A 144,179-nucleotide genomic window follows, 5' to 3' on the forward strand; every position below is an offset into this window, starting at 1 on the left:
AGTTTGGGCTTAGTTTGTTCTAGTTCTAGTTCACTGGGGTGTAAAGTTTGGTTGTTTATTTGAGAACTTTCTATTTTCTTAATATATGCCTTTATCACTATAAACATCCTTCTGATTTTGAAGCATCCCATAGGTTTTGGTGTAGTTTCATTTTCATTTGTTTTGACAGATTTTCCTATTTTTTTAAAGATTTATTTATTTATTTATGACAGACATAGAGAGAGAGAGAGGCAGAGTCACAGGAGGAGGGAGAAGCAGGCTCCACGCCAGGAACCCGACGCGGGACTCAATCCCGGGTCTCCAGGACCGCACCCCGGGCCAAAGGCAGGCGCCAAACCGCTGAGCCACCCAGGGATCCCCTCTTCTTTTACATACTATGGTTGTTCAGGAGTATATTTTTTAGTATCCACATGCTTGTATGTTCCTGTTTTCCTCTGGCTGATTTCCACTTTTTTACCATTGCAGTAGGAAAAGACACTTGCTATGATTTCAATCTTCTTGAATTTGCTGGCTTGTTTTGTGGCCTATCATGTGATCTATCCTGGAGAATGTTCCATGTGTACTTAAGAATTATGTGTATTCTGCTGCTGTTGAATGGAATATTCTGTATATGACTGGTGAGTCCACTTGGTCTAATGTGTGGTTCAAGTCCAGTGTTTTCTCATTGATTTTCTGTCTGGATTATCTATCCATTGCTGAAAGTGGGGCATTGAAGTGTCCCCCACTATGACTGTATCTGTTTCTCCTTTCAGACCTGTTAGTCTTTGCTTAATATATGGAGGTGCTCCACTGTTGGGTGTGCATATAACTATGATTGCAATGTTTTCTTGACAAATTGACCCCTTTATCACTGTATAATAACCTTCTTTGCTCTTGTTACTATTTTTGGCTTAAAGTCTATTTTACTTGATGTAAGTATAGCTATCTCTTCTTTCTTTTGGTTTCCACTTGCATTTGAATATTATTTTCCATCCCTTTACTTTGAGTCTATGCATGTCCTTACTCTGAAGAGAGTCTCTTGTAGAAAACCTATGGTTCCGTTTTATTTTATTTATTTTTTTTAGATTTTATCTATTTATTCATGAAAGACACACAGAAAGAGAGGCAGAGACATAGGCAGGGGGAGAAGCAGGCTCTCTGCAGGGAGCCTGATGTGGGACTTGATCCCAGGACCCCGGGATCATGACCTGAGCCAAAGGCAGACATTCAACCACTGAGCTACCCAGGGGCCCCTAGTCTTGTTTATTTTAATCCATCCAGCCACTTTCTGCCTTTTGATTGATGAGTTCAATCTATTTACATTCAGAGTTATTTTTGATAGATAAGGAATCACTAATGCCATCTTGCTAATCACATTATGTCTGTTTATAGTTCCCACTGGTTTTCCCACTTCTCTTTCTGCTTATCTTTATGAATTGACTATTTTCCATGGTGGTTGCTCTGCTTTCTGTTTCTTTGTCTTTTGTAAATGTAGTGTAAGTATTTCCTTTGTAGTAATGGTGAGGCTTACGTAAAACATCTCATAGATAGTCCAGTTTAAACGGATAGCAACTTAACTTTAATCGCATATGAAAGCTCTATATTTATTCCCCCTTTTATGGTTTTGATATTACCTCTTTTTGATGGTGATTTATGGTTTTGATTGCCTCTTTTTATATTGTGTATTCTTTAACAAATTACAGTAGCTGTAGTTATTTTAAGACTATTTTCTTTAATCTTTATACTATAGATAAATGGTTAACACACCTTCCTATTACAGATTTAGAGTTTTCTAAATTTGACCATATGTATATTTATCTTGACCAGAGTGTTGTATGTTTTCATATGTTTTTTATGTCACTAATTCACCTCTTTTCACTTCAGCTTGAAGCACTCCTTTCAGCTTTTCTTCCAAGGCAGGTAGCTTTTGTTTTCACGGAAAGTCTTTATTCTCACCCCACCCCCCTTCATATCTGAAGGATCAGTTTGTTGAGCTTTGCTGTTTTGTATTGGAAGTATTAGACACCTTCTCAAATCTTCCTTGTTGTCTTCAAGTGGGAGGTGTTTTGCACTGGTCATCGCTTAGATCTGGGACTTACTCCAATCTTGTATGGATACACCTGCTACACACTTAACACTTCCCCTTGTCTTTTCCCCTATGTCTTTTCTGGTTTTTAGAAGTCACCAGGTTGGTAGTCTGAAGCCTCTCTTGTTTTCCAGAAGGTGGCACCACAGTTCAAATGTGTGGTTTTTCCCAAGCCCACAGACTTTGATCTGTTTTCTGAGGGAGTCCCTGTTTACTGAGGCTCGCTCTCACTGTTGTATCAAGTAGCCAACTACAGAGTGGGGGGTGATGTGAGTTTAGAACTTGGGGTTTTGGGAGTGTCCATGAGCCTCCTTGGGTGAGGTTCTCCCAACGTTTAATGGGTAGTCTTCCCGTAGGAGTCCAGAAAGCAGCCAGCAAGAATTGTGACCCTTTAATACCCTTTGATATTCTTATCCACCTCTTTCCGGATCCCTTTCCTTCACCCATTCATGGAGTGCCCCACTTAAGCACTCTTGGTGCTGTGGGAGAGAAACAGGCTTCTCCAGCAGCTTCTCACACAGTGGGAGCACTCAGGCCCTTCCTCACGTCTTTCCCTTATCCTCATAAGAGAGCTCACTGTCCTCTAGTTGTCCCTGTACTCTACTGCCCTGGGAACGAGGCAGTGCTGGCAAAGCTCCCCTTACCTTCTCCATTGTGTCCAAACTCGGTTTGTCTTTTTGTTGTTTTGTTTTGTTTTATTTCCTCCAACATAGTGCTGGAATCCCTTTTCAGGAAGGCTGAATTTTTGCAAACGCTCTCGTATACATGGGTGTCTGCCCAAGTCAGCACTTGCCTGGTTTTCCCCCACTATGGTCAAGAGAGACTTTGGCTGGTTCTGCAGCCCATACTGTGGTCTATCTGCCTAATACCCAATGCAGAAGTAGGAGACACTCCTCCCAGGCCCCTTGGCCTATAGTCCCAGATTCTACAACTCCCACAAAGGTACTTTTGTTCTTTTTAAAATTTTGTCATGATCGGGGATCCCTGGGTGGCTCAGCGGTTTAGCGCCTGCCTTGGCCCAGGGCGCGATCCTGGAGTCCCGGGATCGAGTCCTGCGTCAGGCTCCCGGCATGGAGCCTGCTTCTCCCTCTGCCTGTGTCTCTGCCTTTCTCTCTCTCTCTGTCTATCATGAATAAGTAAAAAAAAATTTTTTTTTAAATTTTTGTCATGATCATATCTCCTACCATAATACCTTATTGTGAAGTTAAAACCAGATAGAGTACTTCACACTGCTAAGTGCCTGGTTACTTGAGTAAATGTCAGTTGTAATTATTATTGTTGCTAGGCAATTTTGAAGAAAACTGTGTACCATAATGTTACTATCACATTATTCTTAAGAGATTGTTGGGGGCTTCTGGATATATTTTTTGAAAATGGCAACAGACTCTTCTGTCTGAATGTCATTTGGCTTGTTGGTCAAGCTCCTCCGTTCTGTTGTTAAAAGATTTAAAACCATATTTGCTTGCCTTGCTCACACACCCATACACAGTCATGCAAATGTTGGGCAAAGTGTTTGACAAATTGTGTTTTTGTAAAATAGTATTGTTTACAATAATGATTGTGATAAAAATGTTAAATATTTTAGGAATTCATTTCCTTGAATCTTATTTTTTTAACTTTAAGAAATTACTGCATACATTCATTCAAGTGTTGACTAAACAAATGTTGTATTTCAACTTTGAGAATTAAAGATAGTCCAAGCTTCTGAACCAATTATGAAGAAGCAGACAAGATGAATATATTTCAAATTATACTGAGTATTTCAGAAACAAGTCTATTCTTGTCTTTTGTTCATACACTCATGGCTTTTCTAACCACATTGTTTATGCTTAAGAATACACATGAATTGTATAGATAATGATAAATGGAAAATTCCTTTGCTACCTATGGAATGATAATAGATTAATTCATTAAAAGTAAATCTCACATACCTGAATTTTGCTGTTTTTCCAGAGAAAGCTTTACAGAAGATCCAGGGATGCTTGTTTCATGTATACTTTCTGCCAAATATTTAGGTAGAAAAATTATACTAGGCTCCAAAAAAATTCTCTGAAATAATTTATCTGCTTTAAAGTCTTTTGTACATTAGTGCTACAAGTGATGACAGGCAAAACATATATAAGTTATGGACTATTTAGAAAGGGAAATTTGGGGGAAATATTTTAGATTCAAATAACTGAAAACACAGATCTTCTCTAAAAGATTAAATTTATAGCATATGAGTTAAATAATCAGAATAAAATGTGAAGTACTCACTACACTGTATATCTAAGGTATGGCCTTAAACATTCAGCAACTATATAGCTATTAGAATAATACTTTGAAGAACATCTGATATCATGGGGAAATGGTGATGGTGTATTGTTAAGTGAAAAAATTCTATAAAGTAGGAGCCTATGGAGTAGGATCCCATTTGTGGGTAAACTGTAGGCATGTACTACATTCAAGTACAGAAAATGTGGAAAAAAAATACAATCGTGTCAGTTTCTATCTCTGGGTCATTAAACTATAGATGTTTTCTTTGAATATTTTTCTCAGCTTTATTTTTTCTCAGCATTTCTACTTCAGTTACTATTCATGTATAATAGACATGCAATGTTATATGAGCTTCAGGTGTACAATATAAGTGATTTAGCAATCCTATACATTACTTCATGCTTATGATAAGTGTCATCACCAGAGGTTACTACAATAGTAGTGACAATATTCCTTAAGGTGTAGTTTTCATCTCTATTTTATAACTAGAAGTTTGTACCTTGTAATCCCCTTCCCCTATTTCATCCATCCTGCCCCTGCTTCCCTCTTGGCAACCACCAGTTTGTTCTCTGTTAATCACAGGTAAAAGTGATATATTTAAAATTGTTTTGAAGTTGAAATTACATATAGGAAAGCTTGGTGGCTGTTGTAAGGATATACTGATCTTATTCCCCAATATTCAACGCTAGTTTTGTAATGGGGTTCGCTACCAGTAGAATATTTTAATGCTGCAGTAATAGAAATTGCCTTCACAGGGATTTGTCAGTAATTCTCTAATGTCTCAGGGGGAACTTGGCAAGGTCCTAAAATTGGAGTTACAGATTTAGGATTTTTACATTACCATTCTCATACAGTATGAAAATAATGAGTTGCATACAAGCCTTAAAGACATTCATGAATGTTTCAAATCCTTTCTCAAGCAGAATTGCAACACAGGCTACAATGGAAACAATTTGGATACAGAGAGAATAATGATATCTTCCCACTTCCACATGTTAATTAATAACCAGGGCTTGATTTAGAAATGCTATGGCAGTTTGAAAAGCAATTATAGATCACACAGATGCAGAGTTTTCCTGATAAAACCTATCACAGTATCATGAGTCAGTAAATCCCTAAATTATCTTGAAAAACAATTTTAAAAAACTTGTTAAATGAATGCTGACTGGTATTCTACCTAGATAGAGCAAAGGAACAGTAAAAAAAAAAAGAAAGAAAAAAAGAAAAGAAAAAGGAAAAACAATTGCTGTAGCTAATGAACTCCTTTGAAGTTGCTGTTGACAGTCTCTCATTTGGGGTATAGTTTTAATACTGTGTTTCTTTCCCAATTTTTCATGAATACTGGAATTATGCAAATTCTCATCATTTCACACTGGACATTTCATTTGGCAGCAGTACACGGAATAATGTAGTACAGCATGAGGGATATTAATGATGAGAGTTATACTCTCTTCTTTGCAGCTACCCCCTTGTCCACCACTGCAGTGATCTTCCCAACAAAGGAAATTAGTTTTTGTGCCATGGTTTATTGCAAGTGTCCACTAGTGTTCCTACATATCTTTCCAAATGCTCTCAAGACATCTCTCTAACAATTTGGTAAACATGTGTCTAGTGTTACTGTCAAATACATTGGACTGTAGTCTAGGGAATATGCTTTCTTACTAATTCCTTATGAAAACTAAGACATGGTTAGGTTATCATAATTTTTTCATCATTTCTTTCATTCTTCATGATTTCTTTATGATCAAGGAGAGTGGCTTAAAACCCTTGTCTGAAAGTTCTTTCAATGACCCAGAATACAATTTATCATTTCAGAAACTTAAAATAATTTTCAAAACAGAGGAGTTCTGAGAATATATCTGAAAAGGTGAAAAAGAAGTTAGAGGCCATTTATTGAGTAAGTAAAATGCCATCATTAAAAAATAAATGTACGGGCGCCTGGGTGGCTCAGTTGGTTAAGTATCTGCCTTCAGCTCAGGTTGTGATCTCAGGGTCCAGGATCAAGTCCCACATGAGGCACCCCACTCAGCGAGGAGTCTGCTTCTACCTCTCCTTCCCCTACTTGTGCGCTCACTCTCTTACAATCTCAAATAAATAATAAATAAAATATAAATAAATAAATAAATAAATAAATAAGTATGTAGGGAAAATAGGCACTTCCTATTATATTCAATTTTGTGTTTATTTTATTCTAAAGTAAAAATTGGAGGCTAAAAGCAAAGTCAATCTCCCTGGTGAGAAACCTGAAAGAGATATTTATTTCATTATCTAAACATTATTTTCATAAGAGGCTCTGTATCTACATAAATTTTATATGTTATGTGATGTTGAGAAGTTATTTATCATCCACTTTGTGCATCAGTTTCTTTATCTGTATAATGGAAAATATGCTACAACCTCACAGTGTTGTTTTAATGAATACATAGGATCATTTATTAAGGCCTCTGGCATAGTTATTTAGATTTAATTTAAAGCTGAATGCAGGGACTCCAGGGTGGCTTGGGATGCCTGGGTGGCTTAGTGTTGAATATCTGCCTTCCCCTCAGAGCGTGATCCTGGAGTTCTGGGATTGAGTCCTGCATTGGGCTCCTATAGGGAGCCTGCTTCTCCCTCTGCCTGTCTCTACCTCTGTCTCTGTATCTCTCATGAATAAATAAATAAATAAATAAATAAATAAATAAATAAATAAATAATTCCTTTTTTAAAAAGCTACAAAAAATGAATGGAATATCTCTTGGCTTGCATTTTCTGATTCCTTTATATAATTTATTTTAGCACCTTAATATTTAAAATATTTTATTAGGATTTCATCTTAGAACGTATCATATTTCTGACACAATATTCTTGAAGATTATGTATGTTTTTTGCTTATAATTTGGGAGAACTAATAATTTCTGAAATGTTTGCTTTGACTCTTTTGCTGATATTCTTAAGAAGGGCCTTAAAAAGAGCATAAATTATTTAAACTACTACAACATAAGGGGTGCCTGGGTGGCTTAGTCGGTTAAAGTCCAACTCTTGGTTTCAGCTCCGGTCATGATCTCAGGGTTGTGAGATCAAGCCTTGAGTTGGGCTCTGTACTCACTTAACAGAGAGTCTGCTTCTCTCCCTCTCCCTCTGTCCCCTCCCTGTTCACACATGCTCTTTCTCTCTCTCTCCCTCTCTCTCAAATAAATAAATAAATCTTTAAACTACTACAACATTAAAATATTGTTAAAGTAATTTTTAACAATAATTTTTGTTTCTCTTCAGGTGCTGACACTATTCCAAATTACCTTCCCTTCTCAGATGATCTCAGACTGCAAACGTCTCCTTCTATGGAATAGTAAATATTGTAGATATAGAAAATAAAATACTTCTGGGGTGCCTGACTGACTCAGTTGGAAGAGCATGCAACTCTTGATCTCAGGGTCATGAGTTCAAGCTCCACGTTGGGTGTAGAGATTATTAAAAATAAACTTTAAAATAAATACATACATGCATACATACATGCACACATTTGTTTTTTAGAAAAAGAAAATACAATGCTCAGCGATACCCTTATAAGTGGTTCTTGCACTCTCTTAAAAATATGTCATTAGTCACAGCCAGTCTAGAATCTCTTTCTGGAAAACAAATGAGCAAAGTAGACTCCCATGTAAGCTCTAATTCATAATAGAAATCTCAATTTGCCTTAGTTCTGGTTGCCTTATATTTCAGTGTTTATATACATTTCTGTTGCTCTCACTATACTGCCCATTTTGGAGAGGGACCAAAGATCCCTTCATGTATCCTTTGGTCTTTCACAACTTCTGAAGCTGTATTTGAATTATATAGTGATAAAAACTATAAGAAGTTAGTGAATAACAGGGTCAGAAACCACTCATAAGATAGGACTCTGAAGACTTTCTCAAGTCTCTAGGTTCTGAGGCAAGCTTTGTCCACCCATCTCTGTATCTATGAATGGGTTTTAACCTTCTACCATACTGTGAGGAGAACAGCTACTATCAAACACAGAAAGTCAGAACAAGCAAGAGATGAAATGTTAAGTCTAGCTTATCGTTTTAAAAATATTGACTAAGATGTGGCCTAGTAGGAATCTTCCAGGTAAAATTTTACTTCCATAGAAATGGTGTCATATTACTTTCATTAAATCACTTCCATTTATTCAGCTATAACCATGCCTTGTACATTGACACCTCAAGAGTTGCCAAAATTCCAAAAGTGAGAATAATTGAGGAAATATTTTAGAAGCACAAATGGAGGGTTGCGGACATCTAAGACTAATGACTGACCCAAAGGGGCCACATCTTGAATAATTCCCTAGGAAGTGTTCCTAATCCTACAAACTAGATTAGGGCCCACTATTATCTGCTTTCAAAGCACCATGTATTTTCTGAGGTAATATTTTACTTTACTTTTACTTTATTGTATTCTATTTTATGCTGCAAAAAGTGTTATTGTATGCATTTGACCCATGGCCTGGGACAGTGATCCAGGGTGGGTGGAGAGACTTAGCCAGAATCTCTGATACCAGGGGGGTGAGAGGGGCCTGTCAAAGGCTGCTGGGCTCCAAGGGCTCCTCGCTGTACCCTAGGAGAGCTCCTAGCTTGGGAACTAGCTAGTCCATCAATATTAGTCAGGTGGTCACTCATCTTGTTGATGAGTATCAGCTACTCATCTAGGCAATCATTCTCCTGGAAGTCACAAAGATGAGGGCAGAGCTCAGGATGTACAAACCCGAAAGAGCCTGGTTCACGTCCTTCTCCAGGGCCATGGCAGCTTTCATTCAGGTTGCCACCTCACTCGTCTTGGGAGAGCTTCTGCCCATCCTGGAAGAGGGCATAGTTGCTACACTGGCTTTGTATCTTCAAGAGACACACAGTACGCTTGTATTTTCCTGGGCCATCTCACAGAAGAAGTAGCCCACGCTCTCTATGGCCATGTGGTTTCCTTCTAAACAGAAGCCGAGCAAGTGGTAGATATAGGATGCACGTTGACCATGAAGTTGATAGCAGCCTCCACCTTGGTGGAATAATTCTGATAAGTCCTGGAGCTCATGGTTGATAATAACAAACTGACCACAATAAAACAATATTGGCTGGTCCCAGAAGCAGAGGATAGACAAGAGGGTGGCCCTAGAAGTAGTGACTGGAGAGAAGGTTAGAGGATGGCTGGAATCTGGAAGAAGTGGAGTCCCTGGGTCTGTTCTATCCCAGCAGTTTTGAAGCAAGAGACAAATCCATGGGACCACCAGGTGCACTATCTACTTTATTTTTATGGAATTTCAAATTTGCAGAAAAGTTTCAGGAATAGTACAAGAACTCCTGAATATGCTTTACCCAGATTCTCCAGTTGTTTGCCATTTATCCCATTACTTTCACACCCTCTGTCTCATTCCCTCTCTCAATCTTTCACTCTTCCTGCATCCTATCATGTAAAAATAAACACATGTTCAATTACCTCTAAGTATTTAGGTGTCTTTTCCCTAAGACATCTCTTACTTAACTACCGTAACCACACTAGAGTTATCAAGATAAGGACATTTAACACTGATATAATATTATTATCTACTTCACAGAAGAATTCAAATGTCAGATGTCTCTCTAATACCATTTATAGGTGTTTATCTTCTAGTGCATGAGACAGTCAAGAATCAGGCATTGTAAATCAGCAACATGGCTGAATAAGATGTCCTTCATATTGTCTCTCCCTAACAACAACAATCTGGCATGCTTCCATTGATAGAAGTGCCTTTGTGAAATCTGTGGGATCCAGGGCCATATGCCAAGGAACCCTAGAGGAGTCTTGCCTGCCTGGGCATTGGGTAATAGCATACAGACCTCAGTCCTAGCTGTGGACTCTGCAGTGACCCATGAACCAGCTCCAGCTTCTCTTGGCTGCATTATGGGAGCCCCTGGAGAATACTGTCTTAGATAATCACCCACGGATGAGAGAGTTTTGTGGAAGTCCAGGTTTCCAGTGGAGAAACTCCAACACACCATTGGAAGGGAAAAAGAGTTTGAATGCATTAGAGAGTTGAACTGAGTCGTGAGCTACGTGATGCGGGGTGGGGGGAGGCAGGTAGGGTGGGAGGAGGCTGGTGAATGGTGGCAAGGGGATGAAGATCCTACTAACTGCATCATGGACTCCATCAAGAAGCTTACCCACAAGTTACTGGGGACACCTCACCTGCAAATCCCCCCACCTGGCCCATGGACACACCCAGTGCTTGGCATGCCTCATACATGCACCCCCACATCTTTGTGCATACTCTCAGTGGAGGCAAAAATGAACTTCGGCAGATGGCTAGTAGGCATACACAGAAAGCCAGACCAAATATGGATGCCAAGAAGAGACCACAAGCTTGCTCTGTAGTTCCACTCTTGAGAAACCAAAGGGAGGCTGTTACTGCTTGGCCTGGTACATTGCAGGATCAAAAGACACAAGCTGAAGAACTCTGCCACAAGGGGGGAGGAAGTATGGCTCAGATGTATCCATAAGCCTGAGAAAGCCTCAGAATCTCTAGCACAGCTGACAGGGTCTCGGTCTCTCTCTCTCTCTCTCTCCCCCTCCCTCCCTCTATTATTTTTGTTTTAATTCTAGTTAGTTAACATACATTACAATATTAGTTTCTGGAGAATTCAGTGGTTCATCACTTACATATGAAACCCAGGACTCATCACAATTAGGTGCATGTACCCCTTCAAATATGTATTTTTTTGTATCTTTTGGGTAAATACCTAGTAGTGCAATTGCGGAATCATAGGGTAGTTCTATTTTTAACTTTTTGAGGAAACTTCTTACTGTTTTCTACAGTGGCTGCACCAATTTGCATTCCCACCAACAGCGTAAGAGGGCTCCCCTTTTTCCATATCCTCTCCAACACCTGCTGTTTCTTATGTTCTTAATTTTAGCCATTCTGACAGGTGTGAGGTGGTATCTCAACATGGTTTGGATTTGTATTTCCTTGATGATGAGTGATGTCAAACATCTTTTCACGTGTCTGTTGGCCATCTGTATGTCTTCTTTGAAAAGTGTCTATTCATATCTTCTGCCCATTTCTTAACTGGGTTATTTGTTCTTTGGGTGTTGAGTTTGATAAGTTCTTTATAGATTTTAGGTACTAATACTTTATCTGATATATCTTTTGCAAATATCTTCTCCAATTCCATAGGTTGCCTTTTACTGTTGTTGACTGTTTCTTTTGCTGTGCAAAAGGTATTTATCTTGATGAAGTTCAATAGTTATTTTTGCTTTTGTTTCCCTTGCCCCTGGAGATGTGTCTACCAAGAAGCTGCTCTGACTGAGGCCCTAGAGGTTGCTACCTGTATTCTACTCTAAGATTTTGATGCTTTCTGATCTCGCATTTAGGCCTTTCATCCATTTTGAATTTATTTTTGTGTATGGTGTAAGAAAGTTGTCCAGTTTCATTCTTCGGTGTGTTGCTGTCCAGTTTTCCCAGCACCATTTGTTGAAGAGACTTTTTCCATTGAATATTCTCCTGCTTTTGATTAGTTGGCTATATAGCTGTGGGCCCATTTCAGGGTTTTCGCTTTTGTTCCCTTGATCTATGTGTCTGTTTCTGTGCCAGTACTATACTGTCTTGATGACTACAGCTTTGTAATATAGTTTGGAATCTGGAATTTTGAAGCCTTCAGCCTCGTTTTTCTTTATCAAGGTTGCTTTGGCTCTTCGGGGTCTTTTGTGGTTCCATACAAATTTTAGGATTGTTTATTCTAGCTCTATGAAAAATGCTGGTGGTAGAGGGATTGCACTAAATGTATAGATGGCTTTGGGTAATACAGACATTTTATCAATGTTTGTTCTTCCAATCCATGATTTCAAAACTTTTACCTTTTTGGTTAGGTTTATTCCCAGGCATCTTATTGTTTTTGGTACATTTGTAAATGAGAATTATTCCTTAATATCTTTTTCTGCTGCTTCATTATGGTGTATAGAAATGAGGATTTCCTCTTCTCAGGGCAGTTAGTAAAGACTGGAAATGATGGATGCTACTTCAAATGTGAAATATTTCCAAGAACTTGAAAAATCAAGGAAACACAAGACCACCAAAGGCTCACAATAATCCTCTAGTAACCAATTCCATAGGCCTTGTATTTATCTGAAAAAGAATTCAAGGGACTCCTGGGTGGCTCAGTGGTTGAGCGTCTGCCTTTGGCTCAGGTCATGATCCCGGGGCCCTTGATCTCATCAGGATCAAGTCCCACATCGGGCTCCCTGCAGGGAGCCTGCTTCTCCCTCTGCCTATGTCTCTGCCTCCCTGTCTGTATCTCTCATGAATAAATAAATAAAGTCTTAAAAAAAAAGAATTCAAGATACTTGTTTTAATGAAGGTCAGAAAATAAAGAATGACTTTCACTGAGGTGGGGCAAGAACAATACAAGGCAGGGATGCCTGGGTGGCTCAGTGGTTAAGCATCTGCCTTTGGCTCAGGGCATGATCCCAGATTCTGGATTCCTGGGTTTGAGTCCCACATTGGGCCCCCTGCATGGAGCCTGCTTCTCCCTTGCCTATGTCTCTGCCTCTGTATGTGTGTGTGTGTGTGTCTCATGAATAAATAAATAAAATAGCTTTTTTTAAAAAGAACAATACTAAGCAAACTGAGGAAGTTTAACAAAGAGAAATAAATCATAAAAAAAAAATAACCACACAGAAGTTCTGGATCTGAAGAATTCAATGTTTTCAATGGAAAACAATGTACTAGAGAACATCGACATCAGAATAAATCCACAGAAAAAAAAGAACACATAAATAAGAAGATAGGAGCTTTGAGACTATATAAGAGAGGAAAATAAAATTTTTAATAATTGGAAAAAAGTGAAGAAATCTTACTTGATTTGTGGGATACCATCAAAATAACCAATTTGTGAATTTTGGATTTCTAGAAGGAGAAAGAGGGAGAAATGATCAGAAAGTTAATTTAAGAAAATAATGTCTGAGAACATCCCTAATCTAGTGAGAGGTTTGGATATTCAAGTTCATAAACCTTATAAGTCACCAAACTCAAATTTAAAAAGTCTTCAAGATGCATTATAAGAAAACTCAAAAATGAAAGACAAAGAGGGAATCTGAAAAGCAATAAGAAAAAATTTTGTAGCTTAAAAAGGAATCTCAATAAGGCTATCAGCAGATTACTTATGGAAATAGTATAGTACAGGAGAGAGTAGGATGATATACACAATGTGATGAAAGAAAAAAACTGCTACCTAAGAATACTCTGACAAAATTGTCAGTTAGAAATGGAAGAGAAAAAGACTGAGGGAGTTTATTAACACTATACCTGCTTACCAAAAAAAAAAATACTGAAAATAATTTTTATGGCAAAAATTAAGGAATGCTAATAACATGTAAGTATATGAAAATATACAACTGGTGAAGATAAGTATATTGTCAAATTTAGAATAATGCTGTAATATGGTGGTGTTTATCTCTTAACTCTAGTATAAAAGATAAAGGATGAAAGTATTAAAAAATAACTATAGCTACAATAACTTGTTGATAAATGCACCATATAAAAGTGTAAATTGTAACACATAACCACAGAGGTAGGAAGGAGTAAAAAAAGTAGGATTTTCATATGAGATCAAAGTTTAGAAGTTATCACCTTACAATAAACTGTTAGGTGTATAAGATGTTTTATGTGAGCCTCATGGAAACAACAAAGTGAAAATCTGCAGTAGATACAATAGATGAAGAGACGGGAATCAAAGCATTGCATTACACAAAATCATCAAAACAAAGGAAAGGCAGCAACAGAGAGAAAGGAACTACAAATAAACCAGAACACAATAAGATGGCACTAATAAGTCCATACCTATCAGTAATTGCCCTCGATATACATTGATTAAATTCTCCACTTAAAAGACAGAGGGGCTGGATGTAGAAAAAACAAGACCAAATTATATGCTGCCTATAAGAGAATCATTGCAGCTTTTAAGGACACACATAACTCAAACTGAAGGGATGGAAAAAGCTGTTCCATGAAAGTGGAAACCAAAAGAGAGCAGAAGTAGCTATACTTATATCAAACATCTAGATTCTAAGCCAAAAGCTGTAACAAGAGACAAAGAAGGTCATTGTATGATAAAGGCATTAATTCATCAAGAAGATATAGCAATCATAAATATATATGCACCCAAAATGAAAGCACCTAACTATATTAAGTAAATACCAACAGATCTGAAGGGAGAAATAGACAACAATGCTGTAATAGTTGGGGGCGGGGGTTGATATCCTACTTGCAGCAATGGATAGACAGAAAATTAACAAGAAAATTTTGGATTTGAACTACAGTTTAGACCAAATGGACCTAAAAGACATGTACAGAATGCCTATATAATGCCAGCAGAATACACGTTATTCTCAAGCACATGCAGAGCATTCTCCAAGAGAGACCACATTAGGTCACAAAATAAAGATAACAAAGATAAGAGCAGGAATGAATGAAATGGAGACTTAGAAAATCAATAGAAAAAAATAACCAAAAGCAGTTTTAAAAAAATATATATAAATAAAATTTATAAGCCTTTAGGTAGACTAGCTAAGAAAAAAAGAGAAAGGACTTCAAAACAAGAAATTAAAGAAGAGATATTACAACTGATCATACAGAAATACATAGGATCATAAGAGACTACTATGAACAATAATACACCCAACAAACTGGATAACCTAGAAGAATGAAAAAGCCCTAGAAACATACCACCTACTGTCATACTATATGTTGGCAAATCGAACTCCAATAAAAAAATATACAAAAAAATAAAACAAACCCCAATCACTCACAGCATAGGGGTGGTGAGAGTTCTGAGCTCAAAAAAAAAAAAAGAAAGAAAGAAAGAAAAAGAAAAAGAAAAGGACTGAATCATGAAGGAATTGAAACTGAATAAACCAATCATGGGTAAGGAAATTGAATCAGTAGTCAAAAATGTCCCAACAAAGACAACCCAGGACCGGATGAATTATACCAAATATTTAAAAAGAATGAATGCCAATCCTTCTCATACTCTTCCAAAATATGGAAGAGGAGGGAACACTTCCAAATTCATTTTACAGGACCAAGAATTGCCCTGATACCAAAGCCACCAAAGGACACTACAATAAATAGAAAACTACAGGAAAATATTGCTGATGAATATAAGTGAAAAAAATTTTTTCTTAAGATTTTATTTATTTATTCATGAGACACAGAGAGAGAGAGGCAGAGACACAGTCAGAGACACAGGAGAAGCAGGATCCATGCAGGGAGCCCGACGTGGGACTCGATCCCAGGACTCCAGGACCATGCCGTGGGCTGCAGGCAGGCACTAAACCGCTGAGCCACCAGGACTGCCCTAAGTGCAAAAATTTTAACAGGATACTAGCAAATCAGATTCTACAGTACATCAGAAGATCATACTTTAGGATTGAATGAGATCAATATTTGACAAGCATTGGAATGTTTAATTCTGGCTTTTGCGACATTGTGGATAGAGCTAGAGGGTATTATGCTAAGTGTGGTAAGTCAGAGAAAGAAAAATAGTGTATGATTTTATATATGGAATCTAAAAGTAATATAACTCACAGAAACAGAATAGTGGTTGCAGGAGGTTGGGAAAATGGGAAGCTATCAGTCAAAGGGCACAAACTTCCAGTTATAAGATGAATATAAATTCTGGGGATTGGTGTACAATGTGGTGACTATAGTTAACAATATTGTACTATATACTTGAAAGTTGTTGAGAGAGTAGATTTGAAATGCTCTCACCCCCAAAAGAAATAAGTATACATGATTATGGAGATGTTAATTAACCTTACTGTAGTAATCATTTTACAATATAAAAATAACAAGTTATTACATTATATATCTTAAACTTACACAATGTTATAGGTCAGTTATGTCTCAATAAAGCTGGAAAACAATAAAATAAACTAATGATATTTTTAAAAGAATCAGGCAGGGGCACCTGGGTGGCGCAGTCATTTGGCCATCCACCTCTTGGTTTCGGCTCAGGTCATGATCTCGGGGTCATGGAATTGAGCCCCTAGTCAGGCTCTGCGCTCAGTGCGGAGTCTGCTTGGGATTCTTTTTCCCTCTCCCTCTGTCTCTCTGTCTCCCTCAAATTTAAGTAAATCTTAAAAAAAAATTCAGGCATTGAATTAAGTTGACATATCTCTTTAGTCTCCTTTAGTTATTAGGAGTGATGATCATTATTGTTACTCCTGATTCCACCCCTTTTTCCCCCCCGGACCCATCTCTTCTTACTGTTGTAGATTATATAATGTGCCCTACTACTTGTGTAACAAGTTACCATACACTCAGAAGCTTAAAAGAAAACAAGTTTATTCCCTAATACATAGTACTGGGACTCATAAGTCTGAAATCGATTTCACTTGGCCAAAGTCAAGGTGTTGATGGAGCTGTTTCCTTATGGAGGCTCCATTTCCTTGCCTTTTTCAGCTTCTATGGCCTCCTTTGTCCATTGGCTTGTTGCTTCTTCCTCCATTGTCAAAGTACATCATTCCGGTCTCCACTACTGTCATCATATAGGCTTTTTTTTTTTTTAATCATATAGGCTTTATTGCTTTTATTGGTAGTCAAATCTCCCTCTGCCTTCCTCTTTTTTTTTTTAAGATATTTTATTTTTTTTTAATTTTTATTTATTTATGATAGTCACAGAGAGAGAGAGAGGCAGAGACACAGGCAGAGGGAGAAGGCAGGCTCCATGCACCGGGAACCTGATGTGGGATTCGATCCCGGGTCTCCAGGATCGCGCCCTGGGCCAAAGGCCGGCGCCAAACCGCTGCGCCACCCAGGGATCCCCATCCCTCTGCCTTCCTCTTATAAGCACACTTGTGATTACATTTAGGGCCCACCCGAATAATCTAGCATAATGTCCCCATCTTAAGATCCTTAGTCATATCTGCAATACCCCTTTTGCCACATAACATAACACAGGTTCTGGTGATTAAGGCATGACACATCGTGAGAGGTATTACGGGGACCTCTTTATCGAACACAGGGACACAGTGTTCAATAAAGGTCTCTGACTCAGTCTATATACTTTGACCTAGAAGGTGGTGTCCCATCCTCAAAGGATATTATCTGTGAACAGGTATTTTAGTTACATCCCAGCTCTTTCTTTTTCCAGTTGTTCTACCAATTACTTAGTGAAGAATCTTAAACTATCTTTGTGAATTTGTCTATTTCTCTTTTTAACTTTGTTGGTTTTTTCTCCATGTTTTTCAAAGCTGTTATTAGGCACAGTCACATATATAATTGTCACTTTATACTTTATAATGCTTAATATTTTATAATGTCACATATATAATTGATGCATGATTCCTTTTATCTTCATGGAATATTTCAGGCTCTCAAAAAAATATTTTTTGAGTTAACTTAAATAACAAAATACAGCTAATTATCAAGTTCAACATAAATATGAAGTAAAGTAATACATCTTGATGTTTTGGGAAGGAAAGACACTAACCAGAGTTCCAGCCTTTGGAGAAACTTTCAGAATACTTTCTGAGTTCTTTAGACTCCTATTTTTCTTTTGTTTTGTTTTTGGTTTTAGGGGGAAAAAAAGCAAAGTTTATTGAAATTTCAAGCTACATTTGAAAAATCCAGATCCAATTCCTGGAGACACACATCAGGCTAAGGTGTCAGAAAGTGGAAAGCGATCACTGCCACAGAACCCTCTAGAGACAGGCTCCCTGAGCACATTACCCAGGCACCGCCGGGTCAAAGCCATCCCCTTGTCCATCAGGGTACACCAGCAAGCCAATCATTCTGTTCACTTGAAAGTTTTCCACCAACATGAAAACAAAAACTTTTGAATGACAATGTGCAGTCCCAGCTGATCTTCTCTCAACCCCATTCTATGTAGTCAGCACCAGTGAGCGGTTGGTCTGGCATTCCAAAGGGGACCTCACACGTCTTCAGGGGACAGATGGGGCAAAGGTTGCAGCAGCAAGGCATCCGTACCCACAGTTAGAGGCTGGCCTCCTCCCTGCGTTTACTCTTTTGTCTTAACAGAAAAGACAAACCGGATCAACTTGGTTAATGAACACAGTCGAAGAATTAGCTGCAAGAGATAAGAGACCGGTTGATACACCCAAAGCCTGTTAGGCCCTTCAACACAGATGTGTGTGTATGGATACATCACTACCCTAAGTTACAGATCTAGCCCTATGGGCTTATATACGTGTGTGTGGCTGTAGAGAAAATCTCTGCCGGTACTAACCAAACAGGACTTTGTAAGCAGTCATCCCAAAGCTGTAATCCCACACTGGGCTGTGCATAAAGCCATGCATTAGACCATATTAACCAACAGAAGGCTGACCTGGCTCCATCTTTTCTATCCATGGCCCTGCCTTGGCCATGCAGGGGAGGGGAGAGAGGTTGCCTCCGCTTGAACCACAAGCACCTTCTTCATAGGAACAGTGGTTGTCAGGCGAAGCTGCTGAAGGTGTCCATGGAAATGAAAACCAGACCCCTTACAATTTCTGGAGTAAACTGGCATCACATCTCACACTACCTTTCCTCTTTGCCAGTTGCAGCTAAGTTGCCCAGGCCCTGGCAGCCGCCAGAGCACAGCCTCCAGGGACCTGCCCTTTGTCAGGGATCTGTCATGGATGTGGGCCCAGGTGGCCACATCCTGGGGGCATCTCTTGGCACCAGCTATGCTACATGTAAAGGTCTCCACGTGAGATGATGCCTGGAGAACCCAAAACCTGGAAAGAACTAGGTAAACCAAGTTTAGTGGCTCTGCTCCCCTTGCCCCACTTACACCGTAAAACTACCAGGGGCCTCAGGCACTCATGGGCTTTTAGGAACTGGCTCTTTAAGGCTCAGATGGGCCTGGAACTTCTCCAGCTGCTCCAGACTCACCAGGGTCTTCTAGAGGCTGTTTCCTACCAGCTCTCCCATCTGCTCCTTCAGCATCTCCACCTCCTCTCCGACTGCATACATCAGATGACTCTTCACCAGATCCATGGCTTGAACTTGTTGTCAGTGGCCCCAGAGGCCCGAGACCCCACACTAGCTAGGAATTCCTTCTCAGCTCCTGCTCCCCAGCAGAGCACAGCTGGTGGCCAGCCTCCTGCCCGGCCCTACCGCCCCTCTGCCTCCAGTTGCCTCTCTAACCTCTATTTTCTTATTGTAAATATACCAGTGCTTGCTATTTGAAAGTAGGAACTCTGAAGAAAGCCACTATTTATAGCACAAAGAATGGGCCATAGCAAATGAAACATCCAGCAAAATTCTGTGTCTTTAGGATAAGCACAAATAGAGTTCTTGATGTTAACACTGTAGTTGATGTTGCCAGGCTCTTCCTCCCAGCTTCCTGGAGACACTGGTAATTGTGGGCTGCAGTTTGGGTGGCCCCCACTAGAGGGCAATCATATCCCCTGAAGTTCAGTTTTCTTTTTTTTTGGTAGGATATTAAAAAGGTATGGTTATAGAGATAACAAATTAATCTGCGGAAATAATTGAGTAGACCAAAACTTTTAGTTCAGTATGGAACAACAGGAGTCTTAGGCATCCTGAGGATATCCTACCTCTCATGCATATGCTAGAAACCTGGTTTTTTAATTCATTGAACTTCCTACCTCAGAAGTGACAAATCCAAGATATCTTTCATTCATTACTGGCAAGATGTGTCAAAACTAATCTTAGCTTTATAATCCTTGTTAAAATTCAGCTGCAGGATAAAGGTTAACCTGCTCAGGCTTATATCCATGTTACCTTAAGTATTGCTCACGGAGCATCTCCTTGTGCTAATCTAGGCAAAGCGGTAGTAGCGCTAATTTTGCCCTTTGCAGTTGAACTATTTCACCAAAGATTCCGTGTTCCCTTCTTAAATTCAAACTGAACTTCTCATGCTTCTCAAGCCTATTACAGCCCCTCTCTCCCACTGATTACCACTAAAAAAAAAAGTCTGGACTGAATATAAAAAGCAACTACCCGAGGACTTTGAAAAGTATGATAACTGGGCTGTCTGGAGAGGGAATTCAAAATGTGGAGCACAAGCTCCACTGGGTGTTTCCTGTTTTTGTGGGTTTTTTCTTTGTTTTGTTTTTTGATAGTCTGCTGTTTTCCTCTTTGATCTCCTGGCTTTGTCCCAAGTCCTAGAAATCCTCAGAGAGAAAACTCCTAGAAAAGTCTCTTAGTGGCCAGAGGACAAAGGGAAAGATTCACCTGTGAACTGAGGAATGGAGTAGTATCTTCCTTCCCCCCTCCTTTTACCCTCCCCTCCCTTCTTCTTGCCTTTTTCTGTTTCTCTCTTTCTTTTTGCCATGATTAGGTTCAGAGAAAGGTTTCTTTCCAAAGAGGCATCTTGACGGGATTTGAGGGGAGCTGTAGAGCATTTCCCCTATGTCTGTGGTGCGTAGAGCTGACATGGCTCTACGCATTTGTCAAAACTCACACACCAAAAGGTGAACCTTGCTCTATGCAAATTAGAAGAAAGCTAAAAACTTGAACTGGCCCTAGATGGGCCGTGTGCTGTTTTGTGTATACCAGGAGATTTTAAATTGGAAAGTCTTCTGTTCAAATACTAATTCTGCTACTTACCAATTTGTGTACCTGATTACATGGGAATGTGTATAATAAATTATTGAAATGGAAGTCAATTGAAAATCTATATTCATATGTAAAATAGTTGTTAGCAATCCTGGCATCTCCTTCTTTTGAACTGAATAGAAGAATGTGAAGTCACAAATTTTTTCCTCAACCATGACTTTCTCTTTTTTTTTTTCTTTTTTTTAACCATGACTTTCTCAATCAGGCCTGGCCAAACTGCTAGCTTCCATGTCTGCCAATTATACAATACTGGCAGGATATGGGTTCTCAGACCTTCTTTAGCCTAGTAGAGAAATGGCTAATGGATTAAGAACCTTTAGACTCTTGTTCCTTCTTTATCTCTGAGTGGCTATTTCAATTTGAATTTGCATGGGGAAAGTTCCCATTACAAAGCTAATAAGTACATTTAATATTAATATGTGACATATATGTAAGTCTGGGTCAGTGATGAAAGATAAAATAAAGCTGCATGAACAATGTAAAACAACATGGCACTTGGGCATCCTAATAATCATGTTGCTAATTAATATGATATAATATAAATAAAACATTAAAGCAAACCAGACATTTAACTGATAACTTCCCCATACACACAGGTGGTTGGAGTTAGAAGGGATTTTAGTGAATACTGTCTCAGTGTTTAAATAATCCTAAAGAGGTCCTGGTTATGTTTGCTTTGAATTTGTTTTTATTTGCTTTCCAGTGAGAAATAGAACCTTTTTTGAGGCAAAACCCTCAACCTTGAGGGGGGAAATTATAGGGTATTAACAAAACCCAGGTTTTTGCTGTATTAGTGTAATTAATTGAGAAATACTTAGGGTTGGTACATTGATGTATTCAAATATTTTTGACAGTTCTATACTGAAGAAAAATAAATTATATCAAGATTGTAAAACTCAAAGACATATGAAACCGTCTTGGATTCAGACACAGGACAGCCTTCGGTTATGGCTTCTTCCTACATTGCCCTCTAGACTTGACCACAAATGAGGACACTTTGTACAATAGTATCTTTTCCTTGAATAAGGACTACTCTCCTCTTTGTAAATAATTACTATACTGAGAACTTCCAGCACAAAAGAGAGAGCAATGCTGTATTGTTTTGATCCAAAATAATGTCCATTAACTTTCTCTGATTCAGTGATTATAGAGTGATGTATTTTCTATGAAATGACACATTCTTTAAGGAATGTACTTGTGACTAAGAATAGAGGCCAGAGGGGAATGACAGCCCAATTTACATCCTCCATAGTGTTTTGTAATGCTGAATTTGAGTTCCCACTGTAAGACAGTGATCTTGCATCTTCTTCATTCTGCCCAGGAAAATATCCTGTTGCTAGCACTTGAGGTAATTTCATAATTTTGAAATTGTCTTACAAAAGTTAAAGAGCAAATTGAAGGGAATCCCTTCTGAGTTGAATATACTCATGATGAGAATATTTCTCCTGCATGGCCAGGCCTACATGAATCTGATGATAAGATGGTACAGAAATAGCTCAGCCATGGTGATTAGTGACAACAGCTAAGCAATCTAAGCTGACTATGCTATAATACATGTGGATGACCATCTTTAAGCTAGAGAGTAGAATCATAGACTCCAAGGTTAGAAGGGACCTACAAGGCCATTTCTAATTTGTCCTCCTTTCTAATTCAGAAATCCCTTTTCAAAATGGTTGACATGGTGGCATCCAGCCTTTGTGCCACCCCTTTCGGTGATAAGACAGATGACTGACTTAATTCTTTGACATCCCATAATAATATTGGAAGAACGTTGACACTAATCAATCTTATAAAGACAGAACTCAATCCCCAAAACCAAATCCATCAAGAATGCTAGTGAGCATCATTTATACAAATAGTACATGGAAAAGATTAAAGTTTATATGAATTTGGGAATAATAGGAGAGCTATTCTATAAATTAATATGGTATAACTGAAGATAAAAATTATGTCTATTGGCTTTTTTTAATGTATTATTTACATTTTACGAGCAGTTTGATCACCAAATGGTTCCGAAGAGGCTATGCCTTGATTTTTCAAATTCTTCCATTTGTGTTTCCAAGATTACTTCATTGATTATTTATAACCAATATTTAATGAGTTCTGCTATGTGCTCTACACTGTGGGAGATGGAGAATACTGTTTGAACATTTATCATCAGTTATTGAAGAACCATATTTTAAAGGACTAATTTAACTCCAAATATAAGTCCACTCAAAGCTAGCTCACATTCAAATTTACAAGTCTGATTATACATGCATATTGTAACGAGCAAACTTGAACGAGGCACATGCATGTAAGGTGATCGGTCTCATACTATGGCATAAGCAAAATGAAATTCTGAAATATTTGAAAATAATAATGTCTTGATATTTTTGATAATAATGTCTTGATATTTTTTGTGTCCAGTATATCATGACACACATTACAAATTAAGGAGAGTTATTTAAAAAAATATGAGTGACTATCTCAGTAGGACCAGAAGACATATAGATGTATTGGATATCCCAATGTGAAAGTGTTGTGTAAGTGACCAAGTCACTCCCCTGATGATGTGTCTGTTGAAAAGGGCACAATTTAAAGAGGCAAGAAAAGTTTTAAGTGGTAGTTTAAAACTTTCATGGGAAGAGATTCTATATTAGTTCCCATTGATGCAAACTTACTGGCTTAAAATAACACAAATTTATTATCTTACAGTTAAGGAGCTCATAATTTTAAATGAATCTACAGGGCTGTGTTCCTTCTGGGGGTTTAAGGGGAGAATTAATTTCCTTGCCTTTTCTAGCTACTAGAGGCTGCCCATTCCTTGACTCATGGCCCTTTCCTCTATATTCAAAGACAGCAGGAGAACATCTTTAAATCTCTCTCTTTCCCTCTCCCTCTCTCTCTCAACTCCTCCCTCTTCCTCTTTCTCTCTCCTTCCCTCTCCTTCTCTTCCTCCATCTCTCCTTTTACTGCATACACACACACTTCTCTGCTTCTATCACCCCATCTCCTACTCTGGACTCTAGGGACTACAGTCTCTCTCTTAAAAGGAGCCTAGTGATTATGTTGGGCCCACCCACATAATCCAGGTTAATTTCCCCATTTTGAGACCCTGAACCTTAATCACATGTGCAGTCTCTTTTACCATGTAAATTAATATAGTCACAAGTTTTGAGGATTGAGACATAGACATCTTCGGTGGCTATCATTCTGCCACAGTCTCCATTGGCCTCAGATGACCTAAACCTAATTGTGTGTTTTTGTTTTGTTTTTTTAAAAAAAACAGTCCACTAAAATAAAGAAAGTTATAAGATATTTTATATGTTTATTTTAGGTCAGACTTTTTTAAGAAGAAAAATGTCCTAAGAATAATTAAATAAATTAGTGACAATTATATCCTTAAGTGTTGATAAGAATAGTCCTACTAGAAAAGTTTAAATCAGAAATTCCAGTAGAATGTTAGAAGGTCATTCTGTCATTGATTTACTTATGAAAAACACAATTTACACAAGCTTATTTAAACAGTTGTTTGAATCGTGTTCCTCGCATCACTCATTTTCTATGCTCTTTGCCCCAAGTTAGTACAACACTGACAAATATTTGAAGAGTAATCATTTGCTTCAGTACATATAGATTTAAAATATAAAGATTCTACTTTCTATTAGGTAGTATAGTCCTTGAATAATAAATATATTCCTTGTCAGTGTTCCTTTCTAACTATGCAAATGATACACTTTTGATGTTTAACTGGTCTTGTGTGCTTTATTTGTGCACCATATGGCTTTCATAGATAACTGTAGTCTAATTGGTTTGAATCAAGCAACTGACACAAATATGCAAATATAGTCAGAATAGAAAATATTTCTACCATAGTTCCCTTCTGCACTATTGATTGAAATATGAATGCTTAAAAATAGTTCTGTAGAGCTAGTCTATGTGAATAGTTTGTAATTACATCCATTCTCAATTGTCTCTGTTCAGAAGTATGACGCTAACAAGGGAAAATGACTGACCAAGTGCATTTATTTAACACAGTACTAACTCTAGAAAAACATTATGCTTGTGATTATTTGTATTTGGTGAGCAAAAAAAAAATCATGTTTCTCAGTAAAACTGCCGTTAAGGATATACTGTTGTATGTCAAAGTTCTATGCGATTAGGCTAATGTTAGATTACATTCTTGGTAAAGTTGTTATTTTTTAAAGGAATCCTTATTATAGAAACATTTTTTTTTCTTTGAGGCAGCTTCTTTCTTTTCTTTTTAACAGCCAAGTGGGATTGCTTTAATTAAGGTCTCTAGCTGGTTCTATCTCTGTGCATCCTTTTTATTTTCCTCTGACCTTCCACAATCTGTTCACATTAGATATGAGGTGGACCATGTCATCAGTGAGCATATTTTCATTTGAAGGACTGCCAGCATAGCTTTCTGCTGTTTCTTTCCATTTGCTCAAAAGTATTGATGGAACTCTAGTATAACTCCACTCAGGGTTTAGTTCCTGTACAGGTACCAAAGACTCAATAAAAGCTGAGTCACTCTTGAGCATTCCTTACTTTATGTCTTGCTATTTTCCTTCTCATTGTGGACCATTTCTTTCCTGCTTATTAATATTTTGTTAGATATTAATTCCAAAGTCAGTTTTTCCCATGAATATGAATTCTTCTGAAACTCAATGAGACTGAACATGTCAAGAAGAGGAAATATGCTTTCTACTTCATGCGTCACCCCATAGCAACTAGCTCAAGGCTTTACATACAAAAAGAACTCCACAAATGCTCATGTCTGGCAGCCTGTGTATGTTCACGTATTGTGAAATAATGCATTCTATTAGCCAATTTTCCCCAGTATATTAGTCTCTGAGTGCAACTGATACAATTTGTGAGGAGAGGGGGATAATTTGCTTAGGTCACTGGGATACTATCAAAGAACAACTTTCTTTTTTAAAAAAGATTTTATTTATTTGAGAGAGAGAGCATGAGAGACAGAGCACGAGTGGAGGGGGAGGAGCAGAGGAAGAACAGGGAGCCCAACACTGCTGGATCCCAGGACTCTGAGCCGAAGGCAGACACTTAACTGACTGAGCCACACAGGTGTCCCCAAAGAACAACTTCCTATAGTCAATAAAGTGATACCTCAATAATAGTTTGCAATTATTAGGTTGTCTCCAAAATTTCAAAATGACTTATAAAACATCCAAAATCTTGGGCTGATTTTCTCCTTCAGGTTGATCCGCATATAAAGCTAACTTTATAGTAGCTTCTTATTTCTTTGGGACAAGCCTATATCTAAGGAGACTTTCAGTGGATTTGTGCCTCGTTTTAAGTTGATCCAACAGTGAAGCATAAAGATAAGCAGAGACTGAAAACAATTCAGTAAGGTACATCACTTTGGGTTAATCACCTTCCATTTTTTTAATGATCTAGGAGTAATAATGGTAACATGACCTTGATATTATTACTTGGCTAAGTATGGCTGTAGAGCAACTCTCAATCTATAGGGCAGAAAGTCTGGTCACTATTAAATTCTGGGTTGTTTCTCCCTTTGAAGGAAGTAAACTATTGTTCCTTTAAGCAGTGATTCATCAGTCATATTTTTTCAAACACTTAATCACTTCTTAATTTCTCCATTTTATGCAGTAATTATTTCACTAACATGCATAATTCAACGATAAGAGTTCAGTGTTCAAGATAAAATGATAAGGGTATTGGGAAAAGTTATAAGAATGAGGTTTCTTTTTACACACACTTATTCATTTCAGTGATGTGAGCATTACCTCTCATATACTCTCAACCAGTTACATACAAATGGAACCATATATGTGTATATTTCAGTATAGGTCTGGGATATTTGCTATGTTTGGACTGATTGAGAATCAGACCACTAAAAACTGGATTAATGCTATTTGACATAGAAACCAGATGGAAGGACGGGCAAGGGTTGTGTGTAATGACCCCACTATATAGGGGACAAATTCATCTTTTGCCAAGATGCACTTTCAATTCTCACTAGGGAATCTTACTCACTTCTGTATCCTCATGTGCCATCTGAGCCCTGTCCATCTGTGACTCACCTTCAGGCCAAGAATCACTTGTGTTTTTAATCCATGAAAAAAAAACCCAATCATCATATAGATTCTTGTTTCTCTATCACATGTTCTCATGCTAAGTCTGTCCCCTGGCAATAGCCTCCTTTGTACCACCTTGGATTAGGAAAGAATAAAGAATCCACCTACCCATCTTCTGCCCAAGAAGAAACCATTGCTATAATGGCAGATCATATTTAGCATTAAATGTCTTGCAGTGTATCATGCATGGTTCCTACCTACTTACAAACACGGCGCATCAAGACATCCATATGGACCATGGCTAATTGGCATAAATCCTAAACTGTTATGTGTAGCCAACTGAAAAGGAAAATAATAGGTTGTGAAAATGATTGTAAAACTTAAAAACTGCAGTATAAATAGAAACTGCTGGTATTAATTTTTAGTTCATATAGAACTATGTGTAAGACATAGGGTTTGACTTAACATCCAATAAATATTTATTTACAGAAAGTTTCTATCCTTACAACTGACTAGATTGATGTATATGGGACTTATTATTACTATTTTATTTTAGTGTCATATATTGGTTCATTAGAAAGCACTGGTCAAATTCTGGGTAGGGAGATGTCTTCCTCATGTGTCACATTAGTTGGCTTTATTCTATGCACATGCCTTCTGAATCCTTGTTATCAAAGAGGACAAGTTTAAAAAAAAACAAAGAGGACAGGTTTCCCACATGAAGGAATGTTCTTTATTCAGTAGTATACAAATAGCTATAATCCTTGACCAGAATCACAGCTAGTAAATACTATTAGAGTTCTTTTTAAAAAAAAGATTATTTAAAAAAAAAAGATTATTTATTTTGAGAAGGGGTTGAGAGGAGGAGAGGGAGAAAGAAAGAGAGAATCCTCAAGCAGACTCCCCGCTGAGCATGGAGCCTAACACCAGGCCTGATCCCAGGGCCCTGAGATCATGACCTGAGCCAAAACCAAGAGTCAGACACTTAACCGACTGAGCACCCAGGCAACTTCTTTTAGAGTTCTTTAAATCAAATTTACTAAGTATGTTAAATTCAGTGCTTTAAGAGTTGATCACATCTCAAGCGTAGTGTGGTCCAAAGGTGAGATTGTGCCTATATAATGCCCAAATCTCCCAATTCAATAATTAACAAGCAAACAAACAGAACAGTCAAGCCAACAGTTGGATGTCATAAGTACTGGAAAAATTCACTCAGTTAAGTTTTTTACTTCTAAATAGGCATTGTACTTTCAATTAGACATTTTGCTGACTCTGTCATTATTTGCTTACATTTTCCCATTTATGACTTACAGGTATAAACTTGATTCTTTCTCTAAGTATAAACCCAGTATCTTGTTTTGTTGATAAGAAACTCCCAGTAATTCTTCCTTGTTCTGGGGCTACTTTATTATTTTTTTCTGGGGCAACTTTAATAACGCTTTTTGTGGATTTCATGTCACATTATGTTGTTTAGGTCCTTACTATAAATATTTGTTACCCAAAATATATTTTCTATTTTTTAAAGTGGGGGATAGTAACCCATACACACCTGTATTATTAGATAGATCATAGCTGTTGTATGTACTTAAAAAGAACTCTAAACAAAAGACTTTGGCAGCGAAAAGGGGAGCACAATTAATTTTGACTACAGGGATTGGGAAGGACTTGATAGAAGCAGACACATTTGAATAAACTTTGAATCAGGAGTTGTTTCATTCATAGTAAAGAAAGAGTGGCTGAGGAAACTGTATTAACTGTATTTCCTTCTTTTCTGTATTCTGGACACCGTGGTCTCTGGGGCCTTGCTGACCATTGGGGAGGGACTGCCCCTTCTAGTGTTAGCTAATTCCTACAGTTAGCAAACAGCTCACCCTTTATATGCAAGCCAACCAGTCCCAAGCCTCGACTCCCCAGCTACCTTCTTTTTCTAGTTCCTATATTCTAGGTCACTGTCCATTTGCCCTACTCACTCCAGGGCCAGGTACCAGACAAATAGGGGTGACCCCCCATATCCCAGAGCTCACTAAAATTATTCAAACTAGCCAATTCTAAGCTTTCTTACCCTGCTTTGTTTTGCCTTTCCCATAAAAACAACAAAAAAGGTTCTTGTCTATGTCTTCCCCACTCTCTCTACTTCCTGATTGGCCCTGATGCTTCCCCATATGGCACTATGTGGTATACCATACTTTCTGTTTTTAGGGAACTATGAATGAACTTTTCCATCATGACAGTCATTTCCATGTCTGTGTGTCTTATTATACCTGATTAAAACAAATCTCCGGTAAATGTATTTGAGAGAGAGTACACACAAGCTGGCAGAGGGACAGACAGAGAAGAAGAAACAGATGCCTTGCTGAGCAACAACCCCAATGCAGGGCTTGATCCCAGAACCCTAGGATCATGACCTGAGCTGGAGGCTGATACTTAACTGACTAAGCCACCCAGACATCCCTCAGGTACATTTTTAAATAGCAATAATATAAGCAAAAGGAAAGAGACATAACATTGCATGGGTTTGTTCATTGAATGGCTGGAATCCGGAATTGTGGCAGGCAGGATAAGGATTAAATGAATACAGGGAAAATACTGTCTCGTATATAAATACCTGTCGAATCTAAGTATGAACACTTGGAATTTATGCTCATCCCTATCTTATCCTTTCCAGTGATGTCAGAATGATCATCCTAAAACAGCAAACTTGATTTTGTGGTCCCTCTGAAGATTTCTGGTAGCTATTAGTCATGTATAGACTTCTGAATATCACCATACCCTTCCCTATATCTTTCTTATACTGCAGCTATGCCAGCCAACTTGAAGCTTGTATTTTCTTGGAAAGACTTCTTATTCCATCTTTGATTGCATCTCCTATTCTTTTTCCTCTCACTCACATGTAAACAACAAGGCTGGGGATGAGGATGGAGGTGAGTAAAAAAATGGACATACAGTGGAAGCCAAGAAAGACCTTCAATTGGGCTATACTTACTGACCAAACTATGGTAAATGGAAACCCATGGAGAATCAGTGCTTTAATTCAATGCCTTATTGTGCTTTAGCAAAGGGAAATGGTGATCAGAAAAACTTAGATTCGTGGGCAGTCCGGGTGGCTCAGCGGTTTAGTGCTGCCTTCAGCACAGGGCCTGATCCTGGAGAACGGGGATCAAGTCCCACATTGGGCTCCCTGCATGGAGCCTGCTTCTCCCTTGGCCTGTGTCTCTGCCTCTCTCTCTCTCTCTCTCTTTCTGTTGCTCATGAATAAATAAATAAAATCTTTAAAGAAAACTTAGATTCTTATTATAAAAACAAATTTAATAACTACATAATTTTAGAGAAATCAAATTACTTAATAGAGAAGCTATTGAATAGAATTCACATATTTGTTCATTTGTTGTCTTACTGTAGACTATTATCTATACCATTTAATTGATCCTCCTAAGGAAGAAGTTGTTAAAATGCAGAGTTCTGTATTAAATGCATTAGCAAGGGGGATCCCTGGGTGGCTCAGTGGTTTAGTGCCTGCCTTCGGCCCAGGGCATGGTCCTGGAGTCCCGGGATCGAGTCCCACGTTGGGTTCCCTGCACGGAGCCTGCTTCTTCCTCTGCCTGTGTCTCTGCCTCTCTCTCTCTGTGTCTCTTGTGAATAAATAAAATCTTAAAAAAAATGCATTAGCAAGGGGTATCTGGGTGGCTCAGTCACTGAGCTAGTTAAATGTCTGCCTTCAGCTCAGGTCATGATCTCAGGGTCCTGGGAGTGAGCCCCGTGTTGGGCTCTTTGCTCAGCGAGAAGTCTGCTTTACCCTCTCCCTCTCCCTCTGTACTCTCTCAAATAAATAAAATATTTTAAAAAATAAATAAATGCATTGGCAACATAAAAGAATGACCCCACTGAATATCATTGTTAATAGTAAAATGAACTTTCTCTACAAACAAGAGGGACTATCTGATATTGTCAGAATCAAACTAGTCTCTTAATGGTAGGGGTTTAATATGGTAGAAAAGTTTATTCTGTCTGTTGATATGGTGATATGGAGTTTTTATTGTCAGATGCCAAGAAATTTGTCAAGTTTCAGTATCTTTGCTCTTTTCTATACCACGCAGAGAGGAAAAAAACAGAACTGCATCAACAAACTTTCATCCACTCTCAAATCATCCTCCATGGTCACCCTTTCAGGAACAGTAAACCTGAAAAAACAATGCAGTATAACTTGGAAGTCTTCAAAATTAATGGGAATTCTTGTTTTTATATGAGTCTAGTTTTAAAATTAGGCACATAGGCAAATAGGTTCCAGATTGTGAGCTCTTCAAGAACAACTCATAAAACCAATCCATACACATGCCCAAAAAGGTCAGAATAAAAAAATCCTTCTCAATTCTGAAGCTTGCAGTATGTAATGATTCCAAATGCAGTGAACTTCTTAGAGTAGAAACACTTTCTTTTCATATAGAAAAAATTAGAAGCAAAATTAGCTTGAAATTGAAGTGAGGATTTCCCAGATGAAAATGATCCATGCACTAGTTAAATTTAATCCCTCTGTGGTCCCAGCATTCACCAGTGATTTATAGAGCTATATGGTTTGAATTCATGTTTTTAAAATAGCTCTAAAGTGTTTGTTTTGTCTCATTATTGTAATCTAGGCATTTCCGAGGAGTATCAGAGGGGAGATATTAAATTTTAAAAAAATATACATAGACAACAGATAACTTAGGATAAACATCAGATGTAAGCTTAAAGATTATAGAGAGAAAAGGGAAAGACAGTTGTCTAGGATAAAGGAACAAATGATCTAGAGATGTTATTATTACCAAAGTGAAAATTTAATCTTACTTCCCAACAGGAAAAGTGACAACTTCAACAGCAAAGGTTAAAAACAGAAAAAAAGACCACATCATAGTGTACCATAGAGTTTTCCACAAGGCAAGCATTTTCCTGATTCTAAAATCAAGAAAAGTTTTATAGGGTTGCTCATTATTTTTTTTAAGTATATAAAGTGTGACACTGTGGATAATTATCTTACCTTGGGACATGCAGATGCAATATTTTAAAAATCATTGCTTTTATTTGCTCATCATAAAAGCACAGGCTGTAGAAGAGTTGAGGCTGTTCAGGGAGCAGGAGTAGGCCAGGGGTGTACTCCAGGTACTTTAGACTCAGCCTGGCCGGGGCAGGGGCATCATTCTCCTCTGTTGCTCCTACAAATGACTTCTTATGGAGCCTGAGGGTTTGCTGTCATCACCTCTGCACCTTCTCTGAGCAGGTTACCCTGAAAGCAGATAATCATTTTACTTAGCATAAAAGAATGGAAAGTTTAGGAATCTCTTCAGCCACTTTTATTTTTTCAAATTTGTGCCGTGTACTAGATAGATTGCAAAGCAACAGGATATACATGATGTCATTCTTTGAATCAGTTTACTTGAACATTTCGGGGGGGGGGGAGGTAGGCGTTTTAAAGCAATTTCATGGGTAATTTGAAATATATTTAGACTTCAAAAGGTGTAAAGCTTTTTGTGGAATAAAAAATGCACATGATTGTGATGAGCACCAGAAGATATGTGGAATTGTTGAATTACTATAATGTGTACCTGAAACTAACACTGTATGTTAGTTCACTGGGATTAAAAAAAAAAAAAAAACAACTTAAAACAATAAAAGAGTGCACACGAATGTTAAAAAAGAAGACATAAGAGAAACTTCTGACTTTTTTGTATGCTACTTTAGAATATTTCTCCCAAACCCATCTGTGCTTCAAGTCTTCCTTTGTCACAGAGACATTCATTAGACACAAATAAACAGCCCTTTTTTTTTTACATGGTTTATAAAATTGAAATGATTTCATCTCTGTAGAGAGGTCCAGGCAAAGCTATATTCTCTGATAAATACCCAGAAATGTAAATGAGATTCGAGCAATGTATGAAATGTAACCATTGTAATAGGTTTATTAGTTGTTGTAGTAGTTTTTTTTAATATATGTTCTTTAGAAGAAAGTATACTGTGGAATTTGGGAGGATAGATTTTGAAGTCAGATTAGCCTCATCTCTGGCATGTGATGGTTGTATGACCTTTGGAATATTACCTCTCTGTGCTTCAGTTTCATTGATGTATAAAATAAAGAAAATGGGGCTCCCGGGTGGTGTAGTTGATTGTCAGACTCTTGGTTTCATGAAGCTCAGGTCATGACCTCAGGGCCATGAGATCCAGCCCATGTTGGGCTCTTTCTCAGTGCAGAGTCTCTCTCTCCCTCTGCCCCTCTGGCTCATTCTCTTTCTTTCTCTCTCTCAAATAAGTAATCTTTAAAATAACAAAAATGTTACCAACATCATGAGTTTAGGGGATGGTTAAATAAGATAATACACGTGAAACACTCTGCAAAATACCTGATACATAGAAACATGTAAGCTATTATTGTTTTTTTTGTAAGCTATTATTGTATATGAATATTTAGAGCATATAGAAATTATTGGGAAAGATCACCCATACTCTCTACTCTCAATATGCAAGGCCAACTTCTGTGTATATGCCTGTGTGTGTATGTGTAGTGTGTGTGTGTTTCAGGTATGAACTCCTAAAATTTCATCATCCTGGAGAAGATTTCACTTCTCTTAACAATGAATACTGAGGACTTCTCCAGCAATCATGGGAAAACCATGTTTATTAATTTACAAATAAGCACACATTGGGATGACCACATAAAATTGTAATTTTATAATATATATACATTTATAAGTGTTTAATTACTTACTTAAAGATTATTTATAAAGTCAATAAAATAACTGTTGAATGCCTACTAATTTCCAGGCACTGCACTAGATTCTAGAAATATGGTAAGGGATGAAATAGACAAGGTCTCTTCCTCGTAGACATTCTAGAAGAGAAATGGACAGTAACCAAGTAGATAGAAACATACAGGGGTTATATATTGTGCTCTGAGGGCAATAACAATGGACTTGATATGATGAGTAACAGGTGATCTTCCTTTAGTCAGAATAGTCAAGAAAGGCCTTTCTGAGTAGAGAATATTTGAAATAAAACCATACAAGTTTGGAATAAAGAAGCTGTGGTCTATATATACAATGGAATATTACTCAGCCATTAGAAAGGATGAATACATACCATTTGCCTCCACATGGATGGAACTAGAGGGTATTATGCTGAGTGAAATAAGCCAATTGGAGAAGGACAATATAAGAAATAGTAAAAGGGACCATAAGGGAAAGAGAAACTGAGTGGGGAAAAATTAGAGAGGAAGACAAACCATGAGAGACTCCCAACTCTGGGAAACAAACAAAGGGTTGCCAAAGGGGAGGTGGATGGGGGGATGGGGTGATTTGGTGATGAGTACTGAGGAGGGCACTTGATGGGATGAGCACTGGGTGTTAGACTATATATTGGCAAATGAATTTAAATTTTAAAAAATTTTAAAAAGAAATAAAACCATACAAGTTTGGAGAAAAGAATCCCAGGGAAAAGGGGAAAAGTTTGCAAAGATTCTAACAAGGGAATGTACTTATTGTGCTTTGCAAAGAAACTGAAAGGACAATTAGCTTGGCTGGAATTTAGGAAACAGGGGAGAGTGAGACCAAATGAGATTGAAGAAGTAGACTGAGGACAGCCTATCAAGAGCTTCCACTGGACATGGAAAGGAATTGGTATTTATTCTAATTATAATTAGAAGCCACTGTGAACTTTATGCAAGGGGGCTGATGTGATCCAGTTATAGTGAAGAAAATGTTTAGTGGCGGATGATAGAAGTTTTTGTTAGGAGATTGCTACAGTAATACAGTCAATAGGTGTTGAACTTGGAACAAGGTGATGATGATGGAGAAGATTTGAGATACATTTTAGAGGTTGAAGCAAGTGTTCTTATTTATTGTTTGGATATGGAGTAGGAAGTGATAGGGAAGAAAGAGAAGATAAAGGAGGATTCAAAGATGACTTAGTTTCTAGCTTGAGAGTTTGATCAATTTGATCCCATTTATTGACATAGGGAATACTATGGGAACAGGTTTAGGAGAGAAAAGTGTTCTATAACAGACAAGTTAATCTTGTGACATTTATGGACTCTCCAAATGGAAACAAGTTAGGTAGTTGAGGAAAATGAGTTCAGAGCAAAGGATAGAGATATTAATTCAGGATCATCACCATAACCATTGTATGTAAATATATGGATCTAGATGAGCGTACCTAGGAATAGGGTGTAGAGAAGAAAGGAAGGTCTAGAGCCAAAACTTGAGAAACTCCAAAGATTTCCATTTAGAGATGGAGTATCCTTGAAAGAAAATAAGGAGGAAAATGGCCAGTGGGGAAGAAGAAAAACCAATAAAGAAAGGTAATATGTGAAAACCAACAGAGGAGACTATTTCAATAAGTCTTTTTTTTAAGATTTTATTTATTCATGAGAGACACAGAGAGAGGCATAGGGAGAAGCAGGCTCCCTATGGGGAGCCTGATGGGCCTCGATCCCGAACCTGGATCATGCCCTTAGCCAAAGGCAGACGCTCAACCCCTGAGCCACCCAGGCACCTATTTCAAGAAGTCTTATGGTCAAGCTGAGAATGTTAGGTGTTATTAGAGGTGCTCATTAGATTTGGCTACAAGGAGGTGGGCTGCTTGACCTTAACAACTGCAATTTCAGTGAAATAATAGGGGTAGAAAATAAGATTCTAAGGCACTGGTCTTCAAGTGTGGTTCCCAGAGTAGTAATATCAACAACACCTGGGAGCTTGTTAAAAGTGCAAATTCTCTGCTCCCCCCAACCCAGATCATTAACTCTGGGGGCAGTGTCCAGAAGCCCATGGTTTAACAACTCCTCCAGGTGATCCTAATGTATTAGTTATGTTATATATATGAACCCTTTGTTCTATGGGGTGAGTTTCAAAAGAGAGCCAAAGGATTTTATCAAGAATGTGTAAACATCTAAGAAACATAACTTTAAAAATATTTCAGTTACTTTGAATAGATTCTGGCGCATAAACGCCCTCATAGAACAGCATGAATTCCTGGATTTATTCTTTAATCAGATAACTTTACCCTTTTTGAGCATTTGTTTAGTTACTAAAAGATTTAAAATTCCAGGGGCACCTGGGTGGCTCAGTGGTTGAGCGTCTGCCTTTGGCTCAGGCCAAGATCCGGGGGCCTGGGATGGAGGTCCTCATTGGACTCCCCACAGGGAGCCTGCTTCTCCCTCTGCCTGTGTCTCTGCCTCTCTGTGTGTGTGTCTCTCATGAATAAACAAAATCTTCTAAAAAAATTTTACATGCCAATTTTCAGATGGTCACTGTTGTGTACTGCTCTGAGATACTGTCAAAGAAAGATAGTATGACATTAGAAGAGATTAAATATACTGGGAGGCCAAAGTGAAGTTTTAAGATGACACCAAAAAATGAGGAAAGTGCAATGAAAAGAGAGCAGTTGGAAGGGATATATGAAATGTCCCAGGACTAATCAAATGGAAGCATTGGATACACATAATCGAAAAGCTGTATGGATTTGGCTGCTCGGTGGACAGGAAATGTGTATTACAACTGTGAGCACTGCTCACCTTCACCTGCTGGTCTCAATCGGCGCATGCCTCCCATACCATATGAGACAAATTTGCCTTTCAGTTTCAAGACAATATCCTATCTCCTTTTCAATAAACATCAGATGGTCTCAGGGATAGATTCTTGACATCTTTATAGTATATTTATTCACAGGAACTATAGCATATTAATTGCCACTAAATTCAAGCACTGGAGTTACTGTTAGCTCTTAAAAAGATTGTATTACTATCTTTAAAATACAGTTTTAAAAAAATAAAATAAAATACAGTTTATCACCAAATACCTAAAATACCATAACCTTTTATTATTGTTAACTATTCAGGGCAGCCCGGGTGGCTCAGTGGTCTAGCGCTGCCTTCAGCCCAGGGTGTGATCCTGGAGACCCAGGATCGAGTCCCACGTCGGGCTCCCTGAATGGAGCCTGCTTCTCCCTCTGCCTGTGTCTCTGACTCTTTCTGTCTTTCATGAATAAATAAATAAAATATCAAAAAAAAACTTAAACTATTCAGACCTGTGTCATAACTTACGTTGGGTCAGTTTTCGATGTGATTTTGTTTTAGTTCTTTTTTGGTTTAATTGCTTATATAATTGTGATAATACTTCACATGCAACTTTATTTGCTATCCATTTCACATAACAAACATTCTCTGTGTTGTTATAAATGGTCCATATGTATGAGTTTACCAGCTACAAAATATTCTGAAGTTTTTCTTGGCCGTTTTCCAGTTGTTGAAATTATCGGGGTTTTCCTCATATTTTTGGATATTATGATGCTAGATGAGGATATTTATGTATAGAGCTTTGCTCCATATTTGGGAATACTTCCTTGGTATAAATTCCCCGAAGTAAAATCAATGGTTTTGTCAGTTTAAAACTTGTGGGAATCAGATGCCAAGAGGGAGTTAGAAGTGCAAGAGATTTATAGGGACGTACCTGTGAAAGATACACAGTAGAGGGCGTAGGAGGAGGCAAGGAGGGAGTCCCCATAATATAGGTCAGACACCTGTGAAAGGATAGAGGGAGAGAAGGAGACTTGTTTGGGGGAATTCTCAGACCGTGGTGGAGCTCTGAGAAAGTCTTTCCCAGCCCAAAAGAGGCATTGTGGTGATTGTTCATAGAAGTGTTCTATGTTAGGCAGGAATGGGCAAGCCTGGTACCCCTACCATACTCTGTCGGCTGCCAGGTTAGAGCATCACCTTGGATCAAACGTTGCAGCAGATTATGAAGGTGCCGCAGCAAAAGGCTGTCAGCTAATTGTATTCCTCCCACTGAACTGCAACTTCTTTCTGGATGCTCCATGAATTCCCCTGTAGAAGTGGTATTTCAAGTTATAATGTAGCATCAGATTATTTCCCAAAGGTCTGTAAAAGTTCACACTATAATACCCATGGTCTATCACCAGCTTTCACTATCATCAATAGTAATCCTAAGTATTTTGAAAGATAAAATTGTTACTTTCGTATTTGTTTCTTGATTAGTAATGATGTGATTTTCCCCATTGCTTTGTTAATGGGGTATCTTTCCTTTCTATTGATTCACATCCTAATGGAGGCAGAATATTATTGTGGATTCATACTAATTAGTATAATATTTGTGGTGTTAACACGTAGTATTCTGGTTTTTGTTTGCCTTTACTTTTTAATTAAATATAGAGGGATTTAAACTTTTAGTGATTTTTTGTCTCTCACTCCATAGACTTGAAAACCACTTGTTTCTGTTTTATTTTGTAATTATTTTATATGAGACTCCATGTAAGAATTTATATTGATATGAATGTGATTTTACTATATCCCTAGTTGCCAATTAATATTTTCAGTTTCCTTTCTTGAATAAACTTTCCTTTCTCCATAGGTTTTTGGCAGAGCATCAGTGAGTTCAGATTCCCATGAACAGTGTATCAGAGCACCCATTATCCTGATCCTATTATATTAGATTTCGTTTAAGAAAAAAAGATTTTATATATTCATTCATGAGAGACAGAGGCAGAAACACAGGCAGAGGGAGAAGCAGGCTCCATGCAGGGAGCCCGACGTGGGACTCGATCCCGGGTCTCCAGGATCACGCCCTGGGCTGAAGGCAGGCACTAAACCGCTAAGCCACCCAGGGATCCCATTAGATTTCACTGATCTCTTCACCTATGCAGTACCAGTGAGGATAATTGTATTTCATTGTTATTTAATTTGCATGGTCCTGACTGCTAGTGACACTGAGCATCTTTTCATTTATTTGTTCATTCATGCAAGAAATATTTATTGAATGACATGGCAAAAACAGAATGACAAAGATCCCTTTTCATAGGATAGAATACTTAGGTTTGTTAAATACTAGCTTTATCTTTCTTCGTGAATTAATCATTCACGTATTAAAATAATTTTTTTCTACTGCTTTTGGTCTTTTTCTTACTCTCGATTGAATCTTCTTGGTATACTGAAAATACTGTCCTTCTTCTAGTTTATGCAATGTTAATATTTCTCCCAGCTTTTGACATAATAGAAGGTCTAAATTTTAAGGTAACTAAATCTGTCAAATGTGGTCATATCTCATTCTGACATACAACTAAATAACATATCATTAATATAGCATAGTGTGGAACAACACAACATGATTCAATGTGATATGATGTGATAGAGCATGAGAATATGAACACTTGCTTGACCCCTAGGACATCCAAATGTTTTCCTATCCCCACAGCACCATCCTATTTTTTTAAAGTTTTCATTTTAATTCCAGTTAGTTAACACACAGTGTTGTATTAGTTTCAGGTGCACAATATAGTGATTCTCCACTTCTACACAACACTTGGTGCTCATCACAAGTGTGCCCCTTAATGCCCATCACCTATTTCACCCATCCCTCCATTTCCCGCCCCCCCCCCCCCCTTTGGTAACCATCAGTTTGTTCGCTATAGTTAAGAATCTGTTTAGGTTTGTCACTTTCTTCCCCCTTTGCTCATTTGTTTTGTTTCTTAATTCCACATATGAGTGAAATCATATGGTATTTGTCTTTCTCTGACTGATTTCACTTGGCATTGTATTCTCTAACTCCATCCATGTTGTTGAAGATTGGAAGAAATGGCAAGATTTCATTCTTTTTTATGGCTGAAAATATTCCGTTACATACACACATACACACCCACGCACACACACTTGGGCTGCTTCCATATCTTGGCTATTGTAAATAATGCTGTTCTAATCATAGGGGCGCGTGTATCCCTTTGATTTAATGTTCTTGTATCCTTTGGGTAAAATGCCCAGTAATGTGATTGCTGGATCATAGGGTAGTTCTATTTCTGAGGACCCTCCATACTGTTTTCCAGAGTGGCTGTACCAGTTTGCATTCCCGCCAACAGCGCAGGAGGGTTCTTTTTTCTCCACATCCTCGCCAACACCTGTTGTTTCTTGTGTTACTGATTTTAGCCATTCTGACTGGTGTGAGGTGATAGCTTACTGCAGTTTTGATTTGTATTTCCCTGATGATGAGTGATGATGATCATCTTTCCATGTATCTGTTGGTCATCTGGATGTCTCTTTACTTCTAAGAAGTTACAAAACTCAACACCCCCAAAACAGAAATGTCTGTTCATGTCTTCTGCCCATTTTTAATTGGATTATTTGTTTTGGGGGTGGACATCCTTGTCGTTTTTTTTTTTTCCCTTGTCTTGTTCCTGACCTTAGGGGAAAGGTTCAGAGTTTTTCCCCATTGAGGATTATGTTAACTGTGGGTTTTTCATACATGGCCTTTATTATGTTGATGTATATTTCCCATAAACCTACTTAGTTGGGGGGTTTTGTTTTAAAAAAAAAAAAAGATTTTGGCCAGCCCGGGTGGCCCAGCGGTTTAGCGCTGCCTTCAGCCCAGGGCATGGTCCTGGAGACCTGGGATCGAGTCCCACGTCAGGCTCCCTGCATGGGAGCCTGCTTCTCCCTCTGCCTGTGTCTGTGCGCATCTCTCTCTCTCTCTCTCTCTCTCTCCCCCATGAATAAATAAATTAAATCTTAAAAAAATTTTTATTCATTTACTTGACAGAGAGCACAAGCAGGGGGAGCAGCAGGCAGAGTTTTTCCCCATTGAGGATTATGTCCTTAATCCCAGGACCCCAGATCATGAGTTGAACCATCCAGGCACCCCTGAGGGTTTTTATCATGAATGGGTATTGTACTTTGTCACATGCTTTTTCTGCATCTATTGAAATAATCATATGGTTCTTATCTTTTCTCTTTTTGATGTGATGTATCACATTGATTAATTCACAAATACTGAACCACCCTTGCAACCCAGGAATAACACCCACTTGATTGTGTTGAATGATTTTTTTAAATGTATTGTTGAAATTGGTTTCCTAGTATTTTGTTGAGGATTTTTACATTTATGTTCATCAGGGATATTGGACTATAGTTCTCTTTTTTTTGTGGTGTCTTTATCTGGCTTTGGTATCAGGGTAATGCTGGCCTCATAGAGACACCTTTGTGGTGTCTTTATCTGGCTTTGGTATCAGGGTAATGCTGGCCTCATAGAAGTTTTCTATTTTTTGGAATAGTTTGGGAAGAATAGGTATTAACTCTTCTTTAAATGTTTGGTAGAATTCACCTGTGAAGTCATGTGGTCCTGGACTTTTGTTTGTTGAGTGTTTTTTGATTAATGGTTCCATTTCTTTGCTGGTTATTGGCATGTTCAAATTTTTTTTCCCTTTTTTGTTTTTGGCAGTTTATGTGTTTCTAGGAATTTATCCATTTCTTCTAGGTTGTCCAATTTGTTGGGATATAATTTTTCATAGTATTCTCATATTCCTTTGTATTTCTATGGTGTTGGTTGTTATTTTTCCTCTTTCATTTCTGATTTTGTTCATTTGAGTCTTCTCTCTTTTTTATTGAGTCTCACTAAGGGTTTATCAATTTTGTTTATCTTTTTAAAGAACCAGCTCCTGGTTTCATTGATCTGTTCTATTGTTTTTTTAGTTTCTATTTTTTTAAATTTCTGCTCTATTATTATTTTCTTCCTTCTATTGGTTTTCTATTTTATTTGTTCTTGGTTTTGTAGCTCCTTCAGGTTTGAAGTTAGGTTGTTTGAAATTTTCTCTTGTTCTTGAGGCGGGCCTTGTATTGTTATGAAGTTCCCTTTCAGAATAGCATTTTCTATATCCCAAAGATTTGGACCATTGTGTTTTCATTTTCATATGTCTCTGTGTATTTTTGGATTTCTTCTTTGATTTCTTGATTAGCCCATTCATTGTTTAGTAGCAAGTTATTTAACTTCCGTGTATTTTTGTTCTTTCCAGATTTTTTCTTGTGGTTGATTTTTGGTATTATAGCATTGTTGTCTTTAAAGATGCATGGTATGCCTTCAATCTTTCTGAATTTGTTGAGACTTGTTTCATTGCTTAATGTGTGATCCATTCTGGGGAATATTCCATGTGCACTTGAAAAATATGTATAGTCCATGGTTTTAGGATGGAATGTTCTGAATATATCTGTTAGATCCATCTAGCCCAATGTGCCATTCAAAGCCACTGTTCCCTTATTGATTTTTTTTGGACGATCTCTCCATTGTTATAAGTGATGTCTTAAAGTCTCCTACTATTATTGTATTACTATCAATTACTTTCTTTGTGTTTGTTAAGGGGTGCTTTATGTATCTGGGTGCTCCCATGTTGGGTGCAGAAAATTTACAATTGTTATATCTTTTTGTTTGATCGTGCCCTTTATGATTATGTAGTGTCCTTCTTTGTCTCTTGTCAGTCTCTTTTTTTAAGTCTACTTTATCCAATATAAGTATTGCTACCCCAGCCTTCTTTTCATGCCCATTTGCATGATAAATGTTTTTCCATCTATTCACTTTTTTTCCCCATCTCTTCACTTTCAACCTGCATGTGACTTTGGGTCTGAAATGAGTCTCAGCATATAGATGAGTCTTGGTTCTTTTTATCCATTCTGTCACCCTATGTCTTTGTATTGGAGCATTTAGTGCGTGTACATTCAAAGTAATTATTGATAGTTATGTACTTATTGCCATTTTGTTCTTTGTTTTATGGTTGTGTTTGAAGGTCTTCTCTGTTTCTCCTCTTGCTCTCTTGCAATTAGCTGGCACTCTTCCTGATATACTTGGATTCCTTTGCTTTATTTTTTTCCATATCTATTACCAGTCTTTTGACTTGTTACGATTAGTCTTAAGATAACATTTTGTGCACCTAACAGTCTACATTAAGTTGATGGTCACTTAAGTTAGAACCCACTCTAAACGCACTAAATTTTTATCCTCCCCCCTACATTTTAGGTATATAGTATCATACTTGACATCATTTTATTTTGTGAATCCCTTGGCTGATTTGTGTAGATATACTTAATTTCACTGCTTTGTGTTTCCTATTTTTCTTACTCCTGCTTATGGTCTTCCCTTTCCACTCAAAGAATCTACTTTAACATGTTTTGTAAGGCTGGCTTAGTGGTGATAAATTTCTTTAACCTTTTTGTTTGTCTAGCTGTTTTCTTTTCTCTTGCTGCTTTTAAAATTCTCCCATTATCTCTAATTTTTGCCATTTTAATTACTATGTATCTTGGTGTGGACTCTTGGGTTGTCAATCGTGCATTGACAACTGTGCAGGTCAGAAGTCTCTGAAATGGGTTTTACTAGGTTAAAATCAGTGTTGGCAGGATTGCATTCCTCTGGAAGCTCTAGGAAAGAACCTGTTTCCTGGCACTCCCCAGCATCTCCAGCCCATCTGCATCCCTGGGCTCCTGGCCGCTGCCCATCCTCTTCAAAGCCGGCGACGGCCTCACTCTGGCCTCTTCTCCCACCTTTCCTTCTCATTCTCTCTTTCTATCCTGCTTCCTTCCTCTCTCTCTTTTTTTTTTTTTTTAATTTTTATTTATTTATGATAGTCACAGAGAGAGAGAGAGAGGCAGAGACACAGGCAGAGGGAGAAGCAGGCTCCATGCACCGGGAGCCTGACGTGGGATTCGATCCCGGGTCTCCAGGATCGCGCCCTGGGCCAAAGGCAGGCGCTAAACCGCTGCGCCACCCAGGGATCCCTCCTCTCTCTTTTTTAAAAAGATTTTTATTTATTTGAGAGAGAGAGCAAGAGAGAGCAGACAGGGGCAGGGCAGAGGGAGAGGGAGGAGCAGGCTCAAAAAAGAGTTGGGGGCTCTCTATACTTCCTAGATCTGGGTATCTGTTTCCTTCCCCAGATTAGGGAAGTTTTCAGCTATTATTTCTTTAAATAAACTTTGTTCCCCCTTTTCTCTCTCTCCTCCTTCTGGGATCCCTAAACTGCAAATGTTATTATGCTTGATGGTGTCGCTGATTTCCCTTAATCTATTCTCATTTTTAGCATTATTTTTCACTCTCCTGTTCAGCTTAATTGCTTTCCATTACTCTGTCCTCCAGGTCGCTGGTCTATTCTGCTTCCCCTAGTCTACTGTTTATTCCCTCTAGTGTGTTTTTAATTTCAGTTATTGAGTTCTTCATCTCTGATTGTTTCTTTTGATGTTTTCTATGCCTTTGTTGAGGGTCCCACTGAGATCCTCTGCTCCTTGCTCAAGTCCAGTGAGTATCTTAATGACCATTACTTTCTTTTTTTTTTTTATTTAATAAAATTTTATTTTTATTTTTTTAGTAAATTTTTATTGGTGTTCAATTTACCAACACACAGAATAACACCCAGTGCTCATCCCATCAAGTGTCCCCCTCAGTGCCTGTCACTCATTCCCCCCCACCCCCCTCCCTCCTCCCCTTCCACCACCCCTAGTTCGTTTCCCAGAGTTAGGAGTCTTTATGTTCTGTCTCCCTTCCTGATATTTCCCACACATTTCTTCTCCCTTCCTTTATATTCCCTTTCACTATTATTTATATTCCCCAAATGAATGAGAACATACACTGTCCTTCTCTGATTGACTTACTGCACTCAGCATAATACCCTCCAGTTCCATCCATGTTGAAGCAAATGGTGGGTATTTGTCGTTTCTAATGGCTGAGTAATATTCCATTGTATACATACCATTACTTTCAATTCTCTATCAAGCATATTACTTATGTCCATTTTATTTACCTCTCATTCTGTTATTTTGTCTTCTTCTTTCATTTGTAACATATACCTCTTTCTCCTCATTTCATGTAACTTGCCGTGTCTGTTTCTTTGTGTTAGGAGGGTTAGCTACATCTTCTGCTCTTGATAGTGGTGGCCTTAGGAAGAAGAGGTCTTGTAGTGGCCTGCAGTGCAGTGTCCCCAGTTCAGCAGAACCTGATGCTTCAGGGGTGTCACCTATGTGTGTTGTGTATGCCCTACTGTTGTGGTTGAACCATTTTTGTCTTCAGTCCAGTTGACTACAGTGCCTCTCTTTGTTTTGGGCAGAGTTTGGGCCCAGCGTAGTTAATGGGACATTCTAGAGCCATCTTGGGCTGTAGTTGGATCAGACCAGGCATTTACCATACTTAGAGTAGAACTGAACTGTTAGGGTTCTCTCCCTGTGTTGTCCCCTGGGAGGCTTTCATTGGTGTTGACAGGGCCTACAGCCAGGCCAGATGTCTGCCCCCAGCCCACTGCTGGAGCTGCAATCTAACTGGTGTGTGTAATCTTCCCCTCTCCCCAGGGCAGCAGTCACTTTGGAGTGGTGCTGGCTCCTATCAGGGCTGCTTACACACTCCCATGTTTATGGCACTGCTTTGGAGGGACTCCTGCTAAGGGTTTGTTGGATGGGGAGGGTCCTCACAAGAATGTGGGAGTGGGGCATGTGGTGTTAGCCGGTCTGTGCAGGTCTATTATGAAAGGGGACCTGCAGCAGCTTTGGGGAACTGCTGAGGGCTGTTTGAGGGGGTAAGATCCACAGAAGAGTATAAGGGCAGTGAGTGTGACCAAGCTAGATGGAGAGTGTTCAAGCTGCTGTGGTTCCTGCAAATGTTTGTATACCTAGGTTAGGGACTGGGGATGAAAATGGTGCCTGCCAGCTCTTTTGTTCTTGGAGAAGTCTCCTAAATATTCCTGCCCCTCCAGTACTCGTTCTGAGTTTAATAAATAAATCTCCCTGTATACCCCAGGCATTTTTCAAACTCCCACTTTTATACTATATTTCTGTGGAGCTTTGTTAAGCTGTCTCTTTAAGTGTGGGAACTCAGATTCCTATAGTCCTCCAGCTCCCCCTGAGCTAATACGCCCATTGATTTTTAAAGTTCCAAGTGATAAGCCCCACTGACTGTAAGAACTCATGAAGTCAAGCCCCTCTGGTTTTCAAAGCCGAATGTTATGGGGATTTGTCTTCCCAGTGTGGGGCCCCCATGCTTGGGGTACCTGATGGGGTCTGCTCCTTTCCTTTCTTCATGCCCGAGGTGTGCCTCCCTCCTGTGGACAGTCTTGCAGATCAGTTTGGTCCCCAACTGTGTCTCTGTCCTTCCTACCCTTTTTGATGTGGCCTCTTCTCTACATTTAGCTGTGGAGAATCCATTCTGCGAGTCTTTGGGTCATTTTCTGGGTTATTTACTCAAATGTGAGTGTTATCTAGATGTATGCTTGGGATGAGCTGAGCTTAGGATCCTCCTACTCTGGAAACTCCCTTTTAAGAGTGAGGCTTTTCTAGATTCCACATACTGCGTGATTCTAGATTCCATATACTGCATGAGATCACGCAGTATTTATCTATCTTTCTCAGAGTTACTTCACTTTGTCTACTGTCCTCAAGATCCACTTGTGTTGTCATAAAAGCTAGGATTTCCTCTTTCATGTAGCTGGATAATACTCCATTGTATAGATATATCACATTTTCTTTGTCCATTCATCCATAGATGGACGCAAAAGTTGTTTCCATATCTTGGCTATTGTGAGTAACACTGCAGTAAATGTGTGGGGGGCAGCTATCTCTTTGAGGTTTTGTTTTTGTTTCCTTTGGATATGTACCCAGAAGTAGGATTTCTGGATTATAGTGTAGTTTTTAACAAATTTTTTGAGGAACCTCCATAGTGTTTCCATAGTGGATATTCTCACCAACCGTGCACATTCTCACCAGCAGCACCTGTTATCATTTCTTTTCGATGATTACCATTCTGACATTTCCACGATGATTAGTAACATCAAGCACCTCTTCATGAACCTTTTGGACACTTGCATGTCTCCTTTGGAAAAATGTCTATTCAGATCCTTTGCCCATTTTTAAATCAAATTGTGGGGGGTTTGGGCTATTGAGTGAGTTCTTTATATATTTTTAATATTAGCCTCTTATCAGATTTATGATTCACAAATATATTCTTCAATTAAGTAGGTTGCCTTTCATTTTGTTGCTTGTTTCTTTTGATGTGCAAAAGCTTTTTATTTTGGTGTAGTCAAACATTAATTTTTGCTTTTGTTGCTTGTGTTTTTGGTCTCATATCCTAAAAAAATCATTGCCTAAGACCAATGTAAAAGAGGTTTTCTCCCAAGCTTTCATCTAGAAGTTGTATGATTTCAAGTCTTATGTTTAAGTCTTTAATTTATTTCTATTTAATTTTCATGAGATGGAGGTCAAATTTTATTCTTTTGCATATGGTTATTCTGTTCTTCAACATCCATTTCTTGAAGAGAATATTCTTTCTCCATTAAGTATTCATTTTTTAAAATATTTTATTTATTTATTTGAGGGAGAACACAAGTGGGGAGAGGGGCAGAAGGAGAAGCAGACACCCCACTGAGCAGGGACTCCAATGTGGGACCTGATCCCAAAGGCAAACACTTAACCAACTGAGCCACCCAGGTGCCCCTCCCCATTAAGTCTTCTTAACTCTCTTGTAAAATATTAGTTGACTATAAAATGTAATGGTTTCATTCTAGGCTCTTGATCCAGTTCTATTGGTCTATGTGTCTAATTTTATGCCCTAACCATACTGTTTTGATATCTTTAGTTTTGTAGTAGTTTGAAATCAGGAAATGTGAGGCCTCCAGCTATGTTCTTCTTTCTCATGATTTCTTAGGCTATTCAGGATCTTTTGGGGTTCTTTTTTAAATTTTATTTATTTATTCATGAGAGACAGAGAGAGAGAGAGGCAGAGACACAGGCAGAGGGAGAAGCAGGCTCCATGCAAGGAGCCTGATGTGGGACTCGAATCCAAGAATCTAGGATCATACCTTGAGCCAAAGGCAGGCGCTCAACTGCTGAGCCACTCAGGTGTCCCATCTTTGGGGGCTCTTTTTTCTTTTTTTTGTTATTCAGCTCCCCAATTTTTATTGTTGTAAAATATACATATTATAAAATTTACCATCTGAACCATTTTCAAAAGTACGGTTTTTTTAAATGTACAATCATAATGGTATTAAATATAATATTGTGCTACCATCCGTCCATCTCCACCATCCATCTCAAGAACTCTTTTCATCTTGCAAAACAAACTGTTAAACAATAGCTGCCCATTCCTCCCTACCATACTCCCTGGTACAATATTCTCTGCCTCTGTAATTTTAACTCTTCTCTGTATCCCATAAAAGAGGAATTATGCACTATTTGCCCTTTTTGTGACTACTTTTTTTAATAAATTTATTTTTAATTGGTGTTCAATATGCCAACATATAGAATAACACCCAGTGCTCATCCCATCAAGTGTCCCCCTCAGTGCCTGTCACCCAGTCACCCCCACCCCCTGCCCACCTCCCCTTCCACCACCCCTAGTTCGTTTCCCAGAGTCTCTCATGTTCTGTCTCCCTTTCTGATATTTCATCTTTGGGGGTTCTATACAAAGTTTAGGATAATATTTTTCCTGTGAAAAATACCATTGGAATTTTGAAAAGGATTTCATTGAATCTATAGATGACTTTTGATCATATGGAGACCTTAACAAAACTAATTCTTCCAGTCTATGAGCATGGGATATCTTTCCATTTGTGGCTTCTTCAGCTTCTTTCATCAAAGTCTTGTAGTTTTCCGTGTACAGATCTTTCATTTCTTTGGTTAAATTCATTTCTAAGTATTTTATGTTTTTCTGATACTATTATTACAAATGGAACTGTTTCTTTATTTCTATTTCAGATGTTTTGTTGTTAGAATTTGGTTGTTTATATACACTATCTGTTGGTTCTTTGTGCTACAACTTTACTAAATTTGTTGGTTACTTTTTTGGTGAGTTCATCAGGATTTCTTCTCTATAAGATCATAACATCTGCAAACAGAGACAATTTCAATTCTTTCTTTTGAATTTGGATGCCTTTTAGTCCTTTCTCTTGCCTGATTGCTCTACCTAGGACTCCTACTACTATGTTGAATATGAATGATAAGAGTTGGAACCCTTGTCTTGTTCCTGATCTTAAAAGGCAAAGCTTTCGGTCTTTCACTGCTTCGTATATCAGCTTTATATTTGTCATATATATGGCCTTCATTATGTTGAGGTATGTTCCCTCTATATACAATTTGCTGAGAGTTTTATCATGAAAGGATGTATTTTGTCTTGTCTTTTATTTCTGATTTTACTTATTTTAGTTAGTCTTTGTTTTCCCAGTTTAGCTATTGATTTGTCAAATTTTTATCATTTTAAAAAACAAGCTCTTAGTTTTATTGATATTTCTATTGTTTTTCTGGCTATTTTATTTGTTTATTCTCTGATCTTTGTTATTTCTTCTCTTATGCTCACTTTGGTTTTAGTTTGTTCTTGGCTTTCTAGTTCACTGAGGCTTAAAATTAGGTGGTTTGAGACCTTTCTTTGTTTTCGTTTTTGTTTTGATGTAGGCATTCATCACTCTAAATGTCCCCCTTGGAACTGCCTTTGCTGCATCCCATAGATTGTGGTATATTGTATTTCTAATTTAACTTGTATCAAGATTTTTTTACTTGTCTTTTGATTTCTTCTCTGACACAATTGTTCAGGATTGTATTGTTTAATTCCTACATATTTGTGAATTTTCCTGCTTTTCTCATGTTACTGATTTCTAGTTTCATACCATTGTGGTCTGCAAAGATGGTTGCTATAATTTTAATCTGAAATTTGCTAAGATTTGTTTGTTATCTCTGATATGATAGATCTTGGAGAATGTTTCATGTGTGCTTGAGAAGAATGTATTCTGAAGCTGAGGATGGAATGGACTGTATAAGTCTGTTAGGTCCCTGTAGTCCAAAGTACAGCTCAAGTCCAAAGTTTCCTTGTTGACTTTCTGTTTGGATGACGTACACCTTGCTATTATTGTAGTGTTGCCTAAGTCTCCCTTCAGACCTGTTAGTATTGCTTAATATATTTAGGTGCTGCAATTTATATGCAGATACATTTATGATTGTTATATCTTCTTGATAAATCTATTCTTTTTTCATTATATAATAATCTTCTTTGTCTCTGGTTTCTGTTTTGGGCTTAACTTTGTTTTCCCTGCTCTCTTTTAGTTTCTACTTGCATGGAATATCTTTTTCCATCCCTTCACTTTGAGCCTGTTTGTGTTCTTAAAGCTGAATTGAGTCCCTTGTAGGAAGCATATGGTTAGGTTTTCTTTCTTTTTTCATCCAGCCACACTATCATTGGATAGGAGAATTTAATACATTTTTATTTGGGTAATTAATGTTAGGTAAGGACCTACTAATGCCATGATATTAATTTTTCTGGATGTTTTATAAGTCCTTTATTCATGTCTTCATCTCTTACTACCTTCCTTTTTGAGTTGATGACTTTCCCCAGTGGTGTGTCTAGACTTTCTTTTATCTTCTGTGAATCTACCATAGGTTTTTGCTTTGTGGGTACTATATGGCTTACCTGAACCATATACACAGCAATCTATTTTATGCTGATAACAACTTAACTTCAATCAATGCAAAATTATGCCCCTTTACTCTCTCCCTTTTAATGTTTTTGATTTCACAATTTATTTCTTTTTAAATTGTATATTCATTAACAAATAACTATAGATATAGTTAAATTTAATGTTGGTGCCTTTTAATCTTTATACTTGAGTTGAGTGATTAATATACCACCGCATTGCAGTATTAGAGTATTCTAGAATTTGACTATATACTTACCTTTAGAGTTTGTTCTATATTTTCGTGAATTTTTATGTTACTAAGTAGCATCCTTTCTTTTCAACTTGAATAATGCCTTTCAACATTTATTGTGAAGCAGGTCGAGTTGTAATAGATTGCCTTAGCTTTTCTTTGTCTGGGAAAGTCCTTATCTCTCCTTCATTTCTGAAAGATAACTTTGCCAGATAGAGTATTCTTGCTTGGCAATTTTTTCTTTCAGTTCTAACTATATCAACCCACTCTTTCCTGGTGTGCAAGGTTTCTACTGAGAAACTTGCTCTCAGTCCCATAGGGTTCCCTTGTAAGTTTTAATCTTCTTTTCTCTTGCTCCTTAAAATCTCTGTTTTTGATAATCTTATTATAATGTGTCTTCAAGAAGATCTTTTTACATTGAGTTTATTTTAACCTATGAGATTCATTCACTTAGATATCTAAATCTCTTTGCATATTTGGATGTGCTCAGCCTTTATTTCTTTGAATAAGTTTTCTGACCCATTCTCCCTCTTCTCTCCTTTTGAAACTCCTAGAACTCACAAATTGGTTATTATGATGGTATCCCATAGACAAAGTGGGCTTTCTTTGCTTTTTTCCATTCTTTTTTCTTTGCCCTACTCTGCTGGAGAATTTCAAAGTTCCTTATTTCTATTTCAGATTTTTCTTCAGGTGAGTTCGGTGTTGTTGTTCTCTATTGCAGAATTTCTGTTTGGTTCTTTTTTTATGATTTCTGTTCCTTTGTTAAAGTTCTCATTTTTTTCACGAATTGTTTTGTTTATTTCTTTGAACTGTCGTTCTGTGTTTTCTTATAGCTCAATGGATTTCTTTAAAACAGCTATTTTGAATTCTTTATCAGATAAATCACAGATCTTCATGTCTTTGGGACTAGCTACTGGAAGATTATTGATCGTTTGGTGATGTAAGTTTCCTTGATTACTCTCATTCCTTGAAATTTTGTGTTGCTATCTCTACATTTGAAATAGCAGTCACCTCTTCCAGTGTTTACTGCCTCCAGGAAAGAAATACCTCTGTCAGCCTTGCTAGTGATTGGGAGTCCTTCTCAGACCTGTTCCATGCTTCTTGCTACCTCTTGAGGTAGAATCTTAAGTTTGTATGCTTTCTCTAGATCCTGCAGTGCACCAAACTGGAGGCTGACAGCCTCATTTTTGTTTTCCTAAAAGTCATGCTAAAGATGAAGTTTGTGGTTTCTTTTTTGGCCTGCAGATTTATGACAACTGTCTTCTGCCAAAGCTCTCTGTCACTGCCACAGCTGGAAAGGTGTACAGGGAGCTAGCCACAGGGTGCAGGTGTTTGTGAGTGTGGCACTCTGAGCACTAGGGGTGCCCATGGGCCTACTGAGGGGATCTGTGAGTGAGATGTTTCCAACAACTCCTTGCAGGCTTCTTTTTTAAAGTTTTTATTTTAATTGGTTAACATACAGTGTTACATTAGTTTCAGGTATATAATATAGTGATTCAACAATCTATACATCACCCAGTGCTCCGTATGCCAAGTACACTCCTTAACTCTTGGGGAGGCTTCCTGATGGAGTCTGTCAGATGTAGTTAGTAGGATCTGCATTTCTCTCTTTTTTTTGGTAAAGATTTATTTATTTATTTTATATATAAAGAATGCAAGTGGGGGAGGGGCAGAGGGAGAGGCAGAATGAGAGAATCTCAAGCAGACTCCATGCTGAACACAGAGCCTGATGCAGGGCTCCATGTGGGGCTTGATCTCACCACCCTGAGATCACCACCTGAGCCGAAAGCAAGAGTCAGACACTTAACCAACTGAGCCACCCAGGAACCTCAGGATCTGCATCTCTTTAATTTCCTCAAGAGTCTCAGCCACTTCTTGCTCTCTACTTATGCAGCTCTCAATTCTGTATTCTGGGTGGGGTGAGAGAGTAATCAACCTCTTCCTTTGTCAGAATCCCTTATAGCTGGGAATGTGCAGTATTCACACTCTCACTTTTCTCTGGGAGTGAAATCATAGGCAAAGTATGTCTCTCTTGGCCCTAAGCTTTGCTGCCTTGGGGGAGGGGTGATGCAGTAAAGTCAAGCTGTTCTTCTTACCCTCTTCAGTATGTCCAAACTCATATTTTTTGCTCCAGTGGTGTGCTAAAACTTTTCCTCTGTAAACTTACACTTCCACAAGGGCTCTCCTCTTCCATTGTGGGTGATTGTCTAAGACAGAATTTTCCAGACTGGTGGAGAGAAGCTGGAGCTGGTTCATAGACCACTGCAGGGCCCACAGCCAGGACTAAGGTCTTTTTGCCTCTTATCTGATGCACGGGTGGGTGAAACTCCTCCAGAGTCCCTTGGTATATATATTGCTGGATCTCATAGTTCCCACAAAACCACTTTTGTCTGTAGATGGATTCCAAGTTATTTTTGTTGGGGGAGAGGACAAAAATGAGGAACATTTTATTTCACCATGATGCTGATATCACTCGTTGCCTCTATTTTTATGCTTTTTGTCATATAGAAATGTTAATTTATTATAGATTAATTTATTACTATTATCATCTCTTCATGTGTTTCTTTGTATCTTTTTTGTAACTTCTTTAAGAAACCTCAAGACCATTTAATTATCTCGAATATTTAATAATTTTGAAGGCATGGTTTTATCATTTACATCCCTAATCCATATACAATTAATTTTTGTAATAGATGAGAAAATATAATTTTAGATGGATAATCAGTTGACCAGAACCATTTATTGAGTAGCCCATCTTTTCTCCACTGACTAGCTGACCTCTCTTTTATATAGCATTTTCATGTATTTTTGTGTCTTTTTCTGGGTTCCCAATTCTATTTTAATGGCTTGTCTCTCTATGAAAATAATTTTTAAAAAAAATTATTTACTTATTTTAGAGACAGGGAGTGCAAGCCTGGGGGGGGGCCTTGAAGAGGGGAGAGGGAGAAGAAGAGAAACCCAAGTAAATTCTCCACTGAGCATGAAGCCCAATGTAGGGCCTGATCTCACCACCTGAAGATCACTACCTGGTCTGAAACCAAGAGTGAGACGCTTAACCAAAAATAACAAATTTTAATAATACATCCTGATATCTTTTAGGATGTGTGTCTCTACTTTATTGCTCTTAAGTTGTCATTATTGCCATCATTGATATATTTTCCGTCTCTCCCTTCTCCTCCCCTCTTTCTCTATCCTGTGAAAAATGTCATATAAATTTGGACTTTCTCTTCACCTAATTCAGTACATGTCATTACTAAAACTATTGAGACCTGTTTGGGTTTTATTTGTTTGGGTTTTTGTTTTGTTCTCTTCTTGTGGTATTTTCTACAAAGTGGAATACTTGTATTTTCCCTTATCCTTCTAAAGTTCCATCAAACCTCCAATGCTGCCTTTGGATTTAGAACACTGGAAGGTTATTGCTCCAGCCTGCTCACTGCTTTGTGATTCTATTGTGTTTCTGGTCTTCAGAGATATGTATCATATTTGAGATATGGACATGACTATTTTTTCTTTTAATCTATCATTGCTATATGACTGAAAAATATGTGTGAATGTATAAACTCACTGAGCCATATTGACCAGAAGTTTAATTTTAATATATGCATTTTCTTTTACTAAAAAAATACCATTCTTTTACAGTTTTGGTTAAAGGTCAGGAAATCATGGCCAACCATTAGGGTTCCCTTCTGTTAAAATATTAATTATTTATCCCAGGAGTAAGCACCTTTTAGACTAAACTATGGTTACAAATGGATTTAATGTTATAATGACTTTAGTATATATGGAGAATTAAGGCCTTAAGAAAGGAGTGGGGTGGGCACCCGGGTGACTCAGTTGACTAAGTGTCTGACTCTTGGTTTCAGCTCAGGTCATGATCTCAGGGTTGAGATCCAGCCCCAAGTCAGGATCTGTGCTCAGTGGAGAGTCTGCTTGAGATTCTCTCTCTCTCCCTCTGCCCCTCCCCCTGTTCATGTGCTAGCTCTCTCTCTCTCTCTCTCTCAAATAAATAAATATTTTTTAAAAGAAAAGAGTAGGGAAGTAATAATATATTCAGTAATAATTAATAGGGAGTGCCAGGAAGAGTAATGTAAGGGAGAGTTGTTATTTGTCATCCTGGTATGATTTTCACCCTGTGTATATTAAATGGCATTCTAAGATAACTCCCAAGAAGAGTTCCTTCATAAAAGAAAATTCTCCAGAAAAATAGCAACAAATCAGGTAAGGGGAAAATAAAGTAAATCCAATACAGTAACCAAGATTAGTAACCATCTAAGACACAAGAATTCCACCTCTATGAATCTGTTCTAAGTAAATGGAGATGTAGCAAAAAAAATGTTTCTAAAATAATATTCAACATAGTGTCAAGTATAAAAAATTAGAAACCATCTAAATGACTCAAGAGGGGGACAGATAAATCCCAATGCATCCTTGAGGAGAGTATTTTTGAGCTCTAAACAAAAGATACACTTAGAAAGCTTATTAGGATATTGAATGTAAAGGGCAATTATAATAACAATAACAGCAATCACAACTGACATTTATTGGGTATTTACTTTGTGCCAGGGACTGTGCAAGTGCTTTACATTTACTTATTTAGATCTCACAACTCCCCTCTGAGGTAGGAAATATTATTTTCTCCATTTTAAAAATGAGGAATCTGAGACTTATTGAAGTAACATGATTTGATTCTTATCACACAACCAATAATAGTGGGCCATGATTCATGAATTCATGTGCGTATGCATGTAATACGTGGGAAAGATAACTAAAATAAAATGCACCAAAATGTTAAAAAATCGTTATACTTGCATGGGTCATTTCCTTTTCCTCATATAGATATGCACATGTGGGCTGTGTTTATGTGCATGTACATGTTTATATATTTAAGTATATTTTTCCAAATTATCCACCATGAGAGAATGCCCTTTAGAATCAGAAACAAAAATTATCTTAAATGTTCCATGACCTTCACCCATCTGTTTCTTTGCCTTGACCTCATTGGTGTGGTCCAAAATATAAGAAGGACCCTTTAGAGAAATCCCATTGTCTTTCTTATAACAACAGAGAAGTCAACATAATAACCACAATTGAATTTACCATGGATGTTATTAAACCCAGTTTTTAAAAAATAAATTGTGTGTGTGTGTGAAAGCAAGCTAGTGAATCACAATTGAGCATTCCACATTCTAAATGTCATCTATCAGAATACAGCACCATAGTATGCCGCACAAAAGCAACTTCTGAGCCAGAGAGATGAGACAGTAAGTGGCATTGTAAATGTGAAGATGAATTTGATAGACCAGGATTTAAATGAAACATATTATGGTATGAAGTGAAGTGGAAACTAATAATAGCACAGTAAGACATAAGAGTGCTAAGAGCTTTGTGATAGGAATTTGAGCAAACACAGTATTATTAAGGAGTAGACTAGGGTTAACTGTATCCACCTGGTACATTCATACAATTGCAGGGAATCATGCTTCCTCACTCACCCATTACATCCCATTTATCACATGAATATGCTTTCATAATATTACTGCCAAGACAAAAGAAAATTACAGGATGAAGAGATCTATGTTCTTTTCTTCTCTTTAGTGTGTAGTGTTCTGCAAATACTGCAATGTATTTTGCTGTGTTTAGAAGAACTTCGAGCACACTATAAAGGAGGGGGTCTTCAGATGTTTGGATGAGATTATAGTGCTTCAGAGAAGATAGTTAGGTCTTCAAAAAGAAGGGTTAATTTTCCTGGGGATGTTTCTTTCCCAGGTGATAGTCAATCTACTATTTGTGAGCATCCGACCAAGATCAAAATGTAATTCCTCATTTGGTGCTCCACAGAACTTACCAGATGCCCAAGATATATACCCCAACACTTTATTACTTCCTAGGACTTACACATTTCTATGTGCTTTTTCAACCTTATGAACTATTCTAAAGTGCATATTTCCTATTAGGACTCCATTAATGCCACTCCCACTCAGATTGATAGCCATGTATTGTATGACCACCAGTCTGCCTGCCAAACTCACTGAGTTGACAAGAGAAGAATAAGTCAGGGAAGTGTTGGCTATACCTTAAACTTTAGGGCAGTGATTCTCAATTTGGGGAGAGGGTCCAAAGATCTCATTGAGAATCTGATGAAAGCAGCGGATCCTTCCCCCTCAAATGTTTTTTTTAATACATATATGCTATGATTCACATAAAAATTTCACATACTGTCCAGATTCCAGTTCTAAAACTTGTGCTCAAGCCGAGTTTAAGCCCCTTTACCTCAGTTTACCCCACACAGAAGAATCCTATATGCTATCATAGGATGTACTGCGATAAACTAGACTGTGGAGATAGAGGATTGGGCTTTTAGCATAAATGAACCTAGAACAGGAATATCTTGATAAAAAAGACTAGGTGAAGCCTGGAAAAAAAATAGATATAAGGCCAATGGATGTGTCCTCTATTTGAGTCATGTTATTTTGCCTGCATTCAATGGGTTTATCCCAGCTCCCAAGAGCCTGAGTTTACACGGCTGAGGCTGAATCCCTGAGTGAGACATAATTATCTAGGGTGTCCTATGTGGATAAGCCCGTGTACACAGGATGGCCAGAAGAGAAATGAGAGTTGGAAATGTGCCCCTATCCCTTTTTTAGACCAGGCAACATTAATAGAAGCCAACTAGGAAGAAGAAACTATGGTGACAGTAAACTAATCATTGAAATATACTTGAAGGCTCTTGGCTATATAGCTTATGGATGGATGGTTGTAGCAGAGCCAGTGTGTACATGTGACCTACGACACATGTCTCCACTAACACACGTTGGCTGCAATAGACTTGGAATCTGTGTCCATCCTCATAGGGTATAGACTCTGATTTTTTTATTAAACAATGTAATTTTGGAGCAGCACACCTCAATGAAAAAAAAATAGAGGCTTGGAGTTAGACACAGCTGGGGCTGAATTCTAGCTCAGACACTTCCTGTGATCTCTTCTATATTATTCTTCATTTATGAGCCTGTTTCCTAATCTGTGAAAAGGGTATAAATAATACCTACCTCAGGATCACTGTTAAGAATTGAGAATCAGTTAAAATGCCTAATCTTGGCTCTCAGTAAATAGGAGCTATATCCGATTATCATCTTGGGGCCAATGCTTCTTTGTGCCAGAGTGATCCATTCAAGGAAATTATTAAAACCACTGCAATAATTGTGGTTGATCTTAATTCCAGAATAAGAAGCCCCATGCTTTATTCCATAGATAATGGGGAGTCGTTGAAGATTTCTCTCCTAATTTTTCATGTGAATGAAAACAAAACAAAATAAGCTAATGGAAAATTATAAGAAAGTACTTCTTCATTCTGCAAATTTAGATTGATTTAATTACATTCTGCAGGCCTCAAAACATAGTCGTTTTTCAAAGGAATGATTTAGAATTTCAATGACCTTGCATCCTATTGCAGCTAGTGTTTTCATTATTAGAAAGGCATGCTGTGGACAGTTAGCTCACACCTAAGTGATGGAATTTGTTCAAAAGTTGCCAACATCCCTCACGAGAATCTGAGCTGTATTAGTTGAAGAAAAGTGAGAGACTAGAAGATGTGAGGTTTTGTGGAACTCACATTTACTTTTTTAATAGGGGTTACAATTGCTGGAAGCCCTCTCAGATGGCCAAGGCAGGGGAAACTGAGGCCCAGGCAAGAGCAGTGGAGTTGTGTAGTAAGGTAGTACCAGAGTATAGAACACAGAATACAAACGTAAATTTTCTTTCTAACACTGAAAAATGTGAGTGAAATCTTTGCAGGGAAGGTTTGTTCCTTTCACAAATACAGGAGTTCCTACTTATGTGGGAGGGAGGTCATTCATTCCATAAATATGTGAGTCACTACTATGTAGCAGGCACTATACTAAGTGAACAGGTCAGACAAAACTGACCCCTCATGGAGCTCATAGGTTAGAGGAGTCGGACAGTAAAACAATTGAGACATTTTTGATTTACCTATAATTCTGTAACTCTGATGCAGGAGATTCATAGAGCTAAGAGAGACTACAAAGGGGAGAGCTTATCTAGTTAAGGAATCCAATACAAATTACTACAATCTAAAACAAGTTTTTTAGTTTTTTAAGAGGCTGCTCTATCTAGGAAAATAATTCTGATGGCTACAGGAGTCTTTATATACCAAGTAACTCACAGTTTATTTGTATCTCTTAGAAAACCATACTGTAAGGTCTCAATCAATATGTTACCTTACTTGACTTTATATTTTCATGTGTAATTCCTTACTACACAAGTGGGAAAAGTATCCTTTGATTTCATTTTGTGTTTCATTGCTTTGAAGCTATTGCCTTCACCAGGAAGTGATCCAGGCAGGTCTAACCACTAGGGGTCGCCTTGGGCCAGGGCAGCAGCAAGAACACCTCTTCACCTACATCTGTGGCTGGAGTCAGCATGAATCCAAAATGTGTGTTTAAGATTCCAGTTGAGCCTGGAAGAGTGGCAAGACTTTGGATATACACAGTTGGATATGAGAAGAACCTCAGTTATTTGTTCCAATATTAGCAAAAGCAGAGTGGGGAATATGGAGGAGGTTAATGGACAGTAACAACTAAATCAGTTCAGCTGGAACACTGAGTGTGTGAAGAATATAAATAGAGCATAAGGTTGGAAGGGTGGTTTGAGATGTAATTCTTGAAAGTCTTAAGTACCAGGCCAAGGAGTTTAAATTTTATCATGTTACCGATTGGGAGTCTGAAAAATTTTTAAGAAGGAAATATAAATAGAGTTACCATGGTTTAGGAAGTTTTTAAATATCCCAGTGAGACATAACGACAGAATTGTCATAATGGCCAATCACTGCAATAGAGAACGCAGAAAGAGGAGGAGGATGAGGGGAAAGCTAAGGTCAAGTTTGTACAGTGCTCTAGACTATGGGTTTGATGGACTTGTGAGTCATCCTGATGGGATATAGACTGAGCAGTTGGAAATAGAAATTTGGACCCTAATAGAAAAGGAGAGCTATCAAAAAAATTCAAGGAAAATAAGCTTAGAGGCGATAAAGTCCCAGAATAGAGCATAAGAACAGAAGCAGAGAAAACCTAGAATGCGAATTTGGAAGATTGCTACATTTGGGTGTAGGATGTTGATGAAGCAATAGAGGAGACAGAGAAAAAGTAGCCAAAGTAGTTCTGATTCTACTAAAACAGTAGATGTTGGAAGAAGGCTGGCAAAAACCATTTTTGTGTGTAGAGTTAGAAATTGACAACAAAGAATAAAAGTCAATGAAAAAGCAGCTTTGCTCCCACAGCTTTGAAAGACATAGATAGATACAAGCCAGAACCAGCCAAAAGAAGAGACACAGCCCAAGGTCTGGGAGTGTCCCACATGTGAAGCTTCGGCAGCCTCCTCCCTGTGGAGTTAGGATGGTTCACCCTCCTAGTAGAGTATTGTCTAACCAGGGAGACTCACCCCAGCTTTAGTGTCAAAACTTTTACTCAGGCTTTTTATTGGGGTTTCATTATGTAGGCATGATTGATTGAATCACTGGTTAAGAAGTTGAATCAATCTCCCCTCCCTAGAGGCTCCCTTTAGTCACATGATTGGTCTTTCTGACATGGCCAGCCCCATCATAAATTATTTCCTTAGTAAAATTTATCTAGGGGCTCAACATAAGTCACCCCATTAGCATGAACTATCAAGTGCAGTATGTGGGACCCAACATGACTAACAAAGCCACTCCTATCACTGAAAAAGACCAAGGCTTTAGAGGCTACCTCCCAGGTAGAGAGAGAGGGTAAAGAGGAACAGGGATAGATGGAGAGAGGAATGGAGAGAAGCAGGGGAGGGGAGGAGGAAGAGAGGGAAAGGCAGCTCTGGATGGACTTCCACTGGTGTTTAAATGCCCTGGCCCTACTGCCATGTTACTTCTGCTCACAACTCATTAGTCCAAACTAGTCATATGAATTCACCCAACCACAAGGGGGTCATGAAGTACAGTCCTCCCATGGGATTGGAAAGAGAGAATAAAAAAAAGAAAGAAAGAAAGAAAGAAAGAAAGAAAGAAAAGAAAAGAAAGGAAAAGAAAGAAAGAAAGAAAGAGAGAAAGAAAGAAAGAAAGAAAGAAAGAAAGAAAGAAAGAAAGAAAGAAAGAAACTGAATAATGACACCAATAACTTCTTCTGTAAGTTTTTCCACTGGGCAATCATTTTCTTAGCGTGGTTGCATTTTACCAGTATTTCCATTCACAATAATTCTTTTACATGAGTGTGGCCTTTAAACCTAGCTAAAATATCATTATAATGAATGATCTTATTTGGAAACTCATTGATTATTTTTTATAGGTTTAAGTTTTTTTTAATGATATAAAATGATTTCTAATATAAAGCATCTGTAATTCGTCTTTTATTCCCATTAACCACATAAAATTGTGTGTTCAAAATAGAAATTGTGTGTAGCAAATTGGACACTTTAAATATTTTTTGTTTCTTTGTGAAATTATTTCAATAAGAATAATTTTAAAAGGTAAAATACAGCCATTTTTTATGTTAAATTAAAAACTTGGGCTTGAGAGACAAATGTTTCTCTTTTATTTACGAAGTAACCTAGATTGCTATCTAGCTTGATTTTGATATCACAAATAGTAAGGGGAATGAAGTAATCTTAAGCTATTAGTCATAATGTCATGCAAATACACAGATAAGTAGTTATTAATATGACCTCAGAAGGTAATAGATTTTTCCTTTGTAAAATAGAACTTATAAATAGATTAAATGAAATACAAGACTCAAAAGCAGTATTCAACGCCATTCATCTGACATTCAAATGCTCAGTATATATAACCATTTCTGGATGATGTCAAGGGTATCACATCTGTGGGAAAGAATAAAAAGAACTGAAAAAGGGAAAGATGATTATTTTAGAGAACAGACTTGCTTTTGTTTAGAGACTCAGAATAGCTGAATCTCCTCCCGTTCCCCATGCCCCAGGCCTATGTGAATAATTGCTTGATATACTACTTCACATCAGTCATCACCTAATAAGATGGCACTGCTAGGATCTTCCTGAAATTGCATCATACTTTCATACTTCCCCATTTACTCTTCTGCTAGGAATTCAAAGAAGGAAATGCCTAACTAGTCAGGCAGCATGGGAATTATAGTTAATTCTGAAAAGACTCTTACAATATTAGAATTCAGTTAAAAAGAAAGAAGATATTCTCAAAATCAACTGGGCTCTTCTTCCAAGTCAAGAGAGATCAGATGGAAAACTTAAAAAATAACAACAAATTCCCATGGGACTCTGATCACCAGTCTTGAGCAGTAATGAAAAAAATGATAGTGATTTCTATATACTGACAGTCTAACATGTGTGAATTAGATTCGTTATCCCTAAGGATCCCGGTAACATGCAAAATAGATGTTAGGATCCTTAATTTGAAGAGGAGGACATCGAGACTCCAAATAGTAAAGTTATTGGGCAGCCCAGGTGGCTCAGTGGTTTAGCCCTGCCTTCAGCCCAGGGCGTGATCCTGGAGACCTGGGATTGAGTCCCACGTCGGGCTCCCTGTATGAAGCCTGCTTCTCCCTCTACCTGTGTCTCTTCCTCTCTCTCTCTCTCTCTCTCTCTCTCTCTCTCTGTGTGTGTCTCTCATGAATAAATAAAAATCTTTAAAAAAATAGTAATTACTTCATCAAAATCACACTTGCTGGAGCCAATGGTAGACCATAGTCACCAGATTCATAGATAGGACCATCCTCCTTTTCTTCCAACCTCTAGCTTGCTGGAGCTGACCTATACTGGTGTGCAAGGGACAACTGTTAATTTTTCAGGGGTTTTTCAAGCCATTATGAAAAAATAAATTATATAAACCTACAGGCAAATAAATTATATTTTATAAGGTAATAAATACTTAAAACTTGTAACTTCCTAATAATTTTCTTATACTTTATTGCCTGAGTTCTTGAGGTTATTTACCTGTTGCACCTGTATGGTGGAAACAACAAACAGTGGTTCACTGCTGTGTATCTCTTTCTAACTCCCCATTCAGTGACATGTTGGTAGCTTGAAATCAGTCATGGTGGGAGTATTTAGACCATGAAAATCAGCAAATGCTACAAATCAGAGCTCGGATTATTGTTCTGGTGCTTTTCTAGGTTTAATAAAGTGCTAGAAAAAGTGTTAATAGTGCAGATTAAAAGTTAAAGTGTTCCACACCTGTAACCATTGTGTTGTTAATAGCAGAAATAAATGACATAGTCTTCCAATAACAAAAAACTATCATCCAATTTAGCAAAAATTCACTCGTGTTCGAGGCAGAAAGTGAAGTTTTGACATTGACCTTTGATGTTTCACTTTCATCTTCTCAGCATAAATGAAAATATCAACCAACACTGATGTCAGAACTACATTCATTGATTCATCAGTTGTGGCCAGAATATAGGAGTTAGGCAAAAATCAACAAAAATATTCTGCGAGGATAACTTGACTAAGTAGAATTGACAATTTATAATATAGAATGTTGTATATTATATTAGTCTTTGTAAATTGCACAATCCTTAATACCACTGAAATTCATTAAAATGTAAGTATACCACATACGTTTTTTTCAGAGAGCTAGTTAAGCATTTGTCAGAACATCAGAGCTTTCAATGTCATCATATGTCAACATTGAATGAGATTGCTTTTGCCAGAGTCACCAATTCCTAGTCACTAAATTCAATTCTTTCTTATTTGATTTCTTTGTAGCATTTAGCACTTCAGCACTCTTTTTGTGTGTGAAGTATTCTTAGCTTCCAGAACCTACTCCTTCTTTGCTTTTATCATAGTTCAATCTAAGTCCCTTATTTTGATCTCTCTTCTACTTCCTATACTCAAAATACTGGTATTCTAAGGAGTTCTATTCTAAGGTCTCTATCCTTATAATATTCACTCTGAAAAATCTCAACTGCTCGTAAGGTTTAACAACTTATGGTTTGATAACTTGCAAATCTGTATTTCTGGCCTAGATATTTCTCTTAGCACTATATAGGCAACGATATAACTATGTAAATATTCGAAAGTGGACCTCTTTTACTAACTGCCATAAGCTCAATGTTTATTGAAACATAATCTCCACTGTGATGGTATTAGGAGGTGACCTTTGGGAAGTGATGGCATTAGTATCCTCATAAAAGAAATCCCAGAAAATCCCCTCATTCTTTCTACCTTGTGAGGACACAGCAAGAAGAAGGCCATCTATGAACCAGGGAGCTGGCTACCAGATACCAAATCTGCTGACACTTTGATCTTGAGTTTTTCAGCCTCCAGAACCATGACACATAAACTTCTGTTATTTACAAGTCACCCAGTCTAGGGTATTTTTGTTATAGCAGCCCAAACAGACTGAGACAGAAGTCTTGCACTACATACAGCCAAAATCTAATGTTTTCCCTTGCAAGTGTGCTCCTTCTTTGTTATTTTCTAATATGATTAATGGCATTATGCAGCCATCCAAGAAATCTATGAGTCATCCTAGCCTTCTCATTCAACTCCAATTTCAATCAATTATGAAGTCTCTTTATCTGGTATGTCTCTCCTTTTCTTTTTAAACCTTAAGTTAATGTTTTAGTTAGGCTCTAACCAATCTGTTGTCTGGACTATTGTAATAAGTTTCTAATTGTTTTCCTCACATGTACTTTTGCCCACCTATAACACATTCAACAAGGTGCTGCCAGAGTTGTATTTTTAAAATGCAAATGTAATCATATCATTCCCCTATATGAGACCAAATTTTCTTTAGCAGTGTTCTTCTGTCTCTTCCACTGTAACTTTATAGGAAGAGATACTTCATTAATCAGGACCCAGTGTATGTACACATGCATGTGTGCACACGAACCTGCTGGGCACACACACGTGCGCACACACACACACACACACAATTGAAACAAGTTAAATTTCTTATATGCTTGCATTCTATTTGGTACATATTATTTAATATTTTAACTGCTAGCCAACTACAGGCCACTGAATTTATCCTATGACCTACAGATGATGTGAACCTTCACATTATAAAATACCAAAGTCGAAGAAAAATAGTCTGCATCCATGAAGCATAGCACACAAATACATACATCACCTATCAAAATGTGTTGTATGATTCTGTAACTCTAAAGCTATTCTAAAATACAGTTTATGGGATGCCTGTGTGGCTCAGCGGCTAAGCATCTGCCTTTGGCTCAGGCCATGATCCTGGAGTCCTGGGATCGAGTCCCACATCGGGCTTCCTGCATGGAGCCTACTTCTCCCTCTGCCTATGTCTCTGCCTCTCTCTCTCTCTCTCTCTCTCTCTCACACTCTCTTTCATGAATAAATAAATAAAATCTTAAAAAATAAAATACAATTTATCAAAATTGTGTTGGATGTAGCTAAAGCAGTACTTTGAAATCTAAAGTAAAGGTAAGATTTAACTAAAAACAGGCACGAGGAAGCTCTCTGGAATGATGGCAATATTCTATACCTTGAAACTTTAGGCAACATAGATGTATGCATTTGTCAAAGTTCAACAACTAGCGCTCATATTATCTGTACTTTTTATTACATGTGAAATTTACCACTAGAAGAAAAAAAAGGAATGACACAAACATGTACAACTACGAAGATAGGCATATTGAAGTATTTAGAAAACATCCTACTAGTATGCATGAACTGACTTTGATATGTATCCAAATCGAATATGTATTGGGGCATAGACAGATATGTGAGAAAGCAAGTATGGTAAAAGGTTAGTGGTAGACTGCAGTGGGTGGGGATGTGGATTTTCACATTCAAATTCTTGTAACTTTTTAATATGACTGAAATGCTTCTTAATACAGTGTTTACAAACTCATGCTGTGTAAAAGAATACAGACACAGAAGAGTACCTACGATAAGATTCCATTTCTGTGATAATCAAGAACAGTGAAAAGTATGGGGGGAAAATGAGAATAGTGATTGACAGTAGGGATGGGAATTGACTGGAAGGGGTAAAAGGAAATATCCTGGGGTGTGGTCTGTGTGGTGGTGGTTACATGGACAGATATATTTATTAAAATTCACCACATCTACACTTAAGATCTGTGCATTTCACTCTTCTTAAATTTTATCTGAATAAGAGCAAAAATTCTAAGAATAATAGGTTATGTTATTGGTATCAGACATGTTGAATTCAGAGACAAAAGTACTAAAGAATACAACAAAGGATACTTCATAATGAGGAATGAGCAATTAAAATGTTGATTTGAGGTGATGAATTTTATGTACCCGATCATATAGCATCAAAATTTCCTGTGTAATACCACAGGTATCATAAAGAGTCTGACTCCATTGTTGTTGTTTACCTGCTGACAGCTGTCAGGCCCCAGTGCTCCTCTTTCTCCTCCTGCCTCATGTCTGAGCTAGGTGAAGAGAAAGTCCAGGTGCCACCTCCCTTGGTGCTGGTGGCAAGCTCAAACCATGCGAGCCCAGGCCCACACAAGGGAGAACCCTCAATCCAGCCCCACCCCCTAACCATGATGGAAACCTCCAGCCAGTCTCCTTGCCCAGACCTATCAAGCCATTTGTAGACCTCCTTGGGAGCTGCCCATCTGTCTCTGGAAAGCCTTATTATATGAGTGGTAAATCATTTCAAACACTTTTGGTGCGTGTGTGGTGTCATTTGTACCAAATTCTGGGTGAGAGAATCCATCCCACTTCTGTGGAGTGACTACTGAAAACAGGGCATGCAATAAATAGGAGGAGATCATAGAGATATCCTTTGATTTACCTCTCTTGCCCTTGAAATGTCACATAAACAAATAAGAGCATTTCACTTTTGCTGCATGACAAAACACCTCATTACTTCGAGCTGGAAAAATTTATTATTTCTCACAGTTCTTAGTGCTGACTGAGCACAGCTGAGTGGTTCTCACTAGGTTTCCATCACATGCCATGGATAGACTCAACCAAAGGCTTCTTCACTTGCATGTCTGGTTCATGGACTGAGGTGGTTGGAAAAGCTGGGAGCCGTCATGCTGTCTAACAGCTTAGGGCTTCCTCACAGCATGCCATCTTCCAGTTAGTCACACTTCTTATTGGTGTCTGCCTTCCAGGAGGCAGGAGGTAGAAGCTGCCAGGCCTGTTCTGTGCTGTGCCTGGAACTGGCACAGTGCCACTTCTGCAATATTTTATTGGTCAGAACAGTCATGGGGCTTGCCCAGGTTCAAGGGGTTGGAGAGTCAGGCTCTTTTTTTCTTCAGTTTTTATTTAAATTCCAGCTAGTTAACATACAGTGTTGTGTCAGTTTCAGGTGTATAATATGATGATTCAACACTTCCATACGTCACCTGGTGCTCATCACAAGTGTCCTCCTTCATCCCCATCCCCTAGTTCACTCATCCCCCCACCCGCCTCCCCTCTGGTGATCATCAGTGTGTTCTCTATAAGTTAAGAGTCTGTTTCTTGGTTTCTCGCTCTCTCTATCTTTTTCCTCCTTTGCTCATTTGTTTCATTTCTTAAATTCCACATATGAGTAAAGTCATATGGCATTCCTCTTTCTCTAACTGAAATAAGTTTCGAGAAGCAGGCTCTTTTGGAGGGGGAGTGGCAAGTTTCACTGCAGGAGAGCATGGGGGATGAGAGTCATTATCATTGCCATCTTTGGATAATACTGTCTTCCATAATAAAGATAAAGGACATAATGTAAAGTAGAACTAAGTGATGTAGGTTAAACTCTATAACCCGAAAACTTAAACCCTAGACTCTATTCAAGTACACATAAAACATTTGCAACACTAACTATAAATAAGAGCTAATACATTTCAAATAGTTAGAAGCAGGGTAGGGAACATTCTCTGGTCATTAAAACCGAACAATAATACTTAGTGATTACAAAACAAACAAACAAAAGCAAGTATTTCTCCCCCCTGGAAAATTAAATGCGATAAAAAAATTAAGTCCTTTACAAAACAACTCGATTCACAGAGCAAATCACAACTAAAATGTTGGACTCTCAGGAAAATAATGAAAGTGTTATATATAGGAAACTTTAAGATCCAGCTCAATCAGAGCTCAGAGGTAAATTCATGTTGAAATATTTATCAAGTAGGGCAGGCTGAAGGCAGTAAGAGCAGTGCACACTTACAATGGCCCAAACACAACAGAAGTGTATGTATCTCTTACATAAAAGTACAGCACAGGTGAACTGTTCCTAGGGCTATTCCTCCTCCACAGTCATTTGGAGTCTCTGGCTAATGGAGGTTCTACTATATTGAATTTCTGGCTTTCAGGGTTTCCCTAGCTGTCATCTCCATCTCATCTACCTACCAGGCCAGAAGGAGCAGAGAGGACTGAAGTGGGTTTTCTTTTTTAAGATGCAGGCTTTAAAGTAGCACATTTGGCTCCCATTCCCTTGGTTAGATTTCGAACACATAACTGCGTGTCCAGGGAAGATGAGCTAAAAGAGCAGGGATGACATTTATGAAAGCAATCTTTTCATTAACGAGTGTGTTATTGAAACCCTGATATTTACTGGGACCTGTGCTAGGAATTTGGGATGTAGTGATGGATATAAATCGGACACACCATACTCTCATGAATCTTAGAGTCTAAGTAGAAAGCAAGTGATTATAACTTAATATATGAGTTATGATATATTCATACAATGGCATATTTTCATCAGTAGAGGTAAGTGAATTAGAGATGCATCAGAGTGTATACATCTTCAAAGCATATTGCATAGTGAGCACAAGTTACATAAGGTTACATTTTATATGATGTTATATATACATTATTAGTAAATGAATGAAGACATGTATGTGAGTGGTAAATACCAAATTCAGGCTAGTGGTCAGCACTGGGAAGGTAGATGGGTTGAAAGAGTCTAATTTGAAGAAAGTTCAGGGGACTTGAATTTGTAATGCTTTATTCTTTTTTTAATTTTTATTTGAGCAAATCACATATATTTAAGGTATACAGCATATTTTGATATATTCTGAGCTGAAATAATTACCAAAATCAGACTAATGTACATATCTATCACCTCTTATAGTTACCATTTGCCTCTGTGTGTGGTGAGAACACTTGAGATCTCTCAGCAAGTTTCAAGTATATATTATTAACCAGAGTTACTATTAATTATACTTACATGCTGTGAAGTAGGTTTCTAGAACTTATTCATCCTATTGCTGAAAGTTTGTACCATTTGATCAATATCTCCCCCCTTCCCCCAAGCCCCACCCAGCCTCTGGTAACCACCATTCTTTTTTTTAAAGATTTTATTTATCTATTTGAAATAGAGAGCAGAGTAGGGAGAGGAGAAGTAGGGGGAGGAGGGGAACAAGCAGACTCTGTACTGAGTGTGGAGCCTGTCATGGGCTGATCCCAGGAGCCCGAGACCAAGACCAGAGCTGAAACCAAGAGCCAGACACTCAACTGACTGAGCCAACCAGGTGTCCCTGCTACCCAGCATTCTGTCCATTATTATGAGTTCAGGTTGTGTTTTGTTTTGTTTTGTTTTGTTTGTAATGCTTTATTTTTTACCATGGTGATGGGAACACAGGTGTTCATAATATTATACTTTCCATGTTTTGTATGTCTGAAATTTTAATAAGAAAACTTCAAAATAAAACCATAATCCTATGTACATATTCAGTAGTAAATCATATACAAGTGCTTTTGTCATAATCAACAGTAAATATTTATGGAAAGGTTTTTTAAAAGACTGTAGGGAAGACATTCATTATTCACTGCTCCAAAGAGTGATTGTATTATCCTGGACAAGAATGGAATGTTCAGTGATTGAATTAGTGACTCTCATGAGCATCTTCTGGACACGAAATGAGTTCCTTATATGGCCAGTCCAACCATCTCTGCTTCTGCCTATTCAGACTTAATATGTCCTTCAATCCCACTGACAAATTAGTAAAGGTTTCCCCATGGCTGGACCAGGGTGGGAGTTTCTGCTGACAGCCATTACTTCCTGGTGCTGGCCTTGGGGATTTAGGATTGATTGAGAGGCTGAGCAACCACAAGTCACTGCCAGATTTTTTTTTTCTGGAATTATTTATCAAGTAAAACTTCAGTTGACTGCCTGAAAATTCATTCCAAAGAATTCTATTTGATAGCAACTAATGCCAATAGCACCATTGGGTCGTGCTGTTTGAATCCCTGAGTGAACAAATGGAAAAACCAAGGATGTGCTAACCATCTAGGGCTTCTTTTTTTTCCTCCTTCTTTTTTTTCTCCAAAGCTTTTTTTCTTTTGCTCCCTGCTTAATGGGATGGCCTCACATTTTGGATAAGAAAACCATTAGCCTGGTGCATTGGGTTGAGAGACATCTCTTATCTTCCTTAGGATGTAATGTTGGCTTACAACATACCCATTTTCACTTATTTTTATTTAGTAGAGATAGTTCAAGAGGTGCTTTGGAGAGGCCTTGAGTTTCTGGGTTCTCCCAGTTCCACTGGCTCCTCCAAGATAACCCTGTATAAACAGTATAGTTCATGGTTACCTAACCAGCACATCTATTTTAATTCTAGAAAGTGGTTTCAGCAGAGAATTTGACTGCTTCAGTCCAGCAAAAGTCATGATTATAGAAACTTCAGCAGTCTCAATAACACTAGCTAAAATCAGAAAGGACTTCCTTAACAGAGGTTTCCTATCATTAATTCTAGATTTTCAGGTAAACAACCATAGGTTGCAGCACTTATTATTTAACTTTTTTTTTATCTTCCAGTGCTCCGGCAAGAAATTTATGGCATGCTCAAAGTGAGTAATTTGAAAATAAATTGGTAAAGGGACTATTCATATGGATGTGTTCGGGGTTTACAAAAACCAGTGACAGGGTATGGTATCCCAGGACTATCATCAACAGGTAGATCTTATGACCCTTATGACCTAACAACATAAAGGGAGAGACCATTTGCTGAAACCCTAGTAGGTTTGGAGAGGGCTGCCTGATAGGAGCTGTGTGCTTCCACAGATGGACTCGACCATGATGACCCAACAGAGTGGTAAGCATGGGTGTAAAAGCCCTGTCTTCCTTTCTCTCCTTCTGCCCATGTTGTGTCAGACACAACCAGACACCAAAGGTCAAGGGAAATCATGAGCGCAATCAATCCATATGGATCAGCCTACCCTAGCATAGAGCTATGTGAGGCAGGGTGAAGGGTAGGACTAAAGGGACAAATGTAAGATATCCAACGTGTCTCACTCTCTTTCGGTTTCTTTCTTGTAATTTCTTTTTATGACTTAATTTTTAGAGTGGTTTTAGATTTACTGCAAAATTGAAAGGAGGATACAGAAATTTCCCCCACCCCAACACAGGCATAGCTTCCCCCATTATGAACATCCCGCACTGGAGTGGTACATTTGTTATAGTTGATGAGCCTACATTGACATATCACAATTACTCAGTGAATAATGAACGTTGTGTTTTTCCCACACTCTTTAAACCCGTGGTTTAAATTAGGATTTACTTTTAGTGTTGTACATTTTATGGATCTAGATAAATGTATAATGATATGTATCCAAAACTATAGTGTCATACAGAGTATTTTAACTGCCCTAAAAATTCCCTGTGCTCCACCTATTCATCCCTTCCCTCTACCCCAATCCCTGGGAACCACTGATCTTTTTAGTGTCTCTATAATTTTGCCTCTTCAAGGATGTCATATGGTTGGAACCATAGAGTATGGAGACTTTACAGATTGACTTTTTCTCCTAGTAATATGCATTTAAGGTTCTCCCATGTCTTTTCATGGCTTGAGAGCACACTTATTTTTAGCACTGAATAATTCGTGTAGTTTCTTACTGAAGAACACAGGAATAGCTTACACGCTCTGATACAATGGCAGTTTCCTAGAACTCTCTCTTAAGCTTAGGCCATAGTGGTTACATATACTGCATCTTATACTATGGTGCACCCAAAACTGTTCAATAGCAGTCATCATACTTATCTATTTGATATATTCTCCCCCAATATAAGTTATCATTATAATATATTGAAATGATCTCTAAACTCAGGCTCATAAACCTTGCTTTGAATAACTATTGTATGACTTACAAGTCATGGGTTATTCAATAAGTCACTAAGTTCTCTGAACCTCGATACCATTATCTCTAAAATTGGCTTTAATAACACCTGCTCCAACTACCCACTGGGTTTTCATGGCCAAAGGCTATAAATAAATTACGTATGAATAAAATGAGATAATGTATGTGAAAGCTCTTTGAGAAATTATAAGTCAATGCAATTTTTAGTTGTTTGCATTGTTTAAAGACAAATTTCTTCCATTCTTTTTCTTACTTCTCAAGCTAAAGCCACAGATCATTAATTTTCAGTCTTTCCTTCTTTTAAATATAGAATGAAATGCTATATATTTCAAGTATGACAGCAGAATCCCATGAGTTCTTATGTGGTTATTTTCACTACCACTCAGTTCTAAATGTTTCCTGATTTCCATTCTATGTGTTCTTTGTTCCATGCGTTTTTTTAGGTAGGGTCTTCTAAAATTCCAAATCTTTGGATTTTAAGAATTTATATTTTTCTTATTAGTGACTAGAGAATAAGGTCTATACTCTCCAAAATGTATCAAGGTAGAGTGTTTCTTTGGTGGCTGTCAATGAACCACAGTTCCCTTTATTCATTCTCTTCCACAATATCCCTACTATATTTGCTCTGGGCTTGGACATGTGATAAGCTACAGAACATTAGCACTCATGATATAAGTTGGAGCTTGATAAGCACTAGCAGTTATGTTTTGTCCTCTTGGAATGTTCCTTCTGGGAACCCAGCTACCATGCTGTGAAAAGCCACATGGAAAAGTCCTGTGTTTTGGTTATCTGTTGCTGTGTAACAATACACCCCCAAATTTAATAGCTTAAGACAACAGCTTCCTATTTCCTACTATTTTATGAGTTGGCTAGATGGTCCTTCTGCTTAATGTGGTGATGGAAGTTGGGGCACTGTGGCAGCTGGAATTTCCAAAGTGGATTCATTCATATAGCTGGCAGATGTCTAGGGACACAGCTAGGTATGTTGGCCAGGGGCCTTGTTTCTCCCATGTGGGCATTCCCAAATGGTTGCTTGGGTTTCCTCCCAGCTTGGCAGCTGGGTTCAAAGGAGTGTTTCAAAGGGACATTACATTACTTAACAGCAGAGTCAATACTCCAAGAGGAAAGAAACAAACAGGCAAAGATAGCATTATATTTAAGAAGCATAAACTTAAAAAAATCTAGCATTCTAGGTACAGATTCTACGAGGGCAAAAGTATTAGAACAGGGAGGCTAAAAATATATAGTCTAATAAACCTACTAAAAGAGATAATGGAAGATATAAGCAATATGAGATGAGAACATAAGAAGATGAAGAAGAAAATCCCTCTAGGTAGCAAAAGTATATTAATTGAAGTAAACTATGCAATACAAGAGATAATGAGCAGATGGACAAAGAGGAAAAAGAAATTAGGAAATTTATAGAGCAGATTAAAGAAATCTCATAGAAAGAAGAAAAAAGTAGGAACTGTAAAAGAAAAGCTAAGAAATATAGAAGATAGAAATAGGTAGGATATTAGAAAAAATAGCAGAAAAATTTGAAGCAATAACAGAGATAAATTTGTCCAAATACTAAAAGAAAGACCTCAGAGTGCCCTAAGGGGCCAACATGGAAGACTAGGGGAAAAATACACCTAGACATGTATAGAGGGGAAAATATTAACAGAAAGTAGAAAATAAAAAAATAAAGGATAAGTCTAGCAGTAGGTTTATCTTTAAGAAAGAAAAGCTCATATATAGAGGAACAAAATCAAATTGACCTTAGATTTTTTTCAAAAGGGGGCCTCTGGGTGGCTCAGTGGTTGAGCATCTGCCTTTGGCTCAGGTGGTGATCCTGGGGTCCTGGGATTGAGTCTTTCATCAAGCTCCCCATGGGGAACCTGCTTCTCCCTCTGCCTATGTCTCTGCCTCTCTCTCTCTCTCTGTCTCTCATGAATAAATAAATAAAATCTTTTCTTAAAAAAGTTTTTTTCAACAGTAAAACTGAACCTATGAAAACAATGGAGTAGAATTTTTGAAGTGCAGAAGGAACATAGCTGTCTTTCAAATATAAGCTTATGAAAATTTCCTTAGATATAGATGGCTTCCAGAATTTTGGCACACAAGGCCTCATACCGCAAATAGTTTGCATGATGTGCTTAAATAAGAGATATTAAAGGGGAAGAGATGAACAAAATTAGGGTTATCAGATATCTCAGTGAAATATATTGATATTGTTTATAAATCTAATACTAAAGAAAAAGAGAACATATGTTCATAGTTACTTGTAATTAAATCTTTTAGATAATATTTACATGATGGAATTTGGGAATAAGGGAGACCAATGAATGTATGATCTTAATAAAGTTCTTGTCTTACTAAAGGGCAAAATATATAGCATTTTTGAAATAAAGTAACAAAAGATAGAAAGGGACAGAATACTTCCAAACTTGTTTTATGAGGCCAGCATCACCTTGATTCCAAAACCAAAGACCCCACCAAAAAAGAGAATTATAGACCAATATCCCTGATGAACATGGATGCAAAAGTTCTCAACAAGGATCCAGTAGGATTCAACCGTACATTAAGAAGATTATTCACCTTGACCAGTTGGGATTTATCCCCGAGATGCAACGTTGGTTCAACACTCATAAAGCAATCAACATGATAGATCACATCAACAAGAGAAAAAAACAAGAACCATAAGATCCTCTCAATAAATGCAGAGAAAGCGTTTGACAAAATACAGCATCCATTCCTGATCAAAACTCTTCAGAGTGTAGGGATAGAGGGAACATTCCTCAGCATCTTAAAAGCCATCTACAAGAAGCCCACAGCAAATATCATTCTCAATGGGGAAACGCTGGGAACCTTTCCCCTAAGATCAGAAACATGAGAGGGATGTCCACTCTCACCACTGCTATTCAACATAGTACTAGAAGTCCTAGCCTCAGCAATCAGACAACAAAAAGAAATAAAAGGCATTCAAATTAGCAAAGAAGAAGTCAAACTCTCCCTCTTCACAGATGACATGATACTGTACATAGAAAACCCAAAAGACTCCACCCCAAGACTGCTAGAACTCATACAGCAATTCGGCAGTGTGGCAGGATACAAAATCAATGCCCAGAAGTCAGTGGCATTTCTATACACTAACAATGAGACTGAAGAAAGAGAAATTAAGGAGTCAATCCCATTTACAATTGCACCCAAAAGCAGAAGATACCTAGGAATAAAACTATCATAAGGATCTATACCCTAAAAACTACAGAACACTTCTGAAAGAAATTGAGGAAGACACAAAAAGATGGAAAAATATTCCATGCTCATGGATTGGAAAAATTAATATTGTGAAAATGTCTATGCTACCCAGGGCAATTTACACATTCAATGCAATCCCTATCAAAATACCATGGACTTTCTTCAGAGAGTTGGAAGAAATAATCTTAAGATTTGTGTGGAATCAGAAAAGACCCCGAACAGCCAGGGGAATATTGAAAAAGAAAACCAGAGCCGGAAGCATCACAATGCTGGATTTCAAGCTGTACTACAAGCCGTCCATCCAAATCCTAGAGAACACAGGCAACACCCTTTTTGAACTTGGCCACAGCAACTTCTTGTAAGATACATCTATGAAGAAAAGGGAAACAAAAGCAAAAATTAACTTAATCAAGATAAAAAGGTTCTGCACAGCAAAAGAAACAGTCAACAGAACTAAAAGACAACCTACAGAATGGAAGAAGATATTTGCAAATGACATCAGATAAAGGGCTAGTATCCAAGATCTATAAAGAACTTATTAAACTCAACATCCAAGAAATAAACAATCCAATCATGAAACGGGCAAAAGACATGAACAGAAATCTCACAGAGGAAGACCTAGACATGGCCAACAGGCACATGAGAAAATGCTCTGCATCACTTGTCATCAGGGAAATACAAATCAAAACCACAATGAGATACCACCTCACACCAGTGAGAATGGGGAAAATTAACAAGACAGGAAACAACAAATGTTGGAGAGGATGCGGAGAAAGGGGAACCCTCTTGCACTGTTGGTGGGAATGTGAACTGGTGCAGCCACTCTGGAAAACTCTGTGGCGGTTCCTCAAAGAGTTAAAAATAGAGCTACCCTACGACCCAGCAATTGCACTACTAGGGATTTACCCTAAAGAAACAGATGCAGTGAAAAGCCAGGACACCTGCACCCCGATGTTTATAGCAGCAAAGTCCACAATAGCCAAACTGTGGAAGGAGCTTCAGTGTCCATCGAAAGATGAATGGATAAAGAAGATGTGGTCTAGATATACAGTGGAGTATCACTCAGCCATCAGAAATGACGAATACCCACCATTTGCTCGACGTGGATGGAACTGGAGGGTATTATGCTGAGTGAAGTAAGTCAATCAGAGGAGGACAATCATATGGTTTCACTTATATGGGGAATATAAAAAATAGTGAAAGGAATTATAGGGGAAAGGAGAGAAAATGAGTGGGAAAAATCAGAGAGTGACAACACACGAGAGACTCCTCTAATTCTGGGAAACAAACAACGGGTAGTGGAAAGGGAGGTAGACAGGTGGATGGGGTGACTGGGTGATGGGCACTGAGGGGGGCACTTGACAGGATGAGCTCTGGGTGTTATACTATATATTGGCAAATCAAACTTCATTAAAATATATATATATATAAAATGAAATAAAGTAAGGATAAAGATTAAACAAAAATTATGGAACAAATGAAAGTAATTAGTATGATAGAACTAGATCTAAATATATCAGTAATTAGAATAAATGCAATTGGATTAAACTGGCTAGTGAAAATAGATCAACTAATTGGGAAAAATGCAAATATATACAGTTTACTAGACGTACTCCTAAGTATATGCAAAGATTTAAAGTAGAGTGATGGAAAAAGACCTATGAGACAACTATAAATCCTAGATAGCTGTAGCTTTCCTAGCTATATTAATATGTAGCTAAATTAGTATAAGAAAAAATATTCATTAATACAAATGTACAAAAGCATCATTTAGGGATGATAAAGGTCACATTATAAATATTTGCATCCAAAAGAAGACCTGATGGTTAAATGTGTATGTGCCTACTAAAATGGCCTTAAAATTCATGAAGTAGAATCTGTAGAACTCCAAAAGGTTGATGAAACCATCTTCCTTTTGAAAATTTCAATCCAGCTCTCACTCAATTCATAGGTGAATCCGGAAAAAAAAAAAAAAGTATACAAAAGATGAATGATACGATTAGCAAGCTTCACCTAATGAATATTCAGATACTGTATAATGGATATTAGGATACTGCACAGTGGAGATTAGGGTATCTGTATGTATGTGTATAGGGAGATAGATAGATGATAGTCTTCCAGCAGTTAGAAAATCCACATTTTCTCAAGCACACGTGGAACATAAAACATTAAACTTGTACTAAGCCATTACAGAAAGCCTCAACAAATTTCAAAGACTGAACATCACACAGACTGAGATCTCAGCTTTTACTTCAGTTATATTAGAAGTTAATTTTTTTTTGCTGTTGTCATTTTTTTGTTTTATTTATTTTCTTATTGGTGCTCAGATGTGGTCTATGTATTAGAAGTTAATTTTAAAAATACACTCGCCACATTTAGACAATAAAATATATATTACCAACTGACTCATGGGTTAACACATTTTAAAAAGCATTTCAAAATAAATCCCTATTTTCTATGAGTTCCAGTTTTACTGTTGTCAAACGACCTTTCACGTACAAGCCTTTTCCTTATCAAGACAAGAAAATTTCCCCAAAACAGTTTATTGCTGTGAATTTCTGTTCTCCTTCTTCATTTTGTTCCCTGAAGAATTTTCTAATATTATTGTGAGTTCAGATATTAATTTAAAATGATGTTTTATTTTATCCAGCATCTCTTTGTGGGTTTTGGGATGGATTTCTGTTTAGCTGAAGGGTTTTCAGAGTATCTACCTTGCCATATTGTTGGAACTTAAAGTCTATACTCTCTTTTATTCACTCATGTGAATCCATCTACCTTATTTCCTTCAAACCTAAATTGGTAGATAAAATGCTTTCACTAGAGATTATTTAGCGGATATGATCTCTCTAATTATAAAAGCATACAACACTGTAAAATATGTATCAATAAGACTCCAGCATGGAAATTTAAAGATAGATGTTAGAACCAATTGAGAAAGTACCAGCATTTTTCTATGCATAACCATATGATGCTCGATAATTTACATGTGATCTATTTCCTGCTTTCCTGGTATTTTCTAGATTTTGTCATATTATGCACAGTTCCTGCCTCTGGCATAGCTAGAAACATAAACCAATTGGGATTTTCAATGCTATGACTGTGAATCAAATTACTTTGTCATTTGGACCAGAAAGTGAACAATAAACTCAGTGACAGTTAAGAAAACCAAAGACTTGACAGGTAACCAAACTCGCTCTCCCCCTCAGCATATGGAGATTGCATCAGAGGTCATTAAATGTCAAAACGTCCTGCCCAAGATGTTGATGTGAATACAGGCTTAATCTTGAAAGTGGTGTCAAGGACCGTTTTCCAATGTTTATGGTGTGATATGTCTTGTTTATTTGAAGAAGCACCTCACAGAGTTACCAGAACAAGGAGAATTCACCTGTGCTAGTAAACAACTCCAAAGTTACATTAAAAAAAAAATTATTGGAGTTCAATTTGCCAACATTTAGCATAACACCCAATGCTCATCCCGCCAAGTGCCCCCCTCAGTGCCCATCACCCAGTCACCCCAACCCCTCGCCCACCTCCCCTTCCACTACCCCTTGCTCATTTCCCAGTTAGGGGTATCTCATGTTTTGTCACCCTCACTGGTATTTCCCACTCATTTTCTCTCCTTTCCCTTTATTCTCTTTCACTAATTTTTATATTCCCCAAATGAATGAGACCATATAATGTTTGTCCTTCTCCGATTGACTTATTTCACTCAGCATAATACCCTCCAGTTCCATCCACGTCGAAGCAAATGGTGGGTATTTGTCGTTTCTAATGGCTGAGGAATATTCCATTGTATACATAGACCACCTCTTCTTTATCCATTCAGCTTTCGATGGACACCGAGGCTCCTTTCACAGTTTGGCTATTGTGGACATTGCTGCTATAAACATCGGGGTGCAGGTGTCCCGGCATTTCACTGCATCTGTATCAAAGTTACATTTTCCACTCATTTTTTTCTTTGATTATTTGAGTATAAGTTACCTAGCTGAATTAATTGCCTCTTGAGCAAATACAATTCAGTAATTTCTTTCTGTATTTCCCTGTTTCATCCACGGAGCCCAGGGTTGTCTCGAGTGTGCTCTGTATCTTCCCAGCGTCTCTTCTCACATTGGTGAGTGACAGCTGGTTGAGCTGTAGCTTATGAGGATAAAACAAGAAATTGCCTCTCCTTTTTGACCTGACAGAGTCCTGTGCAGAGTGATATTAAGGTAACAAAAAGTGATTTGAAAACTTCAGCAAAATAGAACAATTCTGGAGCTTTTACTGTTGGATATGGTGTGTAATATGTGATCTAGGGACCATAAACAAACATCCAGAGTTTCTCCTTCATAAAATGTGCTCTTTACTATGCTGACTTTAAAGAAGTCATCATAGAATTATCTATTATTTCCAATATATTGAATTTTAAAAATGACAGTGACAACCTCATATGTCTTATTTAATATTCCCATGTGTGTAGGTAGGTGATGCAAAAGGTCAATTTAATTTCACTAAAGTTATCTAGTACAAAGCATTCCATTGCTTCATTTCCCACTAGTGAAGCATTCTAGCCTAACTGGCCTATAGATTCCTTCTGTCAGGTTCCAAAACACTCTCCCTATCCCTTTTCCCTATATTAGCCTCTCAGCTCTTGGTGGCAGCAGATCTGCTCTTCTATTTAACCTTCTGTGGTGTCTAGCCTTTCTTGCAAATAGTGGGTGTTCAATAAGTGTTGAATTAAATTAAACATGCTTAAAATTCTACTTGACATCGTTAATTTTTGTTTCATAGAGAATAAAATTGCCACACATTAGTTCCATAGAAATCTAATTAATTCACATTTCATCTTTTATGTTCTTCTTCTTCTGTTCTCTTTTCTTTACCAGTATGAGGCTGAAACTTCAGGCAGGTCTGAAGCCTATGTCTAATGAGGTAGATGCCTGGAATTGGCCTCTGATTTCATCCAGGGCCCTGTGTCTTGTACTAGCTCTCTTACTTATAAGGCAAATGAGTGGATATGAACATTCAAGGACAAGGTGCATTAATACCCTAATGCAATTGATTTATACATGGTTGCATCAAGCTAGCAGGCTGGCATGGAATCAGAATTTCTTCATGCCTCTCAGAACAATCAGACGTTGCCACAGGGGAATGAGACCTCTCCCAAACAACAACACAAAGATGAGGGGGAGAGTGCTTAGGCTTATCTTCCTAAAAGGCTTGATGGAATCCTAATCCTGATCACACAATATCATTGAGAATTGTGTGGCCTTGTGTGGGACAGAAAAGCTACACCTCCAGCTGGCAAAATGCTACTGCATCCCATAGTCATCTCAGGTCAGTTCATTTGTTATAAATTTTATGTATATTAAAGGAACCTAGGGGCACCTGGGTGGCTCAGTCCCTTAAGTGACTGCCTTTGAGTTCAGGTCATGATTTTAGAGTCCCAGGATAGAGTTCAGTGTTGGGCTCCCTGTTAACAGGGAGTCTGCTTTTCCCTCTCCCTCTGCCGGCTGCTCCCCATGCTTGTGCTCTCCCTCTCTCTCTCTCTCTCTCTCTCTCTCTGTGAACTAGGGCTATTTTTTTTTAAGATTTATTTATTTACTCAGAGAGAGAGAGAGAGAGAAAGGCAGAGACACAGGCAGAGGGAGAAGCAGGCTCCATGCAGGAAGCCCGATGTGGGACTCGATCCCGGGTCTCCAGGATCACACCCCAGGCTGCAGGAGGCGCCAAACCGCCGCACCACCAGGGCTGCCCTCTCTCTGTGAAATAAATAAATAAAACCTTTAAGAAAATAAAGAAACTTGTATCATGTGTCTCTGGGTTGATATTACTTCCACCCTTGTGACACCTGTCTTAGCTGTTCTATATAATTTTAAAGCATGATTATGGGAATGTGAGTGATAGTTTTGTACTGAAACCCCATAACTTATACAAACAAATGGGTGCTGTCATTTTTTTAACTCCTCTTGTAGAGATTTGTTTTCCAAAATTATAGTTCCTCTAAATAATACCTTTACTTCGCTTTAATTTTCTTATTTTCTACAGCATCTTAACGATACTTCCATTACTACTGAATAACTGTGTGACCTTGGGTAAGTTACTTTGTCTCTTGTAAATGTCTTTTATCATCTATAAAATTGAAACAAGCACACATATTTCGTGGTGAGACACATAGTCTGAGTTTTAGGAAGAGGATATTCAGATATTTACAGAGAAGGGTCTACTATCACATCCTCTAGTAGGGAAAATGGAATCTAAAAAAGATTTGCAGGAGACTAATTAGGCAGCTCTTGTCATATTTCTAGGGCCTGAACTAAGATAATGGGTGTAGGGACGGAGATGAAGGGTCAGATTTAAGACATATGGCATAAATGTCATAGTTGTGGTTGAGGACGAGATGGAGAAAAATCAAGGATCACTGCCAAATTTCTGAGTTGGGCCACTAGATGGATGACAGAAAGTTAACCAAGACAGAGAACATTGTGGGAGGGGAAACAATGGGTTCAATTTTTTAATACCTAGTATTTATTGAATTATTATATGTCAGACTCTAAGTTAAGTACTTTATGGGGAATATCTCATTTAACACACACAACTTTCTTGTGTTAGTGCCATAAATATCCTCAATTTCAAATAAAAATACTGAGACTTAGAGAGGTTAAATAACTTAACCACATCAGAAAGCAAATGAGTTGTGTAGCCAAGCACAGAAACTACATCTGCCCAATTCTAAAGCAAATGCTCTTAACTATTACTAGTATAGCATGTCCCAGCTCAATCAATGGTGGATACTGCCTTTGTTTATTTGAATATGTCCAAATTTCCTATTGTAAAGCTAGCACATTCTAATTCTTGCTGAATAGTCCTTACATCTTTATTAAGGACATTTTCTAAGATTGTGATCGTAAAATATACAAACATTAAATTCTATTATCCTTATTGAATATGTTTGAATTAATGTAATTACATTTCATGGACATGTCCTCTGATGTACAAAAGGTAAAATTTTCTGTAACTGAAGCTTCCATTGGCACTGAACAGTGGTAAAACTATTGAAGTGACTCAAAATAAACTTAGTGGTTTCCAGCTTATACCTTAGTTTCTTTTGCATAATCAATTCAGGAGTTCCCCTTCCCCCCTTCCCCTTCCCCTTCCCTTTACCCTAGGAGGATTGAAGATATTTCTGTCTTGAAGTCAGAGGGGGCTGGCTTCTATTAGCAGCTCTCTTTGACCAAAGTACTATAGTCTATGTTGGGAAACCACTGTTACCCTCTGCCTTCATTCTCACTCTACAGGTTATATGAGTTCAGGGTTGTTTTTTTTATTTTAAAGATTTTATTGATTTATACATGAGAGACACACAGAGAAAGGCAGAGACATATGCAGAGGGAGAAGCAGGTTCCCTGCAGGGAGCCTGATGCAGGACTCTATCCCAGGACCCCGGGATCATCATCTGAGCTGAAGGCAGATGCTCAACCACTGAATTACCCAGGCATCCCTATGAATTCGGTTTTAAATTTGAAGTTTGTTGTACTTGTGGGAAAGTCAGTGGAGTTGGTTAGTTAGCAACTGGAAATATGATTCTGAAACTCAAGAGAGAATTCTGGGATTGAGATGGTTCTTATAGAAGCATCAGTAATACATGGTGGTTTCAGACACAGATGCTGATAATATCACCCAGAAGTCATGCACGAAGTTATGAAAATGGAGGCAACAACCATGCGCCACAGTTATATTGAAAGGGGATGTAGAGGAAGCAGAGTCTACACAGTATATTGAGACAGATACATATCTGTGTGAGCTTGCTGTCAAATATTATACTCAGATATTTCAAAGACAGCAAATAACTGTGTCTAACAAACTAGAGAAATTAACAGGGAAGGTCTGCATTTCCATTTAAAATCAATTGTCCACAGGCAGAGGAGGAGAGAAGTTCTGGTTTGATACAGTTTGGTATTGAAAAGACTTAGTATGGGATGCCTGGGTGGCTCAGTGGTTGAGTGCCTGCCTTTGGCTCAGGTCATGATCCTGGAGCCCCAGGACCGAGTCCCACATCAGGCTCCCCACAGGGAGCCTCCTTCTCCCTCTGCCTCTCTCTCTGTGTCTCTCATGAATAAATAAATAAAATATTTTTTTAAAAGGAAAAGATCTAGCAGGATTGGGGTTAGTTGACTACAATCCCAATGCCTGGGGTAAGATATAATCTATCTGATCAAAACTGATTTTCCAAAATGTCTTTCTTACTTCTCTCTGTCTTGCAAGACCATTTATCTTAAAATTAGCAGTCAATTCTTCTCTGGCTCTGACGGATGCAAAGTGTGTATCACTTTGCGTGCTATTTTTGCCAGCTTCTGCTTTAGAATCCCTGTAACCATCATTTCATAGTATCAGTATCCTCCAGTGTCTCAAACTCTCCCTGCTTCATAGTAAAATAACTTGGCTAATGTATCCTATGCCATCTTAGTACTTTTTATCCTCAAAAGTTAGTCTAATTCAGCATTAAATTCATTATACGCAGACCCCTGTGCCTCAACAACTTGGATCTAATAGTTTGTTGTTAAGCTGGGATGAATGTCTCAAACTGATACACTTCCTTGACCTGCTCTGGTTGGGCTGGCTTGCCAATAGTTGAGCCTTTCCCTCAATATGTTCCTGGGCAATTGGAAAAAATGTATTAATGAGCCAATTATATAGACCAAAGACACCAAAATTTAGAGCTTTGGGAAGTTGAGCATTATCCCTCTAAAGCCCACCCCAAACTTGTCCCTCAATTATCCTCCTTAGGTTATTTTACTTTCACAATTGTTCCCAGTAGTATCACCTTTCTTTTGGTCTCTGCCATTATTGACGTGACCTTGACAATCTGGACTTTTCTTATTTATTTATGGTAATTCTCAGAAATCATTGTCTGCATCTTTTGTCTGTTCTCTCTGAAAACTGTATTAAATTATGGATGTATATATTTTGTTGTTGTAAATTTACTACTGCTACTATAATTCCTACTACTGCAGAAATGATCATCACTCACCTCAGCAAAAGCATCAGCTCTTACTCGTGGACTTGATACTGTGGCTGCTAGAGGTCCTTAAACATACATGTTTGCTTTTGAAATATGTAACATCTATTCTTTCTTTTTCAAAGGTTTTGTTTTTAGGTAATCCTACACCCAGCATAGAGTTTGAATTCACAATCCCGAGATCAAGAGTCACATGCTCCACTGACTGAGCCAGCCGGGCACACCTGTAGCATCTCTTCTCTATCAGTATTTTAACTCATGTAGGGGCACCTGGATGGCTCAGTCGGTTAGGTGTCTAACTCTTGATTTCGGCTCAAGTCATGATCTTGGTCATGTGATTGAGCCCTGTGTCAGGCTCTGCACTGGATGTGGAGTCTGCTTAAGATTCTCCCTCTCCCTCTTCTTCTGTCCCTCCCACACTCTCTCTCTCAAAAAAAAAAATTAATTCAGGTAAATGGTATTGTGTTTAGATTCCATTATCTTCTTTAATTCTTTCACTCAACTATACAATTTTTTAAAATATCCATATTGATATGTTTAGTCCATTACTTCTCGTTCCATAGTATTGCATAGTACGCATCATCACATTTTGCTGTTTCTTCTACCAAAAAAAATGATGAATTAACACTATGTTTTTGCTTCTTTTTACAACCAACCTCATTAGAAGAGATGGTTATACTTGCTATCCTCACTTCATCATCTCTCATTCTGTCTTGAACACAGAACAATCACTCATCATCAACACTGTAGTGTAACACTATATTAAACATATTTGTCAGGGTTGCCAATGAATTCCAAGTTGCTATATCCAGTTGTCATTTTTCAGTTGTCATCTTTCTAGACCTTCCAGCTGTCTGATCTTCAACATCATACTCCACCACTTTCCAATTCATTCACTCAACTCCAACTACGTGTGCTACATTGTTGTTACTCAAACACATTAATCCTGATTCAATATCATCATTTTGCTTTTGCTGGTTTTTCTGCCTGAGACCCTCATAGCTCCATACAGACACATCACTCATTTCCTCCACTAATTCCTCCAGCCTTACTATCTGGTAAGGGCAGTCCTGTGGCTGTCATGTTCTCTTCCCTTACCCTACTTTATTAACTCAGAACACTTAATATTACATGAAATCTCATTATATCATTACTTATTTATTTTATTGTTTGTCTCCCCTCATTAGAATGTAAGCATCCTGAGGGCAGGGATTTTTTTTCTATTTCTTTCACTGCTACGTTTCCATTGTGTGGCACAATGTTTGGCTCACAGATTTTGAATACATTTTAGTTGAATTAATAACTGAATCATATCACATTACATACCTATATAGTTTCTGTAAGAAATACAATTTGCTCATTCTTTTGTTTGCCATTTTAGTAGCGTTAGTAGAAAAGAAGCATACCAGACAATTGAATTATGATTGGCTGTTACTAAGACAATCATTTCTGCCTGAGGAGGTCTCATTTTATGGGTCCCTTCAAAGTAAGTAATGAGACAGAAATTACAGGAATCAAGACATATAAACCCATTAAATAGTTTTTCTTCTCCTTTATCTTCTACCTTAAATAATATTAAACAGCATTCAGATGTTATGCAAATATTATTCAAATAGTTGGGCCCCTGTCCTTGTGAGATTTTTCTATTTTCCTGACGTCTATGCTTCCTACAAAGAGTGGAGAGATGGTTTTAGTTTCTGAAATTTCTAACTCATTGCTTACTTTGAAGGGACCAGAATTAGCTCCAACCAAAGAAGGATGTCACCTTTGAATTTGGTAAGTGCCTAAAAGATCTATAAGCTTGTAAAGGACAATAAGATATTCATTACATAGTAAATGTAATGAAGATTTTTGCAGAAATAAAAATATAGCTCTTCCTCATATGAAAACCTCTAATATTGAAAACAATTTACAAGCACTATATTTGTGTCTAAAATAATAGCCTTATTGTGTATGTCAAATTATAAAGCCTAAGAAGAAACTTGCTATTTCATAAATATCTAATTTTGTCCTTTAACAGACAATATTGCTCCTCTATAAAGAAACAAAAATCAGTGCATTATTCTATATGTTGGCAAATTGAACACCATTAAAAAATAAATTTATAAAAATTTTAAAAATGTAAAAAAAAATCAGTGAATTATGAATGACTTAGAGGACAAGATGACCAGGTTGACCTCTATTCTAGAAGACCTACTAAACCATATCTGGAAGACACACTAGTAATTATGTCACTTGGTATTGCCATTTGCACTCCAAAATTAAGCTGTCTTGTTGTTTCAGCCTTTGTTATACTAAATGCCATTTGTTCTTGAAACAGATGGGCCCCTGCTAATTAAGAAAACTGCTCTGGTTCATTAAAGAAATAGCAAACAACCAAATGAAGTGTCAGTTCTTAGGGTCACTCAATGTACAAAGCTTGATCACATTACTCATTTGTTCCATCTTTCTCTGAAACATTGACTAACCTAATGATTTACCATCTATTACTTTGAAGTATTGTAATTGCAAAAACCACAGCATACCAAAAGGTTTAAGTATGTGAAATATTATTTTGGGGGTGAATATTTCATACTCTTTTTTGGACCCTGAAAAAGATGATTTATAGAAGTTTTATCTTCATACTTGGAAGAGATCTTGGGCATCTTTTATTTAGTTCAATGTCTTTCACTCTTTCAAATGTTCATTACTTTTCGAGCTCCTTCTACTTGCTAGATTTGTGCTAAATGCTCCTGATGCAGATATTAATAGGATTATCCTTGTCCTCAAGCTTTCAAAGTCTATTTGGGGACAGAGATACATATAAGGTATTCCAAATGGGTTATTTTGTCATTTAAATGTGTAAGAAATTTTGTCAGTGCACAAACACCTAGCTCTAATATTGTGTAGGATGGTTAGATAAAGTTTTCATGGAAGAGATAAACTTACAGGTATACAGGAAAGCTCTTAATTTTTATGTTTTTCTTGCTGCTACCTTGAATGCCATTTTGTTGATCTCTCCTACTAGCTCTAATGGTTTATTAGTATATTCTCATTGATTTTTCTACATAGATGAGAATATTACCTGTAATGATGATAACTTTATACCTTCCTTTCCTGTTTATCATTTTTATTTCATAGTATTGGCTAAGATACTCTAAACTTTAATGTGTTCTCAGGTGTGTAGGTGGTGCAGTTGGTTAAGCATCTGACTTTTGGTTTTTGGCTCAGGTTATGATCTTGCGGTCATAAGACTGAGCCCCTTGTTGGACTCCACACTCAATAGGAAGTCTGCTTCAGGATTGTTTCTCTCCCTCTGCCCCTCCCCCCACACACTTGCTCGCTCTCTCTCTCCAAATAAATAAATAAATCTTTTTAAAAGAACTTTAATGTGTCCTGTGTTCTAATTTATTTAATAATGAATAAAAGTTTTATTAGTTCAATTCCAGTTAGGTTATAGAAAGTCAAAATAAATTGTCTTTCTCACCCTATCAGTTAGAAAAATCTAGATAAAATGCAAAGTTATAAATTTTCAAAACCCATCAGAGAGCTGAGAATGTCTCAGTGAACAAAATACATAGACTTCAAGCCCTTCCTAGGTGATACAAGAACTCCTGCTGCTTCCATCCTTGACAAAGTGAGAAGAGGTAGAAAAATCCTTTAGATATGGGGGTAAGGAGAAAAGAGCAAAACTTTCAGTAAACATTTAATGGCTACGTGTGGCCTGGAATTACAGAATATAATTTTTCTTTTCTTTTTTTGAGAGAGAGAGAGAGAGTGTGTGGGGGAGTGTGGGGGGGGTGGGGGGGCAGAGAGTGAGGGAGAGAATCTTAGGCAGGCTCCACTCAGCACAGAGCCTGACACGGGGTTTGATCTCATGACCTTGAGATCATGACTGACCTGAGCTGAATCGAGACTTGGATGCTTAATACACCAAGCCACCCAGGTGCCCCCAGAATAGGCTTCCTGAGAGCTCCTGCCTCCAAGCAATTCTGTGTCTGCCTGCCAACTCTTTCCAATGGATCTTCAACAAGGTCACAGGGGTAGGCTAGCAAAGACTGAGTGAAGGCAAGAGAGCTAAGAAAGCTCTCCCACTAAGGCACTCATGGAGCATTCAGTTAAAAGCCAAAGCCTCAAGATATGACAAGGAGAGCTGGCTCTTCATCAAGGTCAGTGCAATAACCCTCCAAAAGCTTAGGGCAAGGCACCTCAGAAGAGATCAAACAAGGACCAGAAATCCAGAGACAAGATTGAATAACAAAGAGAATTCTAAAGCAACCCAATCATTGTTGGCCAAGCCACTCTGTAAAGCAAAGTGATTTCCCATGGATTAGAAAGCTGGTGACTGTAGTATTAAGCATAAAGTGTTCTCTAGTGTCTTGCTGATGCTTTCATATCTTTTGAAGGGAAAGTTCTGACCCTACCTTTGAAATATTTGGAATTAATGCTGAAACAAAATCTAATGTAAATTGACGAAAAAGTTCATACTCAGGTCAACTATAGGTTAGAAAGACTTAATTTCCGACCTCTAATACATTTAGTGACTCAACAGAAGAAGAGATGTGATCTCTTTCTGGAAAAAATATTATTTACTTCAGAGTGTGCTGTATTCTTTTTTTAAAATTTAGGCTACACACCCAGTGTGGACTCCAACACAGGGCTTGAACTCACGACCCTGAGATCAAGACCTGAGCTGAAATCAAGATTTGGATGCTTAACCTACTGGCCACTCCAGCACCCCTTTGCTATATTCTTTTATATGCAATATCCAGAACGCAATAAATTATAAGAAATGTTAAAATAAATAAGCTATAACCCATGATCAAGAGAGGAAACAGTCAAAGGGAGCATACACAGAGATGGTCATAGGTTGAAATTACCAAGGAGGAGCTTTACAATGTCCATGGTAAATGCATATAATACTTATTTGAAAAGGTGAATAACATATAATAACTGATGAAGAATTTCACCAAAGAGATGGAAAGTATTTTAAAAACTTCAAAATAAAATAAATACATACATACATAAAAATAAAAATGCTAGGATTAGAAAATACAAAATCAGAAGTGCAGAACTTATACCATTTGATTAATAACAAACTGGACACAGTACAAGAAATTGTTCAGTATAAAGAGAGACTTCCATAAGAATGATCATAGCATCATTATTCATAACAGTCCAAAATGGAGAACAATCCAATGTCAAATAATTGGGAAATGTATAAACAAATTATGGTATATTAATATTTAAAATTACAACCAAAATAAATAAGAATGAACTCTTCCATGTAACATGGATGAATCTCAAAAACATGCTTAGTGAAGCCAGACACCAAACAGTATATATACTGTTTTCCCCATTTGTATAAAGTCCTTAAGAGACAAATCTAATCTATATTGACAGAAATTAGAAAATGGTTGCCTATGGGAATTCATGGGGAAAAAAAACAAGGGAACTTTCTGGGATGAATGAAATGTTCAACATATTTTGGGGGCATGTTATTATATGTGATTATAAACTTTAACAAAAATTGGACACTTAAGATCTATGCATTTTATTGTACATAATTTAAACTTCACTCATAAGATATATATTCCTAGAGTTAAGGCTATAAAACAAATACCAACATATAGTGGCTTACATAAAGCCAAAGTCTGTTTTTCTCTCATGTAACAGTTAAGTTGTTCCGAACTAGAGAAGATACTCTGCTCAAAGTAATCACTCAGGGAACAACATTCATATGTTGTTCATATGTTCTTTTTGCTCTCACATTCCCTAAAGTCGTCTTCAACTGCATGGTCAAAGCAAGGTTGCTGCTATGTTCATGTTCTAGTTCATGGATAGAAAAAAAGAGCCATGGAAGTTTGTTTAATTTGAGATGATCCAGAATTCATGCACCTGACTTCCACTTCCATTCCAAAAGCTCAACATTAGTCACATGGCCACTCCTACCTGAGCACTCATCATCTAAGAGTTATGGCAAGGGAGCTAGAAGGGCATTAGGAAAAAGAAGCTAAAATATAGTTACATAAAAGGTGGGAAAGTTAAGCTGCTGGGTAGAAAAGTATAGCTTTAGACAGCACTGAAGGCCCACTTGAGGTTTGTGATTAGGAATTTAAAGTGCAATCAGCTAACAGATTTGTTCTGTTTCTAGCCATGTTCAGCTGCAACATACACAGGTGGAATAGCCTGAGAGTTTTATTCAACCAGGGGTGGCTTTGCCAAAGAAGTACAGCAAAGTGAGAGAGGAACAAGGCAATTGTGAGTGTGTGCATGGGAGTGATTATAATGATTGACCACCTTACAGATGACTAAACAGTCTCATAGAAGGTGAAGGATACACCCAATGTCATGAACCTACAAATGTGTGGAGCCAGGGGTTTAACCCAGGTCACCTGATGACAATTTCTCTACTTATTGTAGCACAGAGAATCCTTGCTTTAAGTCAGAGCTGAACAACACAATTTCATGGATCAAATAACACCTATGTATCAGGGACGTAGATGTACAACTCTACACAATAATAATCAACTGACTTCAGGATTAAGGAGAAAATAGTATTTAGATAGGAAAAATATGTGAATGATTTAAACTAAACTAAAAGAATTCCCTGATGGATCTATCCAGGTAAGGCAAATTTATTTAAAAGGTACTTTGTTATCACTGAGTGACTAGAGGAGTCCAACTGCTTAATTTTGTAAATGAAGAGACTGAGATCTAGAAATTATAAAGCACAGCCTGAACTAGACCAAAAGTCTCCTGATATCCAGGCTATCATTCTTTACATTACACCACGCAATTTCAGAGGGTTTAGATGTAGTCCTGTCTAATGCCAAGATGATTGGACAGATGACCTCCTGACATTGCCTTTATTCTTTTAAGATATATTCCTTGATTCTAAAATACCTGCCACAAGATTATACACACTAATATCTGTAACACTATTTTCTTAGCCTCTTTTTTCCCAGATTTATTGAAATGTAATTTACAAAAAATGTATATATTTAAGGTGTATAATGTGATGATTTGAAATCCACTGATTTGTATCCATTGTGAAATGCTTACCACAATAAGCTATCTTAGCCTCCTCATGACTCCCTGTATCCTTTATCCTAAAGACTCATGGAGGCTCAGAATTCATTGTATTAGTTTGACTGTTTTGAGAAAAACTGAGAAAAATAAATAAGGGATAATGATTTTAGCTAAGATCATAATAGAAAAAGTAGCGAGTTTTCCAGAATCTCCTAAGTAATTTTCTACTGAGGAAATCTGAAGATGAGCTTAAGAACTGTAACTGGTAGGCAGTGCTTATTGAAATTTTTCTTACATTGCTGAATAATTTCACATTACTTAGGCTGTGTCATTATGTATTTCTATCACAATAGGGGGAAAACATTAAAGTAATGAATGTCGTGCCTCGTTTGTCAAGATCTGAGTCACTGGCATGAAGCATCTTTCACTGTAAATGCAATTTGGAAGATTCAACTATACTTCTCCTATTTGAAAATACCAAAGTGGTTAGTACTGAGCCATTTTACTAATACATTGAACGTTAAAAATGATTTGACATATGGGAAAGCTATTTGAGACTAGATGATTAAAAAGGAAGACTAAATGAGACTGCATGTTTTATTTGTACAGGCCATAGTTTACCCTTTTGTGAAGAACAGCAGGACTTGTCTGAAAACTGGTACTTTTAGAATGCCATAGTGTATAAAATATTATGGAAAAAATCAATTTCCATTTTCCTAAACATGTCTTTCAAGATGCTGCTTTTACAAGCATCATGTGGGTGTCCTTCATTGTAAACACTGTAGGATATGAAAAAAAATCAATGTACACAGTTTAAGACAATGAGCAAACTGGCTAATCCATACTTGAAGTGTCAAACTATTGGGGCCAGGAAAAAATCCAGGGCAGGGAGTTTCAAAATAAAACAAAAACAAAATCACTGAACAAAGAGGCAGGTGTCAGACCTCTCTTTTTTCATCCCTGTTAATGAAATTAGAACTCCAACTTCCATTAGGAAAACAGAAGAGAAATTAAGCCTAGGAAAATGGGAAGGGGCATTAGTTTTTATAGTATTCATGTAGTTTTTTTTTCTGTTAGATATTGGGTATGAATTTTTGAATACTAGAATATAAGCCTAAATCCTGAAACGTGTATTGACCTAGAAATGGAGTTGAGACCTGCCTGGACATCTGTTCACCGAGGTTAGGTGGTCCGAATACAACGAGTAATTCTTGAGGTCTAAGTGGCACACTATTCAGGGAAAGTACACGAGTATTTTATATTAAATGTAATCCTGCCATACTTCTGATGATTCCCACCTCCTGGTATTCATGCTTTTGTATAATCCCTTGAGGATGGGCAGCCTGTGACTTCCTTCTACCCAACAGATTATGACAAAGGTGATGGGATGTCACAACTGTGATTATGACATTATATAAGATTCTATTTTAGCAGACTGCAATGAGATTCCTTGTGGGCATGAAGTAAGCAGCCATATTAAAGAACCCCATGTGGGAAATAACCTCAGTTATCCCCCAGGATCTGGAGACAGCTGCCAGCTGATAGTAAATATCCAGGGCTCTTAATAGTATAATTTCCAGAAAGTGAATCCTGAAGATTCCCCAGTCAAGACTCCAGATAGCTCCAGCAAGCATTTTGATTGCACCTTTGTGAGACTCTGAAAAGGAGGGACCAACTAACCCATGCCTGCCTCCTGGTCCACAGAAACTGAGATAATAAATGTATGTTTTACTTGAGACACAAAATTTGTGATAATTTCTTAGGCAGCAATAGGAAAACGAACAATGCAATATATGCATTCCTGGAAAACTTCACAGTTGGTAAATTAATGCATAAAATATAAAAGGGTTTGTGGAGGGAATACGGTTGTGACAGACCACTTAAAAAATCATGCAACAGGGATGCCTGGATGGCTCAGTGGTTGAGGGTCTACCTTCGGCCCAGGTCATGATCCCAGAGTTCTGGGATCGAGTCCCACATCAGGCTCTCTGTGAGGAGACCGCTTCTCCCTCTTCCTATGTCTCTGCCTCTCTCTGTGTGTCTTTCATGAATAAATAAAATTTTTAAAAATCATGCAATAGATAATGCAGAGTACAAACAAAAACTAACAAAGTCCTGAGAAATTTTAAAAGATGGGGTAAATCACTAACAAAATTACATTAGATATATGATTTCACCAAGAAGGGTTAAAGGTAACTTGATGGAAGGTAGTAGAAGGGTTAGGACTGCTGAGTTATGTGGACAAAGGTAAAATGCACACAGATCTGTGAGAATGGACTGATAAGCACTTCCAAGCAGAGCAGGTTGTCTAAGCCATGAGGAAGAGCAAAGTAGGGGATGGACATCATGTACAGTGTATTAGTTTTGTAAGGCTGCCATAAAAAAGTGCCACAAACAGGGAGGCTTAAACAACAAGATTTTATTGTCTCTGAGTTCTGAAGGCTAGAAGTCCAAAATCAAGATGTGGCCAGGGTTGGTTCTTTCTGAGGACTCTGTGGGATTTGTTCCAGGCCTCTTCTGGCTGTCTTTTCCCAGTGTCTCTTTATATCATCTTCCCTCTATGTGTGTCTCTGTGCCCAAATTTCCCCCTTTCATAAGGACATCAGTCATATTGGATTACGGTCCACTCTAATGACTTTACTTTATTGCCTCTGTAAGTGCTCTGTCTGCAAATAAGCTTCACATAGTAAGCTACCAGGGGCTAAGACTCCCAACATATATTTTGGTGGGGGGGTATAATTCAACCCATCATATAGAATAATGGACCCCTTTGTGGCTTGCTGGATTCACTGCTGTGCATTCAGCTGCTGTTATATGGTACAGAAGTTTCATCGCTGATGGGGAAAAAAAAGAGTAAAAGCCAAATCAACTTCCCCATCATACCAATTATTACTAATCCCTAATACAGAAACCTACCCTCTCACAGAACAGTCTAGAAAGCATCTAACCTCTTCACTCTCACATTATGATATTATATATGTGTGTGTGTACATATACACATGTATGCATAAAATGATGTTGAGTGCTCACCACGCTTAATTAAATAACTTGCCCAAGGTCACGCAGCTAGTAAAAAAAAAAAAAAAAAAAAAGGTATAATTTAAAAATGGGAGGGGCGCCTGGCTGGCTCAGTCAGTAGAGCATGAGATTCAAGCCCCAGAGTTGGGCATAGAGCTTACTTAAAAAAAAATAACAGGAAACAAATGCAAGTACCTTGGCTCAACAGCCTGTAAGTTTCTAAATTTTATTTTAAACTCCAGTATGATTACCATACAGTGTTATATTAGTTTCAGGTGTGTAATATAGTGATTCAACATTTCCAAAAATCACCCAGTGCTCATTACAAGTACACCCCATATCACCATAACCTATTCTGACAATCCCCCCAACCCCCTCCCCTCTGGTAACCATCAGTTTTTTCTATATATATAGTTAAGAGTATGTTTCCTGGTTTGCCCCTGTCTCTTTTTCCCTTTGCTCAATTGTTTTGTTTCTTAAATTCCACATATGAGTAAAACTGTATAGTATTTTTCTTTCTCTGACTGACTTACTTCGCTTAGCATTATACTCTCTAGCTCCATTCTCATCATAGCAAATGGTAAGAATTCACTCTTTTTATGGCTGAATAATATTCCATTGTATATATGCCACATCTCTATCCATCCATCAGTTGATGGACATTTGCACCGCTTCCATATCTTGGCTATTCTAAATAATGCTGCTGTAAATATAGGGATGCATGTATCCTTTTGCATTCTTTGTATTAGGGTTTTTGTATTCTTTGGGTAAATACTTAGTAGTGCAATTACTGGATTTTAGGGCTACTTCTACTTTTAACTTTTTAAGGACTCTCCATATTGTTTTCTCCAGTGGCTGCACCAGTTTGCCTTCCCACCAACAGTGCAAGAGGGTTCCCTTTCTTCCATATCCTTGCCAGCACTTGTTGATTTTAGCCATTCTGATAGGTGTGAGGTGATAGCTCATTATAGTTTTGATTTGCATTTCCCTGATGATAAGTCTTGATGAGCATTTTTTCATGCATCTGTTGGCCATCGGGATGTCTTCTTTGGAGAAATGTCTGTTTATGACTTCTGCCCATTTTTTAACTGGATTGTTTGTTTTTTGTATGTTGAGTTTTATAAGTTCTTTATATATTTTGGATACTAACCCTTTATCAGATATGTCATGTGCAAGTATCTTCTCCCATTCCATAGGTTGCCTTTTAGTTTGTTGACTGTTTCCTTTGCTGTGCAAACTTGTTATTTTGATGTAGTCCCAAGAGTTTATTTTTGCTTCTGTTTCCCTTGCCTCAGAAGACAGATCTAGAAAAAACTGCTATAGCCAAATGTCAGAGAAATTACTGCCTGTGCCCTCTTCCAGGATTTTTAGCACTTCAGGTGTCACATTAGGTCTTTAATTCATTTTGAGTTTATTTTTGTGCATGGTGAAGAAAGTGATTCAATTTCATTCTTTTGCATGTGGCTGTCTAGGTTTCCCAACTCCATTTGTTGAAAAGACTTTTTCCCATTGCATATTCTTCCCTGCTTTGTTGAGGATTAATTGACCATATAATTTTGGGTTCATTTTGGGATTCTCTATTCTTTTGTATTGATCTATTTTTGTGCAGTAACATACTGTTTTGATTACTAATGCTTTGTAATATAGCTTATATAGCTTTAAGTCTGGAATTGTGATACCTCTAACTTTGCTTTTCTTTTTCAAAATTGCTTTGGCTATTTGGGGTCTTTTGTGGTTCCATATAAATTTTAGACATTTTTGTTGTAGTTCTGTGAAAAATAACAGGCTACAATCTTAACTATTATACTGTGGTGTATCTCATGACACAGATGTTAGAGTAGCCATCCTCTAGATATATTAACCCACCATACTGGGGCTATAGGCACTGATCTAAGCCTGATTTTTTTTAACACTGAGATCTCTATGAGGATTAAGTGTTTTATTTACATGTTAATAATTTTAAAATATTAATAAAAGCATATTATGAATTATTTGGATTGTTATCTTTGAAAGAGTTATGCCCATGTCTCTCTGTATTTCCATTTGTGTTTAAAGGGAAATAAATGACCACCTAAAGTAACATCATTTAGATTCTATTGCACTTTTTCTCAAATTATGATCTGAAGACTTTTGGGAATTGAGATAATTTGCCAAATTTATAAAACACTCACCTGGCCTAGGATGAAGGACTATCATGAACAAATCATAAAGATGGGACATTATGTACCAGACTTAAATTCAGAGTAGACTTACAGTATAATGGTGGGCATGGTACACAAGATAGGTACTTTGGTCAAAAGCATGAGGTAGGGATATACACTCACCACCTCCAGCCCCCTGGAGTGCCTGGGTGAAAGAGCGAGTATGGACGTGCATGTATACACATGCACACACACTTGTACAAAGTATTTTGAGGGTTACCTGAGTGGCTCAGTTGGTTAAGTGTCCAACTCGATTTCAGCTCAGGTAGTGATCTCAGGGTTGCGGGATAGGTCTCCACACTGGGTGTGGAGCCTGCTTGGTATTCTTTCTCTCCCTCTCCCTCTGCTCCTTCCCCAGATCATGCATTCTCTCTCTCTCTCTCTCTCTCTCTCTCTCTCTCTAAATAAGTAAAATATTTTTTAAAACAAGATTTTGATTATAGGAAGGAGAAATATGACTTTGAGGACAGAGGAGGAGAAAGGATTAGGGGTGCTTCTGAGGAACTATGCCCTAAGGTTAAGTCTGATTGTCAATACTAAGGAAGCAATACAAGAATCTATCCAGCTTAACTGGAACTCTGCATATGGAATGATGATTTAACTGTAAATCCCAGACCTATTTTAGTCAAAGCCTGGAGCTGCAGCATCACAGGGTAGTTTATCAGAAATGCATAGTCTCAGGCCTATACCTCAGACCTATTGAATCAGCATCTGCATGTTAATATATTTAAAAAGAGATTTTGAACATCTAACTCCAATGCTTATCATTTAATACATCTGAGGTGAAGTATTTCTAATAAGTTCTCATATGATGCTGATCCTTATGCTGCTGGTCCATGCACTGTACTTTGAGAACCACTGTTATAGTATAAGGGGGCTGAAGAGCACAAGAAAGTATAGATATACTTCCTGCTTTATTTAGGATTCAAACATAAGATGAAACGGGCTTGAGCCTGCAGGTGATTATCAGTTTGTTCAGCCTTGAAGAGCTAGCAATATAATTTCTTCCTATACATGAGGCGGCCTTGTACATTATTTTAGCAATTCCTGGATATCCCTGTATTAGTCAAGGGTTCTCCAGAGAAATAGACCCAATAGGACGTGTGTATATATCCATCTGGAGAAAGAGAGACAATCATTATAAAGAATTAGTTGAAAATTTATGGAAGTTAAGAAGTCCCAAGATCTGCAGTCAGTAAGCTGGAGACACAAGTGATCTGGTGTATAGTTTCCATTCTGAGTCCAAAGGCCTGAGAACCAGGAGAGCCAATGGTGTAAGTTCCATTCAAAAAGCCAGAAGACCAGAGACCCAAGAAGAGCTGGTTCTAGTCTGAGTCTGAAGACCAGTAAAGACCAGTGTCCCAGCTGAACAGGCAGGCAGGAGTTTCCTTTTTCTTGGCCTTTTTTGTTCCTTTATGGTCTTCAAGAGATTGGATGAGGCCCAACCACATTATGGAGGGCAAGTTGCTCTACTCAGTCTACCAATCCACATGTTCATCTATCAAGGAACACCAGAATATCAGAGACATACCCAGAATTAGGTTTGCCAAATGTCTGGGAACCCTGTGCCCCAGGCAGAGTGAGACATAAAATTAACCATCACACACCCATAGTTTTGGTTGCTACTATGAATATTTAAATCATTATAAACGTGTTTAATTTGCTGTGATGACTCTATAGAAACATTTTGGTGCCTTGATCTTGTGTGTATAAATTGCCTAAGAAAACTTCTTCCTAAAATTTATTTTGTAGATATATTTTCCATGTAGACAATCATATCAGCTAGAAATAACTTTCTTCCTTTCTTTCTAAACTATATACACCTTACTGCTTCTTCTTACCTGAGATTGTAGACTGGTCAGAAGTATTGAATTGGTAGCTAACTTCCTCTCCTGCTTTCAATTATAGCTATGGAATGTATGGTATAATCTTAAGTTATCTCACATCTTTAGATCTCAATTTCATCATGACAGTTAGCCTTAGTATGTATCTTAATACTGGTTGTCCCTTGAAGAATTATGAGAATTAACAAAATCTTGATGGAAAGTACTTATAATTTCTCCGGCTTTTATGTTTATCTTTATATTAAGCAATTTCTGTTAAATCTTATCCAGCATTTCCATGTTTATAGCAGGATTGGGACTTATTGGCATCAGCTCACGTCTCCAAACTTCAGGCAGTCGTCTAGGTCAGATTCCTTTATGTTGTAATCTCAGTATGACTTGCACCAAGTCACTTGGGTTGCTTGTTTTAAAAGGCCTATTCCTGGATACCCTAGGCCAGACCAACTAAAATAGACATGACTCCAAAAATCTGCATTTTGAATGAAAACATGGCACCTCTGCACGTTAAAGTTTACCAACCATCTTTTTGGGATTTCCAAATTAGTGCTCCAGGACAGAAAAGACAACCAAAGCCCTCCTGGGAGTAGAATGCCAATTATATAGATTTCTTTACTGGATTTCCATATGAATAAATCCTCAATCTCACAAATGTAAGAGGAAATCCTCAAAATGCTAGAGTAATTTTGCTTTTTCTTTAAATTTCAGGGCACTGTTGACTTTCTCATTCTGCTTGCCTTAATAATGAATTCTTAAGTGTTGGAGCGCCTGTTGTGTGCGCTTCCCTAGCAGAGCTGAAACAAGCCAGGCAATTTCAAGCAGAGCAAAGAGACATTGAACGACAAATCTGGTTTAGTTTAGGTGAAGAAAAGAAGGAGGAATTTTCCACTTTAAGCTTACTGGAGGCTGTAGTGACACTACATTCCATCTGTTTGAAAAATCTTCTTACACCAATTAAATGTGGCATATTTTGATTTAGCTTCCAATAAGTTTAGATTGTGTAATTCAAAGCTTTTCTTTTTCAGGAGACATTCTCTACCACATTACAGTTTAGTACCTAACCCAGTGAGTTCAGTGGTTGCTAAGGGACTATTCAATGCATGTTTGAACTATCAAAGCTGTACCTTCAATTGACAAAGAGTTAAGGTTAAGAGATACCATCAGGCAGCTGAGAAATGTCCTCTTGAATGTAAAAGGATGATCATAGGGTTGAGTGTAGAGGCATAGTGCTAATGAGTATTTTTTTTCTCTCTTGAGAAATTGAAATAAAGAATCAGGTATGCTTCTTAGCATCCAGCTAACTAATTTTGAACTTTGGGAAAGAAACTTAGCATCTTGTTACTGATTATTTGAGGAACTGAAGTCTTTATCAATAGAGGGAAGATTCCTCCTACACAGGCAACAGCTGAGAAGAGTCGTGTAATTGAGAAAAGGAGGCCAAGAAATATCTCTGAGGAGACTGGGATGTGCAGGAGGCAGTGATACTCTTATACATAAGGAAGGTTTTGCTGGCAGAAGAGTCTTGCCCCATCCTGATCTCAGAGAAGCTCTATGTAAGCTCCCAATTCTTCCCAAGTATTCTGAGGATTGAACACAGGCCACACCTTCCCATTCACTAGGTACCAGCAACTAACCACACATACACACCACACACACACACACACACACACACACACACACACACACACCTCTCTCCCTCTCTTTCTCCCTGCCCCCCTTCCTATTTACAGAGTCTAGGTGAATGAAATAACAATCTCTCAGTGTAGCATCCCTCTGGGTTTTTAGGACCTCTTGACATTTATTTTTGAATTACAAAAGCTTTTCACAGAAAATTAGCCATATATGTTAGGGCTAAAATCATTTTTGCACAAAGCTTAAGCTATTTTAAGGAAAAGGGTAGAGTTAGAAGAAATGTTATATTTAGGAAAACTGTGGTTATATTAACTAGTGGTTGATAAGAAGGATTAGCAAGTAAAGTACGAAATTGGCCTTAGGTATGTGGGTTCTTTTGATCTTGCTTTAATCATAACCTATGAGGTCAGTAGTGTTTATTAATGAACAATTTTAATGAAATAGTATTTAGATATTTTCAGTAAAATAGAAAGCAAAACTGAGTTTGAAAGCATATGTAATACATTTTACCCATTTATTAAGTAAGTTAGGGAAAGAGGGGCAAAACCAAAAAATTTCTTGCTTAGCAACATGTTGGTAGTTAATCAGAGTCCAGATTCCCAGGTTTTCATTCCAGTGCCTATACTACACTATATTTTTAAATCTTTTATTCACTTTATTTTGCCTCTGAAGAAACTAGTTCCTTAGAGCTTGAAGGCATCACCAAGGCACTCCTATCTATCATTAAGTATAATCTAAATATGATCTAAGCAAAAGAAACAAAAGGGATCCAAACTGAAAAGGAATAAGTTAAATTGTCTCTGGTTAAAGATAACATGATCTTATGTATAGTAAACCCCAAAGATTCTACAAATAAACTCTTAGAATAAATGAATACAGTAAATGTACAATACATAAAATCAACGTATAAAAATCTGTTGTGGGGATCCCTTGGTGGCTCAGCAGTTGGGCGCCTGCCTTCGGCCCAGGGTGTAGTATTGAAGTCCCGGGATCGAGTCCCACATTGCGCTCCCTGCGTGGAGCCTGCTTCTCCCTGTGTCTCTGCCTGTGTGTGTGTGTGTGTGTGTCTCTCATGAATAAATAAATAAAAACTTTAAAAAAAATCTGTTGTGTTTCTACATACCAACAATGAATTGTATGAAAAAGAAATAAAAAATACAATCACATTTACAATAGCATGAGAAAGAATAAAATCCATAAGAATAAATTTAGCTGAGACACTGAAAACTATAAGATGTTGATGAAAGAAACTGAAGAAGACACAAATAAATTGAAATATATCTGTGTCCATGGATTAGAGGAATCAACATTATTAAAATGTCCAAACTACTCCCGGCCTGGAGCCTGCTTCTCCCTCCTCCTGTGTCTCTGCCTCTCTCTCTCCCTCTCCCTCTCTCTCTATCATGAATAAATAAATAAATCTTTAAATAAAATAAAATAAAATAAAATAAAATAAAATAAAATGTCCATACTACCCTAAGTGACCTACAGGTCCAGTGTAATCCCTATCAAAATTCCAATGGCATTTTTTATAGAAATAGAAAAAATAATCCTAAAATTCATATGGAACCATAAAAGAATGGGGTAGGCAAAACAATCTTGAGATGGAAGGCAAAGCTGGAGGCCTCACACTTCCTAATTTCAAACCATATTACAAAACTATACTAATTAAAACAGCATAGGGATGCCTGAGTGGCTCAGTGGTTGAACATCTGCCTTTAGCTCAGGTCATGAATCCGGGGTCCTGGGATGGAGTCTCGCATCAGGCTCCCTGCAAGGAGTCTGCTTCTCCCTCTGCCTATGTCTCTGCCTCTCTCTCTCTCTCTCTCTGTCTTTCATGAATAAATAAATAAAAATCTTTAAAAACAATAATAATTAAAACAGCATAGTACTGGCATAAAAACAGACACATAGGCCAAAAGAACAGAATAAAGAAATTGAAAAGAAACCCATGATAAGTGAAATAAACCAAGGACCAATACTATATGATCTCAGTTATATGTTGGAATTTAAAATGTCGAGATCAGAGGGCACCTGGGTGGCTTAGTCGGTTAATCATCTGCCTTTGGCACAGGTCAAGGTCCCAGGGTTCTGGGATCAAGTCCCACATCAAGCAGGGAGCCTGCTTCTCCCTCTCCCTTTACCCTTCCCCAACTGCTTGTGCACTCTCTCTCTCATAAATAAATAATCCTTAAAAATAAAATAATAAACATAATAACTTGAGATCATAGAATCAGAGATTAGTACAGTATATACCAGTGACTGGGGGTTGAGGGAAATGGTGAGATATTGGTCAAATAAAACAAACTTTTAGCTACAAGATGAATGAATATGTTCTGGAGATGTGATGTGTGATAGGGTGACTATATTTTATTTATATTGTATTGTATACTTGAAATTTGCTAGATACTAAGTATTCTCACCACACCAAAAAAAGGCAATTATGTTTTATGATGGATGTGTTCATTAACTTGATTGTGAAAGTCATTTCACAATGTGTACATATATCAATGTATTACTTTATACACCTTAAATATACATATATGTATACTATATATATATATATATATATATATATATATATATATATATATAATTTTGTCAAAAAATAAATTAAGTCCTTCAGTCTTACTGGCCTCATTTCAACTGCTCAGTAGCAACATGTGTCTCCCATTTAGGACAATGCAGTATTCAATCCTGTTTTCAAGGGATTTGTAATAATAACAAAACATGCAATCTAAGATTTCTATAGAGGGAAGTAAGTCACTGAGAATAAGGATATAATGGTTTCAGTGACTTAGAAGTTTAGATTATACAGGTGCTTGGCTGGCTCAGTCAGAAGAGCATGTGACTCTTGATCTTGGGGTTGTGGGTTGGAGCCCTGTTGGGTGTAGAGATTACTTGAATAAAACTTAAAAAAATTCAAGAAGTTTAGATTATAAAATATCTGAATGTGTGGAGGCAGAAAGCTAAGAGCATGAACAGATAAATGGGGGTAATGAGAGAAGGAGGCATGTTTTGGAGGTTTGTACTGACAGCATGTCATGATGACAATGTCCAGAGTGGAACCACAGAAGTCTTGGCTACAGTGGAATGGGAATGGCAATGGGAAAAAAGATCATTAGAAGTAAAGAGGGTGAGGAACTGAGGTTATGGAGCTTTGGTTGGGTCACCCACCATAGATGCTTAAGTCATAGCAGTTAGTAACAGGAATAGGGTCGAAGGGAGAGGCTATGAGCCAAGAGTCCAGGTCCCCAGTGAAGAAGGAAATTTGAGTAAGATGTCAGTGATGACTGAAAAAGTTGTACTGGAGTTACAGTCTTGTATGGACTTGTAACACAGGCTACAATGGTTGCATGAGCTACAAGAATGCTGGGCATTTTTTAATAAGGTGGGAATTAAATGGAGGCTGAAATGTCAGAAGGTGCAGTTTCCAGTGTCCATGGGAGAGCAAATAGGAAAAGGAGAGAAAAGTTTTAAGGATGATATTAAAAAGGACAATTTCCAACCTAAGACTTTTGTCACAACTGAGTGCAGAGTGACAAGCCATATATGACCTTGGCCAGCAGCCCCTGGGGCCTTAGGAAATACCTGGTAGGAAGAAGAGACAAAACATTAAATAAAATACAGTTGGGCGGTTCCAGAGATGAAGCTGACTTGAGAAAGCAGAAACAGAGACTAGGAAGGGTTTTTAAAGTGGTTGATATGAGCATAATTCTCAATTGGCACAGTAAGGCCAATAACTAATGAACAATATGATCTCCCCGCTGAATATTAGACATGGTGTTAAGAAGAACAGTAAAGGGAGCTGGTCTGGGAACTATCCATCTCTGATCTTCACAGGAAAGAGCTTCCTATATAAGCAGTGACTCTCCTTGGGGGTACAAACACACACCCAACACACAACAATACAAAATGCAAACACTTTTATTAAGAAGTTTTGAATAGGCGAGGACCTAACAGATGAGGTAGCAGAACCAGGACAGCTCCCTGCATAAGCACAAAGAACAGGGCACATAGAGCTCAGAAAGCCATTTGAGTCCAGGAGTCAGCATCTTCCTAAAGTAAGCCTGGACTCAGGGATGTTCCAGCCCCCAGCCACGGGCAGCTGCTCTGAGGCCCTGTCTGTGAGCAACCTTGAGGTCAGAGTCTGGGCTCAGTAAAGAATCGCTGGAGGAAATGAAAGAGCTACTTATGAGGCCTCAGGAAGAAGCATGCAAGTCTGATAGTTTCCTTCTATCAGTTCTTCCCTGTTCCCCAAATCCATTCAGACCTCTGTTCATGACCATATAGGCTCCCTCTGGTTGCATCCAGATAACTCAAGCCCAGAAACCATCGTAGAGGAGCTCCCCCATGAATGCTTCAGGTGCACCCATGCTCTCAGAGGACATGTCTGCAGGTCTCACCATGTGGGGCATTCTTGAAGGGCAGGTGTTACACCAGGAGCTCACAGCACAGCACCTGCACGCCAGATCCATCTCCTCAACTCTGTGTTTCTCCTGCAGTCATTTCTGAGGTCTAGACTCCTGCATAATATTTTGGTTTTCTGTTTTTTTTTTTTCTTGAATAAGGATATAGCAGTGAGTGCTGAGCAGAGCTCTCATAGCCAGGAGGGTTCTTCCTCCCCAGCCTCAAATGAGCAGAGAGCTTCAAGGCTCCAGGAAGCTCTGGACACACTCCTTCTTGTAAAGGATCCTCTGCTGAGAATGAAGTGTTGAGAGAGAGAGAGAGAAAGAGAGAGAGAGAGAGAGAGAGAGAGAGCGCGAGCCTCTTACTCTCCCACACCCAGGAGGTCCACTACAAGCGCAGCCACAGCACAAAGCCACTCCTGAGGAAGATGGGCAGGGCCCAAAGAGGCACTGATCTTACACAAAGAGAAAACTCTGCACCTAGTTTTTATAAAAGTATACATGTACAGACAACATGATAGGTGGCCAAAGCACACAGGAATGGCAGTTGTCCACTCTGGTAATATAATCAAACTGGTATGTGATCCTTGAACCAGTTCTGAAGAGGGCTCAGTGTGAGGACATGGTTATTTTTAGACCTCTCTATACACTAAATCTGTTAACTTGAGGTAACACTGAGTATCTCGTATGGTCTGAAAATTAGCCTCAAGTTAATCACAAAAAGGAATTCTAAAACACCTTGACCAGTGACAGTAGCATCAGAATAAGCCCATGGTGATAACTGTGAAGCCCACACATACCTGCATGTATTCACTCTGGTCCACCTATTAATTCTAGTAGCTTCAACACAAGGAAATGGAAAGATGTTCCATGCTCATGGATTGGAAGAAAAAAATGTTGTTAAAATGTCTATACTACCCAAAGCAATCTATACATTCAATGCAATCTCTATCAAAATACCAACAGCATTTTTCACAGAACTAGAATAAACAGCCCTAAAATTTGTATGGAACCACAAAAGACCCTGAATAGCCAAAGCAATCGCTTTTTAAAGCTTTATTTATTCGACAGAGAGCAAGAGCACAAGTGGGAGGGGCAGAGGGAAAAGAGAGAGAGAATCTCAAGCAGACTCTCTGCTGAGTGCAAAGCCCAATACAGGGCTTGATTCCACAACCCTGAAATCAAAACCTGAGCTGAAACCAAGAGCTGGATGCTGAGTCAACTGTGTCACCCAAGTGCCCCCCCCCAAAGCAATCTTAAAAAAGAAAAGTAAAGCTGGAAGCATCACAATTCTGGACTTCAAGTTATATTACAAACCTGTAGTAATCAAAACATGGTACTGGCACAAAAATAGACACATAGACTAATGGAACAGAATAGAAAATCCGGAACTAAACCTGCAATTATATGGTCAATTAATCTTTACCAAAGCAGGAAAAAATATACAATGGGAAAAGGACAGTCTCTTCAAAAAACAGTGCTGGGAAAACTGGACAGCCACATGCAAAAGAATAAAACTGGACCACTTTCTTCTACCGTACACAAAAATAAATTCAAAATGGACTAAAGACCTGCATGCGAGACCTAAAACCATAAAAACCCTAGAAGAGAACACAGGCAGTAACTTCTCTGACATTGGCAGTAGCAACTTTTTTCTAGATATGTCTCCTGAGGCAAGGGAAACAGAAGCAAAAATAAACTATTGGGACTTCATCAAAATAAAAAGCTTCTGCACAGTGAAGGAAATGATCAACAAAACTAAAAGGCAACCTACAGAATGGGAGGTGATATTTGTAAATGACATTCTGATAAAGGGATAGTATCTAAAATATATAATGACATCATAAAACTCAATAAGCAACAACCAAATAATGCAATTTAAAAAATGGGCAGGGGGCACCTGGGTGGCTCAGTCAGTTAAGTGTCTGCCTTTGGCTTAGGTCAAGATCCCAGGGTCTTGGGATAAGGCCCCACCTCAGGCTCCCTCCCTGCTCAGCTGAGAGCCTGCTTCTCCCTCTCCTCCCCATTTGTGCTCTCTGTCACTATTTCTCTCTCAAAAAAATAAATAAATAAAAATATTTTTTAAAAAACATTAAAAAATGGGCAGCAGACATAAATCGACATTTCTCCAGAGAAGACATCCTGATAGCAAAACAGAGACATGAAAAGATGCTCATCATCACAGAAATGCAAATCAAAACTACAATGAGCTATCACCTTACACCTGTCAGAATGGCTAAAATCAATAACACAAGAAACAACAGGTGTTGGCACGGATATGGAGAAAAAGGAACACTCCTGTACTGTTGGTGGGAATGCAAACTGGTGCAGCCACTCTGGAAAACAGTATGAAGGGACCTCAAAAATAGAACTACCCTATGATCCAGCAACTGCATTACTGGGCATTTACCCAAAGGATACAAGAACACTAATTCAAAGGGATACATGCGCCCCTGTGTTTATAGCAGCATTATTTAGCCAAGATATGGAAGCAGCCCAAGTGTCCCTCAATTGATGAATGGATAAAGAAGATGTGGTACACACACACACACACACACACACACACACACACACTATTATTCCGCCCTAAAAAAAAGAATGAAGTCTTGCCATTTGCAATGACAGGGATGGAGCTAGAGAGTATAATGCTGAGCAAAGTTTAAGTCAGTCAGAGAAAGACAAATAGCACATGATTTCACTCATATGTAGAGTTTAAGAAACAAAACAAAGGAGCAAAGGGAAAAGAGAGAGGCGACCAAACCAAGAAACAGACACTTAACTATAGAGAACAAATTGATGGTTACCAGAGGGGAGGGGGCTGGAGGATGGGAGCGCACTTATGATGAACACTGGGTGATGTATGGAATTGTTGAATCACTATATTGTGCACCTGAAACTAATATAATACTGCATGTATTATATACAAACTTTAAAAAATACAAACTTTAAAAAAATTATTTAAAAAATTCCAGTCACTTTACAGTGACATTCACAGTCCTTTACCAGATCAAATAATGAGATGTCTTTTCAGTGTTTTTTCTGAGTTGATCATGAGTTCAATTTGGTTGTGTGTAGTATTTTGTTTTAGATCTAATTCCACTCCTAAATAACTGCTGAGTTGGACACAGAGAAACCCCCCTACAGAGGATCAAGGAGGCTGAGCAACACCTGTTAGCAGAAAGAATGAGGAGTCAACATGGAAGCCCACACAGCTACACAACCATCCCCATTCCACACTAAAGACGAAGAATAATCAAACAAGTGGACCAGGAGCAAAAGTGAACAAGTGAGGGGCATTCAAAACCACATAAAGTACGTTACTGTTCATTTTGTTTTAATTCAAGCCCTCAACAGCTTTCAGTGGTGTCATACAATGTGCTGATTTGTATATGGATCCTTATCTCCATAACTATAATAACTTCATAAAACGCTATACTTACTATTCTGATTTCTTATACGTTTCAATTATTTCAAAAGTTGGGACTCTCATATTTCTTACAAAGAGTTATGCTCAAGGGGAGAGACAACATTCTGGAAGAAAGAAGGCTTTCAATAAATGTTTGTAGAGCTGCCTTCGAGTACCACACCTGACACTGGATGGCAGTGAGCATTTATAACAGGAATGTCCCCTCTGGGGACAACGAAGCTTTAAGCCTATAACTGAGACTGTGTTTTCCTCTAAAGGATACCAGGTGAGAGGTAATGGTAAATGCCTTCTGGGCGCCAGACTCACCTTTCTTCTTAGAAAATAGTTCCTCACCAAGGGCCTCTGCTGTGGGGGCTCTGGGCACCCCCTACCCCTGGGCCAGCCAGCTTCCCTCTTGTGGAAATCCAGGATAAGGATCTCAGACTGAGTCCAGTCTATGATGGGCACTGCAGGGAGAAGCAGAGGGAAACAGGCTCAGGTGGCCCTTTCCTGCCTCTGGGATGCCCATGTAGGAAAGCCTGACTCCAGGGAGAGACTAAGGATGTAAAACTCGCAGAGAAAAGTAGAGGCAAGGAATCTGGGGGCCTCAGAGAATGATCTGCAGCACAAAGAGCCAATCAGTTATACAGAGAGGATGCAGAAAAGCCATGACAAGAGCCACTGAGGCCAAGGCCTACCTTGGTTCCTTTCAGTTCCTGATTTCAGCCTGTCATGGGGCCCAGCTGGACATTCTGCCCATGGCTTCTGCAATAGCTCCCCATTCCCTTCCAATAAATTCTCCCTTCATTTTGAGCCACTTTGAAGGGGATTCTAATCCTGGCCCCACCATTCCCTGGAAGGCACATAGGGAGACCAGGCAGGATGTGAGACCTAAATGAGGCAGGAGCTATGGGGAGGAGAGCGGGAAATCTGGCCTGGCCAGGCCTGAACAGTGGGGGCAGAATGAAGGTGGTTGCAGGTTCCCTAAGGGAACACCTTAAGGAAAAACCTATCCAGTGAGAGCAGGTCACCTGGATCTGCAGCACCACCTCCCAGTGCAGGGACCTCTGCTTTCAATCTTTTGGGCCAGGACCCCCCAAGGAAAGGTCGTGGCCACATCCTCAAAGGTTGCTGATGCCTAGGAAGGCAAAGGGAGGCAGGGATTAGAGTCTGTCACTCTGTCCCTGGAAAAGATCCAGGGGTACCCAAGGTCCTAATCACTATGCACCTCCTGAGGGCCTCGCTCTGCACTGGGCTCAAGGGGGAGGTGGACGCTGCCCTTGCACTGAATGCAGCTGCGTCAGAGTAAAAAGTCTGCTGTAGGGGAAGCCAGTGGAGAATGACACAAGACAATAACACGCCTCCGTGTCCTGAGAGGAGCACACAGTAAGCACTCGAGGACGTCAACGGAGGAAATCACGACGGCAATCATCACACCAGTAATGGCAACAGCAGCAGCTGCTGAGTCTCCCTGGTCCTCACTGTGTGCTTGGCTCAGAGCTGAGGCCCTGACAAACCATGTTACGGTGATGAAATGTCTCCAGCAGTGGAGCCAACTCCTAGGCTTGAAGTGAGCTTCTTGAATCTGACACTTGCCTGCTGTGTGATCTTGGGGAAGTCACTTCATTTCTCTGAGCAGTGAATTCTGCACCAGTAAGACTAATCGTGCCCAGGCTGTTGTCAGAATGCAAGAGGAGATGTTCATAAGGCAGACACTGGGATGCCCGGCCCATGTCTGTGCTCGGTATGTTTTTGCTGCTTATATTAATCTTCCCACAACCTAGGTCAACACTATCATCTCCATGTCACAATCAGTGTGCTGAGGCTCAGGGAGATCTAGCAAGTCAACCAAAGTCATGTATCTTATAAGAGGAGATCTGAACTCAGGTCCCTCTGGCTCAGGGATTATGTGTATAACCTCCAAACCTGCCTGCCACTACAGTGAGGGTGAGATGAACATGCTGCAAATGATCACACAATTTTGTCTGCTGGGACATGTCTCAGCAGATGTAGGGGGCCCTCAGCAACCACATCGGCCCTCTCAGTGAGCCTCCTGGAACAACCCATATTCCTGCCTTTGCCCATGCAGTCCCCTCTCCCCAAAATGCTCCCAGTGCCTTCCTCATTCCTAAGCCCAAAACCATTCTGCAAAGGTGACTTCAGATGCCATCCCTAGGCCTCCCCAGACCACTATGGGTACTGTCATGGTTGGGAGTGGAGGCTTTGGTGGTTGGCATAATGAGTTCAGTTGGCATAACTGAAGTTGCAGCTATTTGAGAGCTATGTGACCTTGGGCTGGTAACTTGACTTCTCTGAGCCTCAAGTGTCTCTTCTGTGAAGTAGGGATAAGAACAGAATCGAACTCTAAGCAGGAGAGAGTTAAATGAGGTGGTACAAAATAGCTTCCCCTCAGTGCATATCAAGAGCTCAATGAAGGCCAGCACTCACGGTTGTTTTGTTACTACTATTTTTCCTTTAAAAAAAAAAGATTTTATTTACTTATTCATGAGAGACACAGAGAGAGAGAGAGAGAGGCAGAGACACAGGCAGAGGGAGAGAAGCAGGCTCCGCGCAGGGAGCCCAATGTGGGACTCCATCCCAGGTATCCAGGATCACACCCCGGGCCAAAGACAGGTGCTAAACCGCCGAGCCACCCAGGGATCCCCCCGACTACTATTTTTCCTATTGACTCCATCAGCAACCCGGAAAGGCTGAACCCAGCCTGCATCTTTGCTTTTGTAACTGTGCCAAATTCCCTGCACAAAAATGCCAAAATGAAAGCAGGCTGGGACGGGGGCTATTTTAGCTCGAACTGCCAGGAAAGGCCTCATCAAAGAGGTGACATTTGAGCAGAGCCTGGAAGGATGTGAAAGGGCTGCTAAGGAGTCATCTGGCAACAGTGTCCCCATCAGAAGCAACTCCAAAGGCCAAAGCTGGAAGGAAGTGGGAAAGAGTATGGCATATTCAGGTTGGCCTGGCAGGATGGCTGTGAGCAAGGGAAGAATAGAAGGGGACAAGGCTGGAGATGGTCTCCAATGATGGGACTTTCCAAGGCATGGTAGGGAGTCTGTGAAGGGTAGCATCGTGTACTCATTTACTGAGCACCTGTTACAAACCAGCACTGCTCTAGGCCTGAGGATAGAGCACAAAGAGAAGCTTATACTCCCGAGTTGGAGAGAGATCATGCACAAGGAACTAAACAAATGATCAAGAGAATCCTAAAGACAACCAATTAAGAGTAAGGACACAAGAGACTGGAGGGCAACTTTCCATGGGCCAACCAAGGAAGGCATCTCAGAGGAGGAGACATTGGGGCAAGCCTGCAATGAAGTGAGGAATTGGATCGAGCCATGTCACAACAAAGGAAAAAATTAGGCAAGTCCTGACAGTCATAGGGGCTGTGATAAGAGCAAACAGAGTGGCTCCTAGAGAAGTGACTGGGCCTGGTGCATGTTTGCATCCAAACGGACACCTGGGTTCAAATTCCAGCGCTGCCCCACACCAGCTGCATGACCTTACAGAAGGAATCAACTGCTCTGTGCCTCAATGTCCTGATCTGTCAAATGGGCACACCAATGGTACCCATCTCATGGGACTGTTGTTGCTATCAGTTTAGTGTAACATGTCAAGTGCGGAGTATCAGCTTTTACTGTCTACAGGATTAACACCTTGGTGCAATGAGGTGATGAGCCTTTGAAAATGTGGGTGGCTTTCCTGCTTCCTAAGCATTTAAGAGGATGTGATATTTGAGACTTGTGATTTTAATCGAATGTTTGGAGGTATAGTAACTTTTCAAACCATTGGTAAGAACATGTGTGAATTTAACTAGTTAAACGTGTAAATTTAAACTTCCATTGTGTGTTTTTATTTAGAGAAATGTCTAAAGAAGCAATCATTCTCTAAATAAATAAATTTATAAATTTGTGCGCAGGGGCGGGGGCAGGGGGCGTCTAAGCAGGCTGGTGAGATACTAGGTCTTTCAGCAATGCAGCCTGTGCCCCACATGGTCCCCTGCCGGAGAACCTGCTCATGGAAATGTCCATTAGAGCACTGGCCCAACACTCCTGCTGGAGGGCTTGAGGGAGCTCAAAGAGGTGCCGCACCCCTGTCCCGGTCTGGCCTAGGCTGTTCCACTGGCCTAGCTAACTCTTCCTGTGCTCGCAGGAATGAGGCACAAGGTCCTGCTGAGCCCACAGGGCAGTGGATACATACCACCCTACAGCACGGTCTCTATTCCTGCCTGGCTCTTAACCCTCAACTCCTTATCCCTGGCCTCCCCTCCCTCAGATAACAGCCAGAACCCAATGGGACTGAAGGCCCTCTCCCCTCTGGAGGCAGCCTCAGGGATGCCCACACCCTGTGCCTCCCCTCCAGCAGTTCCATCTCTCACCTCCGGCCCATTGCAAATACCAACGACCTTACGGTTCCCTCTCCTATATCCACTCCCCAGGCCATGTACTGGTCCAGATCTAAAACTCCCTTGGACATCCCCAGTGTAGACCCCCCCTAGAACTTCAGACTTGCTTGTCCACCTGTCCATCTCTTTATCTTTCTCCCCGCCCTCACTTTTCTGGAACATCTCAGAATCACCAAGTTCAAAATGCAACCTCTGATCTCTCCCTCCCCCGACCTGCTCCCTCCACCCAACTTCTTCATCTCCGTTCTCCCAGATGTTTGTCTCCCAAACAAACAAAAAACTTGGGGTGGTCTTTTACTCCCTACTTTTCTTCACAGGATGCAGCAGGAACAGGGCTCTACCCCTAAGCTCTCTATGTGTCCTCAGGGTACTTTGCCCTCGTCTACTGTCATCACTGGTCTGGACCCCATTCTAATGCTCCTGGACTCTACTGCAGCAATCTCCCCATTTGTCTCCCTGCCTCCACCTTCATCTCCACTGTCCCACTCCCCCAATATCCCCTGAGCAACTTTCGGGGAAACTCAAAATCCTAACGCAGATCATGTCCCTCTTGTGTTCACCACTGTCCATGGCTGGTAGCGCCCCTAGAAAAGAAGGTCCACCTGTCCAGGTGCCTTTCCGGGTGTGACCCGCCCCTCACGCTCCAGTCCCTGCAGACAGGGCGCGGATGCCTGACTTCCCTCGGGGTTTCCCAAGTGCTCCTGACCCAGTCGCACATTCCGAGCCTTTGCACATGCCTGCCCTCCTTGCCGGCAACGCCCCCACTCCTTCTCCCACTGGCTGTCAGAAATGGGGACCCCCCTCAGGGCACCCCTCTGTGTTGGGACACAGCCGCCCGGGCTTCCGTGACCTCAGGAAGCTCCCTCATTCGGAACTTCAGGGTCGGTAGGTGGCATTGGGCGGGTGACCACCGGGGAGTGACAGCACCCACCTGCGCCGGGTCCCGGGTCCCACAGTGCAGCCGCCTCCCCCCCGGATGGGGAGCCTCCCACACGGGTGGGGACCGGAACTCCGTGGCCAACGGCCCAGACCCCGCAGCGGGTGACACCAGGCAGCGACACTACCGAGCCTCAGACCCGGCTCTGTGCAGTGGGCACAACACTTTCCCTCCAGTCACGTCGGTTGCGACACAGCGCTGCGGAGCCGGGAACAGTTAAAATATCCGCCTCGCGGGCAATGCCGGAAGTCCCGCCCCGACGGGGCGCGTCGTGCGCGGAAGCGTCCATCTCCAGCTTCTCCATTGGCCAGCGAAGCCGAAGCTCGTGGAGGAGGGCCTTCTGGGTGATGTAGTTCCCCAGCGCCAGGCGGAGGCCAAGGGTCAGGGAGCTAATAACCAGGAACACGTTCAATACAGTACTCTCAGGGACAAGAGAAAAGACTTTACACACGACCACGGTTGCGAAGATGGAAGAGACATGCCAAGGGGTCCTGAAGCAGGTAGACAAGGGTGGCGCTTCCCCTGGTTCCCTCAGGGGAAAAAAAATCTCCCCGCCTGTATAGTTAGAAATTGTGTCCCAAACTAGGTAGTAACACCGTTTTACCCAGATGTGTCTTACTCCAGATCCTGATATATATCCGATTCATTTTACACATATGGGACCTCGCTGGGGAAAAAAAAATAAAAGTGACTTACTAGTGGCGGCAGTGGTCACAGCACGTGTGAAAAAGGGGCCATAAGACCCCTGCTTAAAAGTTTGGGACACCATGATTTCATCTCCTTGCTGGAAAGTGGTTATAATTTCACCTGAAATCTCAGTAGCAAGGTCTGCATAGGGAGTTGAGATGATCTCAACTCATGTACTTATGAAATACGTACTTATTTATGAAATATGTACTTAATTAAATATGAAATATGTACTTAATTAAAGCTACCAATAATGCTAAGAAAGTGGCAGAAATGGATCTGGATAAACATATCTGACACATATGAAAAAGCTACGAGCTCATTTAGTTTGACCAGGGAACACAGAAGTCTGAGAAGCTGAGGCCATGGTTACACTGGAAACTTGGCTATTCTGAGGCTTTGACTTTCTAAAGTATGATATATTTCTTAAGATTTTTAGAATTTATCTTAGAGAGACAGAGAACGCAGGGGAGGGAAGGGGCAGAGAGAGAGGGAGAGAGAAATTCAACCAGACTCCATTCTGAGCAAGGAGCCCAAGGTGGGACTCGATCTCACAACCCTTGAGATCACCACCTGAGCTGAAGCCAAGACCGTAAAGTATGATATTTTATTTTTAAAGATTTTATTTATTTATTCATGAGAAAGAGAGGGAGAGAGAGGCAGACAGGCAGAGGGAGAAACAGGCTCCATGCAGGGAGCCCGACATGGGACTTGATCCTGGATCTCCAGGATCACGGCCTGGGCTGAAGGTGGCGCTAAACCGCTGAGCCACCGGCTAAACCCCTGAGCTACCTGGGCTGCCCTAAAGTATATTTTAAATCATTCTTGAGAACACTGAGCAATACCAACTTGAAGAGAGAGGCAAAGTGGGAATTCAGGGAGTTTTCAGAATGGTAACAACCAAGAACTCATACAATTACTTCATAAGTAACCCATTGTTTTGATAACTTCCCTTCTCCAAAGATCCCTAAATTTTGTCTCACTTTCAAGCTTAAGCAGGCACTAAGATGCAGCTCATTGCTGGCTGCCCTCAAGAGAAACATTTCCTGTTAACCCTCCACTCCCATCCCCACCAAATCATACTGGCCACTGATCCCACAGCTTCCCATTCCTTGCAAAGCTCCTGCTACCCCTCCTTACCTTTCCCTATTAAAAAAAAAAAAAAGGCTTTTTTCCGTTCAAGTTTAAGATGCCTTTGGATATTGTGGTTAGAGCATTTTCCCTATTGCAATAGTCTCTTCAAATAAATTATTTCTTTACCTAACTCTGCCTTTATTATTTGAGAGTTTTGTAGTGCTATAACTCAACACAAGATTGGACTTCACTTACAGAGCCCTGTCATATTTACCTGCCCAGGTATCTAGTGGCACCTTGCAAATTCTTTGAACTCCTCTCTTGTTCATGAATTCGGAATCCTTTGGTAAATTCGGTTCTCAAACCAGTGCTCTGGGCATCATGTCTATGCACAGTAAGGAGTTACTTTGATTGTTTGGGCAAAGAATGTTTCCTTTGGCATTTTGAGTGGGGTCTCATTCCCTGACTCTTGAGAAGAAGCCTTCCCTACTCTTCTGTGTGAGGATGCGCTCATTTTCCCTTGGGAACTGGGGGAGAGAATTTCATTGACCCTTTGGGAATGATCAAGCAGGAGTCTTTCCTGCTTTAAGGTCTTATCTCTGATTTAATTGACTAATGCCATGGGTAACTGTCACTCTACTTTCCCTGCTGACCATATGTCCACCGTTATGGCATTAATTCAGTTCAATATCTTAAAAAATGGCTAATTTTTACTACAGACAATTTAGAATTTCAATGGCTTCTTTGGGAAACACAGGATCTCCCTATACTGCCTCATCAATTACCTATCCCTTCCTATCACCTGCCCCCCCATTTCCTTCCTCCTTTTCATTACCTTCAATCTTCCCTTCAGCTCCCTTGAATCCTTTGATCTGTCTGTCCCCCTTTAATACTCCTACCGCCTCTATCCGTCTATTCACTTCTACCCAATTTTTTCCATCCCCATTGGGCTCTTCAACGTCTTATAGTCACGTAAGCTCTAGACCCCTCTCTCCCTCTTGGAGTTCTTGAGGGGACCCCAAGAGCAAACATCTAATGCTGAAAAAGCTCATCTGAAACAGGCTGGATGTTTTATCAACTCAGATGAACTTTAGACACCACTAGGGTCACTTGGTATCTCTTCAGTCCCTTGCCCAAGATTTAATCCACAGCCTCCATAAGATTACACATCAGGGCAAAGAAAATTTGAAGGGTCTCCTCCAACTAATATTGTTGGAAACACTTGAGCTCTCATTTTGAGTAAATAACCTCTACTTGCCCCATCTACCAGAAATACAGTCCTGACTTTTTTGTGTCTGGCTGCGTTTGTGTCTGGCTGTATATGTATATATGTATGTATGTTTTTTTCCTACCCCCAAATAGTATTAACATAATTGGATTATATGCCTTAAATGGGATGCCTGGGTGGCTCAGCGATTGAATGTCTGTCTTCGGCTCAGGGCATGATCCTGGGGTCCTGGGATCAAGTCCCGCATTGAGTTCTCCATGGGGAGCCTGCTTCTCCCTCGGCCTGTGTCTTTGCCTCTCTGTGTTTCTCATAAAAAAATATATAAAATCTTTAAAATAAAATAAAATGCCATGAATAATTCTATTTTAATTGGCTTAGAGATTATTAAGCACTTCTCTTAATAGCCCTTAAAAACCTCAGGCAGCCCGGGTGGCTCAGCGGTTTAGCACCGCCTTCGGCCCACGAGTGATACTGGAGACCTGGGATCAAGCCCCACGTCAGGCTCCCTGCCTGGAGCCTGCTTCTCCCTCTGCCCCTCTCTCTGTGTCTCTCATGAATAAATAAAGTCTTTAAAATAAATAGTCCTAAAAATCTCAAAAGTTGAGGAATTTTAACGTCTAAGATTTTTTAAAGATTTTATTTATTTATTCATGAGAGACGAAGGAGAGAGAGAGAAGCAGGCTTCATGCAGGGAGCCTGACGTGGGACTCGATTCTGGGTCTCCAGGGTCACTCCCTGGGCTGAAGGTGGCGCTAAACCGCTGAGCCACCCGGGCTGCCCAATATCTAGGATTTTTAAAAATAGTCTTATAGAAACTAATCCAAATATTTTTTTAAGTTTTTTGTTTACATTCCAGTTAGTTAACTTACAGTAAGATTAGTTTTAGGTGTACAATATAGTGATTCAACACTTCCATAGAATACCAGGTGCTCTAGAGAGAGAGAGAAAGCGCACATGTGCACTTAGGGTAGGGGCGTGAGGAAGGGACAGAGAGAGATACAGAATCCTAAACAGGCTCCACCACCAGTCCTGAGTCCTGAGCTCCCCGCAGGGCTCCATCTCACCACCCTGAGATCATGACCGGAGCTGAAATCAAGAGTTGGATGATTAACTGACTGAGCCAGCCAGGCACCCCTAACCCACATATTTTTATTTTTTATTTTTTTTTAACCCACATATTTTTAAAACTCAAGTTCATACAAATAAATCTTGACCAACATGACTAGTTTAATATTATTGGTTTAATAAAATCAAGTATGTCTTCTGAGTTATCAAGTTTAGATAAAATATTTTATTTGGAATATTCTTCCTCAACTTATACAGGTTTACTGATTGAAAAGACTATTACATCTATTAAATATTTAAGATTATAAAAAATGGAAATTTGTGTTTAACCAAGTTAAATCATTATCCTGACAATCTTTAGTTTAACGCTGATTATGTTTTGTAATATGTCAACTTGAAAACAGTTTTCAAAATCTTCTGGTAAATTAAAACCTTAGACTTAAGCTAAATTAATTGATGAATATTTATTAAATGACTAGATCACTCTTAGGATAAATATTGAAATATTAATAACTAATCATACTTTTAAAGTGATATGTGTTTGGGTCTATTAATGCATGTATTCATTTTTGCCTCACTGAAAAGTTGTACTATAAGAAATAGTTATAGCTATAAAAATTGTGAGATATATAATCTCTGGTGATCTGCTACAAAATACTGGTGTATGACAGACGGTTTACAATTATCCACCTCCCAGTTTTCTCTAAAATAAAAGTCACTGTGCTTGAATGTTGTAATCAATATATGTGAGTGAAACTCTACTAGTAGCAATAATGGCATACAGGAACAACTTTGTATGCAAAGTAAAAATGATATGGTTTAATTAAGGGAAAACATAGTTATGTACTAAAGTAAAATGACTAGTTGTTCCAGAATTAAAAAGAAGAAAATGTAGGATAAAATTTAAGTGGATATAAACAGTGATAAAGCGAGATTTTATTTGCTGTGGTCAAAGCTGGCAAAGGGTTAATAGGCTTATTTTTAAGTTTTTAAAAGGGAAACAATATCAAATATACTAATGTAAAACTAGAATTAAGTTTTACTCGCTGTTAAACAACAAAAGTTTCTTGGATTGTAGATCTGCTCATAATAAGAAATTACAAAATTTTTTGACTTCTAAGTAATTTGCCTAAAAGGCAAAAATGCTCTATCTTATCAGAATAATTTCATATGCTTTTTGTATTGATTTAATCATATCTGTGTTTAAGAAACCAAAGTCTTCTCACTTTTAAAAGTTTGAATTCCTTGGGGTACGTAGGTGGTTCAGTTGGTTAAGCATCCGCCTTCAGCTCAGGTTATGATCTCAGGGTCCTGGGATAGAGACCCCGGTGCCTGCCTGGCTTCCTGCTCAGCAGGGAGCCTGCTTCTCCCTCTCTCTCTGCCCCTGCCCCCGGCTCATGCACTCTCTCTCAAATAAATAAAACCTTTTTTAAAAGTTTGAATTTCTTTACAAACTCCCATAATTTTCATGCTTTGTTCTGGGAAATAACCAGGACTGTGGATAATCTTACTGAAACCATGAATATGATCACCACAGAACTACATCAATTTCAACAAGTGGCCTTCTAAAGTCATCTGGCACTGGACATGATTCTGGCTTCCCAAAGGGACACTTTCACAGTGGTCAGTGGTCAGAAGTGGCTGCTATGCATATGTTCTTCGAAACATCTCTGATGTCTGTGCTATCACCAAAAATATTCAAAACACAAACCAGAAAATCCATTAGATCACCACTGCTATTCTCACTTTACCATCTAAAGACACTTTGGGTCCAGTGTCCTAGAATCCTCTCGACAGTCTTCTTTCCAACCTCAGATTTTGGTTTTACTCCCATATTCAACCTTGATTACTCATTCTTTTCGTTATATTCCCAGGCATAGCCCTCAGCAGTGCCTTGTCTCTAAGACCTTCCAATAGCTGTCAGTTGACAAAATGCTCAACATATAATATAGCTAATACTTCAAAGCCAACAAGAATGTGAGGTCCAGCACACCCCTGAAAAGTATTATGACCAACTTGGACCTCACAGTAATTCTAATTTTATCCATGGTAGTATGTAAGGACAGTCTTTGCCTGCCTATTTATTTATTTATTTATTTATTTATTTATTGTTCAATTACCCAACATATATTATATCATTAGTCTCAGATGCAGAGTTCAAAAATTCATCAGTTGCATGCAACACACAGTGCTCACTACATCATGTGCCTTCTTTAAAGCCCATCACCCAATTGCCCCATCCCCAACCCACCTTAAGCTCTCATTCTTCACAGATAACATGATACTTTAGTTTTTAAGATATCTTACTTATTTGAGAAAGAGAGAGCATGAGCTGGGTAAGAGGCAGAGGAAGAAACAGGCTCCCTGCTGAGCAGCGAGCCCAACTCAGGGCTCCATTCCAGGACCCTGAGATCATGACCTGAACCAAAATCAACAGTCAGTCACATAACCAGCTGAGCCACCCAGGCACCATTATTTTATTTGGGGGGTGTGGGGGGGACTTGAGCAGGGGGAGGTACAGACGGGGAGAATCTCATGCAGGGATACGTAATCTCAAGCAGATGCGGAGCTTGATCTTACAACCCTGGATCATGGCCTGAACCAAAATCAGGAGTCAGTCTCCTAACCGACTGAGCCACCTGGGCACCCCCAGTCTTTGCCTACCTTAAACAACAACAGGGCCTAAGTGCTCACAGTAATATATAACATACACTCTGAGTTGGCTTAACCAAACTTTAGTCAGGTTTTCCTCCTCATGCGCCTCTAAACTTTGGCTCATCCCCCGGCTTAAGCAAGAACCAAGATGCAGAAATCCCCCATTCAACAGCTCATTCTTAGAATCAACTAGAGAGAGAAATCTTTCCTGTCCCATCATACTATCTGCTCACTTCCCTCATTTGTCCCCGCACACAAAGTTCCTGCTATCCCTGCCTACCCTTTCCTATAAAATAAACACCCTTTTCTGTTAGTTTTGAGATGCTTGCAGACCTTGTGGTCAGAGCAATCTTTCTATTGCAGTGGTGGTTTCGAATAAAGCTCCTAACATAAATCAGGATTTGTTTGTACTTGACAGGAAAAATGAACAGGAATTCTGTGGCTTAATGTTTATTCCTATTTAACAGATATTAATTGAACCCCTACTGTGTGTCAGGCACTGTTGTGGGTACAAGGCACACATCAGAAACCAAAAGACATAAACCCCTGCCCTCATGGGGCTTCTGTTCTGGTCAAGGAACATGGAAGGGAAACAGCCAACCAAATAGTCCAATGATACTGTATAGAGAGAAAGTTCCGGGTGATGCGAAATAGGGAATTCCATGCCCCCAGGGGGCAGTAAGGGAGAGGCTTTATTAATCCAGAGCATTTAAGCAAAGACTTAAAAAAGTGAAGGAATGACTTTGCTTGTATCTTGGGGAATAAATTCTAGGCAGAAGAAACAAGGACAGAAGCCCTGAATTGGTTTTATCTGTGCCCTTCTGAAAAAGCAATGAGGCTGGTGCAAATGGAACCAGATGAGTGAGGAGGAGAGTAGAACGAGATGAGCTGCTGGACAGAGACAGCAGGCAGGAAAAGGGGGAAAGCAATATTAAATTTATTTTTCCATTTACATGATGAATTGGTTCACAGTACACAAACTGTAATGCGCTGTGGTAGTACAGAGGAGAGGCATTTGTCATAGTCTGAAGGCAAGGAGGTAGGGGAGGGGTGCTTTTAAGTAAAGACACCTGAGGTGAATTCTCAACCGCCAGAAGTAGGTAAACAAGTGAAAAGGTGGGAAAGTGTTTTCCAGACAAAGCAAGGGGGGAGAATTCGCAAAGGCTCTGAAACCCAAGAAAACTGGTTCTTCGGGAGTATATGTGTGGACTACGACTACAATGGAAGGTAGGATGGGGGCATTGGGAGGAAAGATGGCCAGGCAGATATAAAGGGGTAAGAATTTGAAGAGACACTTGGATACATGTTAATTTAATAGCTGTATAACTCTGCTTTGAAATAGCTTTATTAATGTTTTCTAGTTAAAAATATATACTCTGCAAAATAATCTGGAAATGCAAGAAAAGCTATAAATAATGAAATTAGAAAGCACCAATCATGCCCTCTCACAGAAATATGTAGTGTTAATATTTTGGTGCTTATTGTTCTGCCTTAAATGATTATAATGTATACAATATATACAATCAAATGGGCATTTATTCACAAATGAATATACTTTTTGGGGCAGAAATTGAATTGAACTCTACATGCTATATTGTGGTATTCTTTTCAACACAATATTTTGGGAAAATATTTCCAAGTCAACATATATCTGTCTTTTTTTTTTTAAGATTTTATTTATTTATTTATGAGAGAGAGAGGGGCAGAGACATAGGCAGAGAGGGAAGCAGGCTCTCCGCTGAGCAGGGAGCCCGATGCGGAACTCAATCCCAGGACCCCGGGATCACACCCTGAGCCAAAGAAACACACTCAACCACTGAGCCACTCAGGCGTCCCTGTTATCTTTTCCAATGATCGCTATAGTGTTCAGATTCTTGCATAATCCCATACTGGAATCAAGTTTCATGAAGATAGGGACCGTGTGTGTCTTGTTCATTGTAGTGTCCCTTACATCTAGCAGCATGTAGAACATTAAAAAAAAAAAAAACCTTAATAATGTGCTTAATTGTGGATTTTTAGGTGTCTTTACAATCTTTGTTATTATAAACAATGATGCTGTGGAGAAATATGTGCATAAATGCTTGCAAACTCTTTGGTAATGTCTTTAGATGCTAAAATTAACTTTTAGATTTAAAAGTTAAAATGCTAAGTCAAAATGTACGTTCTTAAGGCTTTTTATATCAATTGGCAGCTGCCCTTCAGAAGAGTTTTTATTGCCAATTCATAGTCTGAAAATAGATGAGAATGCCATTTTCCTCATGTGCTTGCCAACCCTATATAGGAACAGTAGTATTCATGTTTGCAAATATGATGTGACAAAGTAATCGCACCTTAATATATATGTATATTTGATTACTAGTGAGATAAAAATATTTTTCTATATTTTATTGATGTTGATCACTGGTATTTCTTCTCTGGTGAATTTCTTGATTATGTCTGTTGCTGTTTCTCATTCTGTGTTTGTCTTTTCCTGATTTATAACTTTTTACTCATAAAATGCTCTTGGCATTTTGTCTAGGTAGTGAATGTTGTAAGTTGCTTCTGTAACATTTATTTTACCCATTCCCAATTGTCTAGGATTCACGTCATTGGGAATGGATTAATCCCCTTCTCCAGGAGTAGACTCTGATTGGTCTTCACTGGAGAGGATAATTCCACCTTCTGGCCTTGGTGATTAATTCAGGCACTGGCCCCTAATTCAGGCCTTGGCCAATTGGTGATTAGTTCAGAGGTGGCCAGTAGTAGCACTCCTATTGGAGGAATACTACACTAAGACAATTGAATAATTATACCCCACATTCCACAGGGATAGGCACTAGGCCAAGCTTAACTGGATCGGGTGATGGCAATACCCCCTGGCCAGAGTGATGGAGTTTAAGAGTAATCAGAAATAAACTTTAGACACGTTTTATGTTATGGGAAGTAGGACATCTCCTCTCCTTGCAATGAACAAAAAATTATATAGCCCAAGCTACAAGTCACAACTAACTTATGAGTATGAAGAAAGCTGACCTGAGGATGAAGTCAACACTAGAAAGAGTATTCAATCAAGAGAAACAATTAGATCCAGAGCTTTGTTATAACCATACCAGATGTCTACTCAAACAGAGAAAATATAATTTTCTAGAAGTATTTTAAGGCAGCTTAAGAATATATGAAGGTAAAATAAAATTTTTTATTCTACTTATTCTTAGTTGATCTACTCTATAACTGTCCAAGGAATCCAGCAACATATTAAATGGTAATTACAAGCATATGGATAAGTGAAATGAAAGGCAGCATTGTTATAAGGGACAGGAGGGAGGAATTGAGAACATTCTATTTATCACTATCCATGATGTGGATATAATGGTATTTGAAAGTTGACTTGGATCAGCTGTAGACTTATATTGTAAACTCTTGGGCAAAAACTGAAACAATTTTTTTAAAAGGTATAATTTATATAGAAAGGAGAGAAAATGGAATCATATAAAATGTTCAGGTAAAACCAGAGAAGGCATAACAAGATGGGAAGGGGGGAAAAAGCAACAAAAACAAGTTGAACTAATGAAAATGACTACAAACATGGAAGGTATTAATCAACTATAACAATGATCACTTTAAATGTAAATGGTCTAAATACACCAATTAAAAGACAGATACTGACATAGTGGGTTAAATAAAAGACCGAGCTAGATGTTGTCTATTTTTTAAAAAAGTAACACCGAGAAAGTGTAATATACTTCAATGGAAGAGGAAAAATTAAAATGAACTCAGGGAAACCTATCTGAACCACTAAAACAGATAAACTTGTTAAAAAGGATAGGCAGTTAACATTTTTTTAAAAGATTTTATCTAGTCACTTGACAGGGAGAGAGGGAGAGCATGCACAACTAGGTGGAGCAGCAAGCAGAGGGAGAAGGAGAAGCAAACTCCCCGCTGAGCAGGGAGCCCGATGCAGACTCGATCCCAGACCCCAGAATCATGACCTGAGCCAAAGGCAGACAGACGCTTCACTGACTGAGCCACCCAGGTGCCCCCAGGCAGGTAACACTTAACCAAAGCAAGGGGAAAACAAGTTTATGAAAAGTAAAAGATCTCTATAAAATGATATTATCTTCAGTCTGATACACAGATACTTTTTAAATGGGCCTATTTGCAACATTCACTAAGGAAAAACTTCCCCAGTACCTAAGCCTCCCAAATTAAAAACCATCTGCTGCACAGCAACCACAGGTGGTATAGTAGAAAGATAAGTACTTGAAAATGGTAAAACCAGTTTCTTAGCTTATGAAAGCAATTGAAGAACGTACGAATTTGGAAAATATACCTAAGAACCCGTTAAAAAGAACTGTTAAAAAAATATGACCTCCTGGTAAAACATTATTTTGTTTTTATTTTTGTTTCTTATCGTATGCTCATTTTAAAATCAAGATGACTAAAATTTATGGCATGGAGAGTTTCTCCTCATTTGTGTGTCAAGATTTTCTGCTTGTTCTGATTTGATGTTTCCCATTCACGCAACTAACTTTATTGTGATTTTTGCCCATTTTTATTGATGCGAATGTTTTTCGGTCTTTTTTTTTTTTTTTTTTTTTTTTTTTTTTTTTTTTTTTTTTGCTTTTTAGCGTGCAATTTGAAGGATTTTAAAGTCAGATAAAGTCAAATTAATCAAGTCATCCAAGAAATATTTACTGAATGTCTCCTTTGTGCCGTATATTCTATTGGGCACTCACATCAGCAAGCAAAATAAAGGACAATTCCTGTTTCCATGGAACTACTCACATTGGAGAGTCAATAGTTTACATGTTACTCAACAGTCTTTCATATCATTTATAATTATCCTCTTGATACATATATTAGGTATTTAAAAATATTTTCTATACAGAAACTGAGTCCTAGAGAGGTCAAATGACTTGTGAACATCACATGGCTAATAAAAAGCTGGGCCAAGTTTATAACCCAATTTTGCCTTTGACTTTCAGGATAACTTCAGGAAATGGCATTGTTCTTGTTACAGGAATGATGATGCTATATTTGAGTGAAGAATGTTTCTGAAAGCAAACGGGAAAATGACCAAGCACAGCTACTGAGCCTCAGCCTGCGTATTTAATCCTTTAGGATTTAATGAGCATTTGCTGATTTCTGATAACATCTCCTATACTTCCAGTACTTAGGATACATATAACCTCTTCTGATGCTGAAGTTTATATGAAAATCAAAATAGTTCGGGCATTTTGACCCAGTATTTGGGAAGGGGCTTTGTTTACAAAGATCCTAGCATAAATAGTTGAATGTTCATAATGGATCCTAATTCATAGGAAAAAGCCCTTAGGGCCAAAATATATGAGAATAAAATAAAGCTATTTCATTTTCTTATCATTTCAGGTCATGTTCTCATCAGAAAACATTTTTTCCTAATATATCCCTTTGGAACTATGCAAAATATGAGTATTTTAGAAGAATTCTATAACTTATTATTATAGACTTAAATGTATCTCTATTTTTCTATAATTTCCTTCTTTTGGAGGGAGCGTTAGATAATAGTATGTTGATTACACACTGTTATGGGCACCAAAAAAAAAGTAAAAACAAAAATGAACCAAACATTCCCAAAGCAGATTTTATTTTGTTCTTGATGCAATTTCTTCTTACGTTCTGTTTTGTTTTGGATGGTTTCCCTTGAATGATTTCTTTCACTCATGTGGACTTAACTTCTTATCTTACTTCAATAATTCCTATTTTGAGTTTTTTTCTGAACTCTTAGACCATATTTTTCAACTACTAACTGGATATCCCCACTTGGGTGACACAGTGGCAACTAAAACTCCGGTAGGACTGGAAGCAAATTAATTATCTTCTCCTATACCCATGTCCCTCCTTGTATTAGCCTAAGCTGGTTAACATCTCCACTGACTATACTCCATCTCCCAAGAGCAATATAGAATCCATCCTCAGTTTCTTGCCCTCTCTAATCACCCACTGTCAACAGGTTTTGTCAATTCCATTCCCATAACTCAAGTGTACCTGCTCTAATACATCCATGATGCTTTAGTTCATGTACTAATGAGTTTTTGGCCAAATGTTTGAAATGTTAACCTATTGTGTTTATGATTAACCCAAATAAGTACAACAGTGCAGCTAGAAAGAGGCATGCAAGCAATTAATGATTCTCATAATTTATTATATAATATAATCTGAATAAAGAAGAATCTGAGGATATAAGAGGTGAGAGAGATCAAAAAGGTGGAGGTTCAATGTATTAGAAATGCTGCCTGGGGGGGTCATAGAATGTTTTAGATGTGGTACTAAAGAGAGCAAGTTGTAAACTTCAAAGGTTGGAAAGTTACAAGGAATGGGAAGATAGAGAAGTTGTGGTTATTGAAAATGATAAAGTCTAGGATGTGGCCATGGGAATGACAGACTATAAGGAAGTGAAAAACAAGTTCACTGGAGGAGGGGAAAAGGAACTGAGAAGACAGAGGACTGGTAGGACCATCTGTGTTTATATTGATATTGCCCACAATTAGGCAAGAGTAGAGTTGGAAAGAGCAACAGGGAGTCAGTGGTCTGTAAATGAGGGATTATGGGGTCCATGCTGTGAAAAAATGAGATATTTTGCTGAATTGTCAGATAGATGTTGGTAGTGATAATATCCAGAGTATCCAGTGAATAGGTTTCAGGAGTTGAGAGGTAGGAGAAATAGAAAAGATGCACTAAGGCTTTTAGAGTCCAGGGGAGAAAGGATAAATGACTCAGGACTCTTGGTTTGTTGTGGTAACTGGATCAACATGCATAAAAAACAAGATGAAATCTATTTTTTTTATTGTGGTAAAAATACAAATATAAAATCTAACTTCAACAAATTTTTAAGTATTAAAATTTTATACTGTGTATACTGTCTTGTTTACTATATACTCATTGTTGTACAACAGACTTCTAGAATGTTTTCATCTTGCATGGCTGAAACTCTATACTTCTTGAACATCAACTTCCCATTTCACACTACTCCCAATCCTTGGCAACCACCATTCTTACTTTGTTTCTATTAGTTTTACTACTTTAATTACTGCATGCTTCCACTTACATGAGATATTTGTCCTTCTGTGACTGGCTTATTTCACTTATGTCCTCGAGTATCATCCATATTGTAGCATATGACAGGATTTCCTTCTTTTTAAAAGCTGAATAATATTCCAGTGTATGCATATATTACACTTTCTTTATCCATTCATCCACCAATAGACATTTAGATCATTTCCATCTCTGTTCTATCGTGAAAAATGCTACAAGGAACATGGGAATGCAAATGTCTTTTTGATATCCTGATTTCAGTTATTTTGGATGAATACCCAGATATGGGATTGCTGAATCATAGGGTACTTCTATTTTTAATTTGGGAATGTCCATATTGTTTTCCTGTTTCCCATAGTGGCTGCAACAACATTTACTCCCACCAACCATACACAAGGGTTCCAGTTTTTCCACATTCTTGCCAATACTTTTTATTTTCTGTTTAAGATATGTATTAATATATTTATATGACTATATAGATCTCTATCTACTTATCTAAGATGGTCATCCTTGCAGATATGAGGTGATACTTCATTGTGTTTTTTATTTATTCCCTCATATTGTGGTGTTAAACATCTTTTTATATAACTTTTGGTCAGTTTTTAAATTTTTTTCCAGCTTTCTTGAGATATAATTGATATATAGAATTGTGTAAGTTTAAGGCATACATGATATTGATTAGATACACATATATATTGCAAAATTATTACCGCTGTAGTCTTAGCACCTACATCATAATTACCATTACATAATTACCATTTCTTTTTTGTGGTGAGAACTATTTATTTATTCTTTCACTCATTCGTTCATTCATTCATGCATACATACATACATACATACACACACACACACATAACTTTTTGGCCCTCTTCATCTATTTCTCCTATCCCACATGCCCTGTCTCTGGCAGCACCAACCTCTTCTCTGTACATATGAGCCTGGTTTATTTGTTTAGATTCTACATGTAAGAGACATCAGATAGTATTTGTCTTTCTCTGTCTTATCTCACTTAGCATAATGCCCTTGAAATTCACCCATGTTGTAGGATCTAGTTCTTACCAGCTTTCAAGTACATAATGCAATACTATTAACTATAATCACCGGGGTGTACACTGGATTTCCAGAACTTGTTAATCTTATACCTGAAGTTTATAGCCTTTGACTGGCATCTCTCCATTTCCCACACCCCTAACCTCTGGTAACCACCACTCTACTTTGTTTCTATGAGTTTTGGATTTTTAGATGCCACATATAAGTGATATCATACAGTAGTTGTCTTTCTCTGGCTTATTTTACTTAGAATAATGTCCTCAATGTCCACTCATGTTGTTGCAAATGGCAAGTTTTCCTTCTTTCTGATGGCTGAATGATATTCCATTATATGTGCAACATATAAATAAGATATGTATATAGCATACATAAAAATATATATCCTATATAAAATCATATAACAGGTATAATTAATAAATATAATATATACCATATATACCATATATAACATCTTTATCCATTCTTCTGTTGATAAACAGGGTATTTTCACAACTTGATTATTGTGAATAATGTTGCAATAAACATGGGAGTTCAGTTATCTCTTCAAGATTGAGATTTCATTTCCTTCGGGTATATACCCAGAGGTGGAATTGCTGGATCATGTGGTAGTTCTATTTTTAATTTTTGATGAACTTCCATATTGTTTCCCTTAATGGCTGTATCAATTTACATTCTTAACAACAGCACACAAAGGTTCCCTTTTCTCCACATTCTCACTAGCATTTGTTAACTGTTGTCCTCTTGATAATAGCCATTCTAACAAGTGTGATGTGTTAGCTCATTGTGGTTTCGATTTGCATTTTCCAGATGACTAGTCATATTGAGCATCTTTTCATGTACCCACTGGCCACTTGTATCTCCTTTGGAAAATGTTTACTCAGGTCCTTTGCTCCTTTTAAAATTGGACTGGTTTTTTTTCTTGTTTTTGCTTTTTGCTATGAGCTGTATGAGTTATTTATATATATTGGCTATTAGCCCATCATCAGATATATGATCTGCAAGTATGTTCTTCCCTTCTGCAGGGTGCCTTCTCATTTTGTTGGTCATTTATTTTGCTGTGCAGAAGCTTTTGAGTTTGATATAGTCTCACCAGTTGATTTTTGCTTCTGTTGCCTGTGCTTTTGGTAGCACGTGCCAGAAATCATTGCCAAGACCAACATTATGAAGTTTTTCTTCTGTGTTTTCTTCTAGGAGTTTTATAGTTTCATGTCTTACGTTTTGATCTTTAATCAATTTCGAGTTGATTTTTGTGTGTGGTGTAAGATAAGAGTCTAATGTTATGCTCTTGCATGTGGATATCTAGTTTCCCGACACCCTTAGTTGAAGAGAAGACAGGATGAAGTTGAATCACGATCATCACAAGGCCAGAAGAAGAGGTGACAAGCGTGTAGGAAAAGCACTAGGGTGAGGGGCCTTGGCAGGAGCAGTTAGAATTCTGGGACTCCCCCTTGATCCCTGATGATGGATGGATGGATTCCTGCAGAGAGGTGTTATCGCTCTCAGCACATAAGCTCCCTCTTGACCTCTGCTGAAAAAAAGCCTCAGAGCCAGCAGTATGGTGCTCTTTTTGTGAGTCCGTGAGCACTCTGTTGGCTTCTGCCTTTGGTTTCTAAAAGGAGTGATGTTAATACAAGGACATGGAGTTCTTGACTTCTGGTAAAAGAAACCGCTGATTTAAATAGCTTCCACCTCTCCTGTGTCAACTGTATTTCAATATTATTTAATTAAATTAATAACATCCAACTCCTACTCACTCTCCAGTTTGTCTGTGTTTTGTATTATATTTTCAAAACAGATTCTTAAATGTAATTTGCAGAATAGAGTGATTCTATTCTCTCTCTATTCTATTCCCCTTATACTCCTAGATAACTCTACTTCTGATGATAATTTACATCACAGTGTTGATTTTTAAGAAATTTACCCCTCTAGAATGTGTTTCTGATAAGCCACACATTCAAACAACTATTATATAGGCAACGTGCAGCAAATAGTAAAATAAATGAGTAAAGAGAATTTAAAAACCAATACTTAATGGGGTGATTGAGAAAAGGACTTTGGAAGGTAGCTGTTAGTCTAGGCTTTGATGAATATTAGGTTTGGGGTCATGGAGGATAGCATGGATATAGGTGAAGAGGAAAACAGTGGGTCTTATGGAAATCATTGCATTAGTCAACTTTTCTGGAGCTTGAATAGAGGTTGTTATGGTTATGGCTGGAAAGATAAGTTGAAGCCTATTCAGAGGGGATCCTTCCTGTAAGTTGAGAGTTTGCACTATACTTTGTAAGTGCTGAGGAGCAAATTACAGCTTTTGCAATAGGAAATGATATGTCGAATATTCTATCCTTTCCAAGGGGAATTATGCCCATTTGGTATTGATCTTTTTTGTTATTATTGTTCTATTTGGCTATATTTTCTCACTGTTCATGGCTTCTTATTTATGTTTTTCTTTTCTAACCCTAAGTATCCTTGAATCCTTTTTTAACTCCAAGTATTCTCAGTTCTTTGTGGAATATGACAAAGCATCCCATGCAAATTTAAGTATATACTGGAGCTCTTTTGGGAAACAGGGTGCTCTAACATTTGCTTTTGGTCAGCCTCAGCTCTTGAGGCATAGAAATCAGTTACCTTGCAGTATAGCAGCAAGCATTTCTGCAAGTCCTACAACAGAGCATTAAAGTGCAATAGTGTCAAATGCTTATCATGTATGCAGATCAGGAATAAGAACATTGGCCTATCCATAGACATAAGCTCTCTCTGTCCATATCAGCCTGGTAGCTGCTTGAGATAATCGATTTTCTACAAACAAGGCATGAAAGTGCTCCCACTTCCTTTGAAAGGACAGCACACCCAGGATGTCTTTCACTCTTATTGATTTTAAATCACATTCAGCGACTGACTTTGAATCATCAACTGGGTTTCCCTGGAGTTAAAGTGCCAGAAAGATTTAATTAGAGAGCCACGGTCCAGATAAAAGATACCATATCATTGACTTAAAATCTGAACTGAGCTTCTCTTTTGATGCTGATGGGTGAAAAAACTCCATGTTTTAGCTTTTTCTAAAATGTTTTCTGAGGTCATGTAAGTTTCTTGAGGTCAGGAACTTTACCTTACGTATCACCATTTCTGCAAAGCTTAGCAGAGGCTCTGGTATTAAGTGGGTACTCTGGAAGAGTTTTCAGTTTATTTGATTGAAAGGTACTTTACCCTTCTAAAAACTTTTTCAAAATGAGAGATAACATCAAATTATATATTCCACACTCTAAAACAATTTATAAAATGTCCAAAAGCATATTAATATGTTATCATTAAGGCTTAATGAGAGCAGAAAGTATCTTGCTATATTAAACAATTAGAATGTGAAACTGGAAAGTTTCCGATGTCACCAAGGAATGATTTCAGCTATAAACCTCAGCAATGTGTGTGGTTCTTACCACACTGTTATATTTTTCAACCATAATGTAGACATTACATAGAATCTATGGAGCTGTGTGAAAATTTCTCTGGGATAAAGCCCCACAAACAGAATTGTTGGGTTGTAAGGTTTGCATGTATTTAATTGACTAGTGTTGGATTATTCTCAATAATGGCTATACTATACCAGTCCACATTCCTTCCTCTCAACAGTGCAATGTCTCAGCAACTCAACCAGGACTTGAGAGTATCCAGCTTTCTGATGTTTTGCCAGTCTAATAATAAGTGCATTGTTTTTTGTTTTCACATCAATTTATTGAAGTATTTGAGATGCCCTGGTTTACACATGGGAAAGGTAAGGCACAGGAAGATGAAACCATTTGCCCAAAGCCCCATAGTTAGATGTGTGCTGTCAGGTAATAGAATTGATTTGCCTATCTCACTTGGAGTCAGGGTGACCTCTTCAAAGAATTTCCTTCCGTGGGGAATTGTGTTACACAGAATACTGTTCCACTTCTGTAGTTAATAGCCTATGAGTTCTGGATTCATGCAATTGTCCTTTTTCTAATATGCTTAAGATCTTCTCATTTATTCCAGGATGGAGCTTGCAAATTAGTAGTTCCAAAACAACCAAGTGGAGCTCTCCATTCAGAGAGGCAGAACAAAACTGGATTTAAAACCAAGTATTCACAAATACATTGGCTGTTTGATTATGGGCAAATAACATAGCTTCTATGCATTTCAGTTGATCCTTCTGCAAAATGAGGACAATAAAATCCAAGTCATACAGAATGGGGGGGATTATATGAGTAATCATATATTAAAACTACCCCAGCGCAAATCACATCTGACATATTGTAAATATGTGTGGTTAAATAAATAAATAAATAAATATTGTGTACACAGTTGTGTAAATAAGTGGTTTACCATGTGTTTGTTATTATCTTCATACCAGGATAGTATCAGCACAATAAGTTCATTTTCCTGAAATAAATATGCATTATTTTTAAAAGATTTTATTTATTTATTTATTTATTTATTTATTTATTTATTTTTGAAACACAGAAGGCAGAGACACAGGCAGAGGGAGAAGCAGCTCCCAGCGGGGAGCCCGATGCAGGACTTGATCCCAGGACCCCGGGATCACAACCTGAGCTAAAGACAGACGCTCAACCACTGAGATAGCCAGGTGCCCCAATATGCATTAATTTTATTATATGTAAAGCCTATTTATTATAAAGTCTAAATGAATAAAAATTTGTATACTTTTTTTAAAAATCAGATCATTTCCCAGTCACATTTCTCAGAGGTAACCCTGGTTCTTAAAGACCTTATTCTCTGTAATATGCATATAGATTTATTATTAACAGGAATAGGAACATAATACATATGTTTTCTATGATTTGACTTTTTCTTTATCTATCTATCTATCTATATCTTCCTTTAATAGTCTTGTATTCCATGGCATGGCTATACCCAGAGGTATATTAGTAAATATAAATAAATAGGGCCAGAATAAAAAGGCCCTAATTTGTATTATTTTCCCTTTTCTGTGTCGTAGATACTTCTGTGTTGTAAATTGGCTGAATTCAAGCAACAACTGTGATATCAGTGAATGCAGTATTAGGAAGAAATGCTTATTATCAGCTATTGCAAAGCAGTATCACAGGACTCCAGTGCACCACTGGATGTACTCTTTTTTTTTTAGATGATGTTTTTTTATAAGCAACCTCTAAACAAAAGAAAGAGAGTATCTGAGGATAGACCAAAATGATTATGGTGTGGAATGGTAAAAAGATTTCTGTTTTAAAATTGAAGCAAGTACCTAAATAAGAAGTCTATATTTTCTCATAAACAATCTATATAAAATGGTACATAAAACTTTATGGTTTAGGAAAGCACATTACAAATAGAATATTAGCATAATTTTATGAAAAATTTAAATGTGTACACATATACACACATTCAGATGAAGACCCAAAGTTGTATTTATATAAATACTAGTTAGATACAAAGGTGACTATGAGGAATGCCTGGGTGGCTCAGCAGTTGAGTGTCAGGGCATGATCCTGTAGTTCTGGGATCAAGTCGGACATTGGGCTCCCTGCATGGAGCCTGCTTCTCCCTCTGCCTGTGCCTCTCTCTCTGTGTCCCTCATGAATAAATACATAAAATCTTTTTTAAAAAGGTGACCATGAGAATTCTTATCAATGGGCAAGGGGATTATTGGTCATTTTAGTTTTTCTCTAAGCTTCTGTATTTTTAAAATATTTTACAAAAATCTCATTGTAATTTATAACTCAGGTTTAAAACTAAAATTCCAGTTTTATAATCAGATTCTATAGTCCCAAAATACCCTACTTTTAAAAAATGTTAGAAATTTAAGGCAATCAAAGTACTGTAAGGACTCAATCTATGTAAATAGTCACTGAAATCATATATGATTACTTAGCCACTGCATGTCAAAGGTCCATTGTTTAAATTTGCTAGTATTTAGAACTTGTTTGGCTCCTGATTTAGTCCCAGCACCACTAATCCTTATGTCCCCTTCTTATATACCAATACAGTATTGTTTCAAATATATGTAATTTAATTACATATACATATACTAGAATATTAAGTAAAATCAGTAATATTCAGAGTTAGCTAATATTCATGGAGTAATTTTACTAAATGTGTTATTTTCCCAGTAACCAGTAAGTACCGAATACATATTAGCTTCCAATTCTGTTATTACATCATTTATTTCAAACTCTAAGCATACCTGTCATCAATGTTCCAGTAGCAAAATAGGAACAATTCTAAGTTTCCAGACAGGAAGGTTTTTTTGTTTTTGGGTTTTTTTTTTTTACAGTAAATTAGTTCTTTTCAAAACCATTGCAAGGGATAAGACTTCCACTTCTGAGAAAAATGAAGTAAAAAGAACTTCTTTACCTTCCTGCCTACAACAATTAAAAAAGCAGACAAAGTTTATTTAATATCAGCTTTTAAGACATTGGGCATTGGCTAATGAAGGACAGTGAGATCCATGAGACAGGATAAGAACAAGGTGAGGCTTTAGGAGGACACAGCTTACCTCCTGGATTAAGTTTCCAGGTTGTGATACAGAAACAAGAAACCTGGGAAGATCCTGGTGGTTTCCCCAAGGTGAAGGGACAGAGCTGAGAGTCTAGGCAGATCAAGATGGCCTGAGTTCAGAGGGGCATAGCACCAGAGAGGAGGGAGTTGGTGGTGTGGGGGTGGAGAATGGGAGAAGAGGGGGGAGAAAGAGAGAGAGAGAGAACTTCAGGGATCTACAGATGCCCCCTATGCCCTGAATACTCAGCATTCAACTGAGTAGCAAATTGTGTGTGAGGAAACTACCCTAGGTAAGGTTTGGGGAGGAGCAATCCCCACAGCTCAAACAGGGCTGAGAGTTGTGTGCAAAATATTCTGTAGTACATAAGGTAGTATACACAGGGGTTTGCAGCCAGGGTGGGGCAAGGTTAGCCCTAGACTAAATATCACTTTCATCCCACCTAACAAAGCTTACAACACCCAAAAGCATTGAAGTGTTTCCTAGAAGCCCACTAAGTAAGTTAACCCAGTGTGCCTTTACCTTTACAATTTTTGTGATATCCTTGTGTATCTAGAATCTCCCGTTTTAATGTAGGATGTGTGTATTACATAATGACCTCTGGGATTATAGATTGGAAGTGATTTGGAAGTCATCTCAAAATAATTCCAAATCATTTATGAACTTTCTATAGGAAGGAGCAGTGGTAACAGCCAGCCTGTGTTGGGGCCAACAGTACAACAGAGCCTTGTCCAAATTAATTCCATGGCAGAAGACAATGACTTCTTAAAAGGATAAATACTAAAAATGTGTTGTGTTGAATATTACATAAACTTTTTTGCGTTTTTATTGTGCTGAAATGTACATAAAGTAAAATTCTCCCTTTTAGCCATTTATACAGTTCAGTGGTATTCAGTTCATTCACAATGCACCTATCACCATTATCCATTTCCAGAGCCTTTTCATCATTCCAAACAGAAGCTCTGCTCCCATTAATCAAGAAGTCCCCATTCCTTTCTCCCCCAAGCCCTGGGTAATTTCTATTCTACTTTCTGTCTCTATGAATTCACCTAGTCCGGGTACCTCATATAAGGGGAATCATACAGTATTTGTCCTTTTGTGTTTGGGTTCTTTCACTTGACATGGTGTTTTCAAGATCTATCCATGTTATAGCATGGATCAGAACTTCATTCCTTCTACAGCTGAATAATATGCCATTGTATGTATATAGCATGTTCCATTTAGCCAGTCATCTGCTGATGGACACTCATGTTCACACCTTTTAGCCATTGTGAATTATGTTGCGATGAACACTGGCCTGCAAGTATTTGTTTGAGTACCTGTCTTCAATTTTGGGGCGGGGGTCCCAATTAGAAGAAAAATTAGAAGAAAAATTAGAAGAAATTGCTGGATCATATAGTAATTTTATGTTTACTTTTTGAGGAATCACCAAACTGTTTTCCACATCTTCTCCAACACTTGTTAGTTTTAATTTTTTCACGGTAGCCATCCTGGTGTATATGACGTGGTGTCTCACGATTTTGACTTGTATTTCTCTAATGACTCATGATGTCGAGCATCTTTGCATGTGCCTATTGGCCATTTGTATATCTTCTTTGAAGAAATATATACAAAAACCTTTGGCCATTTTTTTGATTGAGTTTAGTTTTTTGTTTAGTTGTAGAATAAACCTATGCTTTTGAAACCTGAATCACAAAACTGTTTAGAATTTGAACAAAAGGCTTTATTGAGGAAGACTGTAATTATTGAGAAATGCTGGGGTGCAGTAATAATTAAAAGACCATCTTTTACTGGGTTTTATAGTTGTATTAAAACTCTGCAGACAAAGATCCTCTTTATCCCCTGCCCTGGGAGTTGACTACTCCCACCACCCCACCCTCAGTTTCTTAGCAGGAAAGGAACCTAATCAGTATTGGGTTTGTTCCCTCTAAACATTATTCCAGTACTTGGGAATGCTGATGGTGACTTTTAGTAAGGTGAGCATTTAGTAAAGCTGAGCACCTTTAAGCTTACAGCATATAGTGGTGGGGTGCGGTGAACCCCACTATGAGGTAGGTGACCAGGAAGTGATTTCTTTATTTTGCCTATTTTAAGGAAAGTATCATAGTCACAGTTACTGTCCATACATCAAACCCTCTCCGCATCTGGGTTGTTGCAATCTAGACCCTAATATTGCTCTGTATCCCCAAATAAATGCAGTAACACCACCTCCTTTTCTTCCTTGCCTCTGAGATAAAGTGTTAAGGAGGGGAACTTATCTTCAGTGCTCAGTTCTGAAGTTTAGTCCTTATCGCTAATGTCTGGCTAACTGTAGCCCTGAGGATCTGGTCCCCAACCCTCCAGGACACCATGTCCCTCCCTTTTCACACACCTGCCTCATCTCCTGCTTCCCTCCCTACCAACAGAGAATTCAGAGGCACACTGAATACCATCTTTTCACAACTTGATTTTTTATTTCGATCATAGCCATCAGTTTACCCTGCTGGTGTGAGATTCAGCTTCAATGTGGTTGGCCTTTTCCCAGAAACCATGCCTCTGGAGACTCAACAGATGTTTCTTTTTCTTTTTCTTTTTTTAAAAGACTATTGATTTATTTGAGAGAGACAGAGAATGAAGGGAGGGGCAGAGGGAGAGTGATAGAAGCAGACTCCCCATTGAGCACTGAGCCCAACTTGGGGCTTGATCTTAGGACCCTGAGATCACAACCTGAGCCGAAATCAGGAGTCAGATGCTTAACTGACTAAGCCACTCAGGCGCCCCTCAACAGATATTTCTAAGGTCTGTGACCTTTTTTATTCAGTTACTGGCTGCACAAGTTACGTGAAGTGGTGGGCTTCTCCAGAGTCTCTTGTTCTGAGACCTTTGATCTTATCTCTTATATTGATTTCTTCTCTTACTTTGATGCCACTTCTATTCAGCATATGGTAACAGTTGAATATTGTTGGCTTCATGCTCTTTTCAGCTTTTCTGAGTGAGTGGTAGATATTTGAGATTGCTTTTTGGGGGGTTCCCTTGAAGAGATCTTTTGGTCTTCCTGGTTGTTTTGGGCAAGGGCAAGAGAGTGAGCCCAGGGCATTAATTTGGAGAAAGAGGATGAGGGCTAAATGGGAAGGAGGAGCTTCATGAAAAAGGGTGTGGACCAATAAGGGGTTTTGTGCCAGGCAAGGATAGGATAAAGGACTTGGGAGACAAAGTCAATAGGGGAAGAGGAAGAGCTTGCTTAAAGTCATCTCACCTTAACACCAGCTCTGGATTTCGTCTTCTTCCCTTTGGTCATTGGGGTTGGTTGTGTTATAACTATTCCAGGCTCCTATGGTTTTCTGGTTACCTTAGCCACAATAAAGGCAAGAACTGGCCTAACCCAGAGCCTCTGACCTCCCTATATATGCCCTCCCTGGGACAATGAGGGGCCACATTCTTCAGTTTGATTGATCAGCTAAGCACTACCCCAGCCAATGGTGACTTGGGGGCCTTAGACATCACAGAGCACCACTTTGGACATTGACATATAGCATGGTGGGTACTGGCGAGGTCATGATATGGCTTTGTTGTTGTTTTTTTTTTTAAGATTTATTTATTCATGAAAAGAGGGAGAGAGAGACAGGCAGAGACTAGGCAGAGGGAGAAGCAGGCTCTTCACAGGGAGCCCGATGCAGGACTTGATACTAGATCCTGGGATCATGCCCTGAGCTGAAGGTAGAAGCCCAACCACTGAGCCACCTATGATATGGTGAGCATCCCATGATATGGCTTCAAAATCACAAAGTACCACTCTTAACACCTCTGTGGGGGTGATTCTGGGGAGGCTAAGGTTCTCTGGTTGGACAAAAGGGGCTTTCTTTAGCCCTCTAAAAAGCATTCTCACACTGACCTGTTAACTTTCCTCATGACCACATTCAGTTCTGGAGGCTCACAGGGCAAGGAGAAGGTATTTTCTCCATTCCCCATGGCCACCCCTATTCCATGATTCATTCCATTCTCTCTTACCCTTCACCATTACTTAGTATTTTGTATCTCTTACCTAAAATCTCTCCAGGCTAATGTGGCTATTTTTAAGTCTGATGGAGATGTGGATCATCCTACTTCTCTCCTATTAGAATAGATAAAATTAAAAGAAGATAATTACAAGCATTGGTGAAGATGCAGAGCAACTAGAAATCGTTTACAATGGTACAATCACTATAAAATGGTATAATCACTTTGGATAACTGGTAGTTTCTTCAAAAGTTGAACAAACCTCCTTGTGATCCAGCCACTACACTCTTATTTGATACTCTTAGAAAAATCTCATTTTTTCTAGACTCAGAGGTAGAAGCTCTCAGAGAAGACGGCCTCCATCTCTTGTCAATCTGTTTCTGGTGTTTTTTCTTTGGCCTCCTTCATTCTCTTGACCAAAATTTAGTATAGTCTACAGCCTCTTCCTTATTTTTCTTAGTACACTGTTTCTTCAGAGCAGTATGCCAATGCTTGTGTTGGAGAGACTGAATTGTGGGCTCTTTGGTTTTACCTTCTTTGTTTAGGGCCTTTCTCACAATGTACTCATGGGCATCATCTTCTTTAGAGAGACCGATGTTTAGCTTAATCCTAAAGCAGCCTACTGCCTTTGAGGTGCCATGAGAAAGAGCTAGCCATTGCACTCTTAAATTATTTATTCAAGGGCAATGAAAACATGTCTCTACAAAGACTTACAGGAATGTTATAGTAGCTTTATTTGTAATAACCAAAGCTGGAAACGAAGCAAGTGTAAATGTCCATCAATGGGTGTGTGGGTGAATAAGGATTTCCAAAAAATAGAATGCTATTCAGTAATACAAAGTAATGAAATCTGATGCCTGAAGCAACACTGGTGAATCTCAAAGAACATTAAGATGAGTGAAAGAAGCCATACAAAAAAAGAGTACATACTGTAAGATTCCATTTATATGAAACTTAAAAATGTAAACTAAACTATAGTGACAGAAAGCAGATCATTAGCTGCCTGGGACTGAAGAACAAAAAGGAAGGAGGGGGTTAATTATATCAATTATAGCTCAATAGATTTGTTCAAAAGTCAATAAGTGAGCAAATGACAAAGCACTGGAAGGAATAAAGAGGGTACAAGTCAGGCAGAGGCTTACGGAGATGCTGCTGCCCAGGATCGGGGATCTACAGGAAGTCACTGCCAACCTTACAGATCTTCTTCAGCCTCAAAGCAGATTAAGTGGCCAAGAGATGCAGAGGATACAACAAAAAACATGCATCTGCAGATCCAAGAGTCTGCTTGCCAATTACAGAAGCAGCAGCAATGCTTCTCATTTGCTTCCCAAACCAATTTGCTTCCCTCATGCCAATGCATCTTAGCATGGAATCTAAGACTGTGGATCTCAGCTGGCAAGGCAGGCTGGCAAAGGAGTCCCAAGTATGCATCCTGTATAACAGAGGGGAAGATACAGAGCAGGGTATAAAAGGGTACTGAATGCCAACAGAGAGCAGGCCCCACATAGGATTGGGAGGCATGACAAAATCTATAGGGTTCTGTATCAGAAGCAACTTTTTGAAGAGCTGCTTAGGCAAAGGAAGGAAACAAGTGTAACATTTATTCTGTACTTACTGTTTGACTTTGGAAAGCCAAAGTCATTTGCTTATAGCTGACTGTAGAATTTCTCACACAAGCCAGGACACTTTTTTTTTTTAAGGGAAATTGGGGGTATTAGTGATCATGCCTGAGTAAACAAGAGTCAACTAAGCTTGTGCTGGGCAAAGAAGGACAATTTGTCCAGCAATCTAAATGAGAAGAGCCCTCTGGATCAATTAATTTGTTATATAGGATTCAGCACTCTCCATGTTGCAGTTTGACAGATGGTCATAAAATGACTCTGGGGTTCTCTAATTGCAATGAGGCTTGGGAAAAATTGGTTCACCTAAATTATCACATTGGGTTTGTGATAAGACCTAAGAGGCTCTTGCTTTGAGGAAATGTGAGCCTCAAATGGAAGAATATAACTGATGTGAAGTTACCTGCCTTTGAGGCAACAAACTACAGAATGAACCAGAGAAAGGAAATTAATGTTGAGGTTCTGGGAGGAAATGTAGAGATGGTCCTCAGGCAACAGATCAAACTTAGATGTATTTAAGCACTCTGCTTACGTCATCTCAGTCCATTCTCTTAAGGACACTGTGACACAGGTAGTATTAATCCAATTTTGTAAGTGAAAGAAATGACAACTCAAGAGCTGAAGCCTCTTGTTCAAATTCACACAGCTGGTGGTGAGTCAGGAATTGAGCATAATTCTCTGTGACGCCAAGCTTAGTGTTTGTTCCACTAAGGCCATGCTGCCCTTAGTACAGTAATTTACCACTAATTTCTTTCATTGCTCATAATATAGAGACAAACCTGAGTAAGGAACTATTGGAAGATTCACAAAAACTGAATCTGGAACTGGATCTGGGATGTTTGAAATGTTCTTTTACAAAAATTGTAATGGAAGTAGACCCTAGAACCTCATGATCTGTGTTTTGGCCAGAGCTTAAGCTTTAAGGTACTTAGAAATCACATGATAAAATGCAGATTCTGATTCAGAAGGCCTGAAGTGAAGCTTTTTTTTTTTAAGATTCTTTCTTTCTTTCTTTCTTTCTTTCTTTCTTTCTTTCTTTCTTTCTTTTTTTCTATCTGAGAGAGAGCGAGCGAGCTCATGCGCACAAGCGGGGGGAGGGGCAGAGGGAAACACAGACTCCCCACTGAGCAAGGAGCCCAATGCAGGGCTAGGTCCCAGGACCCTAAGATCATGACCTGAACTGAAATCAGACACTTAACTGACTCCCATTCAGGCGCCCAGAAATCTTGCCTCTCAAACAGGCTCCTAAGTAATACTGATACTTCTAGTTTGTGGACCACTCTTGAGTAAGGAGACTGCAGGATATGACTTGATCTGGATCATTCTTGAACTCCACTTTAAGGAAGCTTAATTTTGCCAGTGACAAGATAACTCCTTTGTGACTCTGTTTTGTTTTGTCTCTACTGTGGACCTGTCAGTATTAGAGCAAACCACCCGTATTTCTGGGGTTTTATTTTATTTTTTTTAAGTGTGTCTGAAACTTGAGGGTTTATCAGTCTTGGACCATATTAGTTCTCGGTGGGTATATGCAATGTATGGTGTTGGATGTTTTGCTCATGAGATGCACCTTTTAACTTCTCACCTCAAGTTATATATTCTATTTTCTCTCCTCTGCTGTCTAGCACTGATGTGTGTGACAAGGCTGACCATTATGTTCTCTGAATAGCCACAGTCAATATACATATTAAAGAAGAATATCTATTTGCCTTTGTAGAAAATCTACACATTCAGAACACTACAGTTATCCAAGATAGATTAGCATTGGATCTTTTATATTTTTAAAGATTTTTATTTATTTATTCATGAGAGACACAGAGAGAGAGAGAGGCAGAGACACAGGCAGAGGGAGAAACAAACAACACTTTGGAGATTGTTAAAAAAAAAAAAAAACATGACGGGATGAGCACTGGGTGTTTTTCTATATGTTGGCAAATTGAACACCAATAAAAAATAAATTTATTAAAAAAAACCAAAAACCTAAAGATTTGGAGAAATGAGTTTTGTTTAGAGAGAGAAAAGAGACAGAATGAATATACAATGACTAAAAAACCTCCTCCTTCTCTTCTAATGACAAAAAGAGCAATGTCACCAAAATTTAATCTCGGGGCAAGCAGTAGCAAGAGGACATGATCTGACTCCATGCTGTACCACCTACTCCTCTTGTTTCTTTGTTTCTACTCTACCACAGATTACTTCATTACTTTGAAAGGATCTTTTAAAAATCTTGAGTCATTCTGGAAGTCTTTCCAATTGTGGTCTGAACAACCAATATTAGGAATTACTTTTTTTAATCTTTAACCTCTTGGAGACAAAGAACATTTTGAAAAATTGACATTGCTTGTGTCATTTATTTAATACTCATTCCCTTATAAACATCATTCTACTCAAAAGGCAGCACTCAGAAATACAGCTGCCCTTGTCTGCAATGACTTTCCCACAGTTCCAATAAATGTCACTGATGCTTTCATAAAGGAAACATTACCCCCCACTCCCTCGGATTTTAAAATATTTACTCACTGATAACCTGAACACATGTGTTTCCTTCAGAGAAGGTGTGTTGGTTCCTCGAAGGCTTTTCAAAAATCAATAGTGTGCAAATTGATCCATGAGATCATAGGAAAATTATGTTACTTTGAAATTTCAAAGTTTTTTCATCTATATTTCTGATGGATCTTCAATTGTCAGGAGACTCCTCAATGGCCCCCTTTTAGCCATGTGCACGAAAGGACCTGTAAATAGCCGCCAGGGTGAGGCTAGCAGAGAATTTAAAGGAGGCCTTTTTATTAAGTCAATCTTTGAGGTTTGTTCAAATTTTACAATATCATTTTGGGTTTCGGTAACACTCCCTTGTATTTAGGTTGGAAGAAATTAATAATATCAGTCCACTAAATCTTTCACGATCCTCAGGGAAACAGTTTCAATAGAGAAGGGCTTTCTGAGTTCTTCCTCCCCCTCTCCTACTATTCACTTTTCAGCTACTTTTCTAAAAGCGTCTTTGAAATCACATATCCTTTCGGTCAGTGCTAGAAGAAGAGGGCTTTCTGACTGCGAAGCCAGCTCCTTCTTAGCAACAGATGACACACACACACCCGGAATAGCTACAAGCTCTGTGCTTTCTGTGTGTCTCTTGTATGATCAGTGACAATTTGCTTAGTTTCCCCTCACCTGCTTCCTAGCTAGTAATTACCCAGAGACAGAATCTTTGTGTAACCCTGACTTACAGCTATTAGAATAGGATGTAATTGTACCCAGTGTAATTGGCTTCAGTAGCAGAGCCCCATTAACCTGGCACGGCCGTTCTTAAAGCAGCCTGTGATCTAGCTCATTAAATTTTATCTTCAGTAATAAGAAAAGTTATGACCTTTGCTGTTCCTGTCTTAATGTATTTATGCAGACATGTCACCTAGGATATCAAAACATACAGTGTCATCGAAATGCAGAGGCAAGCCAACCTTGTATACCCAGAGTGACTAAAGCTTGAGTTCCAAATGTGACGCAGGTGAAAGACTTGACCCATGCCTAAAGAGAGTCCTGGGAGGTCCCCGGCAAGAAAAGCCTTCTGCTGGGTGAGGTGCCCTCCTGCCCACGTACCCTTCCTCTCCAGCAACGTGGACGGTACCTGGGGGCTGAGCTATGTGCTCTAGAAGAGGCACATAGGAGATTTCTCAGCATGCACATGTTTCCACAGTATAATGCCTGGAAGAAGGAGGCCAAAGAGTTCATCTTTTTCCTCAGTATAGGCTGGTGTGCCCTTTTGACGGTTGTCTGTGAGTCACAGTGGAAAGAGAACTGGACTGGGTTGTTAACCTCAGGTTGGGTCTGAGCTCTGGGCCCAGTTCACCCATTGATAAAGTAAGAATCCTAGCTTAAGTACTATCTAAGATCATTTCAAAGTAAAGATTTCAAAACGGCCAAATAGGCACTATGTTTTATTTCTTAATGTATCTGAACAATTGAATTGCATCCCATCAATTCTCCCTTTCGTTCAGAGACAGGGCTCATAAGGACCACTTCGTGGCTGGTAGAGGGGACCCAAGAAGATTTTGTCAATGAAGAAGAAAAAAAGCTTTTGTGTGCTGAGAGCTTTAGAAGGTCTTAGAACCTCAGAAGATTCTTGACCTGACAATTAAATTTTACATTTGATGGCTAGTTTTCTGTGTCCACTTGGCTAAGCTATAGTACCTAGTTTTTCAATCAAACACTAAACACTAAGCAACTAGTGGTTGCTGTGAAGGCATCTTATAGATGCGGCTAACATCTACAATCAATTGACTTGCAGTAAAGTGAACTACCCTGGATAGTGTGTGGGGGCTTCATGCAATCAGTTAAAAGGCTCTAAGAGTAAAACGAGGGTTTCCATGAAGAAGAAATTCTGCCTGTGGATGACAGTTTCAGCTCCTGCTAGAGAGTTTCTGGCCTGCTGGCCTGCCCTATATATTTCTGACTTGCCTCGCCAGATGCTACAATTGCATAAGCCAGTTTTTTGATTGATTGATTGATAGATAGATGAAAAATATTTCCTGCTATTGGAGTTTGAATTGTGTCCCCAAAAGGATATGTTGGAGTCCTAATTTCCAATCCCAGACGCTGTGAATGTGAGGTTATTCACATAGGGTCTTGATGTAATCAAATTAAGATGATGTCATCTTGAATTAGGGTGGGCCTTAAATTCAGTGACCACTGTCCCTATGAGGAGAGGGAGATTTGAAGATATAGAAATACACAGAGAAGAAAGCCAAGGAATAGTGAGGATTGTCAGTAACCACCA

At 38.5% G+C, this 144,179-nt stretch overlaps 1 long non-coding RNA gene and 1 pseudogene across 1 annotated transcript; both read right to left on the minus strand.

Moving 5' to 3' along the window:
• Positions 1–19,088: 19,088 nt before the first annotated feature.
• On the minus strand, positions 19,089–19,298 carry LOC112927634 (TSC22 domain family protein 3 pseudogene; annotated as a pseudogene).
• An 8,344-nt stretch (positions 19,299–27,642) lies between these two features.
• LOC140596247 (uncharacterized) lies at positions 27,643–112,776 on the minus strand. Its single transcript, XR_011998282.1, has 4 exons — positions 112,513–112,776; positions 107,492–107,631; positions 31,944–32,189; positions 27,643–31,110 (listed from the first exon to the last, which is right to left on the minus strand). It is a non-coding gene; the product is annotated as an uncharacterized lncRNA (long non-coding RNA).
• Between the last annotated feature and the right edge of the window lie 31,403 nt (positions 112,777–144,179).

This window comes from Vulpes vulpes, chromosome X (assembly GCF_048418805.1).
Source record: "Vulpes vulpes isolate BD-2025 chromosome X, VulVul3, whole genome shotgun sequence".
Taxonomy (NCBI): Eukaryota; Metazoa; Chordata; class Mammalia; order Carnivora; family Canidae; genus Vulpes; species Vulpes vulpes.